We start from the raw sequence: 144,179 nt of genomic DNA, 5'->3' as shown, positions 1-144,179 counted from the left end.
AATGTCCCCTCTATGTGCCTAAATCAGACTTTTTCCTTCTCTGTCAGCTAGTCATAAGAGACTCTCCTTCTACCCCATTCCCCACATATCAGATTCATCCATATGGGTAAACTGAGAAGCTCTGATGCAACACAGTGGATGGCATAAGGTCTGAACCACCTGTTCTTGCAAACTTTTGCACTCCTGGCCTCATTTATGTCTGATCCTAGATTTCTCACATCCATCTCATGATGCATTACTTCTGGGACCACCCTACTCTGTGACCTACTGGCTCAGACAGAACTCAACTCATGATGGGTCACTCTGGCCTCACGATCACTTGATATTCTACCAGAAATCAGAAGTTTTTTTTTTCAAATGGTGTATAATTCCTTGTGGTAGATATCATGGACAAAAACACCAGGTGTCTGTTTTCTTCTCCTATTGGACTTTTCATAACTGCAAACGTGCTATTCTCATGACAGATAGTTGTAATACCATAGAGACTTTGAGTCACATGGTCCAAGTGGTGAAAGTGCAAGCACTGTAGCCTGGATATGCTACAGAGCTCTTTCCTGGCCTAGGCCCCTCTCATAGACGTCAGCTTTCCATATCACTTAGTAAATGGGTCAGAATAGAGGTTTTGTGTGTAAAATATTCTTCTGCCTGAAACCAGAGACTTAGCTGGCATTATGCCTCATGGCAAGAGGTATAAGATGCTAAAATATATCTTTTCCTTTGGAGGGCATGTCCTGGTGTGGTCAAGATGATAAGACACTTAAAAAGTCACTGACATGGGGACACCTGGGTGACTCAGTTGGTTGGGTGGCCAACTTCAGCTCAGGTCATGATCTCACGGTCTGTGGGTTCGAGCCCAATGTTGGGCTCTGTGCTGACAGCTCAGAGCTTGGAGCCTGCTTTTGATTCTGTGTCTCCCTCTCTCTATGCCCCTCCTCTGCTTGGTCTCTGTCTCTCACTCTGTCTTTCAAGAATAATAAACATTAAAAAATTTTTTAAAAAGTCATTGATATGCCACATCCTGAAATTTTTTAGCGTTTTTGCCAAAACCTCTAACAATTTTTGTTTATTGAGTCCATTTTAAATAATATTCTTAAAATAGTGGGCAAATGTGATCTATGGAACTTCTCAGTGGCCCAGTCCTTTCGGAGTATATTAAATGGAGGGTGTAAGATTTAACCAGCCCTCTCACCAGATTATAATACTATTTTCTTTCCTTACACGAATGTGAGCTACTTCTGTTACAGATGGAAAAGAACATATATAGTAGGCCAATGGCTATGCCCCATGTACTTGAAACTATGTTAATATGTTTGTTATAACAAAGATACAACATCTGGTCCAACAGCTACAGTTGGACATCACTTGGTTGTTTTGATGGTTACTATCATACTTCAGAATCCTTCTGGTTTGGGGATGAGAGGATAAACTGGTAAATAAATGAAGCTATGATGGCAACCATCACCTCTCTATACTTTAGGGGTGGTCCCAATTCTGCCATTCTTCCCATGATGCAGTATTGCTTATAATTCTTTCCTTTTGACTGACATAAGAACAGCTTCCAAAACTTCCATATGGCATGCCCCATTATAATAGTGCTTATCTTTAGGTCAGGAAATCTACATGGAGATTTTGTCAGGTACTAAGTACATACATTTTAAAGATGCAGTGAACTCAACATGAGTTGACCTGGGTCTGGACTCAATTTGATACCTATCTCACTTGTGGCATCCATTCTACCATAAGGGTCATTATGAATTATTAGATCAATGGATAGTAACATCAACTTGAGTCTTTGTCCAAGAATCCTTAAAATCTCTGGGTATCCCATTTTCTTAGGCTATGATTGTTTAAGTAAATTACAATAGGATATGGGTAAGACCTAGGCTGCCTGATCATCCAGTCTCCTCTTTAGTCAGAGGGTCTCAGGTCTGAGAACTCACTCAGATCTGAAAATTGGGCATGAGATAGGGAGTTTTATTTAAACAATTGCTCTCAGACTCCTGATTATAGATCCTTAGTTTGTTTTTTGGGTTTTGATTTTTGGTTGTAAAAATTGTGTAATGTGCAGCACATTTATCCTGATCCTGGGAACATCATGTTATAGTAACCAGTTTTATAACTTGGTGTGGGTCCCAGTTGCCTCCCACAGTACCGTCTCCTGGTCTGATTTCTACTCTAACAGTGGCATTTATTACAATGATTACACATACTCCTTTGCTCCTAATGGTTAAGTACTTCTACCTGGCCTCTATTATTTGGGGGAATCCAATCATCTTTATTGCTATCAGAATGCTCAGTTATTTAATATCATCTCTTACTATCAGCCCTGACCTTCAGAGAATGACCAACACTGTGATTATTGATTCTAGTGCCTTTCTTACCAGAAAACCCCATATTAATTTGGTAAAGAAACTATCTCTCATGGAACAGAGTGAGTCATCTGGTAGGTTTTATGACCTCTGGTAGTATATCTACTCTACTACTATAATCACTTCTCTGAGCCTTTCCATCATTTACTGTGAAAGATTTAGCACTGGTTCTCAATCAGTCTGGACCTTCACTTTATTCAAGCTTCCAGAGTTATCCTAAGAGCATTATCTCCCAGTGTCTTTGATAGTGTTAAGTCTTGTATCATGGGAGAATGCTGTCATATTAATAAACTTTTTCTTATCCAAGTGCATATTTCTTTGTTAATGATCAGCTTCTTCAGGATCCGGTTCCATTATATTTTCTCATAGAATGGAGGCCCATATATATATATATATGTATATATAAACCCCATTCTTGCCACTACAGGTTACCTAGATTTGAAACTCTTTCAAAGTATCATCCCTTTCTTTCTCTTAATAAGCCTAATACTTCCCTGGCGAGATTATATTAAAACTTGATCCTAGTTACTTGCCTAAGATCTAGAAGGAGAAGTGATGGCTGGCTCTCAGGTGGCTTATTGTCCAGCAGTATAGAAGCCTCTATTATCATCAAAGGATGAGCACTAGCTTTTAGAAGGTAACAGTGGGATGCCTCTCAGGCTGCTACTGCTTAGGGGATCCTGCAGGTTAACAGTTGTTTGAGACCTCAACCCAGATTTCTTCATTTTCAGTTTCAGAACCCCATATCTGATCTTGATAACTTGCTAGGGTTGGAAATTCAACTCTAACTGGAGCTCTACTCTTAAAGTCCTGAGTCTGATACTCAGCTTCTATTTTTTGCCTTCTACTTGTTAGAGAAGAGTCTACCTGTTGTCAAGAAGGCCTTCTGACACTTACTCTGCTTTATGCCAGTGATTAATCACCTTTAACCTTTTGTTGTTGTTACCCAAGGCATCATTGGTCACCAGCAATAGTTGTCTGATTCTGTAGTTATTATTATGTCCCCAAACTCCTGGAACACCCAAGATACTGCATCTGTACCAATGAAAGTTTTAGGAATTGTACTGCAACCACATTTCTGGGGCCTATCAGTGCTCCACCTGTCATAAGAGATGAAAAATCCATTGCTAGCAAGCCTGTAAGTAAGCTACCTCCCAAATACTGTTTTAAAATATCCCTTGTCTCACTTCTGGTACCAACAGTCTTAGGTCTGGCTTCTTGAGAAAGAGACCCTAAGACAGAGAATTATTTATAGAGTTTTAGGAGAACACTCTTGGAAAAATCACCTATAAGGTGTAGAGGCACAGAATTGGACAGAGGGTGAAGCTGAATGGCAATGCAGTTACAACAAAGGCCTCGGACAATCCTATAGGGAGCTCTGGAACCAGAAGAACTCCCCATTCCATATAAAGCAAAAGGACTAGCCCTTTGCAACACCACACTGGTCGGTTATTGGATTCAGGTTGTCACCAGGAAAGGAGTTTGGCCTTGGATGAAGCATTTTCCGGAACCACAGTTACTGGCAAGGAACCCAGCTGGGAGCCATGGGCAGCCAAAACTCCAGACACCTGGGATTGTTAGTGTCTCAAGGGTCATCTAGAAAGTATACTGCAGTGGCCCTTATGCCATTTCCTATGTGTTACTTGGTACATTTTTATGTGCTACTGCATGTACTTTTCATAATGCTTTATTAGTAAACAAGCCAAGGAACTACTAAAAACAGACACACTTTTAAATAAAACCACTCATTCTGCCAGTGCCCAATACATCCATGTATACTTTTTTCCTTTTAACCTATTACAGCTTTTCAGTCATTTCCCTAGTGTTCTGACATTACCCAAATAACAGGCTCCAGGAATTAAAACACTGTGGCTCGAAGGGAATGGATGTGGTTGTGCACGGTAGGAATTTTGCTGGCTTGCAGCTCCCCGATGCTTCAGAAGTGCCTTAGTGCACTACTGCGCTACAAAATATTGACTCTAAAACACCTCTGTCCTGGAATAGATCCACCCAGGAAAGAACTATTGAATCTGTTTTGTCTCAAACCGCTGTTATATCATCAAGAGTTTTCGTTGTGTTGGTTATGGTTGTTGTGCATTCAAGGGGTGGCGCATAGGAGGAACGGCTAAGGAGATAAGAAAATACTTTCAGAATGAAGGAAAATTCAATAGAAAAGCCATTTCTCTAATGTTCAGTTGCTAAAAATATGAAACTATTGCCAGAAATGTTTGTAGGAATCCTGCTTCATAGCATGGTAGTGTGGGGAAATGGAAATGGCATCAAATTAGTGATTTGTAGCTTCTAGTCCAAATTTCCTTCTTCTTATATGGACAAGGTAACACAAACAAATTCACACCTACTCAATTCCAAAGATGTAGTCTGAAATGGATAGTAAGGTCTCTTATGTCTCTACATTTTTGTGCCTAACTTATTAATGTGATTGGCAGAAAATATGGGTCATACTTTTCTAATTCTAGTCCCCTTGCTCTAATCTCCATGACCACTCAACAATTAATTGAACAAACCAGGTGCAAGGCTTCAGTATTTGTTCGTTTGCTATAGATTACTATCTAAATCCTCAGAATTAAAATGTAAGAGCCTAAAAGTGATACACCAAACTCAGTGTTTGCCTATGGTCCATGTTCCCTCTAGACTTTTTCTTCCTTCACTATGCTAGATGACTATTCCTCATAAATCATGAACCATGACTCTTGAATACATGTAAAAAGTGTCTGCTGTTTTAATCAAATAAATACTGTAATACATAATAGGAAATTTTCAAATATATTGAGCTATGGTTCTGCCAAGTTACATTTTTTTGCACTTTCTGGCTGTCATTCTTAACATCAGTGTGAAAATTACTCCATGCCATGTGTAATTTATCATATACACATTAACCTAAGGGGTACCTTGGTGACACAAAACCTAAGGGGTTCTGGGTGGCTCAGTTGCTTAAACATCCAACTCTCAGTTTCAGCTCAGGTCATGATCCTGCAGTTTCATGGGTCTGGGTCCCACATGGGGTAGAGTCTGCTTAAGATTCTCCTTCTCTCGCCCTCTCTCTCTCTCTGGCCCTCCCCTGTTCATGCTATCTCTGTCTCCCTCAAAATAAATGAATAAACTTTTAAAAATGACCATAATAATGAATGATATTCTAAATATTTAGGGTCCACAGACCTTCCTCTCTCCTCTCCATACTAGGCTACCACTCTCTTCCTTGATATCCATCCACATCTAATTTTTTTTTTGTCCCTTATGTCTCTCCTATTTCCTCAGCCACACTGACACATCTAAGAGCAAGGTCACTGAACAGTGACTTCCTGTCTTGTCCTCCATGATGAGGTAACATGAATTCTTGAGGCTTGAGCTAATTTAGTCTTCCGTGAATAAGAGCTTAGAGAGCCTATATCATTCCCTCGCTCCTGGGAGGGCAGGAGTAGTGAGAGTGGTGTGCAGCGGAGTGGTGCAGAGAAAGGGCAGGCATGATGGGAATGATTCCCAAATTAGAAATAGTAAGATCATGCTTTTAGGTACCATTTTACCCTCGAAACACAACATTATCAGACAGAAGCGACACAAATAACATGGTTGCACCTAAAACTTAGATAAATATTTCAGGAGGAAAAATTTAGAAAGCAAAGCAGTGCAATGGATTGAAGTCACTGAGTCCCAGGTTGAGTGTAAAGTGGTCTAAGAGAGCCTCTCCTGAGGTTAGGGAGTCATGCTGTGACACAGGGCTGGGCACCTGGGCTTGCCGAAGACTGAAAATGGCAGGAGCTAATTGCTGCCTGAAGCCATGGCTCACCTAAACTGCTTGCCCCGTGGGGCAGGAGGACCCACGGAAGTCTCAGCACCAAATGGATGCTCTTTAACAAAAATGTGCAAAAATTAAACTTTAGAAACATTTTCTTTAAAACCAAAAAGAGAATAAAGGGACACACTATTGCCATTTTGATTCAGCATTGTTTCAGAGGTCCTAGTTAGTAAGGTAAGAAAAGAAATAGAATTTCCAAAACTTGGAAGGTTCATTTAAAACAAAACAAAAAAACTCTGTTTTTTTCATATACCTACATAGAAAAAAAATAGTAAGAGAGTTTAGTAAGTTTACTAGCTAGAAAAATCAATATACAAAAATCAACACTCTTTCTATACAGATTCAAACAGAAAATGCAATTATTTTAAGACAATGTTTATAATAGTAGAAAATATATATTGTATAGGAAAAAAATCAAACAAAGATTGTGTAAAACCCTAATGGAGAAAAATAAAGCACAACAACAAACTAAGTATTTGTTGAAAGGCAGGAAGGAAACATACATAAATTGAGCTTTATAGTGTATCCATGTAATATAAATATGGTAAACTAAGGTCAACACAATCCTAATCAAATCCCAAGCAGGTTTTTACCATATATATATATTTTTCTAAGATATGTTTTAAAGTGCAAAAGGTCCAAGAATCACTGATACAACTTTGGAAAAGAATAAGATGACATTTTGGGAGAGAGAGTTTGCTTTTCCAAATGTCAAGATTTATTATAAAGTATAGTTATTAAGATAGAGTGGCAAAGCCTCAGTGATAGGTGACTGGATTAGCATTGTTTTTAAAGATTACTTGTTTATTTTGAGAGGGGGGAGGGGTAGAGAAAGGGAGAGAGAGAATCCCAAGCAGGATCTGCACCCTCGGTAACGCAAAGCCCAACCTGGCTCTCCGGTGAGCTCACTCTCCATCCCACAACCAAGAACAGAGAAATCATTTCAGCCTGAGCTGAAATGAGGAGTCTGTGCTCAACTAAGTGAGCCACCCAGACACCCCCACCGATTACAACGTTTAAACTATGGGCAACATTCCCTCACATTGCTGTCAGCACAGAGCCTGCTTGGGATATTCTCTCTCTTTCTCTCTGGCCTGTCCCTGTCCTGCTCATACTCTCTCTCTCTCAGAAAGAAAGAAATAAACATAAAAAAGCTTTAAAGTTGTAATCAATGTTTTTGTGTCATGGTTAGGTAAGGGAGGACACTGAAAAGCAGGAAGGAATGTTGTATCTATAGAAAAGCAAGGTTGAAACTCTTGGGCTTGGAAAGAGGGACAAAAAAGGAAGAAGACTGGAAATGCCAAAGGAAAACTATCAACTTCACAACTATTTCCAGTTGCTCTGTTTATATACACCTGTACCTCGGAAAATAGAAATGGTGCAACTTAAGCAAATATCTTCTAGGGGAGCCTGACTGAGGGCTGACCCAAGGCCTTGACAAACTCTGCCCTCTGGCAGAGTACCACAGAGCGTACTCTTCAAGGTCATCTTGAGCCTACACTTAGCTCTAGGGAAATCCACAGGCCAGCACAGTTAATTACACTAACAGCCACGGAAATCATATTGGCCCACTGTGGCCTAGTAAGATGAATACTTCTCTTCCTTAGTCACAGGGGGACGTTAATGGTATTTTTATTAACTTGTGACCTGTTGACTGCTATTAGAATATAGATTGTGTGCATAAACCAGGTCGGATATTACAGAAATGATTATGGAACAATTACTGTGGCAGCCACTGGGCTTCTGATCACTGTTGGCAAAGAGAATCTGTGAGACTTGAAACTGCTTTTTGGAGTTCTCCAAGAAGAAACAGTTGGGGTCAAAGTTTATATTGTCTCTCTGTGTCTTTCTTCTTGAAATTGAAATTTGTGATTGTGATGATTAGACTGACAAAGGCAGATTTTAAAAGAAGAAAACTACAAAGGAGAGACAATAATTAGAGTAATCTTAGATTTTTGGAAGCTCAAGGTTGCAGACTTTCTCTGCCTAAACTGTCTTAATTAAAAATATATACAATTTGCTAGCAATTATATTTGCACACTTATCCCTAATAATCAGTGACCAGCTTATCTTCTGATCTGTTATTTTAGTAATGTGAAAATTCACTTCTCTAGTTGTGTGCCATATGATGAAATACAGCATTAAGTACTTTAGTCATTCTCTTTAGAGTCACATATTAATGGTGATGCCATCAAGGTTGCCAAAATGTCTTCAGAGTCGATATCTAAGGATGCTGATTTATATTCTGCAAAGTGCATTATTTATTCTGCAAAGTGCATTATTTATTCTGCAAAGTGCATTATTTATAATCATAAACCTTCTCCCTCTTAGTTGGAGCAGAGTTTATGCAACCCCTTTTAAACTGCTGCCTCTGTATGTAGAGTGAGATCAGAAGGGACAAATGGTACCATTAACACGGTAAATTACAGTATTAACTGACTTGACTGGAAGCAGAAAATACTATATCTACAATCTCACCATCGTAATTTAGAAGTCACAAGTGGCTTAGATAAAAAGGAAAAAAAATATTTATAATCTACCCTTCCAGGTTCTTAGCTCAACTAAATGTTTGAACTCTGAGCTAGAGTCAGTTCTACGTGAACTTTAGACAGTCTACTTTCAACAGGACTATTCAAGAGCAGAGAGAAAGGAGGCATTGAAAGCAAAATGGGATTGCAATAGAGTCCCTGGGGTTCTGGGCAAGGAGAACTCACAATGCATACAATTGATCTTCTGTCCCAGGACTGACACTTTCACTGATCTCTCCATGATCACCATTATAACCTTTCCTCTTTCGTACACTGCATTAGAAACAGCATCATCTCAGAGATAAAACCACTTATTTGGAGTAGTTTGCATTAGAAAAGAAGCTATATTCTTTGAGTAGTATCTTGCTGGGATAACTTTTTCAAGTTTTTAAAATAGAATATGGAGCTTATTTTAAGGTAAGTTTATTTTCATGATGGGATAAGCATTAGAGACAACATAAATAAAAACTTGAATGATAATATAGAGTAATGGACATGTACTTTTCAGTTAATTATTTTGGAAAGATCAGAAAGCCTGGTTATAATTCTAACTTTGCTACTTAGTAACAACATCGGGTACATTATTTATGCAGAGCCTCAATAAAAAGTATCCTTTTCTGATTAAATTATTCTGAAAAGTAAGTAGACAATATCTGACATAGAATACACCTGTTATATTTTCTAGGGCACAGGATGCCCTCAACTGTATAAATACTCTTTTCCTTTCCTCTTGCTAAACTCTAAAGCTTTAAGTGCCTAGGATGCCACATTTTAAATGAATGGCTGCAGATTAGAAAGAGGTCAAATGAATTTCAGCCTGATTTTTAAGATATAGTCGAAAAACACATTTGTAGGCTAAAAGGGGAAACAGAATAATTCAGGTTTAATTGTTTAACTCCATCTTTTTCTGCTGGAGTCCAGCTCCAGCAGGTCCAGGGCTCCCTGAAGGATGGATGGTGTCAGCGAAAGGGGGAGGGAATGAGAGAGCCACAAGTTTCTTTCTGACCACCAGGCAGGCATCTCTGCACTGACCAGAGAGTCAGCTTTATTTATGGAAAAATGTATGGGACCAGCACAGAAGTGGCATTTGCCTTAGACAATGATTTCTGATGACAAATTTCTTTGGCATATAAAAATTTCCCGGAACAGATTGGTAGAAGACTCATGCATAATCTTTATCAATAGTGATTGATGTAGGTGACGTAGATGCTTATCATATGGGGAGGGAAGTTATGTTCAACATTCAAATACAAGGCAATGTTTTTAGCATAGTAAAGGCAAAAGTTAGTGCTTTGTGAGCAGGGGTCAATAGCCTGTTTGCTTAAGGGAAAGTATAAGAAAAACAGGATTCTCAGGAAATGCAAATGTTTGCTCCCATAAACACAAAAGAAGAAGTTCCTACAATAAGTTCCTTCACAAGGTGCAATCAGCATATTTTAGGATAAGGGGATGTGTCACTCCTGATAACAGTCAACAAGATGTCTTTGGGGTTGTGCTCAAGCAAAAATAATTGAGTGGGGGTGGGTATCAGTCACCATCTGATGGCAAGAGGCCTTGCAAACTCACCTTATCTCACAAGGAGTTTTCTCAACTTAGTGAGTTCAGCTTCCAACATTTTTCTATCTGACCATTTCCCCCTTTCTCTAACTTCGACAAAACTTCACCAGGGACAAGTTATTCCCATCTCTTGACGTTTACTTATAGGGACAAATAGTACAGGTGTCTGACATTAAAATAAATAAATAAATAACATTTGAATAAATATTTCCTTGCCTTGTTTGGTTTCACTTCCTTTACTTCACTTTGGTGCCTACATAGTCAAAAAGAAGCCAGAGAAAAAAGTAGAGCCCTCTAATATACAGATTCCATGAAGCTCTAGAAGAGGAAAGTAAATTTTATACCAAAAGAATGGCATCAATAGGAACAGTCATCTCATAATTATTTTAGAATCTCCATTAACATAATTAAGTAGGATATGATATCATTTACAGCACAGTTTACTCTCTCATGTTTACTTTTATTTAGCCAGCTTGTCTACAGCCCCGCAGGAAACCTCTTAAAGCAGTCAATTAATTCCCTTAGTATTGGGAAGGTGAAAATGAGGAAGGCTAGCACATCTCATCTTGGGTAGGTTTTTTGCATCAAACTGGGAAGGGACACAAAGGAGATAAAAGAATTAGCAAGAATGTGATTGACCTAAGAATCCTATTTGTTTCAGCTTTTATGGCGCAAATCTTTCTCTGTGGCTTGTGTTGTGTGTATGTTATGTTTATGTATATTATGTTAGCAAAATATCAAATATATCAAAATTCTAAGTATATCGATATATTCTATGAATTTGAGTTCGTCTATTCCATTACTCCCCTCTCTTAGTATGGATATCTGAATTGAAATGAATGTTGTATTGAATTGGAAAATATCATGAGCTGGTTAGTGATATGTAGTAAGGGACCCTTCTGTTTCAGCAGAAATTGCTTTCCCATTCTAAAAAAAAAAAATAGATTAGTGCCATAGCACTTTAATCATACCCTGGATGTCAAGCCTGTTGTATTAATGGTTTTTGAATTTAAATAGCGAAAGTGGATTCACCATAGGGAAAATGAGTAGCAGCTCACCCAGAAGGAAGGCATCTTCTGTCCCCAGTGAAGGTATGATATTCAGTCGAGTGACAACTTGCTATAAGTCTGTCCTTTCAGTGCTCAAGGAGACCTGCCTTTGAGGACGTTATCCATTGTAAGGAGAGGGCATTTAATCCCTTTTTGTGACTGTTAGGCTTGGTTTCTGCAGAAAGTTCTGATACACTGGTGTACATAAAGGGCAGTCTATTTAGACTCATCTTTCCACCTAAAACCAGCTCAGGGGTAACAGTTCATTAGCATTGATTTCAAATAGTCTGCAAATAACAAATCAGAGCCAGGGCTAAAGGAAAAAAAAATAGAATCCGTATTTCAATTTAAATCTCTAATATTTTGTATTTTCATTGTGATTCAAACTGCCCCTGTGCCTGTCAAGTTTTATTAAAATTTTTAATTTCACTCCTTTTACCTTCATCTATCTTATTAAAGTGTACCCGTTGATCATCATGTGAGTGCAGTTTTAACTAACATATAAAACAAGGCCTGAGTAGACTTTAGGGTCTATAGCTTTGAATCCTCAACCATCAAGCAAGGCTTCTGTAGGTTGTTTTAATAATGAATGTATACATATTAGTATCTCTTATGTTTATCTGTAATGAAAATGACAATGCCAGAACATGACACCTACTTTAACCAAGCAAATATTTAGAATCTTTATCATCAGACCATCGGTTTCCTTGTCCCTTTCTGAGACCCCCACCTCAGAGCACATAAATAAATACTTCCTAAAATATCTAGGAAAACTAATTCCATGCATGAGGTTCATTGCTATGTTACAAATTACCCCATAAATGAATGTGTGTGTGTGAGAGCAGAAAGTAATTCTACATTTCTTATTCATCCTGTTCATCTTCCAGAGTGATCTCTGGTTCTCAGAAGGTTGCAGCACCAGATGTCTGGCCACACTGTGCCATCTTGAATAAAATAGAGGATCTTGAAATGACTAAACATCTTGATGACCTCGCTTCCAGTTTACATCTGCATCTCTTTACCTGCCTGTAATAGTCGCCAGTTCCTTTTATTTATTTATTTTTTTTTTACTTGACAAACTTTTATTGGAGTAGAAAGACAGAAAAGTGTACAAATCATGAGTGGACATTTTGATGAATGTTCCCAGGCGCCCCCATGTAATGACCACTCAGACCAAGAGGAAGTACTTTACCAGCCCTTCAAGAACCCTTTCTTGCCCCTCCAGCCATTACCACTCATCCTCCCCCTCCAGCCATTACCACTCATCCTCTCCACAAACTACTACTATTCTGAGTTCTGACACACTAGACTAGTTTGGCCTGTTTTTGATATTTATATGAATAGGATAATAAACAGTGTGTTCTTTTGTGTCCAGATACTTTTGGTTAATGTTATGTGTCATGGCAGTTTATTCATGTTCATTGCTATATAGTATTTCTTTGTGGAATACCATGACCTATTTATCCATTCTCCTATCTATGGACAATTATACTGCATGCACAAAAAGGGAGTGCTATTAACATTCTTATACACATGTTTTCATCTTAGGCATACATTTATTTGGGACATATCAAGGAGGGACATTTTGGGAATAAGGTATAAATATATTCAGATTCATTACATCATGCTAAACAGGTTTTCAAAATGGTGTTACCAATTTAACCACAATCAGTGTTTGATAATTGTAGTTTCTCAGGCACAATTGGCACAAAATCATATTCAGGCCATTTTTTTTCTTTCTTCTTAATGAATAAAAGCAAATGCAGGTTTTTTTTAAGTTCTCACTATAACACAGTACTCCAGTGGCTACCTGCTATACTACATAGAAACACTCACTACCTCTCATCAGCATGGTCCTTTCTCATTCATGCTGTCTGTATTTAGTAATCTCCAAGCTTTTCTCCTGTCTCTGTCTCTTCCCTTCTACTCCAAATAACTCTACACATTTTCACTCAATTTATATTTCTAATGTGCATTTCTTAGCTTATTGATCTCTTCTTCAAAATCCCATAAGGTTTCCAGTTACCTTGAAATAATAACCCCTGGTATTACCAACTCCTTCTCGCACAACTCAGCTGTCAAATGCAGCCATTGCACAAGGGTGCCAAAAACCTTCCTGTAGTCAAGGTTTTGTATGTGCTGTTATCTTTTTATTGGCCCCCATCCTTCCCCCAACTCTTATTTTACCTCAGATGCCACTTTCCCCCCCAGAAACTATATGTGCTTTATCTGTTTCTTATAATCCTTCTGGTACTTTGTTCTGATGACACTTAAATCACCCTCCTTTAAGTTATTTTTCTTTCATTATTAAGTTCTGGTGCTTTCCTATTAGATGGTAGGCAGCTTCATTCCTGGATGAAAGAGGCAAAGCTTAGCATAAGCTTTGCACTTAGAAGAAGCCTGAAAATACATGTGTAATTGAAGTGTACATACAAAGGATAGATAGATAGATAGATAGATAGATAGATAGATAGATAGATAGATAGATAGATAGATGGGCATGTGTTTTACTGAAATTGCCTGAGTTGCTGGAACATAAATTTATTTGGTTGAAGAGTGGCAGATTTTCTCTCAGCCAAATAATGACAGCAGTTTCTGGGTGTGAGAGATGAAGCAAAGTTGGCCAAACAGCCTGTATAAAATCTGCTCAAACAACACAACCCACCCTGTCCCAGATTGCTGCAGCTTATTGCACCTAGGGGGTTCATTTTTTTATGTAAGTTGATATCTGCAAGGAAAAAGAAAGATTTGGATCAATTTACCAATTTGTACTTATCTAAAAGAATACTGATTCGTATTGGACTAGCTTGAAACTTTCCTTGGCACAAATAGTCTTTATCAGAGACAACGTCAGCCAAAATGACTATTAACATACTTAGGAGCCCTGCAGTTTTAGGAAGAAAGCGCAGTGCGATTGGTCAGACTCTGAGACACTGTTGGAGACAGTGGAGGTGTGGTAGAAGTGTCTCAGTTGGTTAAGCGTCCTACTTTGGCCCAGGTCATGATCTCACAGTTTGTGAGTTCGAGCCCCACCCTGGGCTCTGTGCTAACAACTCAGAATCTGGAGCCTGCTTTGGATTCTGTGTTTCTCTCTCTCTCTCTCTGCCCCTCCCTAATTCACAATCTGTCTCTCTCTCAGAAATAAACAAAATTCAAAAGAATTTTTAAAAATCATGTATGCAAAGTAATTAATGAGGTCCATGACGTGACTTCAGCTTAAGTCTTTTTTTTCCCCCAAGAGAGTCTTCTCTAAACCTCAACTGTGTTAGATGCCCTATAGTTTGCTTTCATAGCACATTGTATTTTTTCAAACTTTATCATAGTTTATTTATACAGTTATTGTTGTAATTGTTTGTTCTCCATAAGTGTGAGTGTGGTCTCATGGTGAATAACCTTCTGCCATAATGCCTGACACATAGTTCATAATCCAAAAATATTTATGCAAAATGAGTACATTAGTAAGAGAATGACAGTTTCCTTTCACCTATACACTGTAAGAATATCGGGTAGAATGGCTCAGTGTTTTTTCTTTTATTAACACAAAACAAAATTTATATATTCTAATGAGTCCTACCCTTTCAAAGCATGTTTGGAAACTATATAGATAATTCCATGGTACTGGTATAGACTCTAACAGTTGTTGAAGGGCCTCTTAGGGTCATACAATAACCCCTTGATCTCCATTGTGTCCATATCATCAAAAGTGGTGAATCTTTCTTTTGAGAGTGGATTTCATTTTTGAAAACAGTTAAGTATCATTTGAAATCAACTGTGGCAAATTACACAGTTTGTTTTATTTTTCATCTGAAACAAAGTTTGATGAAGCATTAATAAAACTGCTTTTCTTCTGTGACCATAAATTTAAAGACTCATTCAAAAAAAGACTTCCATGAATAAGGAAAGACTCTGTAATCTGTCAAAATGTGTATTGTGAAGGGAAATGTTCTTTAAAATGAGTATTAAGTTTATTTGTGAAACATGCAAATGTACATACACACAAACACACACTTAGTCAAACACACACACACAGTCAAGAACACACACACACACACACACACACACACACACACATACATACAACAATAATCCCTGTCCTGCCTCTTCTGAAAATTACATTTCTTTAAAGTCATGCCTGATATAAATTCCATTTAAAACTCATTTCCCACAGGTTCTTCTAAGGAGTACGACAAGAATAGTAAATATCTCTCTCTGAATAAGGCACAATACACATTTAATAACATTATAGTCAGCATCTCCCACCCTCCTTCTGGTCCTATGAAGCTTTACAGAGAAGTGGATTTTCCATGATATTGCTATTATAGGGATTTTATATTAGAAATGATCTAAACAGACTTTGGCCTTAAATTCATTGTTTGTGCATATAATACAGAAAAGGAAATTCTACAGAAAATCATCTAACAATCCAAATACACATATAATTTTTATAGTCTCTAACAGTGAATTCCTGTGATACTAGTTATTAGGATTATAACTTTATATGTTGAAGATGGCTGCCATAAGCTGAAAGTCAAAGAAATGTCAACAGTGTGTCAGGAGCCTCTTGAGTATTTTTGCTTTGTATATCAATTGGGAACCTTCCTATGGTACAAATATACTATGTTCTCGCTTCAATCACTTCACTGACTACAAAGATACCAAATCTGAACAAAACAAAGTGTGTTAAAAGGGTGAGATCAAAGACGAAGGAAGAAGCTGGAAATTGCGGGGGCTAATGGGCGAATTGTGTACAGTCAGACATAAAGTTCTTCACTCTTTTCACATAAACTTATTTCCCTGATAAAAACATTGTCAACACCTGGGATTATTGAGTTTTAATTGAAAAATGGTTTCCAAGTAATTGAGTGCTCCACCCAATTGAATGTCTCTTTTGGCAACTCAGTTAGGATGAAGGCTGAGCTATTACTTGTGGTAATCAATCCTCCAAAGAAGAAATCACAGCAAAAGGTGATTTGTCCCTTGGAGCAGTCAACCAAGATCTTTCAAAGAATGCTAACCAAGTTTTGCCTATGCCTCCTCCACCAGGTGGAGTCTAGAGAAAAATTGCTTTCTACCTGGTTTCCTTTCTTTTTTGTTTACGTGAACTTATTTTACTTTTTCTTTTTCAAGAGGCCACATTGGCTGAGACATTTAAAATACAAAATGGTAATTAAGAGTGTTTGAGGCAGCTCCAGCTGGCTTTGGAATAGCTCCCAATAGGTAGGCTGACATTTCCACCCTCTAAGAATCCCTGCTTGGATGCAGGTTAGAGCAGCCAACCTTGATTCCACCCACTATTTGATTAAATAACAGAGAAACGGCAAATAGGAAAAGTCACTTCTCTGGGGCCAGCTTAAACTGACAGCAAATGTAAGAAAAGAGAGTGATGGAAAAGGAGATTATGAGATAGTATCAAATGTCACTCTTCCGAGTAAGAATTTAATTGGTCAGTGAGTCTTCTAAATGTAGAAATAGCATCAGCATCTCTATTGCACAGTATCTTCAGGGCCATTGGAAACACAGTTTAATTTTCATTTAGAATCACACCCAACTAAGGATTGAGCTAAACAGCTACCTGTCAAATTTTAGGTAGGCGCAGTTTACGTGGTGACCGCCAGCCTCAGAGGCTGATGGGACAGGTGACAAAAATCTATGTAAGATATAGTTCCTGTCTCCAGGAAGTGTATATGGTAATTAAGATGACAAAAGTTGTTCATCTGGAACAACCAAGTAGAAATGCAGGTGATTATGTCTAACTATCAAAACATATACTATCTATCAAATGACTGTGTGCACCTGGTTGTATACATACACACACATACACACTCACATAGACAAAAGCATATGCTATGACATATTAGCTTTGGGAAAGAAATGAGAGCAATTGGATAATAATCCAGGGGAGAAATATTTTGTTAGCTTTGCTATGTTACCAAAATGTGCATATTGCATGGGGTGAAACAGTGATCTCTCCTGGATCTTTACTCTGAATTAGGCATCTAGAGCCTTGAAGTGTATGTGTAGTTTTCCCACAAGAAAGTTTAATGACAATAGGAAGTTGTTTTCCCTCCCTGCATTTCAGTTTCCCATGTGAAAAAAAAAAGAGTATTGGACTAGGCAACCTCTAGCATATGTGTTCCATTTTCTCGGAGGCTCTGACTATGCATCGGTTGCCGTGTACTGCACCCGCGCCCTCCTCCATTACAATGGAAACCTCTACCAGTGACTGTTCATCACCACATACGACTAGGCCCTTTAGTACACATTAAGTTTTCCCGGCATCAAGTGCCGGTCTTGTCCATTCTTCATGTCCCCTGTTTCCCATCACATGTGCTCCGTTTTCCAACAGTTCCTTTCATTGTAGTTACTTCTCTAAAATTCATCTCATCTCCTTTAGACTTATTTTTCTTAGACACCGTTTGTTCCTCTAAAATGTTTCCAAAGAACTAAAGTATATAGAAAAATCTTAAAATAATTAAGTAGAAAACACATTAATGAAAGTAACTCCTTTTTCATATTTTTCATTTTGGTAAATATCTTAATGTGCATTGTTTAATACTGTACATTAGACATAAACTACTAGAAAGATCTTCGCCCACAACTATGGACAACTTTCCTAACTCTGCTAACCAAAGGTTGGTATTTATGAAATTTAATTAATTTATTTGAATTTGAAATTGGCACATTCCAAAAACAACTTGGCTGTAATAGTACAGATGTAGAAGGCAGTGTGTGCTAATTTTATTGCATACCTATAAAGGCTAAAGGGACTGAAGTCTTTGCCTTTATATAAAATATTCTTCCTTTGTTATATGATAATTATACTCTAGTTATATAGAAAATATAGTTTGGTTACATGGGCTAAAACTACAATCTTTATATTTACAGTTCCCAAATCCTCCTCACTTTTTTTTTTAAGTTTATTTATTATTTATTTGAGGAGGGGCAGAGACAGAGAGAGAAGGAGGGAATCCCAAGCTGAAGCACAGAGCCTGTCATGGGGCTTGAACTCTCGAACTGTAAGATCATGAACTGAACCAAAATCAAGAGTTGGATGCTTAACTGACTGAGCCTCCTAGACACCCCACAAATCCTCATTTTAACCTGTTTCTCACTTTCTCTGGAAGATATAATTACTGAGAAGCTTCTCTAATTTTTAAATCTTATTGTGCCTTAAACCAAATTTTATTTCCATTTTAAGAAATTAATCAGATATTGATTTCATAATCTTTTTTTTTAAGGATTTGATATCATTTGCAGAAGCATGTACAATTCCATCATTGTTGCATTGGAGAGCATAAATTGGTAAACATGAATGAATAATAATTTGGCAATATCTATCAAAACTGAAAATGCACATGTCTGTCAGCCATAGATTCTCCTTTTTATAATCTAAGACTGATTTTTATGAAGCTTCTCAAAATAGTCCAAAATCATAATCCCTAAGTTAAATTCAATAAAAGTAAATCTTTGAGAAGCTAGAGAACAGGATGGGGATTCACAACTCTACAATAGTCTTGATTAACCCAAGGAGAAATCGGGAAATGTTTTGAAACTGTGGATTGACACCCATTAGTGAGTCATAAAGTTAGTTTGGTGAGTCACAACCAGCATTTTAAAAAAGAAACATGAAGGAATGTAATATAATAGAATATCAATTAAATTACATTTAATAAATATATTTTCATGAAATATGTGTGTGCATGTAGTTTTTCAGGTTTTGATATATGGAGTAGAGAATTCAATGTTATAGTATCCCAATAATAGCTGACATTTATTAAACAGATATTCTCTTAATCGGGCTTTATGTTATACATTTTAGATTGGGGATATAATTTAATTTTTACACAAGTACCATGGGGTAAGAAACTATTAATGGTAACAACTCTTTTGGAGTTAGAAAACTCAGGATAAGACAGGCTCAGTAACTTGCTAAAGATCTCACAGTTTACACTTGCAAGAATCAAAGGTCAAGCCTAGGTAAATTGTATGATTGGTTAAGGGCCAGTTTTAACCGTTGCCTAGACCAGTGGTTGGGCACCTCTACTGATTTTTGCCCTGCAATGCTCAGATCTCGCCTTCTGACACAATACCAGTACCAGTTAAAATTACCAGAACATTCTTTTCTCAAACCTCTCTCATTTTATTCTAGCCCAGTTTGACAACAGAGTATCTTTTGCTAAAGTCATTGTAATGTTTTTTTGTAATGTTCTTTGTAAATAAGGATACTGCTATTTCACAGTGTTGGAATGGTCAAAAGAGATCATGGATGTAAAACAATTAACACATTGCCCATGAGGTGGTATAGATGCAATAAATAGGAACTGTTTTTATATGAAGTAGAATGTATATTTAATAATAATTTATTCAATAAGTATTTTGAATACTTGTTCAAATTCATTTATTAGCATCATTGAGCTTTGAGACAAGTTCTCTACTAATTTTTCCTTCTTCTTATCTCTTTTGGTTTTCATTTCTGAACCTATTAGCTGACCTTCAGATATATCGTTCTTGACTTTGACCTTTGACATGTCTCATTCCTCTAGTTTGGCATGCTCTCTTTACTGTGGGCCATGGTTCCTTTCATTCAAAACTCTTCAAGGCAGAACTTGAAGCCTTCACAAAAACTTACCAATCAATAACAATTTCTTCAGTACATTTAGCAATTTCACTACATCTGTCTGCGCAGTTGCACTTAGGACTAAGTATATCTCCATATGCGTGAAGATATTTTATATGGTACGTAATTTCGCTAAAGTGTGTCCATGTCTTATGTTAGATTTGAAGTTAGTTATTTAATCCTTTCATAGGATTCTATTCAGTTTTGTGAACATCTGAGCTATCCCTCTGAATTCTCAAGCCCTTTGGTATTTTTGTGATGTTCCTTCTTGAGAAGAATATAAATGATATCATAAAATCCCATATACCTGATTGACCATCAACAAAGAGTGATTTCATTTTCAGATGGCATTTAAAAAAATTTTTTTTAATGTTTACTTTTGAGAGGAAGAGAGCACAAGCAGGGGGGAGGCAGAGAGAGAGGGGGACATAGACTCTAAAGCAGGCTCCGGGCTCTGAGCTGTCAGCACAGAGCCCAATGTGAGGCTTGAACCCATGAACCATGAGATCATGACCTGAGCCAAAGTTTGACACTTAACCGACTGAGCCACACAGATGCCTTCAGATGGCACATTCTTATATTCTTCCTTGTACTCCTTTACTATTCTAAAAATCATATTTATGTCCCCCTTTTCAGCAGGGGAATGACATATAAAATGGCATGACATTTTCATTGATTATATTGATATACAGTTTAATTCTCATTGTTAGATATTTTATGATTATTTTAAGAAGCTATGTCAACAGGTTGTGTGGGCAACATGCACCTCAAGGGTTTTAGTAATATTATCTTGGCTCAGAAAAAATATCATGTTTATTGACTATTTCTCTAAGCAATAGAAAGTCTTTACTGAGTATGAAATACTTTCAATGTTGCATTTCATATTTGTAGGATTAAAAAGGTTATATGCAAAATAAATCTGGCAATATCAGCTTGATTCAGTCCCATTCCATAAACCTCAGCTCATGTAAAGCTACGAGATTGATTTCTCAATATTCAATTTCTCAGTGGAGCAAATAGTCAAGACATGCATTAGACTCTGCTCTTTAAAAAAAAAAAAGGCATCAGCATTTGCTCCTTTGTGCATAATGATATTGGCTAGATCCTCAATTTGCTTTGGATTTTCCTTGTCTTTTCCATGTCCCACATTATCTCCAAGTCAATGAGAATGTAGTGCATGGAAGAGTCACAGTGGTCTAGAATAGAACACAAATCTATTTGATTAAAAAAAAAAAGTCCAAGGTAATTTATAAAGTATGAGGCTTAATTTTACCACCTTCTCTCAGACAACACTCCCATTGAGATCAGTGGGAAGTTGGCTCAACTGAAGAGAGTTAAAATCCAACCCAACCAGCATGTTGAAATAACTTTACCTGTAACCCCTGCATTAACACTGAAATGTAGCTACTTCTGATTTCGACGAAGACACATACCAACACTGCACAACAGGTGAAGCAAAGCAAAGCAAAACTATTTTCAGTGGTTTTTCAGTGTGTTTTGTACTTTGGGCTATAAAGTGCCCAGGGAGGTTTTTTTCCTTCTCAACACAATAAAAAATCAGAAATAAATATGTCAGAATGGAATTTGCTAAAGGCACAATGCACTGTTAGAACACATTATTCTAGCATTATCATTTATATGTAGTCTATATGTAATATCTTAAGACTATTTTAGGTACAGCTTATTTGTATGCTTAAGTTCAAAAGCAATCATTGTCTTCTATTAAAGATGAAGAAACTGTGCAGTAACCACTGATGACTTCACTATTTTTGTGTATTTGTAAATATATATGCTTATATTTTTAAAAGGTGCCATTGCCTTGCCGTGGGAGAATACCCCAGGCAGGAAGGAGCCAGTGATCCAGCTGTCTGGTCTCTCCACTAGGGGTTTCACCTCTCTGTCTGTTTCAGACTCAGCTTCAGCAGCTGCCAGGGAAGGAGAAGAAGGGGAGGGGATGGTATCCAGCTGAGATGGCATCTGCAGTCACCTCGCCTGTGCCCTCCAGCTTTCTCATCACAAGGTGGAACATTTTCAAGGGGAAGTTTACTAGAAAAGTAGAAGGAAAACAAAACAAAGCCCCAAGTGAAGAAATAAACATAACAAAACAGATACTTTTGCAGAGACTAGCTCTTTTCAGTCTTGCAGTGTTTTCACCGACTGTCGTTGCTGGGGGTGACCTGGGGGCTTGCAAGCCTTGTGCATGGAAGCTGCTATCTAACCAAGTTTTGTAGACTTTAGCTTTTAAATCCTTTTGTTTTGGCCTCAGTATTAGATCTGGAATGGTTTTCAGCACCTTCATTATTTTATGCTCCTCCTGCCCCCAAGCCCTTAACACAGAGAATTATTGGTGTACTTAAATTTGTTTTCACTGTCTGCTCCCACTTCCAGCAGCTCCTGTAGGTCTTGGCCCAGAAAGAGGAAACAGCAGTCCTTTCTAGCCCATAGTGCAGTCTTTCTATGCTTTTGGAATTGGGTGTGGCACCAGTCTTAATTTTGCCAGATAATCTCGGGAGTGCCTAAAATCTCTGCTTTGTTTTTGACCCACTTAGGGCATCCTGTTTAGCTCTTCTGAAGCAAGTTAATAGTCTAGTAGATAAACTGGGTTAATCTGCAGTTTTAATTTGCTTTCCTCATCCGGACTTGTTAGCAGCCACCTGGACTTGTCAGAAATCACATTCCCAGCTTTTGCAATAGCTTCTCTTACATCAGCTCTTGCACAAGCTGTCGGATCATCCATGAAAGTCTTTATTCTTGCCTGAGAAATGCTTCTAACGGTAGTCACTTCTGCAGGTTCTCTTAGGTGACCCATTTATGCCTGTCTACTGGATCTGGCTTACTATAATTCATAGCTTAAAAAAAATAAGTAACAGGAGCACTTGGGTGGCTCAATCAGTTAAGCCTCTGATTCTTGATTTCAGCTCAGGTCATGATCTCTCAGTTTGTGAGGCTGAGCCCCACATTGGGCTCTGTGCTGACCATGCAGAGCCTGCTTGGGATCCTCTTTCCCTCTTTCTCTGCCCCTCCCCAGCTTGTTCTCTTTCTCTCCCTCTCTCTCTCTCTCTAGCTTTCTCTCTCAAAAATAAATGAACACTTAAGTACTAAAAAGTCTTCCTCTCAAATTCATTTTCTCAGATTAATTTATAACCTGGTGAAACACGAGATTTAAAAAGTAGAAAACTTAATGCAAGTGTGAAATATTAAAGATTGCAGTAAGCAATTAATTACAGACATAGGCTAAGTTTAATTCAGGGTGGAATTTCACCTTAAGTTATGTGGACCCGTGATCTGTAAGATTGGACTCACTATTTTACTCTAGAAAGACTCCTTGTCTTAATTTCCTGTTTTTGGCCTCTTATAAAATTGGGCAAAAGTTTGACTTGACCTGGGAATGTTTTCTGAGTCAATCCAGTTCTTCATAATCTGTATCCAATCACTCATGATTTTTTTATTACTGTTGTCATCGTCAGTAGTATTGTCATCATCCTTTTCCCTCCTAAACTCTTACTTTATCAATACTTTTAACTTTAGTCCACCTACCATGATATCAGTCCCGGTGCTCTTTAGTGGCACCTGGGCATTTTCCCTGACCTCACTTATCCCTTATTTACTCCATATAATTTCCAGTTAAATCTTCAAAATCATCATTTTTATATTCTTTGGTTATCTCCATATGATAACAGATTATTTCCAAATTACCTTACTGAATTCACAATCTACTCTTTGCCTTCAGTATGTTTCTCGATATACATTGTAATGTCCAAGTTCTAGTATTTGTGACTATCTACAGCCTCACACAAAATACCTTTACAGTTTCATCTCCCAGGTTTCTTTCATCAGATACTTTTTATATTTCTTTCCACACTCACCATTTCTCATTCGTATTGTGAATTTTTCTTCTTTTGCTAACATTTCTCCTAACATTCCCATTCTCAGATACATAAATCCGACCCCAACTAAAAGTAAGCTATTTATCTTCAGATGGTAAGGATAAAGATCTTGTTTTACTCTTTGTATTCTAAGTGCTTAACAGAGTGTATGCATAGGACCAATTATCAGAACAAGAGTAATATAATGCATGAACAACCTAATATGAGTCATGTGCTGGCTCCTTCACTATTCCCTGAAAATAGAACTTTGTCCCTCAGTCTTTTCTGAGTTTCTTATTCTACTTCCTAAATGTGACCTCCTGTTCTCTTTATTGACCTTGAGGGCTAACTCAAGACCCATCACTTTATAAAGGCTTTTCTCATGATGCTTTATCATATGTATTCCTTCCCTGATTTCTCATAAGTGACTGAACCATATCGCACAATCTGGCCCTTGATTATGCACTGTCTTTTATGGTTCTTTAATTGTTTCAAAGTACATAAATCTCATCTGTTCAAATTGACAACTATACACCTTCTCAAGGGCAAAGACTGTGTCTTCTATCACAGTACTAGGTCTGCAGAGGGAAGCAGTTGTGGAGATGGCCTTCCAGCTGAATGAAGTCAACCTTCACAACTTTTAAAAATAGAATGTTGACCTTGCCAACTGAGAGTGTGGTAGCCAAAGCATATGGATCCTCCTTTCCTCAGCAGCAAAGAGCAGCACTCCAGGCTGTAGTGAGAGTGTGTCCTTGAAGTGACTGCTATTTGCCATCTTTCGAAATGCTACTTGGGTAATATTTTATTCACATAAAAAGTCCTAGGCAACTGTTAGCAGCATTGAATTTTGTTTCAGCTATCTCAGATTATTTGGAGAATATTTTTTATGTTTATGTGTGTGTGTGTGTGTGTGTGTGTGTGTGACAGAGAGAGAGAAAGAGAGAAGGAGGAAGAGAGGGAGGTTGGGGAGAGAGAGAGCATGAGCATGAGAGGGGCAGAGAGAGAGGGAGATAGAGGATCCAAAGTGGGCTCCATGATGATAGCAGTGACCTGGATGCGGGACTCGAACTCACAAACCACAAGATCATGACCTGAGCCCAAGTGGGACGTTACACCACCTCAGCCACTGAGACTCCCCTGGAGAAATTTTTAAAACACAAATTCCAAGCCTGTATTGGCTCATGAGAAAGTATCTCACCTTGACTTCTATTTCCTTGAAACAAGACTTTCCTGAGTTTCCTCATAAATGGACTGCATAGGTTTTTATTGCTGGGCCAGTAGTGGCACCGTTTTGTGGTGGTCAGAGCTTTGCCTCCAGAACCCCACTGTCGAGTCAGCTTTCATCTCCTTAACGTGGTAGCTGTGTGCTCTTGGCCAGATCACCAGACTGTTACGCTTTGGTTTCTTCGTTTGTGTAAGGGGAATATTAAGTGCCTAGTCATTGTACAGATACAATTTAGGGAAAGCATTTAGGGGAAACACTGGTTAGTAGTGAGAACTAAATAAATATTACCTTTTTTTTTTTACTTAAATTGGGCATAAGGCTATTTTAGGTAATCAAAATAACTTAATATTTATTTAGTATGAACTGTGCTTCTGCATATTCTGTAGAATGATTGCTGAAATTACTATAGGATAATGTTTCAAAGACAAGGAGGGGCCTTTAAATTTTATAAAAATAATGTTTCCATCTTGAAAAAGTCTAGTAGGTTATAAAAATTGTAGTGGATTATGAAAAATATGTTAAGCTCTGTTTTATCAGATGGTAAGAATTATATAAACTGATTTTTTTCACTTTTTCATTGATTATATGAAAATTTAGAATTAAAATTAATGATTACTCACTTCATCCACATTAACTGGACTGGTTGTTATATTTAAGTTCCCATTCCCCTACATGAATTTATGGTTTTACTATTAAAAAAAAAAACTTTTTTAATCTTCATTTTTGAGAGAGAGACATAGTGCAGGCAGGGGAGGAACAGAGAGAAAGACATAGAATATGAAGCAGGTTCCAGGCTCTGAGCTGTCAGCACAGGGCCTGATGCTGGGCTCGAACTCACCAACTCTGAGATCATGACCTGAGCTGAAGTCCAGGGCTTAACCAGGCGCCCTGGTTTTGTTATTTTTAAGTAACAATCTTATTGTTTTCAAACTTTAAAAAAAAGAAGAAATAGGCTACTTTAGGGCCCCTGGGTGTCTCAGTCAGTTATGCATCCAAATTTGGCTTAGGTCACAGTCTCATGGTTTGTGGGTTCAAGTCCCACATTGGGCTCTATGCTGATAGTTTAGATTCTAGAGCCTGTTTTGGATTCTGTCTCCCTCTCTCTCTGCCCCTCCCCCACCTGCATTCTATCTGTCTCTTTCTCAAAAATAAGTAAAACATTAAAAAGAATTTAAAAACAGAAAAAAATAGGCTACTTTAGAAAAAGGAAATAGTTGTTGATTTGAATCTTTTCAGCTTATCAGAAGCTGGTCATTTAATTAATTTTTTATGCTTATTTCCTTTTTGGAATTTATTTATTTATTTTGAGAGAGAGAGAGAATGAGAGAGAGAGAGAGCACACATGAGCGGAGGAAGAGCAGAGAGAGAGAAGAGAGAATCCCAAGCAGGCTCCATGTTGTCAGCACAGAGCCAGAACACAGGGCTTGATCCCATGAACTGTGAGATCACAACCAGAGGCAAAATCAAGAGCCAGATGCTTAACCGACTGAGCCACCCAGGTGCCTCCTTTACATTTATTTTTAAAAAAGTGATTAGAGATTATAGATTTATAATTAGAGAAAATTAAAGTATAATACAATAAAATCCCTGCCCCACCTGCCCATTTGTCTTTACCCGATCACATGTAATTTTTATTTGTTTGCATATATATGTATAATTTTAAATTTTCTCGATTTATATAAAAATACACATGAATACATGTGATTTGATACATTTTACCTAAAAAGCCAAATATTCCGCTCTTTTGAACAGTGATTTGCATTTTGCTTTTTTTATCTGATTTTCTAGTGATCTCAATCCATGAATGAAAAGCTACAGCTTTTCTCTTCTTAGCTACATATTATTTTTATTTCATATAGCTATGTGGATTTCCATAGTTTACTTAACCATTCCATTTAGGTTGTTAACGATTTTGTGTTATTATAAAAATAACAGTTTAGTGAGTAACCTCACACATAAGTGGTTTGGTATATGCACGTGCATCTGTAGGATAAATTCTCTCAATCAGGATTGCTGTGTCAAATAGTATATTTTATAATTCTGACAAGTATTATCAAGTAGCCCTCAGTGGGACATCTATTTTTACAGCCTCACCAAGGGACCATTACCAAACATTTGGATTTTGCCAGTTTGATAGCCTTTTTAAACAGTGAAGTTGGGCATCTTTTTATATTTAAATGTGGTTTATACTTCTTTTCTAATTAACTCTGTAGTATATGTGGGCTATTCCTCTTTTTCTATTGCAATGTGCATCTTTTTCTTATCAATAGCTTTCTTGGAGCCCTTCATTATCAGATTAACCTTTTGTGATAAGTAGCAATTAATTTTTCCCTCTAGTTTGTCATTTGTCTTTTGAGAAATTTTGACTTTAAAAGGTTTTAAAACTTTGTTTTCCTTGGCTACCATGCACATAGTATCATTCAAATACATTTAGCTAAAGTAGTATATTTGGTAGCAGCAAATCTTGATCTAAGTTACATGAAGTCTCAGAGTTCCACAAGACATGTCTATGGAGTTTCTTGAAATACAGTATGATAATGGTTTAAATGTCAAAAAAATGTATGTGTTTCATTCCATCAGGCCATTCTGCAAAGCTATATATGTGGGAGTAGAATATCAAGGTACGAAGATGTATAGATATTTACGTAGGTTGAAAAACTATCAATTTTGTAAATAAACCTCTGAACTATGGGAGGAAGGATTTTAGATTTGTTTCATTTCAAATCCTCTACTTTTGTATCTGAATATTTCTCTGGACCAGAAAGTTCCTTTTATAAAGTATTTGAGCAATTTTTCCCTTTATGGTAAGTCTATGCAGAGCCCTAAAGGGGAGCTTCTTTGGTTGAAAGCAGGATGTAGGCAGTGCTAGGTGCTAACTCCTCTGCCTTTCCCTTTATGCATGCCCTTGTCTTCCCCTTCATTTTACCATCGCTAGCAGCAACGGACTCACTCAGGAGGACCCTAGGACTCTACTGATGCAGTTTCAAAGTCAAGGCTCTAGTCTACCTCTTAATTCTAAGAATAAAGTGATGCCAACTTTCTCTCTCTCTCTCTCTCTCTTTTTAATATCAGGAACATTTTTTTGCTGTGTATCTACAAACCCGTCTACCCTTGCCTAATGGAAATTCTTCTTTAAGTATTATCTAAATTACCAGTTCACTATAATTATCTTTTTTTTTTTTTAACTAGGAGTATAACTAAGATCTCTATGGTAATCAGGTTCATAACATTTCTAGAGGCTTAGTGGTAAGGAGAATCTCTAAGACTACCACATAAATCTCCCACCAAAGGAGGAACTGCCTCTCCAGTATGTCTAGCTCAGTCACATAGTCTAATCACACATAATTAGTTGCCCACAAATAGCTGCTAACATTTTGTATTTCTTACTATAGGAAAGTTTCTCTTATATTGAATTCCTGTGCCTTCTATTCATTGATCTACCTTTGGTTTTCTAGAGCTACACATAATAAGATTAATTTTTCTTCAATAAGGACAAATATTTAAAGACAGTTATTTTATCCCCTTCCCTATCCCATTCTCCAGTTTTCTGTTCCCTGTAGCAAACTTTTGTTTTACTTCCACTGTATCTCAAGTTGGGAAGACCTCTCACATTCCTGATAACTCTTCTAGACTCACTTCAAGGTGTCAGTCACTTTTTAAAAAAATAGCAGTGCCAAAGGAACACAGTTCTGCATGTGGGGACCGGCCAGTACAGAGTTCATGGATCGGGTAATCCACCTGGTCTAGATAGTATCTTTTTTTTTTTTTTCCTGTTTTGTCTTTTCTGAAATCTGAATCATCCAAACTTATCAAGGGGCTGTCTATAAAGTTTAGTCCATATGGCCTTAAGACATCCCAGCCTTTGAAACTAGTAGGGTAACTAGTGATCATTTAGTCCAATTGGTTCATGTTGCAGATGGAGGAAAAGTTTAACTGGGCATAGAGTAGGGAGCTTTCTGAAAAGTTCAGATCTTCCTTAATGGCCTCATAATGGAGAATTCAGAAGACTGGCAGTGATGTCTTTTAACAGTTACAAAAGAGCCCACAGACCCCACTCCCATTGTTCTATGTGGTAGGCAGAATGATGACCTCCTAAAGATGTATGTCCTAAACTTTGTGAATATGTTACATGACATGGCAAAAGGGACTTAACAGATGTGTCTAAGGTTTTAAATCTTGAGATAGAATGATTATCCCAGATTATCCAGATGGGCCCAAACTAACCACATGAGTCCTTAAAGGGGCAAACCTTTCCCAGCTGCAGTCAGAGGAAAATGAACAAAGGGAGAAGCACCAAAGAGAGGTAACATCGCTAGCTTCGAAGGTGCAGCAAGGGGACCAGGAGCCAAGGAATGAGAATAACATCTAGAGGTTAGAAAAGACAAGGGAAGGATTTTCCCGAGTCCCTGTAAAGGGATGCAGCCCTACTAACAACTTCATTTTAATCCAGTCAGACCCATGTTAGACTTCTCACTTACAGAATTCCAAGATAATCAATGTATGTTGTATTAAGCCACCAAGTTTGTAATAATTTATTATAGCAATAATAGAAAAGTAATATACCAGAAAAGCCCAAACACTAAATCACATGCATTCATAGCTTTTTAAGCCTTGAGTATTAAAGACATGCAGTATGTGTAACATATTATAAAGCCAAATTTGCTTTATTTGATAGCAATAGTCTCATAATGAGCTAGGCCCTTTTAGAATTGCATTAACAACTCAGGGTACCATTTAGTCATTATTGCTTCACAGTGTTAGCTGTTATCCTGTTGGTGATAGCCCAGATCTCCTAAGTCGCTCCCAGGGAATTGCTCCTGCACTGGGAAAAGTGTCAGCATAGATTAATCTTTCATATTATCATTTCTAGAAAGCTTGTTTGTAGGGTATTTGGAAGCTCTCTCCTATTTTACACCTGGGTTCACATGGCCTTCCCTTCGTCATAGAGGCCAATTTACACTAAGTAAATATGTTTCTAAACCAAGTTAGAATTCTGTTAATTTGGTAAATTCTGGGGCACCTGGGTGGCTCAGTTAGTCAAACATCCAACTTTGGCTCAGGTCATGATCTCACAGTCAGTGAGTTTCAGCTTTACATGGGGCTTGCTGCTGACAGAAAGTGGAGCCCACTTTGGATCCTCTGTCTCTTGCTTTGCCCCTCCCTGCTCAGTGGGCTCCCTCCCTGCTCAGTGGGCCCCCTCCCTGCTCAGTGGGCCCCCTCCCTGCTCAGTGGGCCCCCTCCCTGCTCAGTGGGCCCCCTCCCTGCTCAGTGGGCTCTCTCTCTCTCTCTCAAAAATAAATAAACCTAATTTTTTAAAATTTAGTCAATGTTTGGAAAAAGGGCTTTTTTTTCCCTCTCTTTCTCTCTCCGAGAAGTTGAGAGCAGCAGACTGCTCTGGGGCCTTTTGGCACTGCCACCTGAGTCTCTCCAGGAGCAGAGACCTGGTTAGATTTGAGGACCATGAGGTTCCTTTCAAAGAAAAACATACTTCTTATCACATATTGAGTAATTATTTTGTACTAGGTAATGGGCTAATTTCTGAACATGTGTTTATGTACCTAATCAGATGAACTGTATGAGGAGGATATTATGAAACCCTGTTTCACAGATGAGGAAACAGACTCCATGACAATGAATCAGTTATTCAGGTTCACAGGACTCATCCCAGGGTCATTGTGTCCCCAAAGCTTCTGCCCATTGTTTCCACGTATGTACCTGTCATAACCGGCTGGGTGATCATAGCGCTAGTGTTTTCATCCTTCAATGATCTCTAGAACGTGGTGGGCATTTAGCAAAGTTTATTCAGTGGGTGGATGAATGAATTAGTAAATTCTTCAAGAATAGAAAGAAGGAATTAGAAAGAAGTTGTGCTTAGGTCTTCACAACAGTATCTGGCAGAATTGGTATTTAAAAAGAGTCATGAAGATATAATTAAGCTACAGGAAAATTAAAGCAAAAAATCAAAACCCTATGTAATATTTATAATTTTTACATATGCTTTGTTATACATAGATTTAACCCTTTCTCCTCCAATCTTGTAAGCACACATGTGCACCCACACATGCACAATTTAGCAATCTGTTTTAAAGTACAGTGTATGCTTCTGTAAGATGGCCAGTTCCTTGCCTCCATACAGAATATATAATAAGAAGTTTCATGGGGCAGAAGGAGGGAAAATCTATGCAATAGCATACGTCCGATTTAGCATTAACTTTGGAGTAGTCCTTGACATGATGTTGAAACATAGAGCTGCTGTAAATTTTATGTGACAAGTAAGCTTTGGAAATATTTAAGAAATAAGTCACTGGACTGAAACTTCTTAATGCTGTAGTTTTCAAAATGTTTATTTGATTGATTTTTATTAGCAGAAAGCTCCTTTTTTAGATAGTTTAATCAGAACCTACTTCTATAAAACAGATAAAAGAGGAGGAGCTGCTTTGAATAAAGTGGAGATGAGGTGCACCAACCTCCCATGCTCATTTCCAATGCTCAATGTCCCTGGCTGAAATCTGCGTACTCTGAAAAGCCAAGTATAGAAACTGCTCTGCTAATAATTTTCTACTTTTGAGAAGTTCTTCAGGCTACAGGGAACAGAATTTGCTCTAGTGTGACTTATAATTTGAATTGTATAAATGTATGTGTCTCCCACTAGCATATGTATTTTCTTTTTCTAAGGTTATTTATTTTCTGAACATATATACACTTTTTTTCCTGGATATCCCAAGAACCGAAGTGAGGTGGTGCTCCAGATAGTTGCCTTCTGGTACACATGGAGATTTTCAGACCGTGGGTCCTGGTTTTTGTAACCATTTTAAATCTTTATTTATTTTTGAGAAAGAAAGACAGAACATGAGCAGGGGAGGGAGAGAGGGAGGGAGACCCGGAATCTGAAGCAGGCTCCAGGCGCTGAGCTGTCAGCACAGAGCCTGACGATGTGGGGGCCGAACTCATGAACCCTGAGTTCATGACCTGGGCTGAAGCTGGCCGCTTAACCGACTGAGCCACCCAGGAGCCCCTGTGGGTCCTATATTTTATGTAATGTGTCTGACACTTAGAATGCATGAGCACATGCGAGAAAGGATCCTACAGGTTTTTCTTTTGGGCAGGAAGTTCTCAGTACAGATTTGTTGGATGGATGGTTGTAGTTAGACTGCGTTCTACAGTGAAGAACATTAAGAATCAAGCTCCACAGTGAGGAAGTGTCTTTATAAGAAATTATCACTGACATGGTTTTCCTCCCTTTCATTATTTTTTTAATATTAAAATAAAGTAATAGGGTTTCAGGCAGATTTTTAGCTAGAGCGTTTAGGGATGTTGGCTGACTACTAAAAATATGAGACCTCCTTTTGCTAATTTCCACTACTATTTATTGAGCAATTCCTAAATGTCGAAGAACCATGCAGGGGCTTACTAGGCATTATATCACTTGATCCCCACAATAAAATTGACAGGAACTACAATTATTATTCCCATTTACAGAAGAGAAAATTGACTGAGACGTTAAATAACATGTCAAAGTCACCAAGTTTGTAAATGTTGAGGCTGGGATTAAGGTCAAGTCTTCCTGGATCTGGAACCTTATGTTCTACAGCTTCCCTGTTGAGTTAATGCATAATTTGTGAAGAATTCAGTGTTCTCTTTTGACCTGAGCTATGCTGAGAGTTATAATTACGCCAAACATCAGTGAAAGCAATCTCCAGTCAACTCAAAGCGTTCATCCTGTTCTTTATTACACTGAAAATTTATTCAGAATTATCCCAACCATGGGGAAAGACCTAGATCTTGGCAAGCCAATTACTCTTACCTTTTCTCTCTCTGACATTACACAGAGAGAGACTTGCCACTGGATTTTCATGCAAATTCAGATACACTTCTTTATGGACCTCTCAATTAGAATACATGGCAAAGGACATGGTGCCCATATTTTGAAAACCTAGCTCTATCACTGGGGTTTACTCCCATTTAATCCCTTTGCAGGTAAGAAGGGGATGTGTCTGTGGCATGTTTTTGCCAGTCTTCCTGCTGTTTCCATGATGGAACTGCCCCCAGATTGCACAGAAACACAGAAAATGCTTTAACTACTGTTAGAGCAGGACTGTGATGGCAGCGGAGTACCCCTTGGGGAGTGCGAGGGGAAGACGGTGGTGTGTGCTGAAGAGAAATGGCAGCACTCCTAAAGAGGTCCCTGAAGTGGCATCTGCCTGTTGTGCTCTTTGATGCCTGTGTGGAAGGTCAGGGGAACGTTACTTAAACAAGTGAACTCCGGAGACTAACACATTCCCACAGCCTTACATCATTGTGGAAGTAAACTACGGCCGTTAGAGCCAAACAAAGCTAGATGCTGCCTTTCAGTTTCCATGTTGATACTACTGGTGAAACTGGGGCAAAGTTTATCAAGGTAATCTAATAATGAGACTAGTGCCTTTCAAGTTATTTAAAGCTATCACACTCACAGAGACATCCAACAAAGGAAAGAGAAACGGTACATGTAGACAAGCTAATCCCAGTAAGCATGGCCTTGTTATTCTGTCCTCTCCTTCACCTCTGCAAGAGTCACCCAGATTTCTCTCCTCTGCCTTCACATATTGAAGAGTGTGTGGGTGGTGAGCAATCTGTTGTGGTGCCTGAGGACTAAAGGTGCATCAGATCGGGCCATGAGAGTGGTGGAAAAAGGCCAGGATCGGAGATGTGGCAGGAGCATTTCACAGGGTGTTTGAAGTCTGGAGCTTTTATTGTCCTTTGCAAAAAGAATAAAAGGTTTCATCTCTGAGGGCATATTAAGCTGTCCTCACATAAAATCTAAATCCAAGTTTGAACGCACTGTCTCCTGGTCTCTTTTCTTCCTTAAACCATCCTCCATTTTATATTGCCACACTTTATAATATCTCCTGTCCATCTTGTTTTAAAGACTTCCTCCTAACTGAGGACATCACCTTGACCCTTTGAACCAAACCAGTAGTTCCAGTGCTCCCCTAAATCAGCCTACTCGCCTGGCTTTGGTCAGCATGAACAATGCCTGTGGCTATTGTAAGCTTTCTGGATCCCTGGCTTCTCACTGGTGACAGGATGAAAAGACAGGGCAGAAAGAGTTCCTGTAACAGAGAAACCTACCATGCTAAAAATAAAGCATGTAATGACATCCTCCGTACAGATCTGCAACAGGCTGATGGTGGATATCCTATTTTCATCTCTCTCTCTCTTTTTTTTTAAGTTTTTGATTTTTTGGGTTCTGAAATTGTTGTAACTTATGAAAATTAGTCTGTACTCTGTCCCTGTTAGGGCCTAACAGGCAACTTCCTTAAGGCCCCGGAGTTAGATGGAAGGAATAAAATCACATTTTCAACTGTTTTAAAGAGGAAAGTAAAACAGAAGACAAAGGGGAGATAAACTTGCTTAAGACACAATGTATGCTTTGGTTCTTTAGAAAAATCACTTCAGCAATGATTAAGACAGAAATTACCAGAATAATGTGAATAGCAAGAAAGAGGCACTTACCTATTTTAGGATTCATGAAGACAAAACAAAAACATTGTGGACACACTATCAGGGCATATCCTTTTTAGAAAAAGAGGCCTCATTGTAAATGGAACACTATATGTAACTGTGAAATTTTTCACAGGAATCAATTCTTTAATAATTGTTTGGATGTGGACATCAGCTTAAAGTTTCTATAGGAAATTGCTGTGTATTTGAAGTAGATCGTTTTAAATCATGAAAAGAACTGTCCAAGAAAGTAAAACCATGGCCAGAATTGAAAAAAAGGCTACTTTTTATTCTTACCAGTGATAGCCAGATATTAAAAATAAGCAAAACAGGGGTGCCTGGATGGCTTAGTCAGTTAAGCGTCTGACTTTGGCTCAGGTCATGATCTCGTGGTTCCTGGGTTTGAGCCCTGCATCAGGCTCTGTGCTGACAGTTAGCTCAGAGCCTGAAGCCTGTCTTCTGATTCCATGTCTCCCTCTCTCTCTGACCCTCCCCTGCTCACACTGTCTCTCTCTCTCTCTCTCAAAAATAAATAAAACATTAAAGAAAAATAAAAAAACAAAACAAAACAGTAACAAAGAATAAAGCAAAACAAAATCACTGGGAAAGACAAAAGAGATGATGGAAAATAACTTTTTTTGTGGCTACTTTTATGTGTTTCCACTCTAAAATAATACAGGGAGCTGGTAGAAGGAGGACCTCTAGTAAGATATGGTGATAAAGCAAAGGGAGTTTTCTTTCTTTTTTGGGATAAACTTACAGTGTTGAGTTATTGAAGTGTCTGTTTTTATTATTTTAATTCTATAATAATTCATTTTCATTCATAAACAGTTAAGATCATTCTTGTACTCTCTCCAAGTTCCTGCATCTTTCAGCTTTGGAGACCTACTTGTTTTTGAAGGAAAAAAAAAAGATTAATATAAAGAGAATAATGGCGAGCCAGTCTTTCTCTGTGCAGAGAATTGAGAGGATCTAGATTTTTGTACAACATAAGAACATTAAGGGACAGCTTCTTGACAAAAAGAGAAATAAGACTCTGGTGCAAGTGACTAATGAAAGGGGTCATGGGACCTTTCTCCATGGAGTTCCCTACCAATAGGAAATGGAGGCAAATTGCTAGCATGCCTGATGACATCAGCTCCCTGCTGACTGAAGACTGTTGACTCTCCCGCATCTGTTGGGCAGTGTTATCTTGGTGGGGCTGGAAGGACCTTGTACACTGATTGAAGATCTGATTGAAGATCCTCAAAGTGAAAATATTCCTGGAACTATCCTATATTCTCTGCAGTCCTATTTTTGCTTTTCTTCAATAAGAAGGGAGAGTGAATTTCTAGGCTACCATTATTTACCTGTTAAGTTTACATTTCCTTGCTAAAGGGGAGCTGGGAAGGCTGGCTTTCTGAAGGGCTTTCAATCAGCAGTTGAATGGATGCATTCTGCTACTGTGTACCCCCTCTAGCACTGGGCTTTTAATTTTCACATCTGAATTATGAAATGCTACCCCACCAGCTACTGTCAGGAGCTGGGAACATTAATATTGATGTCCAGAAAGGCTAGAAGCACAGCCACAGGGTGATTTAAAGATGAGAATTATCAGAGATAGCATCAGAGTAAATAAATCCACTATCTAATGTGCTTGGCTTTTCACCCCAAATTTTGAAGGGAATTTCTCTAAAGAAAGAGAAAAATCAACATGTGACCCGAGCCCACTGAGTTTAGCGCAGAAATGCTTTGCTCTTCTCTTCCCACCTACAATCATCACTCATTATCAACATGTATGATTGGCATGGCTGAATGCAGCAAGGTGCGTGTTTCTATTTATATAGAAACAGAAGATACAGAGGAACAGGAGAGGGAGGGAAGGGCGGATTTGGACAGTATACGAGTTCCCTTGCAGTTTTACACTCCGTTATAACCACATCAATGTACAGAAGGCAAACTGATGCCTGTGATGTTTGGGAACCATCTGCTGAGCCTAAGGCAAATTTCACATTAAAACCCAATTTCAGTTGTGGCCTAAAAATGAAGAGAAATGCTGTGGTTCTGAGTGAATTCCACTTTGACTGTCTTATCTCTACTTTTAGTGTTACGAGGTGAACTTCGGTGGGTACCTAAGTGAAACAAAAGCCATGGGAAGCAGACATGGGGCCCCCAGCCCCCCCTTGTCATTCCAGGACTTGCACGGCCGTGGTCATGTCCACAAACTCAGCTCCTGCGCTGGTGTGAAGTGACTGCAAATCTGCCTGGCTGGCTCCCGCTCAGTGGCACAGAGTGGTGCTGCTTTTCCGTTTTCAAACATGATTACACTTCACCTAGTTTTATTTTCCATCATGACAAAGGTTAGGAATCCTCATGTAATAAAGGGGAATCAAAGAATACTTTCCCCGCCTATGAAAACCCAAAAAAAAAAATGAAGGCCAATGGAGACTTGGTTCTAAATTCTCTTTTAATACCTTTTTCATCAGGCCACCTCCCTTCCCATTTGGGACTAAATAATGGGAGATTACAGTGTTTCTGACTTTGAAGTGTTCTACCATGTTGAGGAGAAAAATACAAAGCAATAGAAACTATATAAACATACTGTAACACTATAGATTGAATAAATTAGTACTTAGATGTAGACATGCAAAAATCTTTAGAATGCAGGTTAAATAAGAAATACCTTCATAGAGAAGGTGAGCATCTTAAGGAATGCAATGGACATGATTTAAAGACACAAAATGGAAGATGTGAGCATCATGTGTGAACCTACCATCCCTACCAAAACTTCTTGGCATTCTCATTGCCACAGTGTGTAAAAGAAGGCAGCAGACCCTAGTTCATGCTCTCTTTCACTTAGAATTCAGAGCAGTAGCAAAGTCAAGTGGCTGGATGGGTCGTAGATGTTCCAATTAGTAGCTCACCACAATCCACTTTAGTACCTGCAGGAAAAACCTTGCCAGGTTTCCCTCTAAACCACTGCTTCCCAAATTTTATTATGTGAATTACTGGGGAATCATGTTAAAATGCAGATTCCGATTCATTAGGTTCAGAGTAGGGGCTGAGCACCTGCGTTTCTAATAAGCTGCAAGGTGATGCTCATACTACTGGTCTGTAGATCACGCTTGGAAAAGTAAAAGTACAGGATAGTCAATCCCTTTGTATAACTGAAAATTTCCACATCAGAATAGGCTGTGTGTGTGTGTGTGTGTGTGCACCTGTGCGTGTATACATATGCATGTGTTAAACTAGTGGTGGTGATGGGAGTACTAAACTTGTGGAGCCGATGTCTTCTGAAAGTATAAGCCGGCTTGGGAGCACTGTACATGGAGTCTATGGCATTTGGCATCCCAGTTCCCTTATTAAACAATGTCGTTTCATTTTGGTCAAAGCCTGGAAATTTTGTCCGAGGGTATCTGTGACTCTTTCATTATTCTTTTTCCCCCTCAAATCTCAGTAGAGACAAACTGGAATTGCATTATTAGACGAATTACGAGTCAGAATTCTATTTCCTCTTTCGTGGAAATAAAAATGTGTTCAACCCCCTTCAGAATTCACTGCTCTGTGTTAGGTGCAGTTTCTGCAAAGCTACACCGGGCCTTTCACAAATCTATACAGGCCTAATCGCAAGGGACTCTGTTTTAACAGCTCTTTCAGTCTGGCTGCTAAGCTTTCATAGGAGTTTATTTCATAGTATAGCATTTTTGTTGCTTTCCTACCGTTTCAGCTTTCCATGGTTAAACAAGGACTCTTTGAACACCTATTTTTGCACAAAAAATAAAGGCTCCTGGGGGCTAGAAAGATGCATAAAACCTGGTGAGGCCGTCCTGGCTTCAAATTCCAGTTCCATCATGTTCCAACCATATGACTTTGGGCAAGTTCATGTAGCCTAGGCCTCATTGCCTCATCTGTAAAGTGGGGATAATAATCCCTATTTAGGGTGGGGCATAGATTGAGTAGATGATGGGGCTTCAGGAAGGCAGTTTTGTGAGGAGTACAGGGTGGTGTTTGGAACTGCTGAATTACTATATTGTATACCTGAAATTAATATTACACTGCTAACTGAAATTAAAATTTTAAAACTTAAAAAAAATGAAATAATGCCATCTATTTATATGTAAGGATCACAATATAATTTATATAAAATCCTCCACATGGGATCTGTAAGGACTAAAAACAAATTAGTGATGGTAACAATTACATTATTATGTACCTAAACTGAAGACTAGCAAAGACCTGGCACTAGATTCTGAATTCGATAAATGATACAGTACCTCTTTGTATAAAGCATATTCTGTGATATAAATAATCTCCTTTATAGAGTGTATGTGTGAGTGTTCATGTGTGTTTCCTATAGTCTACAGGAACTGACATGCAGTGTTACAACGTAGTTTAATATTCAGTGCAAGAATTTTATTTAAGAAGGAAAATGGGGAAGGGGAAGGCTTAGATTTTTGAAATAATCAGTGCGCTAAGAGGAGCTCCAAGAAATTTGGAACACGTAAATTATTGAAGTTTGAAGTCATACTTCATTCTTTATTTCCTTCTATACTTAGGAAAAAAATATGTTGGTATTCAAGTAGCAGATGTTTATTTTGGTCTTATTAACCTAAACTAATTAGAGAAAAGAGAATTCCTAAGGTGAGGTATGCAGCCTAGTGAAGGGGCCTGGGAGATCAGGGACTGTGTGTGACCTGCCGTATTATCTCCAGCATCCGGCATATGGTACTGGCACCGTGCTTATTACAATGAGCTCAACTAGACTTCTCACTCATGGTTTAAACATTATTTTATAGGGGGAAGGGGAAACCCTTATCTCTCCATATAACCTTTGAAATGATTTAAAGTTATAATAAATCTTTAAGACCCAGCTGAGAAAGCTCAGTTAGGCTTTACAAGGTACCAGCATTTTTGTCACGGGAGGGATGGCTAAAAATAGGGCAAATGAGTGGGCTGCGGCTGTTTGAAATCTGCTTTTTGTGATTAGGGCATGGAAGAACATTTGTGGACTATATGAGTGAGCAGTGTCAGAAACTGCTTAGGAGACAAATACAGTCTTCTAGAAGATCTCCTCCACTAGATGTGTGAATGTGGACAAATTATTTTACTTATTTGGGTTTCAGTTTTTCTCTGTGCTAAATGAGAGGATTGTACTAAAATATACACAATTCAATTCTATCTCTGCCATTAAATAATTATTTCATTTTATCTTCTGTTGAGCAAAGCAATTTGACATTTAAAACTTCTGTCCTCAGGGCGCCTGCATGGCTCAGTCAGTTAAACATCCGACTCTTTTTATGGCTCAGGTCATGATCTCCCAGTTTTGTGAGTTCAGGCCCTGCGTTAGGGTCTGCACTGTCAGTGCAGAGCATGCTTGGTATTGTCTGTATCCTCTCTCTCTCTCTCTGCTCCTCCCCAATTCGCTCTGTCTCTTTCTCTCTCAAAATAAACGTTAAGAAAAAAAGAAAACTTAAAAAAAAAAAACAGTTCTGTCCTCAAACTAGTTTTTGAGTCTTAAATGTAGTAACTGTTAAAGATAGTGGATGATACTTGTGGATACTATTACTATTTTTTCATCGTACAGAGGAGTAAGAGGAAACACAGAGAGGTAAGTTGTGTAAGGCCATATACCTAGGAAGGGGTGAATTGGAATATGAAGCAGTTTGGTTTATTTTATTTTTTCTATAATTTTTAAAAAACACTATTTATTTATTTTTTGAGACACAGAGAGAAATAGAGCATGAGCAGGGGAGGGGCAGAAAGAGACACACAGAATCAGAAACAGGCTCCAGGCTCTGAGCTGTCAGCACAGAGCCTGACATGGGGCTCAAACCCAGGAACTGTGAGATCATGACCTGAGCTGAAGTCAGAAGCTTAGCCGACTGAGCCACCCAGGCGCCCTGTGGTGGTTTGGTTTAGACACTACACTCTGAATCCATGTGCAGGGCTCACACTTAAGTTTTTCATGCTGATGGGTGGACAAGCCAAGACATGAAAACATACTTCAGCCCGATCTGTCCCGGAGATGCCAAGTAGATCGATATGGTCTCAGTAGAATAGAGGTGCTAGGACATAAGGAGAAATGATAGAGGGATGCTAAAGGGAATGACAGCAACTATGGGAGCGAGAACATGGTGGAAACAATAGAAGTTTTTCATGAGGCAGAACTGAACTCTAGTTTTGCCGGTTCCCAGACATCGGGGCTTGCAATGGTCCTTTAACAGCATCTCAGTTCTTCATCTGTAAAAGAGTCATAATATTATAAACTTCTCAGGATTGTGAGGGTTAAATGAGATTATATACATTACAGTATATAGCACCTCTACACTGGGGTCAGGCGGAGGTCATGACAATCAGGAAGATTCATGAGGGTAGAAATTAGTTGTTCAAAATAGTTTCTACCCGTTATCATGGGATATATTTGTTGTTGTCATCCTTTGGACATCTGATCTAAGAGCCTCTTCTCCCCATCTGTGTTCTAAACCCCTTGAAGACAAAGGCAGGTCTGTCTTGGGTGGTGTGTGTCTGCACAATACCAGGTGCGTGGGGCAAGACTTAATGAGTGCTTCGTGCGTGATCCTTGGAGGGTATCGCCATAGTTGTGTGTATCGGAATCGAGAGAGAGTGGGGGAAGGGAGATTAGCTAGGAAGCTGCTGATAACGAGAGAAACATTTCCATTTCAAACCTACCAAGCCAGCAGTTCCGAGAATGTATTGATTTGCTTTTTAAAAAGAATATTAATTTCCCTTTTAAAATGTGGGTGAAAGACTAAACAAACTGTGCCTTGGATTTATTTACTAAGATGTGGTCCCTGATTATTCTCCCCTTTAAATCATTCCCCTGCCCTTCCAAACATTAATATTAATGTTTCCTTGCTTCTGGTAGAGGCCGGGGAAAGTGGCATTTCAGACTTCAGATGTAGAAATGAACAGGGTCTCACGATTTCAACTCCCTTATCTGTACTGTGCTGTGAGGGGAAAAGAAAAAATTAGAGTGTACCAAAAAGATTTGAAAATTAATAATATGCATTTAATCCCCTGTGAGAATGTTCTAGATTTCTACTTGGGCAAAAGGATACTTAATGTCCAGTGTCAGTTCTGGTCACACTGCTGTTTTGTGTGAACATAGTCTTAATGCTGTTTTTGGTTGAATCTATTCTTTTGTCCATTCATTCAACAAATACTTACCGAGTGCCTGGTGTTCGCCAAACCAAAGGTGGTCAATAAGTATTTACTGACAGGACAGCCAGGCCCCTGTCCTCAGGCACAGTTTGGAATCTGTTCCTCTCAGTCTCATAGAAACCAGCGATACAAGGTCAAACTGTAATTAACTCATCCAACTGAAGACAATTGAGCACCAACATAAATCAGGTACTGTTCCGAGTGCTGGAGTTACCTGCCAATGAATGACACTGGGTTCCTCTGAGGGGGCTATGAGTCTCTTGAAAGCAGCTGATTCACGAAAAGAAAACAGAGGGTAAAAGCGTACAGGAGAGTAGCAGCAGGGGAAACCCAGGGACGTCATGAGGGGAACAAGAGTGTGGCAGCAGAAGGAAAATAGAAGTGAGTGTATGAGGGTGGGGGTCAATGTGGACGCCAAAGGCACATGATGTGAGTGGTTGGAAAGATGAGCAAGGTCTGAAATGTGCAAGCCTCATATGCCACATCAAGAAATCGTGACTTGATCCCTAACTGCAGGATGCTCCGGTGCTGGGTGCAGGAATTAAGCTCATCCTGCCTACTTTCTCTTCCCTTGCTGCCTAGTGGAGGCTGACTAAGTATGGGGGTGTGGGGTTAGGGAAGCTCGTGTGTGAGGGAGTGGGGTGGTGATGACCTGAGCTGGTTTTTCATGCGGAAAAACTACTCTGGCTCATAGGGAACCAGGCTGGGGTCAGTGAGCTTGATAGTGAACCAGTGGATTGATACCAGCAAGAAATACAGTGGTATGAATGAGGACAGTGGCACTAAGCATGGAGTTTTCTGCCCAGCGGGGCTAGGAACACTTTTTTGCAGTCTTATGTGTAGATACCATGTGTTTAGGTATATATGTATATGTATATACCACATACTGTCAAATTAGCTAACATACAATGTATACTGTGTGTTCTTGGTTTCAGAAGTAGATTCCCATGATTCATCACTTACATACAACACCCAGTGCTCATCCCTACAAGTGCCCTCCTCACTGTCCATCACCCATTTTCCCCCTCCACCATAGATTTTTCATTTTTTATTTTTGTTTGCTTTTTGGTTGGTTGGCCTTTTACAGAGTTCTCAAATCAATCTTTCTTCCTCTCTCTCTCTCTCTCTCTTTCTCTTTGTCTTTTCCCCTTAAAGAATCCCCACACATCTAAAATGTGCTTACTTGGGGCAACTGGGTGGCTTAGTCGGTTAAGCATCTGACTTTAGCTCAGGTCATGATCTCATGGTTCGTGGGTTCAAGCCCTGCATCAGTCTCTGTGCTGACAGCTCAGATCCTGGAGCCTGCTTCAGATTCTGTGTCTCCCTCTCTCTCTGCCTCTCCCCCACTCATGCTCTGTTTCTATCTCAATAATAAATTTTAAAAAAACATTAATTTTTTTTAAATGCACTTACTTGGTCCCAATATCAAGCATCCAGCAGACACTCTCAAGACAAGTTGTGTTTTAGTAATTGGATATCATCTTGAAGTATTTACTCTTTGATTCCACAAACATTCCCCCTCGTAATGTATCTTGTTTAGATGATTGCTATTAGCTTGATACTGAATGTGATTCGGAAGCACTAGACAATGCTACAATCTTTAAGTCCCAAATCTATGTGAGCAAAACTCTTCATTAGGGCTTGCTTTTCTCCAGTGCGCTTCCTCGTTGCAGAGATGATTGAGTGACAGGACACCTCCCTGCACTCCTCATGTCCTGCCTCTGTCTTCTCTTTGCTGGCATATTTCCCACTGACAAAATCAGCACTCTTAGCACCTTCTCGTAATAACAGGGAAATTTCAGACCACTTGCCTGGAAAGGTGCTTCCTGTGTGAAGTCCAAGCTAACAGTGATTCCCACTTTTCAGATTGTCATCAAGTTTTCCATGTAAACCTATTATAAAATGTTCCTGGAGGCACTTGAAGCAAACTATTAGTGCCATGAAGGAGGAAAAAACAACAACAAAAAGAAGTTCTATGGGAGCTTAGCAGAGAGTCTCAAATGTATCTCCCTCAAATAATGTTTAATCTCTCCAAAAAATTAAATATTTATGCAGATGTGTCTATAATGAGGCCATGCTAATTCCGGCTGTGAGCTGATGAGCTTTCCTTAAGCGTGGAGAGAGGTCATAAGACACCACCAAGAAGTGTTGCTTTCTTCCCTCAGTGGCTGTGCCAGAAATCTGACTAATTCCCTCTCCTGTTGTCATTGGATGGCTTCTCCCCAAGAGATGAGTCGCCAGGTCTGTGTCTGGAATCCAGGCAGGAGGAGGGCAGAAGAGATGGAAAAGACTGAGGAGGGGGTAGGACTGGTGGGCAGTGCCATCCGCCTTGTCACTGAGTGGCAGAGGCCAACAATTTGTTCGACATGATTAGTACCGGAAAACAAATTAAACAGTTATTACAGGGAGGCAATGAATTGGTACCTGGCAGTAGGCTGTGAGAAGATTTGTCAGTCTTCTTTATTAATTGAAAAAACCGCCTTCAGGGAAATCCTTTCTAAACATGTTTACTTAGTTACACTGAAGGCCCAGTGTCTTAGTAAGTAACCTATTATTATTAGCCATAACTTAGTAATAATAATGATTACTATTAATAGCAAATATTATTTTCTCTGAAATGGTAAATCTGGAGGGTATTACTACCTTACTATCATTATTGCTCTGAGTGTGAGAAATGTGTCTCTCTCAGGCAGGCCTCTAATACCCAGTTTTATGAATACTATATATTCTTATACTTAGGCAAACAGATTTGTTTATGAAGGACTTTCCCCCTCCCTGTGTTACTACTCTGGAGCTTAACTGTTTATAAGATGAGATGCCAGTCTGAGAAGAGGCTGATCTATGTCATCAGTGGAATTTTACTTTCTTAAATAATGAGCAAGGGAGCTACAAGATCCATGAATGCTCAATGGCATGTAAGCATGGATTTTGAGTTTTCTTTCACTTTTTTTATCTAGGTAGAAGCTGGGCAATGATTAGCTGTATTGCAGCAGGGATGTCAGTGTCAGACGAGAAAATGGACTATCCTTTAGGATTCCTTCTAACCTGAAAATCAACAGTTCTGTGTTAGGTGATGCTATACAAAGAATGCCCAAATGATCAAGAGAAACCGGTGCCACTTCTGGGAAAATAGCACTGCTGGATTCCTGCTTCAAATAATTATAAGGAGAACTTCTTTCTCTGAGCTCCCTAACCCTTGGCCAGTGAGGGCAATGTCAAGAACACTCCATCAAGTCTAATGTTTGGGTTAAGGAAAAAAGTGAAGGATTATTTTCTTGTACCTTATGATGTTCTGCGAACATCTCAGATAGAATACAGACCTGAGATATGCCCATTAGTCAACTGAGACTCACTCCTAGCAGCTGAGGTCCCGAGTGGACTGAAAAAAAAATTAGGGGTGTTTTTGAATCTGTCTTTTCATCCCATTTCCTCACTCTTCTGTGTGTTCACACGCACGAGATCTTTGTTTGCTACACTTTTCTCACTATTCATCTCCAAGGACGAGTTTCTTTATCCCAGTTTGTATACCACTTCCTCCTTGTCCTTTGTCAATAAAAGCAAGCACCTTCTAGGGCCACACTTCTCATTTTTATTTCAACATTAGTGCGTCTATGAATTCCTGGGGATTTTGTCAAAATGCAGATTTTAGTTCAGTACATCTTGGGTGGGGCTTGACATTGTGAATTTCTAGCAAACCCTTAGGTGATGGAGATGCTTTATCAGTGGAACACACTTGGAGTAGAAAAGACCTAAACCAAACTGGTTATCGTGTTTACTTTGTCCTTTCTAAAGAGTGACTGAGGAATAACATAATCTTCTTCCTCTCTCGGGGCCTCCACCAGACATGGAGTAGGAGGGAAGCTGCGTGGCTGAGTATGAATGATTCATACCAGAAGGAGATAGCAGTGAAATGGAGCACAGACTCTTTTCTCTTGCCTGACAAGGATGCTGACTTGCAGTGGTGAGAGGCAGAGAATGGTTCAGAATCATATTGGTCCAGTAACCAAAGCTGTTGGTGAAAGTGGATAAAAGCTCTAGAGGCTTGAGGTTCCATAAACCCACATATCTGAAAAGCCATATTGGTCAAAGATCTCAAGGCATATGTTTTTTTTTAAGTTTACTTATTTATTTTGAGAGAGAGAAAAAAAGAGAGAGGGAATGGGAGAGAACAAGCAGGGGAGAAGGACAGAGGGCAAGAGAGAATCACAAGCAGGTTCCACTCAACTCAGAGCCTGCTTGTGATGTAGGGCCAATTCCCCTTCAGAGAGATCATGACCTGAGCCAAAATCAAGAGTTAGGTGCTTAACCGACTAAGCCACCCAGGCACTCCTCAAGGCATATGTTTTCTTTTTTAATTTTTTAGTGTTCACTCATTTATTGAGAGAGAAAGAGGGAGAGAGAGACAGAGTATGAACAGGGGAAGGGGACAGAGAGAGAGGGAGACAGAATCTGAAGCAGGTTGTGCTCTGTCAGCACAGAGCCTGATGTGGGACTCGAACCCATGAATTGGGAGATCATGACCTGATCTTAGTTGGATGCTTAATCAACTTAATCACCCAGGTGCCCCAAGGCATATGTTTTCTAATACAGTTAAGAAGTAAACCTTTGTAAAACATTTACTACCAACTTATAAGAAATGTGACAGTAGTTGGTATGTTCTCTATAATTTTATTTTTTTTATTTTTTTGTTTTTTTGTTAATTTTTGAGAGACAGAGAGGGACAGCACAAGCAGGGGAGGGCCAGAGAGAGAAGGGAGACACAGAATCTGAAGCAGGCTCCAGGCTCTGAGCTAACTGTCAGCACAGAGCCCAACGCTGGGCTCGAAGCCACGAACCATGAGATCATGACCTGAGCTGAAGCCAGATGCTTAACCGACTGAGCCACCCAGGTGCCCCTATGATTTTATTTTTATATAATTTTAAATTTCTTATTTGCAAGTTACACTAAGGAACTGTGCATAACTAGAGAAATAAAGGTGTAAAAGGAGGAGAAAACTTGTGCTACTTAGGTTTAAATTCCCACCCTGAGTGGCGAATTCACCACTACAATGTTTGACTCCAGAAATTCAGGGATGCCAGTTCTATGGTTTATATTGAAAACTCAATGAAGGGTAACTCAGAAAAAGAAGATGGAAATAAGGAATATAGAAGGGTGAGAAAGTTCACAGAGAGTTAGTGTTGAAGGTATATTCTAAAGGGGATGACGGAGAGGGAGAAATCCAAAGGAGAACACCAGATACTTTGCCTGATGGTGGTCAACTTGCCTGGTAAGAGTGACCAGGCTACAGGAATGAATTTCTCTTTTAAGTGATATCTTTCTACACATAAAATTCTGTTTTGGTATAATATGTTGAGGGTAAGAATGTCATCTATTTATCTATGAGTCTTTCTCTCTGACTTTGAGAGAGTCTAGCATGGAACTAGTACCTAGTATGGAACTTGTGACATAAATAGATACCTAATAATGTATCCATGCAAGGATGGATAAATGAAGGTAGGATATCATCAGAATGCTTAGTTGTGATCAAATCTCAGTGTATGGAGTATTATTTAAAAGAGACAGATTTTGAGGTGCCTAGATGGCTTCTAACTTCGACTAAGGTCGTGATTTCACAGTTTGTGGGTTTGAGTCCTTCATTGGGCTCTGTGCTGATAGCCTAGAGCCTGGAACTTGCTTCAGAATCTGTCCCCCTCTCTCTCTGCCCCTCCTCTGCTCATTCTATGTCTTTCTCTGTGTCTCAAAAATAAATGATTGTTCAAAATAAATAAATAAAAGGTATTTTGAGCTGGGACTTACAGTTATTTTTATAGGTAGATAGGTACGTAGGTAGATAGATATTACAATATATAATGTAACAGATTTTAATCTGTGTCTTGATTTGATAAGAGTGAGAGCAAATAGGGAAATAAGGATAAGGTGGATAAGATGTAGTTTAAAGAAAAACAGATATTCATGTTCAGTGTTCTTACCATACACAAACAATAACAACAACAAAAGAAACAGCAGGAAGCTTTTGGAGGTGATGGATATTTTATTGCCTTGCTTGTTACAGGTATATACATATCTCCAAACTCATCAAATTGTATACATTAAATATGCATGATATTTTTTATATCTACTATACTTCAATCAAAAAAAATCAATGATAATAGGAGACTTGTATGAAAAATTCAGACCACAAAAATAAAAAGCACTTGCCTTCCCCTCTCTAAAAACAAACAAACAAACAAACAAAAAAACCCAAACCCTGACAGTTATCCCTCTCATACTGGTGCTTTACTAATGGTTACAGCCAGCAAGGAATTCACAAAGAGGATTCTTCCATTCCTGTGGAAATGAGGAAGGGAGCAACATCTGTCCCTCTATGTCTCATTTTCATTAAAGAAAGAACTACAGATGTCTACTATGCATCCCTGCAAAGACTTTGACATTCCACAATCCTGACATGAGATTGTGGGATAGGGAAATTTTATGAACTTGTTTGAATGTAAGGTGGAGAAATCAGTTCAGAAGGCAAAGTTTCTTGCTAACTGCATCTCCTGCCCATCTTCCCATCCGTAATAAGAACCAGGGGACAGTAAAGGCATCACTCAGGGAAGAACACTAGTAGGAATGGGGACAAATCTCAGCATGTCCCTATTTGCTGGGACCCTCAGTGCCCCCTTGGATTTCAGCCACAAAAATATAATATATTTCAGCATAAACCTGTAACAGAGATCAATTGTTATCAACTGAATGACAGCTGAGTGAGGAGCCTCTGGGAAGATATTCCAGGTCTCCCTTCAGACATTAGATTTGGGTTCATATCCTGAAAGAAGATGCAGGTGCTTTTCTTTAGGACCAAAATCATCTTTGTAATATTCCACATGCTATCTGTTGTCTTTTTCTAAGTTTTTATTTTATATTTCTTTGCATCTCACTCAATACCATTCCCATAACCTCTCCAACAACTTAGCTTTCCTAATCTATCCAATTAGTAATATATGTAAAGACATTTGTGAGAAGAAAGCCCACATCTTCCTGTCTGCCCCCCTTCATACTTGAACATTAGGTCCAGTACAGGTCATCAGCACAGTGCCCTCTCTGAGGTGCTTTGAGTGAGGTCCCAGCAAAAACACACATGTGATTGCTCAAGGGAACAGGGTTAATTGCCAAACTCAGTGCTTACATGCAGAGAAGGCAAACATGCCTTGCCAGCTTACGAATACATGAAAATCAAATTACCCAGCTAATAGGCTAGATGTGGTTTGGGTTTTTATCTTCCTTTTACTAACAAACACCCACAGTTGGAAAGGTTAAAGATGGGGCAGTCAACTCACACTGAACATATCCTTTTTGATTCTAGAGGGTTTTTTTTTTTTGCTTCATTTTTAACATTTGTTGTTTATTTCATTTTCTTTGTTTTCAGGCTTGGGAAATTAGTCACTTTCTTGGAGAAAATCAGATAGCGGACATAAATCATTTGATCTCAAGGGCATTCATTTTAAACCATCTCTAAGTTCTCACTCCCCAAAGTTCTTATCATCTACTGACTGAAGAAAGAATAGATGGCTACACTCTTCTTGCAGATACACAATTAGTCACATAATTTAAAACCTCACCAGACAAGTAATTATACATCATCTCTGTCAAGGTATCTTCTACCAAGAAGGGAGATGACAGGTGGATGTTTCATACAAGATGGTGAAAGAGGGCCAGGCTCCTACAGTGAGAGCTATGTCTTGCTGTCTTTACTCACAAAGGAAAAAAAAAAGTGCTTTCATCAGAGATTTTACCTAGCAAGTGGCTCTATAGATGAATGGAAGGGATGGATAATGTATTCATACCTCCCTAAAAAACAATTCTAAACCAACGTGGCAAAAAGCATAAAATAGCAGGGATGTATGGCAACTACTTGGAAAATTAGAATAATTTATATTAACGTAGTATCAACTAAAGTCATATAACCTCCTTGGGGCAAATATTGTCTTTTTCATTAGTAGGGTAGAGAAAAATAATAATGTTGTTCTCCAAGTTTTGAATTTAAAAAAATTTTTTGAGGCAGGGGGATTTAAATGATATTCACTGAGTGACTTGATCATAGCAAGTACTTACTAAACATTCATCATCATTGTTATTTTATTTCATTTTTGTAAAGTTTTAGAATATGGACTCTTAACCTTTCATTACCAAGTATTCATGATGTTTTATTTTTGTTTTGTGTTTTGTGTTGTTTTGTTTTTGTTGTTTGTTTGGTTTTGTTTTTTAATGAAGGCTCTATATTTGGGAATGTTTTCCTACCAAACATACTGTATTAATCTAGTAATAATTAAGTTGTCCTCCTACTTTTAACGGTTTGAAGACACAGCTGTCAATTATAGCTTCAGATGTTTTTGATAATAAATGTAAACACTCTGAGTTCATATTCCAGCTCAAAGTGAAGAGCATGATATTTTAACTAAAACATGTTAAACCATGTAGTCTCATCTTAGATGAATATGAGCTGATTAGTAAAAATATCTCAAGGACCTAGGTGTTCAGAGTCCCTGGGGAAGGATGTCTGCAAAGTCATTTTTATAACTAAAGCTCTATGTTGCTGTGGTTGAAGATTCTCAGCTGCTATGTAAAGCCAAGCTAAGGATACATAGTGTAATTTCAGGGACATCAAAGGGTATTTATACCTCTTCCCAAATCCCATCAATTGGATGACACCTGTAATTTAGCTATAACTTCAGAATCAGGATCACAATTAATGCAAGAATAATAGGAGAAGCAATATTTTAATCAGTTATTCAGTTAACATTTATTATAGGTCAACTATATGCAGCCATTTACATATATTATAAATGAAGTATTTGAGCTAGGGCAGAAAAACATGAGGGAAAAGATTCTTTGAGCTGTGTTTGCCTGAGTGCTAAAGGGCAATGAAGGAAAACACAAAATGAGTTGAGGATGGTACAGGGAGCCAATTTTCTTGGAAGGGACCAAGGTTCAAGACCTAGGGATCAAGTAATCACAGATTTAAGAGTACAGATTTGTACTCAGGGCTGATTTTGTCAAAATGGTATTTTTCTAATCTGTATGTATAGGATATTGTAAGAGGGGACCTCATCTGCTTTTGGAAACACTATGTGCCACTTTAACATAGCATGCCACATGAGGTACAGCTGAGTTCCTCTGATCCAGTTGATGAGGCAGGGCACCAGGACTGACTCCAGCCATCCGCTGTCCTTCACAACCTCAAAAGGTCCTGGAGCTAACGCAGCTCTGTAGCACTGGGAGTGTAAGTGGATAAAAAGGAGGTGGCCCCTAATTCTTATGTCTGCACATAGTAGGAGCTGTGAATAGAATGGGGGAATGAAGAGTCTACTCCTGACTCTCACTGGTGGCAGAGACAGCTCTTCCTGTGACAGGTGCACTCTTAGGTGCCTATCATGGGAGTAAGTGGCTAGTCTCAAACTCCAACTCCTGTGTGGAGGAGCCATCATAGGGGCCAGTGCCCCTTACAGGATGATGGATGAATCATGAGTTGTAAGCTCAATCAAAATACGTTCTTGAAACAGCTGAGACATGTAGTTTCCCTGCAGTTGAGAGAAAAATTTCTGCCCATATATCTATCTACCCATGCCTTTTTTAGGTTCTCAATGACAGGTTTGTATTGGGGGGGGTGTTTTGTTTTGTTTTCAATCTAAACTTTCTTTTCTTCCTTTTGTTTTCTTATAGTTTTTCAGTACTGTATTTCCAAGCATACAGAAAACATTTCAAAGCACTGTGCACCAAGTTAAATATGTGTGATAGAAGCATGAATAAGAATGCAAGTCTGCCTTTTACCACTTTCTCTGCTTTCATCATTTCCTAGGAGAAACACACTTGCCTCAGCATAGCCCAATGTGAAGCACTCCAATAAGCTATGTGCAAAGTACAGAGGAAGGAAGGACTATTAACTCTACTAGAAGGGGCCAGGAGTCAGGAAGTATGTCAGAGAGATGTTCTCTGAAAAGAGGCTGAGCAAAAGTGTACAAGGAAGATAAAGAGAGGTGTCAAAGGTAGAGCGTCAAGATGCATGGGGTATTTGCAGGACTTCTGATGAGCTGGTGTGTTTCCACTGTATGCTGCTTATAGTGATACTTCTGAAGGTAAATGCTACAGAAGAGGTGGAGACCTGCTTAGGAAAGACTGTGTACAGTCCTAATTGTGTTATCCAAATGATAAAGTAGGATTGATGTGGGCTGAATTGTGTCCCACTCAAATTCTATGTTGAAACCCTAATCCCCAGTACCTCAGGATGTGACTGTAATTAGAGGCAGGGCCTTTAGAGAAGTGAATGAATGAAAATGAGACTATTAGGGCAGGTCCAGATCCCAGACTGGTGTCCTTATAAGAAAAGGAAGATATGGGGTGCCTGGGTTGTGCAGTCAGCTTAGGTCTTGATCTGACTTCAGCTTAGGTCATGATTGCACAGTTCCTGAGTTCAACCCCCACATTGGGCTCTGTGTTGACACCTGAGGGTCGGGAGCCCGCTTCGAATTATGTGTCTCCTTCTCTCTCTGTCCACCCCCCCGCCTCATGCTCTGTCTCTGCCTCTGTCTCTGTCTGTCTCAAAAATAAATAAGCAAAAAAATTTTTTTAAAAGAAAAGGAAGTTATGACACACAAGGAGACACCAGGAATGTGTGTGCCCAAAGGAAAAGACCATGTGAAGACACAAGGAGAAGACAACTGTCCCCAAGTCCAAGAGAGAGGCCCCAGAAGAAACCAGACTTTTGTCCTAGACTAGTATCCCCCAGAACTGTGAGGAAACAACTTTCTGTGGGGTCACCCCATCTGTGTGTGACTGTCATTTTGTTATTACAGCCCTAGAAAATTAATACAAGGGCCTTTATCTGCAGAGGCCTTTTCAAATAGAGGATTGGTTTGTTCAAACAGGGCCTTTAGAAGTCTAAATATTTTTATACTGTGATCCTTTAATTATCTTAGTATTCTGAGGTTGTTTTGTTTAAGAGTCTCTTTTTTAGACCATCATAAAAGATAATGTATTTTGTTATTTTGACCAAGAAATCAAGGGGTCCAGAAAGTGAAACCCCGCATCCTCAAACCAGTTAGTGCCACATTTATTCAGTAAACCAGGCAGTATTCCCAAAGGGGGAGAGACGGGACTCTTCTCTGGCAAGAGGAATAAAACTATCAAATCTGTAATAAATAGAAATCCTTTTACCTTTCACACATTTTCATAATTTCCCCCGCTGCTTTGGCTAATTAATTATCAATGCTATTTGTGTTTAGACAAGGGGGTTTGTCTCCTTCACAGCCCATCTGCTTCTTGGTAACCTTGCTGTGAAGTCATTGCAAAGCGGAGTTGCTGATAAAGCTATCATCTCCATGGCAACCCGCTGCTATGTCACAAACACAGGAGTGTGACCTCACTGAAGTTAAAAGGAGAAATCAAACTGGTGTCTGTTGTGTGAAGCGATAAGAGTTTTTAATCAGACACACAGCTTACTTATTTATTTATTTTTCAGAAATACAGGAGAAAGGATCCTTCTAGAGGAATGTTACTGCAATAACCTTGCTGTTAATTGCTCAATATTAAATGAACATTTTAACGGTAGGAGCTCAGTATAAATGTGCGGCTGATTATATTTGGGGAACATGTCCTGTGTAAATATGCTACTGACTCAGGTCTTCTCTGGTCAGAATCCTCCTTTCTCCAACTGCCTTTGCACTTATTTCTGTTAGCTTCTTAGTAATAGCAAGTACATGTACTACTTACAACTTGTCAGATCAACAGCCCATAGTTAGAGACCATTGTTTGATTTTATACGTGATGGAACTGAGGCTCAGCAAGGTGGGGACTAGTCCACGGGCACTCGCACAGGCAGAGTGGTGGAGCTGGGTGTGGAGCCCTGACTGTGCCTACTAAGCCAGGCTCTCCCCGACTGGGATGGACGCCTGGCTGTGTATCATGTGTTTTACCCTTCAACACAGGCTTTGCTGTAGATTTTTTCTTTTTGCTGGAAAGAGTTTCTGGAATGAGACTTTATTTCCATAAAATCTTACCAGCTGTTAGACACTGATGAAAGTTTAATAATAAAAGAATTACAGGATATCAGAATTGATTTTGTTGAATCCAGTCCTTTACATAGTAAAGGCCTTTTACCCAAAGCAACTCAAGGATTATCTGCTGCCACTTTGATCACTTAGGGTAACAGTTACCAGCTTTTCTTGCAAAAGTCTGTGTCCATCCCACTTTCTCTAGCATGTGGAAATGACTACGGTAGTGCCCTCGGGTGGCTCCGTGGCCTCTCCCTCAGAACGTCTCCCGACAGGTCACCCTACGTGCCCAAACAAGAGTGCTTGTTCTGCTCAGACATCTGAAAGATAAAACCTCAGTCCTAACCAGATAACTTTTTGAAATCCCTTCCTATTTAGACATCCAGGAGCCTGCATTAGGAAAAACAATATAAAAAAACAAAAACCAGCAATAGAAAAGTATAGATTTTGTTTTGAACACCAGTTTTGTGATTCCATTTTAGTTCCTTGACATGGTAATTTAGGACAAGTCAGAATTCCTTAAAAAATTGACTTCATCTATTTTATTAACTGGGATTAACTAAGTAGAAATTAAATTAGTAAGGGTCTAATTGGCCCAATGGCTCTAAGGTTAGTTTCTTTCACGTCCAACCAATGAGATCTTTATTTATCCTGCAATCATCCTATGACTGACTGCTTATAGACCTCCTAGCAAAGATGACACTCCTTGTATGGTATTTACCAAGTTGAGAAAGAAAGCAGCTTTCCCTTCCTTATTGCATCCATTTATAGCACAGCCCATATACTGAGAGGGAATTATGACATGTAACCACGGAGTGTATCTCCTAAGAGAAAGAGCTAGTGAGAAGGTGAATTCTGAAATCGACCCACAGGAACTGTTACCATAAGTTCTGATCAGCCTGTTATTTTCTTCCTTGGATGGCTGGCTAACTAGTTGCTCAGTTGTATAACGCAAGCAGTAAATATTATAACCTGGAAGTGCTACATCTCTCCAGTCGTCAAAGAGCTAAAGCAACAACATCCATTGGGCATTTGTTGTGTGTGCATGTACTAGAAACTGGTAAGAAGAGACTAAGAGAAGAGTATATGTGGGGAAGGACCCTGTAATTCCTTATAATAATGGGAGGTAGGCAGGACCCAACAGAAGCCTAACAGCACAAAGGGACACAGAGTCAAAGATTATGGCAATTGTCATGCTTTGGTGTGTTTAGAGGTGCTAGGTGTAGTAATAAAAGATATCAGACAAACCCTGTATTGGGTAGTAATTTTTAAACACATGATTGGAAAGAACAAATACAAAAATAGCATATCCTGAGCATTTAGCATGTGCCAGGCACCACCCTGAGAATCTTACATTCTTAACAGTCATCTAATCTCTTCAGCAAACCTAGGAGATAGGCTCGCAGTTTACCCATGAGGGGACTGAGATTTGAGGGGTTAAGTGACGTGCAGATCACTAGGGAATATATTGGTGAATTTCTGAAACTATTATTTCAGAACTGACAAATTTATGACAAATTATTTTTTTGTTTCCTGGAAAGACCACAATAGGAAAATGGCAAGGATAGAACACAGAGATGAGAATAAGTTTCATCCTGTAGAAGATGGTTCAAATCCCCGTATTTCATTTCCTTCATTTGGACTGACCTAGGCATAGTAGGATTGACTGGCCATACAGCTCTACTGTGATTCCTTCACATTCAATTTTTTTTTTTCTTGTAACACTAGAAAAAGACATGACAGCACAGATTGTTTGAATATACTGTCCCTCTTGGAATCTTTCACCTTGAACACATTTGCCTTTTAGGAATTAACTTATATAGAAAAAGTCAGCAGGGTTAGTATATTGATAGAATTGATAGATTTTATTTTTTACCTGCATACCTGGGTACTTAAAACTGCAGGTATGTTATAAGCTGCTGTTTAGATATCTTTGCCATTATATAACGTCTATCAATCTATTACACTCCTGTATTTCCCAATATAAATAATTCACTCAGTCTGCTTGCTTATACTGTTGTGTTCTCATTTATCCCTGGCAACACTAGAGAAGGAAAGAAAAAATGGACAGTTAAGAGATTTCAACCAGGTGTCCTTGTAGCTGAATAAGTTAGGTTTAGAAAGATGGGAGTAGAAATTACTGGTTGGCCTTAAAGTTTAGATTATAAATTGAAGACAATGGGAGGCTCTGACATTACTTTTCAAGGATGTTGTATGAGCTAAAAGAAGTGCTGTTTAGCTTTTCTTTAACTATATAAGCTCATAAACAATTTATATTTCTAAAGGAAAAAAGCAGAAATAGGATTGAACTATACACAATATTATGTAATTTGGTATTTTTTCACACAAGACTGCAGCTAAGACATAAAGTATACATTATAAATAAATTTATTTCATTCATTTTAATCACAGCATAGTGATTTACTCACTTTATATTTATGAATTTAGATTGTTTCTAGGTTCTGTTTCATTGGTGTGGTTTGTGTTATTTTGTTTTGCTTCTACAAATAATGTTACAGTGGACCTCTTTATACATACATTTTACCAAATTGGCAAATATCTCTGTAGAATAAATATCTAGAAGTCCAATTGTCAGGTCAAATGGTAGGTTGATTTACATTTTTATAGATAATGTCAAAGGCTATACAGAGTGCATCAATTTAAACATTCACTGGTACATATCTAGTGTTTCAATATATTTCTCTTCTATATTAGGTAACATCAGTGTTTTAAACTTTTACCATTTTGATGTATAAATAAAGTCAAGCATTTAAGTTAAATTTCTTTAATTATGACTGAGTTTGAACATTTTCTGATGTTAATTGAGCATTGGCTTTTTGTCTTTCTGTACATTTTGGCTCGTGTCATTTGCTCCTTTTCTATCAAATTGTTTTAAGATTTTATTTATACAGTTTAATATAAAAAGGGTTAGTCCTTAGAATATTGTATAGGTTAGATATAGTTTTCTCAGTTCCCACTTGTTTTATGATAATTTGGGGAGTGGGTAGAAGTTCTAAATTTTACATAAATTTATCAATTTTTTAATGATTTTTCTTTTTTTTAGTTTTAATTCTGTACCTCTGGAATGTAAGAGGAAAAAAAGTCACATATTTTCCTTTTGTCCCTATGTAATATCATTCATCTTCTGTTTATGTGTTTATTAATCCTTCTATTTGGGATTTATTTTCATGTGAGATATAAGAAGGTGATCTAAACTTTTTTTTCTTTTTTGTGGCACTAACCAGTTATCCCAACAACATTAATATATAATTTACCTTTTGTTCATCTTTATCATCTTGTAAATTCCCTTAGGCATTTATCTCTGTATATGATTTTTCTTTGCATTGTTCTTCTGATAATCCAGTACAAAGTATTTTAAATATTATAGTTTAATATGTTTTAATATTTAGTAGTGTCAGTTTCCCTTCCTTATTATTTTTATAGTTATCCCAACTTTTCTACATGCTTTTGTTTTTCATAAATAATTGGAAATTATCGGGGCGCCTGGGTGGCTCAGTCGGGTAAGTGTTGATTTCAACTCAAGTCATGATCTCATGGTTTGTGGGTTCGAGCCCTGCATCAGGCTCTGTCCTGACAGCTAGCTCAGAGCCTGGAGCCTGTCCTCAGATTCTGTGTTACCCTCTCTCTCTGCCCCTCCCCTACTCACACTGTCTCCCTCTCTCTCTCTCTCTCAAAAATAAATAAAAACATTAAAATATTTTTTAATTGGAAATTATCGTGGTACTTAGATTGAGATTATGCTAATTTCATAGATTAATTTAGTGGGACATGCTATCATTTCAATGTTGAATCTTTATGTAAGCATAAATTATGTATCTCCTTTCTTCATTTTTAAATCTGTGGGGTAACTAAATAGAGTATCTTTTTAATATATTCCTTACTTATTTTCTCTATAACCTCTATAAATTCTTAGAGAAAACTATGTTGTTCACCTAATGTCTAATATGTTTTGCTTTTCATTACTTATTCCATTTTCCTGATATTTTTTTATTTTCCATTTAACCTTGGAAATTTCAAAATTCTGCAGCATTGAGGTAATTCTTCCTATTTCTGAAGCCTAGCCTTTTAGCTGTGGAAGGTGGATCTGTAGTATTTGAATAATGACTAATATTATAAACAGTATAGAGCAGCTGCCTTTCATTGCTTTTTACTAGTGTACAATCATTACTAGTGCAGGATTGAGTGATTTGGATGAAGTTTACTTAAGAATCACTGTCATTATATATTTATGAATAACTGCAAACACTATTTAGGATAAGCCATTCCCTGAGAATTGACACGCCACATCAGGGACCGGATGATAGAATTCCTTGGCCTGTGTTTATGGCACTAACAATCTGTTTCATAAGCCAGCCTGTGCAAGCTAATGATCATAGTCACTAACCATTCTATTCTCATTTTAATAAAAATTGCAGAGAGAGGAAAGAATAACAAGAGAAAAAAGGTGATAGATGTACTGTGTGGGCTATCTGTAAACAAATAAAATCCATTTAGCCTTGTTTAGAAGAAAAAAAATGTGCAAACCTCTAGTAGCAGCAGCAAGACATTGCCATTTATACTCATATATTCCTCTATATTCTATCCCAAGAGTATCCCTGCACAGAGTAATCAAATTCTCTGTGCTTGGTGGTTGTGATGGTATATTTTAAGGTTGCCTTCTGAAGCTATATTTAAATAGCCTTGTATTGTTTTCCATTATCAGAATGTTTATTTTGTCCGGTAACAATTTTAGTTACTGTGGAAGGTGTGCTGATTTTGTGAGACACACAGAGAAACAAAAAATTATTGTCACTGAGCAGACTGCCTTTTAAGGGTCAGAAGTCAACAATCTGTCTGCTCCGCTACCCCATTACTCTTCTCAATCTTTGTTTCAGTGCCTGTTCCCTACTATCAAGTCCAGCATTACTAACCTTGACACATTACAATACTGTTATTTATAAGAAGTTTATATTTGGTTATTGAGATGGCCAAAATGTATATCTTATATATACATGGTCCTCTCCAAGGTTGCTAGCTGACAGCAACTAAACCCCTTGGAATTTCCTGTGATCAGGGCACTAAAGGCATTTTTGTTGTATTAATGAAGGGGACTTTTGGACCCCATTCAAGGGCTAAGAGTTGGTTGCCTGGAGGACCAACCATTTGATTAAAGGATCCGAGAGGGGCTGGAGGTTGAATCAGCCAATGGCCAATTACTTAGTCAATTTGACTAAACAATGAAGCCCCCATAACACACAAAAGGACTGGGTAAGAAGAGCTTCCAGGTGGATTGGTGAACCTGTGGATGAAGATTGGAGAGAGTGGCTCACCCTTTTCCAGTACTGTACATATCTTTTAATTTGATTGTTGATTCATATCCCTTATCATATGATTTAATAAGCTGGTAAACCCAGTTTTTTTCCTGAGTTATATGAGTTGCTTTAGCAAATGAAAAAAAATCTAAGAATTTTCAGTCTGTAGCCAGTTGGTAAGAACACAGGTACAGCCTAGGGCTTGCAACTGGTGTCTGGGAGAGGTAGGAAGGGAGGGGCTGTCTTGTAGGACTGAACCCTTAAATTTTGACATCTGATGCTATTTCCAGCTAGATAATGTCAGATTTGAATTGAATTCTTGGATACCAGAAGGGACACCAAAAAGGTGTTCAAGAATTACTTGCTGTTGTTGAAGTAGGGGACCCTCACAATGAAATTTGGCCTGGGAACCCTTAAGACACTAGCTAATACGTGGGCTTAGTCATAGAACAAGGTGAACAAAATTGTTTTTGGATATTGACTGGGAGTCTGATCTGTCTTAAATTTGTGTATTTCCACAAAAAAAGCCAGAGCTGGTTAAAAGTCTGGTAACTTACTGTCTGAAACATTGTGTAGTAATATCACCTACTAAATGGTTCTCCTGGTGTTGCCTTAGAAAAAAGGATTAGGAAGGCTGAAGAGAGGAGTATGTTCTGTACTGTCCAAGAGTTCAATATCACCCCCAAAAACCAGAGACCATCAGGGAGACCGAGTCACCCATGCAAAAGCAAAGGGCAGTTTTATTATGGCTTAGGCTCCTAGGGCCTAAATTCGGTCTCACAGCCTTCAGCAATGCAGTGGATCTGTGCTGAGAGCCCCGAACAAGGGTTTTTTATGGGGTTTGGGGAGGGGGAGTTACAAGAAATTGTGACACAGGTACAGTGATCCAATCATTATTATACAATATTATTGACAGCAGGTTTAACCATTCACATTGTCTAGAGTATTCGTTACTTTTGGCGGGATCCAATTACAACATTTAGAGCACCTTTAAAATCAACCAATTAAAAGGCGAGCCTAGGGTCTTGTTTGGGGACTATGGGGTTAACTTTAACATTAGGTAACAGGGTCCTATCTAAAGTTCCCATCTGCAGGCCTCACCCTTAGGAATGTTGAGAGTGGTAGCTGGTCTTTCCTGATTAGATTCCACAAGGTGGTCTCTCCTGCCTATGGTAATGTGTAACTGCCTAATAGTTCCGGAGGAGAAACTGAACCTTAGACCTAGTTTAGAGAGGGATCTTGAGGCCTGTCATGGAGTTTGTTAAGTTCAGACCTATGTTCTTACAGTCCTCTCCAACCCTTCCTTATTTTACTAATATATCGCCACAGTGTCCCAGTGAGAGGAAGGTGGGTCACCAGGTACACTGAATAAGATGTTCTTAACACTACACAAGAACAGTGACATTCTAAATCAGAATGTGAGCTTCCTGTCGGTCCGTATGGTAAGGAATCATTTTTTGAATGATCGCTGTGTAGTTGTGATATGCTAGTTAGCAGGGTTGGGAACCTCACATGGAATTTGTTGTTTCTCAGGAATAAAGAAGAGGCACGTATTCAAATAAAAATGGAGAAAATGTAGAACTATCCATCATAAGTACCTTGGATGAATTATAAGAATAATTTGGGAGTTGCCAGTCCTCTCTGTTGGACATACGGGATAAAATACTTGGCAGTCTTATAGAAGAATATTCCTTTAGAGACCGTGCAGCTGTCTTTTCCCTCACCTAGCAGTGCTGTGTGTCTGCTTTCTTGGAATCTTGTAGGACGAAGACTATCCTACAGTATCTAAATGTATTCCAATTACATAAATGATGCAGACATAAACCAGAGAAACATAGCTTCTGATTGTCCCCCAGCACTGTGCCAGCTAAGTCCCATGATATAGTCTATAAAAATGAGACATTTAAGGAAAGTTAAGCTTAGCAGTCAGAGCAGACTCCAGAATAACAGGAAAGCTATTACATCACTTTTTAATTTTTCACACAGTATGACCCTAGACAAATATACCTCATCTCTTTTCCTTTCTCATGTGTAGGGTGATTGATATGTAAATCTAATCATACTACTAAGATCCCATCCATTATTTCCTTTCTTCTTAGAATAAAGATGGAACTTCTAACTGGGCCAAAACTTGTATACTTATATAGTCAGGTTTCTACCAATATCTCCAATCTCCTCTCCTACAGGCTCTTTTTAACTTTCTGGTATCCAGCCACACTCACCTTCCTTAGCCTCATATACTCATGTTACTTCCTGCCATCACAAGGCATTTTCATGTGACATGTCCTCTACTTTTCCTTCTTTTGCTCTTCACTCTAAGACATCATTTAGATCTTGGGCTAAGGGTTAATTTTTTTTGGAAGGGCCTTGAATATGGTGGAACAGGTCAAATAACAGGATAGATTTTCAGAATGCCCAATACTTTTCTACGGTGGCACTTCTCATTGTTGGATTTTCATGTTTGTTTTTATGATTTGATCCTTATCTACTTACCTTTAGACTCTAAAGAAATTTGAGAAGAGAAAATGTGCCTGTGTTCCCTGCTGTATCCCTAGTGCCTATCATGGTTACTGGAATAAAGTAGGTATCCCCCCAAAAATGTCACATGAATGTTGACTTTTAACTCATGTCTGTATCTCCATCAAAAATGCATAGGGTCTTTGGGGAGCAGGTAAAAACTCCTGCAGAAATGTTTTATTCCCTTGGCTGCAGAGATAATATAGGATGTGGGTGTTCTCTATTGCTTTTAATGCACACCCAGAAGCTGAGCTGAATGAGATGCTAAATTCAAGAGGGGTGACTATACAGAAAGAAGCAATATAATCTAATAATTTCTAAGATAACACTTGAAAATCATCAAGAAAGGAACAACAAAATAAACTTTTCAAAGAATCATAGAATGTTAAATCGGGAAGGAATTTCAGTATTATGTAAGAATAATCTGTGTCTTTTAAAAAATGAGAAAGCAGAAGCCTAGCAATGGAGAATTAGAGGACAAGAATCAAAAGGTCCTCACATGTAATTCATGTAATTCATACTTTCTTTGCCACACCATTCTGCTTTTCTGAAAAATAGCCACTCTCTGAGATACTTAATCTTTAAAAAAAGAAACTGGGAAAAAAATTCAATGGAATTCATAGTCTACAAAAATATAATCTGTAACCCTGTGTTTCTCTTCCATAGAAATGCAAAAAATAATAATAATAACTGAATATTATCCCTGAAACATATTATGTGTAGAATGGCAGTATGGCAGTCACCCAAAAAAGCTTTTACTGTTTCTGGAGTATTTGTTTGGATACATTAAAACTATTTTTTTTTAATGTAAAAGGCAGTTCCTCTCTCTGCTGCCTTTAAATGAGAGGGGGTGAATGACAGGGATGGGAATTATAAATCAGTATCCCATTCAGAAGCCAACCAATTGCCTGGTCAGGGATTCCCTGGGCCTTATGGAAAGTTTCACTTTTGCAGCAAGCCAGTTTCAGGAGCTAATTTCTGCCACAGTTTTCTGCTTACACACCTAAATCTAGTTCTTGAAGCTATAGGAATGTGATATCCCAAACTCAAAAGCTCTATTATTTCTATATTAAAGCCAAAAGCTTTAACATTGAGCTTTATTACAGAATGATGTCCTTCCTAGGACATCATGTGTAAATATATAAGGAGAGAGAAGAAAAAGTCAATCACCTATTTCTTTTATAAGAATATGGCAGTATCTGTTAAAGTGATTGTATGGTGAATATAATTTGGATGATTTGGGTTAAATGCCCCCCTCCATACACTTGGATACATACATCTTTGAAAACAAAGACTAGAAGAAAAAACAATAGCATAAATCTTGTGGATATTTTTTGTATCGCTGTATTCTCTAAATTTACTTATTAATTATTTTACAATTAAAATTACTTTTTTCGATATGTCAGTTAACATGGCAAAACAAATTAAATAAAATCCCCCTCCCATATCAAATTTTCCATTGCATGTCTACTTATAGATGTTTGAAGATTTTGTTCTTCACCAAACCCCAATTCAACCACGGAAGTTATGGTAAGCTATTATAGGGGTAATACCCAGAGAAAGCATTCAAATGGCAAAACATGTTTATCATACATTACTCTTAACCAAAGGTGGATTTATTGTCAGACTAATGATGCATGAGCTCCTCATTCTCATGAGCTTCTTCCTAGCCCCTGGAAGCAAAGTTAGTAATGTTGTCTTCCTAATACTGAATTAATTTTCTGAAAGAGCCTCTTCCCCCAATATGTAAGTGTTATGTTCCACAAAATTTAATTCTGATCCTGCTTTTAATCAAGGAGGAGGGGGAAGTATAGGAGACTCATTCTATTGCTTCCTTGTGGCCATTAACTTGAATTTCAGTGAATGAATGTCCTCGGTCTCATACTTTTGGCCCTTTGAGTCTTGAGTGTCCTGTACAAGTCCATGTCTGAGTGTTCTTTTAGGTTATCTGTGAAGCCCCATCCACACATAGTCCAACCAGTGATGGATTGATTTCTAATGAACTGATTCAGCCCTATAAATACTTGTTTGTTCGACTTCCGTTTATTTCCCCCAAGTAATTGATATATTTATGTCCATTTTTTAAAGCAAATTGTATATATTCTTGCATATGTTTACCTGAAAAGTTGTGTTCCCCTTCCATATGTATGGCCTCCAGCTTTGGGCAATGGTCTGCTCCATTTACCAGTGCTGCCCCAGGGATAATTAATCTGAGGGCAGCATCTCAGTATGGAAGGGAGTTGGTAACCTCTCTACCCTCATGTTTCATAATGGCTTTCCAGAAGACAAAAAAAGAAAATCAATTTCTAACTCCTAATGGGATGTCCTTTTATCTTTCTCATGTCCTCATGTTCTGTTTCTTTTGTCAGAGCTTTCTTGAGGTAGCAGCAGATGAGGAGAAGTTCTGTATTTCACTGAATCTCTGGCTCTGTCTTGGATCAACTTCAAAGGTCCCATATCTCTAGGGAAACATCAAAAGGATTCTCTACTTATACCACACACACACACACACACACACACACACACACACACACACACACACCTTTACAGAGGCAGCCTTTAGTGGAGATGGCTGCCTGGATGATTCTCCAAAGGTTAATTCTTAAATTGAACTTGACATCGACCTGACACTGAGAGATGAAAAGGGAGCTAGTGAGACACTTTCTTGCCAGGGAGATGCCACTGTCTTGGCAGAGCTTCTGATGAGAGGCCACATTTAAAGGATAAATTTCTGTCTATACTAACTGGCAGACAAAATGGTTCATGTAGCAACATGGCCAGTGGAAGCCATTCTTCCATGGGAGCCAGACCTCTCTGTCCAAGGAGCTAAGTATTTGGAACATTCTCCTCCTCCTCCTCCTCCTCCTCCTCCTCCTCCTCCTCCTCCTCCTTCTTTTTTTTTTTTCCTTGTTATTCCCTAAGTTCAAGGTGAAAGGACTTGAAGTTCTTTATTATTTTTAGTCTTTCTATACTTTCCTGCCAGGCATAGTAATTCTGCAATAATAGCTCAACATAAATGGATCTAACATCAAAGCTATCCTTTGATAAAGGTAATGTCTTTGCTATTAATACTTATTATGTGTCTCTGATTCTGTTGATGTGAAGATTATGTATATACTGAAATTTTATCCTCCATGTTTCCAATACAATTTCCATTCACACTACTTTGGATTTCACACTTAACTCCATGAGGCAATATTGCCCTTTCCTATTTTTCCAACTGAAAAAACTGAAGCTTAGGTAAGTTCTACAACTTGTTCAAGATCTATCTAGTAAGTAGTAGACCTGGAGTCAAAATGTGACCCAAGCACATGTCCCATAATGCAAGTATGGCTTTTCCTCTTTGCCACCAGATAACACATAACAGGGCATAACCATTGATAGAAAAGGTATCAGTCATATTATGTCCATACTACACTTACAGGAACCAGTTAACAGACATGCAAGTCTGTGCGAGAATCACACTGAAGAACTGGGTGCTCCTAATGTTAGTGCAGTGGCGGCGCACAGAGAGATCAAGCTTCATAATTAGAGCACATCTTCTGGTTGCAACCAAAATCTACCTTTGCTATTGAGAATTTCTGTTATTGCTAATGGCAGCAATTTATAGGGCTTTTGGAAGAAAAGGAGAGGAAAGGGGAAATGGGATATTCTATCTGGACTCCAGATCAGTGTGGACTGTGACAGGTATTGACCTGAAGGTATTGTACCAGTTAGTGACAATAAATAAGAGCATCTGGGGATGAAGTTAAGGCCCACTAGGTTACATTGTACATGATGTGTGGGAACCTGGGAAAGACAGGTGTGAGCAAATTATGGCTGGTTCAGCAGCTTCCTAGAAGACGGTAGATTCAGAAACCTCTCAGACTCATAGTTATGCCTTGAGCTGCATCTAATAAACACTGCATCCCACAGTCTTTGAGCTGAGCAGATAAAACCCTGTACGCGTGAGAAGTGGGTTCAATATTTGCTTTCATGACTCATTGCATAGCTCTTAACCTGTCGCAGATTGTGTCTGAGAATGAAGGACAAAAGTGTAACAGGAGCTTCCTAACATATGAGAATATTTGTTTCTGTGTGCATTTTCAACTCCAACTTCATTTCTATGACAAATTCCCTAAAATGCAGTAAATAATTTACAGTGTTAGTATCACAGCAACAGCAGGTCTGTGTGGGTTGGCTGTCGATTTATATCTAAAATAAATGGCATCTTTCAGAATGAAGGATGGGCGCGGCAGGATGTATGGTTCTGTATGCTCACTGTTGTCAGGCTGTTTCTGTGCCAGAGTGTCTATGTAGGTGCACTTGACTGTGCCTACAGCTAGCACAACACGAGTCTGGTTTCTCCATGAACCCCTCATTTAAAAAGAGTGCACACAGTGTAACATTACAAACCCATCTACTTACACAGAAAAGCAGGAAGTTCTTATGCCCAGATAGCATTTCTCTGGTGTAAATCCTCTGGTCTATCCCTTCCAGAGAATAAACCATCTACTGAGGGTTTTTTGCAGGGAGAGTAGAGAAGGAGCAGACATTCCTTCAACATAACTGGGGAAGGAATTAGAAGTGATAGCGACTTACTAAACAGAAATTTTTAAAAAATCCTCCTGTTTCAATTCTGCTTTTACCTCCCTTCTTATGGTTCCAGTGCTATAAATACCCAAGCCCTATAGGGAAGAGTTGTTTCTACAGGATGAATTTGACATCTCTTAGATTTCTCCTCTTTTAGTTAGAATTAGGCTTTCTCAGCTCTGTTTACATCAATTACCATAGCCATTCTGCTTTATAGTTTCCAAAGTTTTATTAAACTCTTGCCTCTTTTTTTTTTCCTGGTGAGCTTTCTGCCCTTAAAATATCTTTTTTCCCCTCTTGTGTCATTTTAATGACATTTTGGAAATAAGCATAGGTAATTTTGTGTTCAACATGCCATCTTGAATAATCAGGAGTGTGCTTTATTCTTTAGCTTGTATTTCTTAAATTGTAACTTTCCTTTGGGGGCCTGCTATTATACTATAGGATAAATTGCCTTTAATTTTGATAATGCAAGAGAGAGACGGTCTAGATGAGTTTTTGAAAATGCATTTAATTCCTTACCGACCCGCTATGAATATTCACTGAGAAGCTGTGGATGAAATAGAAATTATTGATTACCTCACCCTTCAACAGAACAAAATTTCTGGAGCTAGACCTGGGACTGGGAATTGCCTTTATTCTCAAAAATATATGCATCCCTTGTTACTGGGCGAGGAGATACAATAGATTGTTTTTAAAATGATTGTTCTCATTCAATTTGCTACCCATGTTCTCAACTGTACAGAAAGGATTCATGTCATTGCTTTGATCCTGAGGATAGTTTAATTGTATAGTGTGCCTCTGTCCCTTACTCGTTATATAAAAAACACTTGTTGGTAAATTTAAGAAGTGGAGCTGACCCCCCCAAAACTATCAAAGGCATACATGGTAAAGTTGGTGATAGTTGAAAACTGACTCAAGAAGAATATCTTATGGGAACACTGAGAATTGTGAAAATTGATCTGAGAAAAATTAGCCATATGAGAAACGAATGGGACAAAATATAACTGACAGCAGCTAAAACTATAATAGTAATATTTCTTATTGACTAAAACTTGATAAAGAAATAAAATATTCTTGACAAAATTTAGATCTGTAAAAATGACTGAAAAAATTGGATTTGGTAGAATTAATAAACACATCAAAGCACAAAAACCCTACGTGTAAAATGCAGAAGCTGTAATTGATGGAATTCAATATGAACAAGGACCCTGATTTTTCAATTATTTATTACAGAATCTACACAGAAAAAAAAACATTGATCACAATAAACATAATTTTAACGAAGTAAAAATGAGAATGAAAAAAAGATGGAAAGGTTTAAAAGCATTGTATAGAATACTGATCAAAAAAATGTAACTGGTAAATGAAATTTTCTTCAGAAAGTACTAACTCTACAAAAAGTTAAAAGTGTCCATAGATTCTTGATTTGAATGTATGTGCAACAAGGTTTTAAACATTCTTTCTGTCAGAATCTCACTTGTCCTTAACCCATTCTTAAGCTAGTATTTATGGCTAGAATATGTTTTCTCTACAAATAATGTGATATGAAGGTGCAGGTAGAAAAGTACAAGAGTGTGTGGTCTAACTCAGCGCACGGCATAGACGCTCACTACAAGCTAAAACCGGTGCCGAATCCAGCCAAGATCCTGGCAATCTCAGCTCTCTGACTCAGTTTGAGAGAGACGTGGCTGGGAGAGTGTTGCGCATACAATGGGGGTTCAGCAGAGTTTGTTGAGAAATGTTTTGTGAATTCCCCCCGTAGGATATGTTCAGTCCTTGAGCATGACTCTCTGTAGCCCAGGCCGCTGTTCTCTGTTTCTTGATGTGTTTTTATGCTCCCCAGTCCTTATCGCTCCACTCTGGCCCGTGCTGAGGTTCCTCCCCCTGTTCTGACCCACAGGCTGTCTCCTGATACCCAGCAGACCTCTCGCCTGATGAAGTTTGCCAGCTTGAACTCCTACTTTAACCTATTTGTTAACCAATCTGCCTCAAGACTTGTTTTACTTTTCACCTTTTTTTTTTTTTATCAGCCCTTGTATAGTATCCAACTTTGCACTAGGTACTAGACAGGCAAAGAGTTGCATGCAAATACATAATAAAAGATAAATTATAAATCTATAAACAGCAATAAATAACAAAATAAAAGCAATCCCACCATCCTAGGGAGGAATTAGGAAGTGAAGATTGTCAGAGAATCATGGTGAGATGTATTGTCTGTGCTCAAGAGTGAAATAGCCCTCACAAAGTCCATTTTGGGAAGCAAAACCATGTTTCTTGATCCAGCTTTCAAAGTGGCTTTGCTTTCTGTTTGAGATGCAATCCCAGGGCACAAAGGACACCTGTGTGCAAAAGCAAATATATAAATGTATCCTGTGCCAAATATCAGTTATTGAATTGTGTCACTGTGGATTATACTGATTGCTTTGTCCTTCCATTCATGAGAATCTTTGAAGATTGGCTTTTTTTTAAAACTTCTTTAATCTTGCAATAAATATGGACATATTAAGGAAACCTTATGGAAAGGAGAGAAGGCATTCCTAAAATGGATATTTATGACTGCTTTGTAAGCAAGTGTGGGTTTAAAAAAAGAAAAGCTGTTTGTGAGAATGTTTGCACTGTGTTGTTAGCAGAAGGAAATTAAAAACAAAATAAAAAAGCACTTGCAATATTTTTAAACAGTCAATTCACAGTTCAAGAAAAATACAATACATAAAATAAGTTAAAAGGCATTACATTCTATTGGCTAGAGATACTTACAAGAGAACAGAACTTAAAATTTAAAAGATCATTAGAGATCAGGTAGAATCATTTTCCTATGTTAAAATGAACAAATTGAGACCCAAATAGGTAAGAGGGCTTACCTAAGCCCAGAAAGCTAATGAATAATTATCTATTTTCTAAGACAGACATATTGTACATAAAGATCACTACTCACTTAAAATAGATATTATTGGTAATTCACCTTCTGTTACCTAAAGCAAAACAAAGTATATAGTTAATGAGTCATCTCAGAATCTGGATGAATTTGTGAGACAAAGAATACAGGTAATCAAATTAAATGAACATTTAATATATGCCAGGCATTGTGATAAGTTCTTTATTTTGTGCAACAGTGGAACAATTCATATATTCATATATTTATTGATGAAGGGCTTTAGTGTTGAGGATGTCCATGTAGATTTTTCAAATGTCCTGAAATCAATATTGGAGCTAGGACTTGAACCTAGATCTCTGCCTCCTGAGTACATTCCACTAAACCACAGTGCTAGGAGAGAATTCTCCATAATTCTGGCATTTCCAAATGTCTTCTGAGCCACTGGTAGGATTTCTGCTTTTCAAACAACTTTGGAAGCAAGGGTTGGTGTCTCTTTAAAAATAGAGATTCTAATAGACCTTCAAAGATAGTAAGGTCTCTCACGTTTCCCCAGAGATTTCCTTACTTTCTTGGGGGAAGAAACACGAAACAAAACAACAATAACAAAAACCCTAATCTTTTGCTTCATGGGGGAACATGGGCCAGTTTGCCAGCAGTTCCTTTTAAGATTACCAGTGTCCTGAACTCAGTATTTCCAGGCTGTGATACAGATCTGACTGTGCAACATCTGGTAGGGATCATTCACATAGCCCCGGGGAAGCTGGGAGGCAAGGGAGATTGATGTGAACATACTGTGCTATGAATAAGAAATTGTCCAAATTGATGTTGGTTCGTTGTTTTCTTATCAAATAAAATTATGGAAGTATAGTGAGCAAATTTTAGGAGCTGCTTGACCACCTGACACATATTGTTCTAAACCATGAATCTGCCTGCCAAACTTGAGTAAAAATATTCATTTAGTACCTGACAGTCTGTGCTCACACAGACAAATCATTTAATTGTGAAAAAAAATATATGACATTTCTTAGGCCCGTTGGTTATAGCTTAGATTCCATGGATCTCATTAGAAGCCAAGGGAGACAAAATAACAAGCATTAATGAGATGCACTAACAAGGGAACAGCAGTTATTTACTAATTTAATTTAGATAATTTGCAATTTAGTTAATTTCTAAAAAGCTTTAATTTTCTTTATAATTCACTGCTGTTTGTTATCATATAAGAACTTGTTCCCTGAGCATTTATTTGGTTCTCCCAATCAGGAAGTTGGTTACCATTTCTAATCAAATACCCACTTTTGCCAATATTGTTATTTTATATGCTTCCTTTTCCCAGCATTCTTGGCCAAAAAAATCATCCACTTCTATTTATACTTCCAATTATTGGTAAAGTGTAAGCATGTCTACAGCATGAGTCAGCTGAATGCTAAGATGAATATATTAAAAATTATTTAATCTTTGCCCATTAACAAAATAATTCAATTCTTATAATTGCTACAGTTGTCTTTTTGTGAATTCCTTTGTATTGCATAGAATCTTCCAGCATTTGTAGTCTCTAAATCTGAAAAGATAATACCAGAAGAAGCATTGTCACATTCATATGGTTACCAACCAGCCTGTGACATAATGCATATATATGCTGTTTAGAGTAAGCCTTGGGCCTTTTGGCTACCAGCTCACATGGTTCTGTTGAGTGGTGTCTGTTCATCTCCACGAAAATGTGCCTGCTCTGCCCAAACCTGTCGCTCCCCCACTGCTGTCCTGGATCTGATAGGAGTGTGATCCCCACTTGCCTGACCTGCTCTTGGTCAAATGAGCCCTTTGGAGCAATGGTTTTTGAAGAGAGCTGAGAGAAAAGACATATGTTTAAGCAGCTGAAAGAAATGCAATTCTCCAGTCTTTTCAAAAACAACTATGATAAAACAAAGATGACTATGAGAGGCAGGGAGAACATTCTGTGTGTGAGCAAGAATTTGGGGTTAAGTTCTTCTCACTTAAAAAGTCACTTGCATGAATCAGATCATGTTAAACGGAAGCACTCTATTTCTATTCCATGTTAGGATAATTAAGTAGTTTTTCATTGTGGTGAAATAAAAAAAAAGTCAAGACATGGCAAGTGAAACAGTCACAGTTATTCTTTCTTTGTATTCTGTTTGTAGCTTCGTGCCAGGGTGTGAGGCAAATTGAAGATATTTGGTCATTGATTTCATGGTATCCTTGCAAGGGTGGACCCTGGAAACTAATTATTTTATAGATACTGTTGGAGAGGAAAATTTCCCTCTACCTTTCAGTGCTCTCTGATTGGTCTAAGAGTTAAACCAACACGGGACAAACTAACAGGAGAAAATAAAAGGTGATTTCTTATGTGTGAGGAATCTCCCTTGACGTGAGAGTGTAAGGACAGATGAAATGAGGTGTATATGTCAGGCTGAACTAGGAAGAGGGTAGGGGTATGGGACTTGGAAGTGAAGCAAGTCATAGGAAAATGAAAAAGAATAAATGTTTGGTAAACAAATGTTTTCTGAGCCAGAAAGAGTGGGACATAGAGAAGAATTTTAACAGACTTCTAAAGCTCCTCCCTATGTACCGTGCCTACAGTTATCTGGGGTGTTAATCCCCTTCCTAGGGCAGGTCCTCTAAATTCTTTTAGGTAGTTAGGGGGAAGGCCAGAGTTTCTTCTTGAGTCTCTTAGGACGTCCTTGTTTGTTTTTCTTTGTTTCGTTTTGTTTTGTTTTTTGTTTTGTTAGCTCAAAATGATCTGCGTGCCAAAGGTATACATCTTGGGACAACTTGTTCTGAAACCCTACAATATAGAGAGAAGTAAAGGGACCTCTCTGTAGCTTGCATAATTCATTGCTAGTGAGACCCCAAAACTCATTTTAATTTTACAGTTGTTCATGGACTTAAGTCCTACAGAAGACCCCTTCTGGGAAGGGAGCATGTCACTGAGCACACTTTGATACTTTGGTGTTTTGTGGTCCGTTCTTACTTTCAGAACCAAGATTTCCAAAGAGGCATGGCAAAGTCTGAGCAAAAATAAATAATTAAAATTAAATTAAAAAAAACCAGGGATTATGAAATTCATGCCAGAAGCAAAAATAAGGAGCACATTTAACCACATGACTGAATTACTGGAATAAAGTGCTGCTATCAGCGCCTGATATTTTCAAGTTTTTAGAAATATCACAAAAACGACCTTTCCCAAACCCATCAGTTTCTTATTTGATAACGTGGAAACATGCCCTGCAGTGTCTGTTAGAGCCATCATGCTTGTCATCGCTTTACCAAATTCTCTCCATCCTCCCTAGAAATAGATTTTCCTTGGAATGTAGCTCCCTGTCAGAATCGGGGGGGAGACAACGTGAGGAAATTGGATATAAGGCTGTCAATAAAACTAAGAATCATGCTAGATGATTTTAAAGTGGTGGAAGTAAATTTTATTTCATAGAGCTCCATGAACAGGAAGGAAGGTGCACACAGTAGAGCAGTTTAGCTCAAGTAAATCCCAAAGAGCATATAAGTGGGTATAACAGGTGATGATAAGCAATATGCCAAACATAAATAAATAAAACCTATTTCTCTCTTCCAAAGGGACAATGGTTAGAAGAATTAAAGAATCAAAATAAGTATTAAAAAAAAAAAAACTGTACCAAAACTAACAGAGGAAGTCCTAGTTCCAGTATTGCTGTCTACTATGCTTTGATGTAGTCTGGACATGTGTACTAGAACTCCTTCTGGGTTAAACACACACACACATAAATACACAGAAGTGTGTATACAATTCCGTCCCTGCCAAGTTCATCCAAAAAGCACACAGGAAAAACAGCTGGTTATGAGCTCATGAAGCCCTTTACGACACCACATTCATCAAGCCCTGCATCAGGGCCAGCAGAGTAAGTCAGCAGCAAGACCTCAGTAATGAGAAGAGTAGAGTGGAAAACCCTGTGCACTGAGAGCTCAATAATTAATCAAAGCAAAAAATTCTAACGAAGGCAGCAGCCACAGCAGAACACAAAGGAAGCATTTATAGATCTAGAGCTAAATGTAAAAGGAAAAGGAAAGAGGAAAGAAGCTCAGAAGCCATGTTGCCTATGAATGAGAATGTCAGATGGCTAAATATTTGACTTTTCAAGATTCCTGAGAGCTCGGTGGAGCAGAAATTTGTGCTGCACATGAACTATGTGAACCTTCTCTTTTCTTCAATACTCTTGTATACAGAGCTTAGGAGTTTGATGTGGCGGGGATTTAATGCTCAATGCCCCAAAGGCCTGGATGCTTTAATGAGAGCTGGCATGACAGGCCAGTGAAGAGCTAGCCTAAGGTAGGCTTTTTATCACTTATCCCCAGTCACCTAGTAATTCTTGGTTTTCTGTGGAATGATATAAGCAAAGCACCCATGCATTTATATTTTATATATATTCACTCATTTATTAATCAGTAATTATTGAGCAACTACTATATGTAAAACTAAGGCCAGCCCAAGAGACAGAAGTGTACATCAGAGTCTCAGCTCCTAAAGAAGATATACATTATTAGATTGAGTTTAATGCCATGAGAGAATTGAACATAAAGGGACATGAAAATTCAGAAGAAGGCAAAATCAATTCTTATTTGAGAGAAACCAGAAAAGGTTCCAGGGAGGATATGGCATTGAAATTGAAACTCAAAGAAAATTTGGGATTCTCTAAGGATGCTCCAACAACCTTAACAAAACTCAACACGACAGAGAAATTAAGGAGAAGTTAAACATGGTTGTGTTGTCTTCAGTCATGTGAGGCTGTTCTCTAATTTATCTGTGCAATAAGGTCACATTTATTCCCCACTGCACTCTCAAATAATTTGAAATCACTGAACAACTAGCTATGCGTGAATTTTATGTTTCAACAGAGAATGACCACCAGAAAAAGCAAATGGGAAAGTTGGAGAGCACTTTTGTTTTTAATTTTGTTTGAGTGTTGTTTGATCAACTCTGAGTTTGTTACTGAGTATGGAGAGAAGTGGAAGAGTCCCTTTGATAGCTGTATGGTTACTCAAATGGCCACAAGGCCACTTGAAACCATTTTGGGGGATACCTATCATAATTTACTTCTTCACAGATGACATAAAATGGTAATCTGTCCTGTAAGAATCTGGATTTTGAGGGAAGATAGATGAATTAAGACTTACAAATTAAGAATATATATACATTAAGACCAAAGATATTCACCTACTAGATGTCAGTTTACAATTTGTAAAGGATTTTCACAACATCTTGTTCAAGTCTCATAATTCTATGAAATAGGTTGGGCAAACACAAACATTATTATTATCTTTAGATAAGGTCAAGGAGAGGAACCTGTCTAGAGCCATGTGGCCAGAAATGTGAGCACTCCAAATCTATTCCTATTGGTTCGGGTATTTTTAAGTAAAATCCAGTAGGGGTCATCCATCTTTCTTTTCATTTCGGCAAATATATCCAAACGCATTATCCAGCCATCTCAAAGCCTCTGTTTCTGACAGACCTTGGCATTTTATGGCTGGTGTGGATAACAAAATCCACTTCTGATTAGGCAGTGGTTGCTTTTTAGGTTTTTCTCGAAAGTCTTAATCATACTTTACACCCAGATATGCTTTCCAGGGGTGGCAGATTGAGAATTATTCAATGGTAGTATGGCCTACATAACCCACAGTCTTCCTTCCTTTTTTTTTTCTTAGGGATGTAATGCAAACAATTTGAGATGTCTGTTAGAGGGCTATGGAGGATATTGTACACATACGTTAAAGTGTTTGCTATTTTCTGTGAGTGTGGCCAGACCATATTTTAGCCTGCTACTGTGTACTGCAATTACCTTTAGCAGGGATCCTGAAAAAGAACTCAAACCTAGAGTGTCCCCACCTCTCATTCCATCAAAGTCCCCTTGAAGTTATTGGTGGCGGTGATGCATCCTTGATTTTGTATTCTCAAAACCCGTGCAGAACGTGTCACTGCATGTACTTGCAGGACATGCTGACTTCCAGTAGCTATGACATGCACTCAGCAGAACCTCTCGTTCTGTATTGTGAAAACCTATCTGTTGGGGTGTATCTGCATTGCCAGAGGCATGTTACAATTCTCTCTGATGTGGGTTAGAAGATTTTCCTGTAGTGAAAAAATGGCCAGATGTACTTTTAGTTTTTTATTTTTATTTTTTGCCTTCCTCCAGTTCTCCTACAAGCCCAGGGAAGTACCAAAGGCTTCTGAAGCCTTGCAGAAATGCAGGGGTGAGAGCTCATTGAGAGCTCTTCTTTTCATGAACTAATCAGAGGGCAGAGGGCTGGCATGGGTGTCTCTCCCCCTGCAGGGTGTCTCTGCTGGGTGCCTGTAGGAATTTATTCTGGGAGCAGGACCACCTCGTGGGCGTTTCTTTTGGACTGAATGATAGCTGCAAAAATGCCACCCATGGGAGCAACCATTTTTGAAAGGGGAAAAAAAGTGGTGCTTGGGAATCATGAAAAAGATTCTGAATCTTATCCCAGTCCTAGAAGAAAACCCTTCCACTTTCAACATTTTGCAATATTGATCAATGCATGCTGTGAAAATTTAGCAGAAGTTAGGGTCACAGGAATTATTTGAAGGATTATGCAATTCTACTTCTCTAAAAAAAGCCTTTAAAGGGCAGCAGAGCCGGGTTTCCCTCCTGCTAAGAATGATAAAGCTACTCTTCAATTATGAAAATCACACATAGTTCTCTACCCTATCACAAAGGATTAGCATCAAACTGGAGAAAGATTAAAAAAAAACCAACAACAAAAACCATTTCTATTCCCTTTCTCCCCATCACACAGCCTCTTCCATATATTTACTTTCTTCTTTTTTCTTTCTTTTTTTTTTAAACTCAAGTTCATATTTTGAACCTAGGACATGCCTTGTGAGATAATGGAGCCTCCCTACAGGGTGCACTTGGTGACAGATCTCATTGCCTTGCTGCCTTTCATTTTCCTTTCTGGTAATCTCTAGACTATGGATTAAACATCAGAGATCATTTTTCATAATAAAGCTTACCCTAGGGCAGTTTATCTTTTACCCCTTCCCCTTAAAATTCAATGGTTGCTTGTGCTCCTGATGGAAAATATTCAAGCTGTTAGCTTTTCAAAAGATGAATTTAAGAGATTAAATTAGAGCGAGGAGGAAGGAAGATACAGTGTAATTGATAATTAGGTGAACTTCACTCCAGCCTCCTCAGGATAACTCTCTGGGCTTTGAGGTAGATTTTGGAGAGTAATGAGTTTTTATCCGAAACCCACTTTGTAGCCAGTTGGAGGCTTGTTCTCTCCTCTCAGTGTGAGCTGTCTTTGGTAAAAGGCTTATCAGTGGTAATGGGCCAGCCATTCACCCCTACTCCCCACACTGCTGCTGTCTGCTGACCCTGGCCGTGCACTGCCATTGAATAATGAGGGGAGGATCAAATAGAACCTGGTCTCATCAACCCACATAAAGCCAAGCATGGGAACATTTTCACAAATTATTCAGGGAAAGCACCTGAATTTCTGTCAGCTAACTGGGTAAATTAGGGGACGGAGGAGGCTAGTACTCCCCCACCCCCCTCAATTATTCAGGTGGTCTTTTCTGGTCCTAACTCCTTTCATAAAGATACAGCCTAAAATCCTATATAACCTTAATTAAATCGAAGGTAATACTTTGACTTATTTTGAGTGCTGGGCAGGGATTCTTCTGAGTATATCATTACACAATCAGGGCATATGTCTTGTGGCCAAATACCGTGAGAGAGGACAACCTTAAGGCCCTTGGAACTATATGAGGAAAGACCTTAAGTATATTTTACCATTTTGACCCTGACTCACAATAAAATTCATAACTAAATAGATTTAAATAGTGACATGGCCTGCAGTTTAGCTAGTGTTTAAAAAGCATAGGCTCGGGACACCTGGGTGGCTCAGTTGGTTGAGCAACTGACTTTGGCTCCAGTCATGATCTGGCAGTTCCTGGGTTTGGGCCCTGCTTTGGGCTCTATGCTGACAGCTTGCTCAGAGCCTGGAGCCTGCTTTGGATTCTGTGTCTCCTCTCTCTGCCCCTACCCTGTTTGTGCTCTGTTTCTCAATAATAAATAAATGTTAAGAAAAAAAAAGCATAGGCTCTGTAACTCCATCATTTGGCTTCAAATCTGCCATTTTTGGCTGTGAAGTCTCAAGTAAGTTACTTTACCTCTTGGAACATCAGTTCCTTCAAATGCAAAATGAACATAATAATATTATTTACTTAGGTTGGTTACTGTGAGGATGGAATGAGATAGAACTGAAGTGGCTAGATCTGGTTTGCTTACTAGATTTTTTGTTGTTGATCTGGTCTTTAATTAAAAGACTCATGCATGAGGGAGCCTGGCACCAGGGTGGCTCAGTCAGTTAAGTGTCCAACTCTTGGTCTCAACTCAGGTCATGATCGCAGCATTCATGAGTTCAAGCCCTGCATCCGGCTCTACTTAGATAGCATGAAGCCTGCTTGGGATTTTCTCTCTCCCTCCCTCTCTGCACCCCCCCACACCTGCTTTTTCTCTCTTGCTCAAAATAAATAAATTAAAAAAAACATTTTTAAAGATCATGCATGGTCTTATGTTTCATTTCCATGTACTTGATTGAAAATTTCACAGCACAAACTTACAGACCCTGAAAGTATCATTCCTAGTTAAGGCAGAGTGATGTATGAATCCTGTGGCACCTCATGGGAAGTGGGCATCATGTGGTTGTGCTATTAATATAAACATCAGCTATGTTGTTTTTAGTTCAAGATTGAGATGTGTCTCTAGGAAGCAGTTCTGGGAAAACTTTCTGGTGGAAAGCACTAGGATGGCAGAGCTTTTGAGGAGTAGATAATAGGGAGCACTGCTTACATCAATGCATTCTTTAGAAGCTTTCTTATACTACACTAATAGCACCTTCTAGGTCACAATACTCTTAGGATTTGTTGTCATTAGTACAGAATCCCTTACTCTTAGCCATACTGAAATCTAATTATCTCCACACCTTTGATCGCCCTCATCTCTTGATCCATTATTTATTTTCCCTTTACCCCTTCTCAAGAACCACCCCTCAGACTTTGGAGTTATTTCCATATATAGTAACGACTTTTCTTCCTTAAATGCTCTATAGGATCTCTATATGAAGTCATTTTCACACAATTAGTAAACTAATATTTCACATCTGGCCTAGTCCTTGGGACACGGTCCCAGTATTTTGCTATGTGAGCATTATTTCCTTTGAGTTGCTTTGTCCCCTTTAAGGATATAATACATAACATTGACATAGGCCTGTGAAGCCCTTTGCGTAAGTCTCTTAGTTCCATACCTACCTTAGACCAACTGAACTGAGGTACGTGGTTCTTGTTCATATTCTGTAGGGTGGCTTACTGTTTGTTTGCTAGCTTGCTTGTTTGCTTGTTTGTTTGTGGGAGAGTGGCTTCTCTTTCAGCCTGGTTACTCTATGCATCCCAACATTAATACTCTTATCAGTTAGGAGAAACTAGGTCATGCTACAATAACAAATAACTTCCCAAATCCTAGTTTCTTAGAGTAATAAAATTTTACTTCACCTTACTCAGCATGTCTCACATAGATTTTTTGGGATTCTGTTCCATATCACTCTTACCTCAGGACCCCAGCTGATGGAATAGCCTCTATCTGGAAGATTGCCATCAGTTGGGAAAACCAAATCATGTGGCCCTGTCTGACTTCAATGATGCAGGAGTGTATAATCTTCCTACGAAGAGGGGGCATTTATATAGGTCACTGATGATGAATGAATAGTAATGTGAGTTGCCATTTTACCAAAGGAGGGTGCTGTAGCCGTAGGAAAGACTCTAATGCAGACTTGAAATTCTTCAGATTCCTAAAACAGGAAGCTCATATTTTTGCTTTCCGTATTCCCAAATAATGCATGCACACACACACACACACACACAAAGTAAAATCCAGCAATACATAAATCGTAGTTTTTATAAGTTAATAGTGAAGTAAACTTACCCTTTATTACTAAAAGAATTCGTAATTTAGAAACTCTTTGAAAAAGGATAGTGACTATTAGAGGAAAATTACACACAATTGTCCCTCATTTTACCTTATGCTTCATCCAACTACAAATGATCAGAAAAGCAAATCAAGGTCATTCTTTGAACCTTGGATCTTTTTGATATTATATAAAAATCTGCTATAAAGACACCATCAAAAGCTGGGCTTAGTTATAAAGAGAGAGTACATATCCAATGAATTTATTCATATCAAATGGGTATGGTGAAAGTTTTAAATAAATAACCAATAAGAAGGAAATACCTAGTAATAAAGTAGCTAAAACAATGAAGAAAATCTCATTGTGAACCCATGGGAAATATAATGTTACAGTAGGAAAGCTGACAACAAAATTAAACTACTAAATGAGAAGTATACAGTATATCAATTCAGTAACTGCAGTGAATGCACTATTTTACTTTCCCAATAAAGTGGCTTATATATTATCATTTTTTTAGAAATAGGAATAAATATTGAGATTTTTAAAAGATGCAGCTTTTCCATTTTTCTTCTTGAAGAAATGAGAGCAATGTAATTGACTTTGGGGGGACCATAGCATATTTGTTTATTTTAGGTTTTATAGAAATGAAGGTGTTCCTAGCTCAGATACTGGCAGTTTCAGTGAAACTGCAAGAACACTGAGTAATTTGGGCCTTGATGAGACAATGCTGTACTCCAGGGAGAAAGAAAAATAATCAATTTCTATCTCCAAAGCTCTTTAGACATTGAAAGGCTTTGCTATTATGTCATATTTTTCATTTAGTATGCATGAGAGATTAGTACTTAGTGTATAATTTGTCATTGCAAATAAAATAAGATACAATAAATAGTTCACAAATTGTGACAGTCAGTGGCAAATGGTTTACATAAGGAATCACAAATCTCTGAGTTCAAATAGTAGACAAGGGAAATAGGAAAACATCAGAATAGATGATGGGACATGTGAGTTCTCATGTATTTGTGTTTTACCCTTGCCCAGCAAGGTGGAATGCCCTCTTTACCTAATTATCCATCAAATATTCCTAGGAGCTAGTTGCTATGGCAGATGTTTCTAATTCTATTTTGCATATAGGGAAAATGAAGAAGTGTGTTTCAGGAAGTAGCTGAGTTACAAAGATGTTGACCAACAAAGTCTGAAAAGTCCGTCTCTTTAACTTTGGCATAATCCACCCAGTAGTCCAAATTCATCCCTATTGAACATAACCCAAGAGTGACTTGTAAAATCTACCTTACTTATCTACAGTCTCCAAACTCAATCATTTTAATAATGCAAATGCTGATGGAGAATTAACAACCCTAAATCTCGTGGAGTTGGTGAGCTGTCATGTGGCAAAAGGCTAATTAGAAGGGCCTTGATAGACTTCAGAGAGATGTGTGGCCACACTTGTAATACCTCTGTGGCATATCTTGAGTTCCAAGCGCCTTAGAGATATTCTGAAATGTTTTGCCATTTGGGAAATTAAAATTTACAGTGACAAAATGGCATATGTTTAAAAAAAGCAAAACAAAACCAAAAGAATGACTTCAATTAATGGGTCAGCCTAGGGAAATGGATTTTTTATTTGTTAAGAACCAAGGGACTGAATAAAGATCCATCAATATACAGTACCAGGTAATTCTAATTAACTACTGTAAGCACGAAGTTTGTTTCACTTAGTTCAGGAGCCACATGGGAAGGTAGTGCTTCCTTCTTCATGCACAGGCATTATCTAACATTCCACAAAGGAGAGAATCTTTTCTTTCATGGAAATCTTTGGTGTTTCTTCTCCAGGTAATATATATATATTTTGTTAATCAGTATTTAACTAGGTATTTTCACTGTCAAAATTGTTTAAAATATGAGGGGCACCTCAATAGCCCAGTTGGTTAAGCCACTGACTTTGGCTCAGGTCATTATCTCATGGTGGGTTCAAGGCCCACATCGGGCTCTGGAGTGATAGCTCAGAGCCTGGAGCCTGCTTCGGATTCTGTGTCTCTCTCTCTCTGCCCCCCCTCTGCTCATGCTCTGTCTCTCTCTCTCAAAAATAAATAAATGTTAAAAAATTAAAAAATACTTTAAAATGTTAGATTTTTATAATAAAAATTTTCTTGATCACTATCACTTTCTTCTTCACAAAGTCTGAAAAACATAGAAGGAAGCCAGATCTTGGGAGTGTGAAGAAATTGGCTTGAGGTCAATTTGGAGCTTCACATTTTGTGGGCATGTAAAGAAAACTGTGTCTTCTGATTGCCAGTTTCATCTACCTAATATATTCTGCCAACTGTGGATCTATTGTGGCTTTTTATTAAAATGGCAATTAATTGAAAACTAAGTTTTGAAAATTTAATAAATTAATCATTTAAGTTTAAAAACTGCCTTCTACAATTTCATTCCTAGACATATTTTACAAAAGATGACATGACTATTAGCATCAACTTTGTTTCACTTACCATACCAAATATTTTGCCATTTGTCTAAATACCGATCAGTTTATTGGCTATTTCTTATTTTATTGTGTTAACATACTGTGATTTATTAAACTCTTCATTAATGTGAAATACTCAGATAGTTTCTAGTTTTTTCACCCATATTATCGATAACATAGCAATGACCATCTTTATTTGCATGCTAAATTATTTCCTTAAGATAATTCTAGGAGTGAAATTATTGACTCAAAAGATATAACTGTCCTTGTAACTTTGTTGCTACATATTTTTATTTTTATTTACATAAGAATTGACCACTTCATAATGCCAATAGCAATGAATTAATGTATCATCTTCACCACAAGTTTGCTAACAATTAGAGTTGTTTAAAAACAAAAAAAATAGATATTTCTTTAAATACAATATAATGTTTCAAGTTGACTTAAATTTCCATTTCCTTGACAATTAAAGAGTGATAGTAACCCTAATTAAAGAAATATGGGTTATTATAAGGTTTTGATTCTTTAAAATTTAGTTATATATGTCTGAGTATAAAATTTAGTTTCAGGAATCTATGAATACAACTTGTTATACAGTGGCATATCACTAAATAAAATTATTTATAAGGTTGAATTGTCTCAGTCTCATATAAAAAATACCAAAAGAACCTTGTTAAAAGAATGATCTCATTTTAAAAAGGCTTGAAATAAATCTATTATAATAAGGCATGGTCCCCAAGGGCATAACTGCACTATTTTAAATTTTATTTGTCTTTGAGTGAAAACCTGATTTATTAATAGCATTTCACTGATTATTTTATCCATGTGCATGGAGTAATTCATTTTAATCTTTTTTTCAAAAAGGCCACTGGAATAAAAGTTTGTTTGTTTTATCTTTATTTGGTTTCAGAATTTACTATTGATCTCTACAAGAAATTAAAGAAAACAATGTAGATACTTAGTAGGTCAACTCTGTCATACGTACTTTAGGCAGAGCTGGAAACTGAGTGTTGGGGTACATATTTTCTAACAGTATATCTTACAGTTTTGAGGGGACTGTTAAATCACTAATGGGACCAAGGATTCAATCCGCTCAGAAGTATTTTTTTCAGTGATCACAGAACCCAAGCCGAAACATCTGTGTGAAGTAGGGCTCATTGTCCTTTGGTAGTTTTTATCTATTGATTCTTTGCACATTCAACCTTATTTCATCTATACACTCACCCTCATTTAAAAAATAAATAAGAGTCAGAAATGCTGCACAAGCACACTACAGGTATGTAGTCACATTGGTATGGTGTTTTGGGTAATATTTGACCCCTATTACTTAATTAGTTGAATCCATGTCAACTAATTGTTTACAACTTCTATTACAAATTAAAACACACTTTCTCATGACAGATTCTCATATATCTGAAGGCATCCATGCTGTCTCCTGTGAACCTCATCACCTGTAAGGTGAAATATCACTGTGATTTTCAGCTCTGCCTCAGCTGACATTCTTTCAAATCTCATTTCTACCTTGATTTCATGTCAGTTTGATATTTAGCCTATTAAATAATATGTAACAAAATAATAGTAGGTTCTTACTAATTGCAAACTATGTGTAGTGTTATGTGCTTTAACTGTGAGATTAATATTTTATATTTATTTTATGGAGAAAAAAAGCTGAGACCTAGGGATTTTAAAACACAGAATGTTATAGAACCAGGAATTGGCACACCTGGAATTCTAACATAGGACTGACTAGCTCAAAGCTGAAGGTTTTCACTTCTGTCCATTTTGAAAGCTCTTGGTCTGGTGTTAGCAATGCATAGTAAAGTGAGCCAATCAACCCTTTATTCTAGGTGCTACTACCCTATTGTGGCATTCAAAATTTCCTTCTGAATTTCTTACAGTCCCATTATTTGTAGGCCCATGTTAGGCTCACTATTGCCTGAATTTGCCAAATCCTATTTGTTTGGTGTTATTTCCCACATTTTTTTCACCATTAAACTAAGCCATCTATACTTGATATCTGACACCAGTGAAAGATTTCTCCTTTATATATGAAAGTACCTGGGGTTGATACAATTAGAGACACCCATGAGCTTGAAATCAGATGCAGACATTCATGTCATGGAGAAGATGAAGAGTTTTAATTATATTCTGCCATAAATTGAAATTCTTGGCTAAAATCAAAGTGTGGATAAATGCACTTTCCCTTGTCAGCAATTGAAATTGATTAGTCGACTAGTTTCTTAGATACCCTGATGATCGGTACTGAAAAATATAGTATTAAACACAGGATTTTGTAGCACAAAAGTGAAAAGAAAAGTGAAAATTAGAAAAAAAGTGAAAATCAAAAGATGATGCTTTATGTATATTAAGGAAAATCTGATGTTTACAAATATCCTAAGTTTTGTTATTGTTCAAATTTTTGCTTTGCATACTTGGGTCTTTCTTCACCTTGCATTTTCCTAAGCCTTTTGATAGCAATACTAATGACCTGTTTTTTATATGCAGCTCCTTCACAAGTTGAAAGAGCTTCTAAGAGACAGTTTGTCACACAGGGACACAAGCCCCGGAGGCAGGGCTAGGTAGGTAGTAGTATGGAAAGTGGAAGTAGTAGTGAGTATCTTGTGATTCCATCGGTACTTCACAGCGGTTCCAGTTAGTTCACACCTTTCAGAGTTCAGAAGCAGAAGATATGGTCACTGTATCTTTCATCTTTTCATCTCTCCCTTAACCCCTGGGCCAAAGCATTTTTTCTCAAAACCACAGCACCTTAATTCTACCTGCAGATGAGTATATATTGTTTTGTTTGTTTGTTTGCTTTTGTTTTGTAGATTACTTGCTGAGAGTGAGAAGGGTAGGAGTTGGATTTGGGCTATACAAAAGCTACGAAATATTATGAAAGGCACTAGAGTGTGTCACCTAGGGCTTTGTAGAATAATTGGGAATTGACAATGAATTACAGCATATACCCAAAGCCAAAATGCACAGTGGCACGCATTAGTATGGCTATGTGGTGTTCTTTAGCAAGATTCAGCAGCCCTGGTATAGAAATAGAAAATGGGGTGTGTGTGTGTGTGTGTGTGTGTGTGTGTGTGTGTAATTGGTGAATAAGTGGGAATTTACACAGAGGTGCAAACTAGAGGGAAAGGCACAGAAAGTGCTCCCAGGAATGAATGCAGGCTGGTGGTGGAGGGGATGTACAATCTTATCTTCTTCTTTCCTCCCCATCATTTCTCCTCCCTCTTCTTCCACTTCCCTCTTCTAAAGCCCTTGATTGTAAGTTGTATGAGAAAACAGCAATTCTGATTTTAAGGCTAGATAAGGCTCATGAATTTGCAACACAGCTTTCTAAACAAAAACAAGGCAGGTTAAAATAGAGGGCTGAGTATTGCTATTATTACTTCAAAAATGGCATGGCCATTGTATGATTGGTTGTTTAATTGTATACATTCCCCAAAGTCACTTTGTACAGAGAATACTTAATGGAAAAAGGATCCAAAGAATAGTCTATCTATTGCCTTTCTTTCCATTTGGGCAATATAGTAAAGCTCCAAATTCATAATTTTAGTATATTACAAAAAATTATTATAATTTCTAATATGCTGATCTGATGCTCTTACCATGATGTTTCTAAACAAATATAAATATATCAAGTGACAATTGATGTTTGTTCTTCATGGCCAGAGAAAAGAAGAAAATTTATTTATTATTATTATAATGTCTTTTTTTAATGTTTATTTTTGAGAGACAGAGAGAATATAAGCAAGGGAAGGGCAGAGAGAGAGAGATACAGAAGCAGGTTCCAGGCTCTGAACTGTTGGCACAGAGCTCAACACGGGGCTCAACCTCAAGAACCATGAGATCATGACATGAGCTGAAGTCTGATGCTTAAACAAACAAGCCACCCAGGCACCCCAGAAAAGAAGAAAATTTAGATAATTCACTAGATACCCCTTCTTGTTGTATCCATACATCTATCTATGAATGTATAGCTACCTATGATTTCTCAAATACAAATATGTTTAATCATATATGATTTAATATAATATAAATAGCAATTATTAATCATGAGATATAGATATATTTATATTATATAAATATATATAGTATATACTGCTGATCCAATTTTGTTGTTTTTTTAATCTATAGTTTAAAAATTTTTTAATGTCTTTTATTTATTTTTGAGAGACAGAGAGACAATGCGAGCAGCGGAGGGTCAGAGAGAGAGGGAGACACAGAATCTGAAGCAGGCTCCAGGCTCTGAGCTAGCTGTCTGCACAGAGCCTCACACGGGGCTCAAACCCATGGACAGTGAGATCATGACCTGAGCTGAAGCTGGACGCTTAACTGACTGAGCCACCCAGGCGCCCCAGTACATAGTTTATTGTCAAATTGGTTATATGGTTTCCATATAACACCCAGTGCTCTTCCCCACAAGTGCCCTCCTCCATGACCATAACCCCCTTCTCTACTACCCCTCCCCCTTCAGCCCTCAGTTCCTCTTTAGTGTTCAAGAGTCTCATGATTTGCCTCCCTCCCTCTCCCTAACTCTTTTTCCTTCTTCCCCTCCCCATGGTCTTCTGTTAGGTTTTTCCTGTTAGACCTATGAGTGAAAACATACGGTATCTGTCCTTCTTTGCCTGAGTTATTTCACTTAGCATGACACCCTTGAGGTCCATTCATTTTGCTACAATTGGCCATAATTCATTCTTTCTCATTGCCATGTAGTATTCCATTGTATAGATAAACCACATCTTCTTGATCCCTTCATCAAGTTGATGGACATTTAGGCTCTTTCCATGATCTGGCTATTGTTGAAAGTGCCACTATGAACATTGGAGTACATGTGCCCCTATGCATCAGCACTTCTATATCCCTTGGGTAAATCCCCAGCAGTGCTATTGCTGGGTCATAGGGGAGTTCTACTGATATTTTTTGAGGAACCTCCACACTGTTTTCCAAAGCGGCTGCACCAATTTACATTCCCACCAACAGTGTAGGATGGTGCCCGTTTCTCCACATCCTCATCAGCATCTATAGTCTCTTGATTTTTCATTTTAGCCACTCTAACTGGAGTGAGGTGGTATCTCAGTGTGGTTTTGATTTGTATTTCCCTGATGATGAGTGACACTGAGCCACTGGATGTCCTCTTTGGAGAACAGATGAGTGTCTGTTGGCCATCTGGATGTCCTCTTTGGAGAAGAGCCTATTCATGTCTTCTGCCCTTTTCTTCACTGGATTATTTGTTTTTTGGGTGTGGAGTTCGGTGAGTTCCTTGTAGATTTTAGATACTAGCCCTTTATCTGATATGTCATTTGCAACTCTCTTTTCCCATTCCATCAGTTGCCTAATAGTTTTCTTGATTGTTTCCTTCGCAGAAGCTTTTTATCTTGATGAGGTTCCAGTAGTTCATTTTGGTTCTTGATTCCCTTGCATTTGGGGATGTGTCAAGTAGGAAATTGCTGATAGAATTTTGACTAGATTTATTCTACCAGCATTATTGCATCTTTCCACATATGCCAGATATAGCATGATAGGTTTTATTTTAGATACAATTTTCTTGAAGTTTGTTGAAATTATTAATTTTGTTCTGTCCTTTAGTTCTTCAGGAATAGCACATCTCATTTCTTTCCACAGGAATAGAATAAACCACAGAAATGTTCAAATCTACCACTCCCACCCATAGCAGTAACATGCATGCATACATACGTACATGCATACGTAGAAGCTTTGTGATTCCAAGTCACCACTGGATGTCCATAACAAGAATGGTTCTCTGAAATATGGATTGGCATTTCAGTTTGGCCCAATTTCACCCTACAGTTAACAATTCTGTGTTCACATTTCAAAAAGGTTTAAGGTACTCCTGCAGATGGAGTCTGATAAGCAAATTTTACTATAATTCTGCTTGCTCTCTCATTTTTCTTTTTCTCTTTTCATTTTAAATAATGAAGGAGGTAAGGCTGGAAAGGTCAACTGTTTTAGGCTTTGTCAGGCAGTTTGGGATTTCTTCAGTGAAGAATACATCCCAATTCCCTGGAATGTCAAATCACCAGCTTAGTCGGTCACTAGAACCAGGACAGATGGGATTCCCCAGGAGGCTTGGCCCACTTCTCTTCTTAACTCATACAATTAAAACTTGAAACCATAGATTTCTTTGACCTTACAGTTGTATTAAAGAAAATAAAAGCTCTTTTCCACCTTCAAGTGAGTTCAAGCCAAAGACTTGAAAACTCTTCCTCTAGAGAAAGATCAAGAAGGGAAGCAGATGAAATAGAAGTGGAAGATCATATTAATATACAGGTTATTTAATTCACAAGGTACAAGTACATGTCCATTGTGTAAAAAATTGCATGTGGTTGATCACTAATGTTATTGCTAATATTAGAGGATAATGATTGGCCTGAAAAATGTGGCTTGGATGCCTTAGGCTATTACCCTGACTTGCTATAGGATTTGTTTGCACTCAAAAGTTTCACAAGCCTTAGTGTCTTTTTCTTCTATAATAAGAGTATGAATATAGGGACATCTGGGTAGCTCAGCGGGCTAAGCACCTGACTGGTTCAAGTCATGTTCTCCTGGTTTGTGAGTTTGAGCACCACATCAGGCTCTCTGCTGTTAGCACAGAGCTGGCTTTGGATCCTCTGTCCCCCCTCTCTCTGCCCCTCCCCTGCTTGACTTTTTCTCTCTCAAAAATAAATAAAGATTTAAGAAATTATTTAAAAGGTGGAGATAGTTAGGACCATAACATGATTTTAGAAATAGCTTCTGAAGACAGGGTTCTTGTCTGATTGGCTCACAACAATGCCCAGCATTATATTTGACACATAGTAAGTTTCCAGTAAGTGCTTATTAAACAAAGGAATGGATGGATAGTTGATTTTTGGCTAGAAGTCTCCAGTTTGTCATAGATAAGCCAAACAGTTTTGCCCAAATTACTTAATTCCTTTGTGTACCTGGTTCTTCTTAGAATTCCTATGGATATTAGGAAGATTAATAAGGTATTGATCCAAAGAATGTTATTAATTCACTTAAGAACACATTATTTTAATCATGTTAATGTTATTTGTGTTTGGGTTACCACTATTGATCATTTTTGGAGCCTGGCTATGTCTATCACACGGCCATCTCCAATTTCAACCAAGACCTGTTAACACAGAATTTGTTGGAAAATGTTCTAATAATAGTATCATTTGTATTGCTGCGGCTATTGTATTATGGCACAAAGTCATGACATAACATACATTTCTATAAGCATAAAAGTTATTCAAGTCCAAAGTATGTTATTGAATATCTACAGCATGTGAATTACTGGTTGAGTCACTGTGTATATAACAATAAACCATTGACAAGATCCCTGAATTTACATTCTAGTTGGGGATGGTGGTGAGTAAAAAGATAATAACGAAGTGAAAAAAAGGAATAAGATAAAAGTAAGTGCTTAAAAGAAGATTAATAGGGTAAATATGACAGAAAGTGATGAAGGAGCGAGTTATTTTAGATTGAGTGCTCAGAAAGGTCTCTCAGAAGTGATGGCATTTGAGCTGAGCTTGGAGATATATGAAGGAATTGGAGCAAACATCCTAATCAATAATGAATCTGGAAGGTTCTAGAAGAGCAATAAATTTATTATTGGCAGAACATTGACAAATAGATAATAATGCATTTATGTCCAGATCAGATGCATAAACAAAAAGGTAATTACTTTCTCCCTTGTTTCTTTGTGAAGCTGTTACTTTGTTTAGCACTGGAAGGGGAAGAAAACCTAAAATAAAATCTGAGTTTCAGAATTTATTTCCAGTTCATTGTTCCAGTCAACCTCTTGGGTGTGCTGGGGCTTCAACAAGTCACTCCCCCCCAGCAGTGGGCAGCAGTCGAACAACATCTAAGTATGTGAACATAATCTGATTAAACCGTTAGAACGTGTTCTGAGAGAGGAGTGAGTTCTGCTTGTCTTCTGTGCTCTTTCTCTCAAAGTAAAAGGAAATCGAGGCTGTAGCAGGGGTTGTTAAGAATAGGAAAGTGGACTGTGAGTACCTTGGTGTGTCTTTAAAGATGAAAATATGTGTTCTTACCCATGCTTGGTTGTCAAATATACTGTGAGGAAGGTGTAAAAGTAAATGCATTTCACACAAAAGGAAAGAAAATAGAGTTGAAATTCACATATATCATTAAACATTAGCTCAAATAACAAGTAAATATAAAATGTGATTTAAAAAAATTTTGTTATATTTATTATTGAGAGGCATAACATGAATGGAGGAGAAAGGGCAGAGAGAGAAGGTGACAGAATCAGAAGCAGGCTCCAGGCTCTGAGCTGTCAGCACAGAGCCCCACAAGAGGCCTGAACCAGCAAACCGCGGGATCATGACCTGAGCCACCCAGGCGCCCCTAAAATGTGATTTTTACTATGCATTTACATTATTCATTATGAAAAATTCAAAACATGTACATTAGAAAGAAAAAATAGTGTCCTGAAACCTGTATGTGACCATCCCCTACTTCAACATTTGTCGGTGCTTTTCCTGTATCATTTTACCTAACCCTCATCCCATTTTTGTCAGAATACTGTAAAACAAATCCTTGTTGGGATGTTGTTTCACACGAATACTTCATTATGCTTCAATATGTTTTAACCCACAAGGGCATCCTTTAAAAAATGTCACCACAACGGCATTATCACATCTAACAAAAGTAAAGACATTTTATTTGTGCCATTTAATAACCATACCATATTTAACTCCCTAATCATCTTAGGTATGTCTTTTTATAGTTGGTCGGTTCAAACCAAGATAAAAAAAATCCACACATTGAATTTGGTTGTAGTCTCCCTTAAATCTGTAGGGAGATTTAATATAATAGCCCTTCTTCTCCAAATTTTCATTTGTTTGGGAAATTGGACCATTTGTCTTATGAAATAGCCCATATTATGGATTTCTTTGATTGTTTCTTTCTGCTGCTATTGAAATTGTTTCTCTGTTCTACATATTTACCCTAATTAGAGCTTGATTAGACTCAATGTATGATTTTTTTCAAGAATATTTTATAGCAGTGATTAGCATATCTGTATCACATGTGAAGGCAAGTATCAAAGAGCGGGCTGTACACTTTTAGTGATGCTAAGATCAGTGGGTTCCCTTACTGCTGGCCTGGCCTCATCTAATACAAAGCTTCACATCGGTATTTCAATATTTTGTGTAATAGTCTTAATATCCATTGATGAGCATTGTCTAGGCCATCATTTCATTAACGGGTTATAAAATAGAGGTTTTAAATTGTATGTTTCTAGTGTCCATCTAGAATTTTCCTATAAAGAAGAAATTTTTCTCAACTATTTGGTTATATGAATTGTATGGTAAACTACCATTCATGGAGTAAAACAAGCCAGCTGAGCAGTGCAGTAGATACAAAATGGTGATAGGTCCATCCATTTATTGTAAGATGTGACCTCTAGCTGAGAACTTAAGTAAGATTTACAGAGAAGCTGGTGTTTAAGCTGACTTTTCTTTCTCCCTCCCTCCTTTACTCTTTTTCTCTTTCTCTTTCTCTTTCTCTTTCTCTTTCTCTTTCTCTTTCTCTTCCTCCCTCCCTCCCTCCCTCCCTCCCTCTTTCCTTCCTTTCCTCCCTCCCTCTTTCCCCCACCCTTCCCTTTCTCTCTCTATTTCTGTCTCTCTTTGTCCCCCTCCTTACCTCCCTTCCTCTCTCACTAGTGTTTAGAATAGCCAGATTTGGAGATTCCTGGGTGGCTCAGTCCTTTAAGCATCAGACTTCAGTCAGGCCAGGACCTCACAATTTATGGGTCCAAGCCATGTACAGAGCTCTGTGTATATAGTCAGAACCTGGAGCCTGCTTCGGATTCTGTGTCTCCCTCTCTCTCTGCCCCTCATCCTGCACACTCCCCACCCCCACTCATGCTCTGTGTCTCTAACTCTCTCTGTCAAAAATAAATAACCATTAAAAAAATTTTAGAATAGCCAGATTTTTTGTGATGATGGTGGCTGTTTTTAAATTTTGGTGTTTCTAGTGTTTTTATAGTGGGCATCCTCTTGTGTTTTTAATTTTTATTTATTCAGTTGTTAATGGTGTTAAGCATCATTACATGTGCTTTTAGCCAGTCATATCTTTTTAAATATTTTATTCATTTTCTTGTTGAATTGTCTGCCTTCTTATAATTGATTTCAAAAAGTCTTTTTTATATTCTAGATATAATTTCTTAGATATATGAATATATTCTACCAATCTGTGGCTTGCTTTCTGTTTACTCAGTGTATCTTTGGAAACCAGAAGTTTTTAAAGTTGATAAAGTTTAATTTATCATTTACTTTTCTTGTATGGCTCATGCTATTGTGTTCTGAGATGTTTTGCCTACACTGTAATTACAAAGATTTCTCCTAGCAGTTTTATAGTTTTAGTTTTTACATTGAAAATTGTAATCCAATTTGAAATAATTTTTGTGTATGGTGTGAATTAATGGTAGATGTTCACATTTCTCTGTACAGGTATTTGTTTGTTGAAATGTCTTTTCTTATTGAATTACCTTGGTGTCTTTGTCAAAAATCAATTCATATATGTATTTGTCTATTCCTGGACTCTCTTTTCTGTTCTATTGATCTTTGTCTTTTTTGAAAGTACTAAAACTATCTTGATTACTATAGTTTTGTATGTTACAGTAAGTCTTAAAATATGGTAGAGTAATTCTAACTTTGTTCTTTTTAAAATGACTTTGAGTACTCTAGATTATTTGCATTTCTGTATAGATTTTAAAATCAAGTTATCAATTTCTACTTAAAAAAACTGATAGAATTTTGAATAGGATTATGTTGAATCCATACCCCAATTTGGGAATAACATTAATAGTAATGTTGAGTATGATCAGTTAATTATTGTCAAAGATACTATATTAATGAAATAGAAGAAAGAAAGTATTTTTAACCAATCATTTCAGAACAACTGTATATTCACATTGTGGGAGAAATAACTTTTATATCTACCTCATTCCATGCTCCAAAATTATTTTGAAATGATAATCTTTAAACATGAAACCTAGAACTGCAAAGTTCTTAAAGAAAATATAAGCAAACATTTGTTACCTTGTAGAAGGAAGGAAAGATTTCTTAGAACTGAAAAAGTACAAATTATAATAGGGACTAAAAATCTTGATAAATTAGAGATCATCAAAATTAAAAACATCTGCTCATCAAAAGACATCATTAAGAGAATGAATAAGCAAGCCACAGCCTAGAAGAAAATATTCAAAATGCATTTCACATAAATAAACTGTATCAAGAATATAGAAAGGATTCCTAAAAATCAATAATAAAAAGATAAACAATCTAATTATAAATGAGCAAAAGTATTGAACAGACCATTTACAATGGAAGATATATGAGTGACCAGTAAGCATGTGAATAGGTGCTTAACATCATCAGTAATGCTGGAAATGCAAATTGAAAACTCACTGAAGAATGCAAATTGAAACTCCAAAGAAATACCATTTCACACCTGCGAGAAAAGCTAAAATCATAGAAAAATAAGACAATATAAAATGACACAGAGGACGTGGAGTAACTTCATGTGCTGCGAATGTGTAAAATGGCACAAGCATTTCTTGACAACATTTTGGCTATTTCTTATAAAGTGAAATATACCTCTATCCCAGAGCATAATTTTAATTCTTATCTCTGTCTATTGGTAAGAGAGGCAGCCCAGGGCCTTGACATTGTCCAAGGCTATACATAAACCTGGCTGTGTCTTTTATTACTAGGAGCTGATTAACGTGCCTCTCTCTCTTTTCACGCTATTCTAGGGCTTCAGTTAAGACTGGGGAGTGGGAGGCATTAGTATCCGCCTAGAATACTATGCCAAAATACATTCAGCTTCTACCTAATTACACCTCTTGGGACAGAGAAGATTCTCAATATGTGATACAGACTGAATCCCAGGTCATTTTTTAGTTGTAGCTCAGGATGACTCTTTTCTTAATTTATCACTTTTGCCATGAGGCTCAGGACTAACCAAGTTACTGCTGTAGGCAGCAGGGGCCTGAAACAAGTTGAAGAAAGCAAGGGTTGAATAAGGAGAATCAGAGAGGAGAGAAGGGAGAGAAAAGGGGGAAAAAGAGGGTAAAGGGAAGAGAGGACCACATTGTCTTGGTAAGCAAGGATTCATGCATTTAATATATTTAATGAAATAAAAAGGATAAAAACTGTTTAATTAGTACTTGGCCTAACTTATGCTTATAGTGTGATCTATTTATTCGAATACAGGCATTTTCCTGTAAAATTCCCATTTCTACAGTTGTGCCACTTTTTTTTTCATGATTTCCACTGGTTCCTGTTGAGCTTCATCTTGTTGATTTCTGATTATTTCTTCAATTTAACAATGCCACTTTGAATTCCGATACCATTCTCTGGAGCACTACCCTCCTTGAACTTTCCCTAGGTTTCATTTGCAAGTTTGGGAATAAACTCTATTACCATTTCATGGTTGGAAATATTAACTATGCAGTTTGAAATGCATAATAAAATTCCCTAAACTATTTCAAGGCTTCACAAACATTAAGAATGATCAAATCCTTAGTGTCCTCATGATTTAAGGCTTAGAATTTTTATTTTGCACTACAACACCAGACTCTGATATTATATAAATTGTTATTTACACAAAGCTAGAAGGCATTCTGGAACTCAGTGTCATTCCAGTCGAAAGCTCACGTTAGGGAGCCAGCCTCACTTGATAATTAGGGAATGAGTAGAGTTATACCTCAGAACGAAATTTACACAGAGATGTTTGCTAAATAACAAATCAAAACTGCCAAGCTAAAGATTTTACCTTTTTGCAAAATGTAAACATTCTTTCTATGAATTACACTCTATTTGAAATATGTGAAACATCTTAGTTCACATCTGATGTTTAAAATATTTTCTCAGTGAGAAACAGGTGTCCATTGCACTTAAGCTAGCAGCTCCATTTGCTAAATCTGACGTGAGTTTTATATAAAAAGGGAAATTGTCTCATTTACCTCAAATTTTATAATGATATGCTGAGAGTCTTCTCCCGGTCTTGCTTTATATTTTATTAAGATGCATAATACTTTCCCACTTTCCCCATCCCAGTCTTCAATCCAGAGTCTTTTCAAGGGCTCCCAGTGGAAGAAGCAAGTCATGAGGTGGCAGGATTTCTGGTTATTTCAGTTGGCCAAAGGAATACATAACTTCTTTAAATTTAAATGTCTGAGCACTATTTAAAAAAAATCAGTCTTGCTAAACATTTTCTAAATTTTCTTCTCATGAACTACATTCCTTGATTCATTAATCATTACCCTGCTTTTCAAAAATGCAATGCAATGTGTAATGCTTCCTACACAAAGCACTACTAGAACATAACTCCATACCAATAAAGACACTCCTCCTGATGATGATGATGGTGGTGATAATGATGATGATGATGGTACAATAGCTAACATTTATTGAATGTTGTACTTGCACTGCTCTAAGTAACATGCATATTCATGTGGTCCTCACACAATCTCATTTAAAAAACAGTAAGATGAAAAAAAAAGGTTAAATACCTGTGTAAGTAAGTAGGTGGCAGAGTGCTAAACCTCACTTCCTGAAGCTGGAGTCGATATGCTTAACCATTACACACCTTTCCTCTGGATGATGTGGACTATGGGACCTAAACTGGTGAAGGCACTTTCTGGTATCTTAAAGTCAAGAGAACAAGGAGCCTAAGTTAAATAAAAATCTTTCATATCACTTGAGTCTAAAAGTTGTAGATACCACATCAGTGTTTATGAAGGGAGGTGGGTGGATTGGAGGAAGGACTGACTAGAAGTATCTAGGGGGGCTATTTATACCTATCTTCTTATGATGCATACAATTAATCAAGTGGCAAATAGAAATAAGTATGAAGTTAGATTTCATAATTCTAGTAAGTTACATCTGGATTATGTAAATATCAGTATGACCTCTTGACCATCGTAAAAAGTGTAAACAAACAGGGCTCCTGGCTGTCTTAGTCAGTTAAGTGTCTGACTTTTGATTTTGGTTCAGGTCATGAGTTCATGGTTTATGAATTTGAGCCATGTGTTCAGCTCTGTGCTCTCTCTCTAATAAATAAACATTTAAAAAAGTGCACAAAATGAGAGAAAATGAAAGAAAAATAGACCTTCTTTATAAAAATGTGGAAACACATGCTCTTCTGTTATTTTTGTTTAAACGTAATATTAATTACCTTATAGTGTTCCACTGAACAGATATACCACCAGTAAGCAATGGTGTTTCTGTAGAATGTTTAGGTCCTTCTAATATTTCACTATTATAAATAATGAATATAATACACATTTTTGTATATGGATCTTAATCTTTTTTGGAGTCATAGAAATGGATTTGCTTGATCAAAGTTTATAACATTTCCTAAGGCTCTTAATAACATTTTATAAGATGCACTTTGTTATTTTTCTGCAGAAAATAAAATAATGGCGATGGGTAAAGCATTAGTTCGCAGGTTAGGTTCAAGAGTCCTACGATGCCTGTCAGATGTTATTTGGCATGAGAAAGTTATCTCCCTCTGTCCTTCAAAAGTGAGAGTCAGTGATCAGGCTTCTTGTGTTTTTGCCAGGAAATATTACCTGAGGAAATCCAATTCAAAACTTTAAACAAACATCTGAGAAACCTATTATTCTTGTCTAGCCACTGGCATTGTATCTTCTCTTAGATAGTTGGATATAGTAATTACTTATGCTCTTTCTTCAGGTATCTATTTGAAATTTGTCCAAGAGTTGTACAGCTTCTGGGCAAATATAAAAAGTAATTTGTGTCAATACTGCCCCAAATTCTTTTTGATCCTTATAGGAGCTTCAGCTATTGAAAATAATAGTGTATCATATGATGTCAGCATTTATAATTAGATAAAGTTATACCATTTTATAGACTAGAAATAATATAATAATTTAGGTTGAATAAAATATCATTTACATTTTATTATAAAGACAATAGATTTTTGAAAGTATTTTATAAACTAAAAATAATATAATATCCCTGAAGAGTTTGATTACTTATATCCCTTTTTTTACCTGTATATAGGACTGAGTTTTCTGTGACTAAGTGACCTGCTCGGAGTGCGCCATGTTCTATCAGACTTAGGTGTTTGGGTTGGCTGATATTTATACCTACTCATGTATCTCAGAATCTTATTTTATGACTATGTATGACTAGCTAAATTAAATTTAAGTTCCAAAGGGAAATACAATATTTTTTGAACCCAAGAAGCCCTTTTAAGAGAGAAGATGGCTTAGTTTCTTTGAATCATCTTTATGGTGTTTCAAAGCAGGAAGTTAAACAACTCCTCCTTTCCAAATTAAAATACAGTGCTGACATAAAAATGAGTTCAGAGACCAAAGAGAAGTTACATTATTAGATTTAGACTCGAACTTTCAGGATTTATAAAGTAGAGCACACTGGTTTTGTGGACTTGAAAATAAACATGTGAAAAACTGAGATTGACAAATATTGGTAAAATGACATTTTCAAACTAGATCTATTGTTTTTTTTTATTTCTTTTTCTATTGGTTGTTTTAAATAGGGAAGGATGTCTCAGTAACACCATAAAAGTGCATATCAGAGGTGTTATGGACTGAATGTTTGTGTCCCCCAAAATTCCCATGCTGAAGCTCTAAGCCCAGCATACATGTATGTGAAGATGGTGTCCCTCAGGAAGTTATTAAGGTTAAATGAGGTCATATGTATGGAGTCCTGATCAGATTGGATTAGTGCTTTTATAAAAAGAGACACCACGAAACTTGCACTCTCTCTCTCGTGCACACTAAGGAAAGAACATGTGAGGACAAACCAAGAAGGTGGCTACCTATGAGAAAGGAAGAGGGTTTTTAGTTTCTTTGAATCATCTTCATATTGTTGCAAAGCAGGAAATAAAGCCTACCCTAAACTGAAAACAAATGGGCTACGTCCTTGATCTTGAATCTCCAGAATTGTAAGGAAACAAATTTCTGTTTCTTAAGCTACCAAATAGGTTGTATTTTGTTATGGCAACACAAACAGCCTAATACAGGATGTTCCATAGCAGAGGCAAGAGTCTATGGTTTGGGTTAGAGCTGTGGGATTCTTAAAATAGGTGAGTTATATTCTATTAGTGCTTCCTTGGTTCCTTGTGTATTGTTGATAGGGTTGTGTTACTGTCTAATTATCTTAAGAGCACCTTTTTTTGTTTCTTCCTGAGTAGTCCATGAGAATAAAAAAAAAGTAATAATTATTGAACACTTAACATGCCAGGCACCATTTCACATGTGCTTTCTCAATTGATCCTCAGAAGCAATTTACAACATGAGTATTATTATTCAAAAATTATAGTTAAAGAGATGAAATAACTTGCCCCACAATTATTTATCTAATTATTGGCCAGTTGTGGATCCAATCTTGTCATTTTTCCCCTGCGATGTCATAGTTTTTACATTACATATTATTCAAGATCCAGGGAGAAAATAGGAACCATTCTGGTATTTCTGGATGTATTGTGATGAGGAAAGTTTCAAGTCCAAATAGAGGATGGTGAAACAGACCAGACAGTAATACCAGCAAGGCATGGTGGCTTCTCCTCATGAGCTGGAGGATCTAGGGGACTAAGTAGTATTACTGGAACCCAGGAGCTTCCTAGTGAACAGTGGAAAATCTCCTTGTGTAGGTTTTCATTTTACATGTTGCAAAACCGTGGTCCAAAGAAAGTAAGTTTATCTAGTAAAAGTCAAATAACAAATAAATACCAGAGCCAGAGCCAAATCCAGTAACTCTGAAACCAAGTCCAGTTTCTCTCCCATTTCACCATGAAATGTTCAATAAGCACTTGTCACATTGAACTAAATTGAATGGACTCAACAGAGGTGATCATGGTGGAAAGGGTATCACAGACTCCCAAAAACAAAGCCATGTGTTGCCAGTACAGTACTGTAAAGACACTGTATAGAAAAGAATATTTCTGGTGAAACCATCATTTTAAACCTTTCTTACCTTAAATTATTGCTCATCTTTTGGATATTTTTTCCCTCAATATAGTTTTGTCTTGCAATCAGTGGAAACACAATATTATCTGTATTTTGATTGCTGCCTGATTTGCTTAAGCATACCTATTCTAAAGTTGGTGACCCTCAAAAGGTTATATAAAATGAAAGATACTCCATAAACCAACCACATGTAGAACACATTGATTTTTTGTCTTTTTATTCTTTTTTTTAACTTGTACTAGAACAAATTTATTTTTTTTTACTTTATGAAGTTTCATATTTTTTTAACATATGCAATTATTTTCCATCATTTACAATACAGTAGTTACAATGACACTCCAAACAGAAAAGCAAAGTAAAAAATCAAAACACCAACTTCTGTTTCATATAATTAGACTTATACAGAAATTAGAAGGTTAAGTAACAACTAGTTGATATTCTTAAATGAATATGATTTGAGCATTGTCCTTGGCTAATCATTTCTGAGACTAATCTCCCCTTCTCATAGCCTCCCAAAATTTAGAGGTAGTAACACCCTCCAAAAAGTCCATTTAACCCAAAGGATAATATATTTATTTCACCTTATAAAATACCTTATAAAAATAGTAATTTCTTCCCAGCATTCTTATTGTATTTCTCAATAAATAAGGAAGAAGGGGGTTATATTTATGTTTTCTCAGACCTGGCTCTGGCAAAGGAAAAGAAAAATGTTTGTACCCTTTCTTTGTGTTCTCCTAGCCCATTAGCCCAAAGTTTCCTAAATCACAGAACATTAGTTATCTCTGGTATGGACCTCTAAAACTCTAAATGTGTGTGTGTGTGTGTGTGTGTGTGTGTGTGTGTGTACTGCAACTGGTGTATTAAAATAAACCTCAAAGACTTCTAACTTCCTCTCACTCTTTCTTTCTGGTGAGAGAACACAGATATAATGCTATCAATTTTGTCTTCAAATTATAGTTTGGAATACACATAATCTTGAGAAACAGTCATGTTTGGTCTATTCTGTAACTCTACTGCAGTGTGCCAGTATCTTCCACCTGGCCTCAGACTCTCCACTACCTCATTAGCTCTTCTCTTCATTTCTTTGTGACGGTACAGCATCATCTCTGTCATTCTTCACAGAGGGTCAGTATCCTTTCTATTGTCCGTGGATTTAGAAATATCAGTCTTCTGACTCTCTCCCCACCATCATGTATATACACACAATTCGTCAGGTCTCCCTCACATTAAATAGTGGCCGCAGTCCATTTTTTATGCAGAGTAAGAAATATTTGACTACAAAGAGTAAGTCTACTGGTTCTCCATACTGCACATTCAAGGGGTCACCAGTCATAGAATGGTCCAGGTGAACTGCAGCCCCCATAGAGTTGTGCAGTGCACAGTTGTTTACATAGACTACAATGAAAAAGTTTACTCCCAAGACTTGTGCCAAAGGCTATCTATTTATGGGTATAAGTGGTCTTAGGCAATTAAGTGGGATGTAGACCAAATCAATAATGTTTTGTATAGATTACAGGATATTTCTTATTTTTTTCTTTCCTTTTTTTTTTTGTCTTAAGATAGCGAGTGTGTGAAAGGGGGAGAAGTAGAGGAAGAGAGAGAGAATCTTAAGCAGGTTCCACACCCAGTGCAGAGCCTAATGTGGGGCTTGATTTCACAAGCATGAAATCATGACCTGAGCCAAAATCAAGAGTCCAGTGTTTGACTGACTGAGCCACCCAGATGCCCTGATTACAGGATATTTCTAACTGAGATCCCTCAGTCTATATGCCAATGTCTAACTTCCAAGTTCTGCCTAAGGTCCAGATTCTGTTTGCCAAGCATCTTTGAAGTCCATGTTTTCTCTTTGTATCCAACTTCGCTCTCTTGTTTTATTCAAGATGAATTATCTTTTTGCAGCTAGTCCTAAGCTTGACTCTTCCTTGTTCTCTGTCCTCCACCTTCCACTGAGCTACCCGAGTTCATCTATTATTCCCACCACATGGAAATACATATTATATCCAGAAAGAAACAAAGGCCTTTCTTGCTTACCAGCTATCTATTAACTATTGCTCACATAAGTAATTACATGACAGTGAAGTGATTCTCCCCCAAAAATATATATTATTTATTTGTATATCTATATATCTATATCTATATATCTATATATGAAAGCCAGTTGCTACCACTCGCCAATGCTTATTTTTCATGAGAATCTATAGGACCAGTTTTTATTATTCAAATTTACAAGGTATCTACCCTTTAAATTATTAATAGAGAACTTAGAAGGCATTAACTGTTAAGGTCCCACAGGCACCTGCTTATATTGAAAACAACTATAATTATTCTCTTCATAGAAAAAATAAAAGGAAAGAATTAACTAGCATGCATCTTCGCAATGATTCATTCAGAACTATTCACAGTGTTATGCATTATCCTGCCCTTTCACTCTGCTTTTTCAGGAAGATCAGATTAAGAGGAGGGGACTCTCTGGACCTGCAACAATTTAAGGGAAGTTCCCAGGTCTAGATTGGTTAACCATAGCCCATAGTCACATGGGTAGTTCATAGCAGAGTGAGGCCTAGAGCCTGATGATTCTGATTTCCCATAACATTATATCATTTACCTTTCCAAAATAGATGTCAACCTAGAAATAGCCCTTTCATTTTCTTGACCTAACAAAATCCAATTAAACAGAGACCTGTGAGCATAATGATCACAACACATTTTTCTTCTATTTTTTGGTCTTCATCAACCAATACTTAATGGGTGGACTGTGGGCCAACCTGTGGAATCAGAAACAGTTCTGTTTAGTAAACCTACTCACCTTTCTACAGTCTTCCTGATAACAGTGATCAACTGAAGTGTCCTACCAGTAACATAACTTCTTTAGTTCTTGAGCAACAACTGAAGCCTTCTGTCTGAATGTCCATACAGAATACTTGTTATGGTCTATCCTCTAAGGATTTTACATTGTGGTTGGACACTAATACTATCTCAGATACTTTCATCTTTTCTCCCAGCATATTCATGAGAAGCTTTGTTGTTTTTGTTTTTGTTTTTGGAGGAATGGGTAAGGTGAGACCACTTTCATAATGAAGTGATTTCTTTTTTTAAGTCTTTGGAAGAGAACCACTAAGGTGGCTTTAGTAAAGATGCTGGGCAGTCAGCTAGGTTCACTTACTGCCCATGCCATTTGCTACTGTTGATCAGTTTATGTCACAGTTGCATAACTCCATAATATTACAATATTTTATACATCAGAGAATTTCATGCTCATTTGTGAATTGCCAAAACTGCAAATGTTAAATTCATAAACACTTAAAGTTTATTGGTTATGATCAGGTTTCAAACATATCTCACATTTATCCGAAATGACCACATGTAGCCTTTTCTTCATTACCATCTTAGTGGCTCCAAGGCAAGTAAGTCTTAACTTCAGGTCTATATTCTACTTATGCTATTTATGACCTAGAGTAACAGGACAAAAATTCTTCCTTCCCAGCATTAGCTGTGCTTCCTTGTTCTGGGACCCTTAAAAAAAAATAAACAAAAAAAAAAAAAAGGAAGAAAAAAAAAAAAGAAAGAAACCTACAATGGGGAAGCCTCAAGCTGCAACACAAATAATGATTATTCCTGTCAAGGTTTAGCTGTGGTTGCTAAGTTACTGGCCTGTTCTGAGAAACCTTGAAGTATGGGACACATTAGGAGCTCGTTAGGTCCCGGTGACTTGCGGTAAATGTACAATTTGTCTCTGCGCTAAACACACTTCAAAAATAACAATAAAGAAACACATGGCTTAAAATTTGTGACCTTCCTTTTTCTTGTTTCATTTCTCCTCCTCCTCACCCAGCATCTGGTGTTCTTTCAAAAGAAGCATTACTAGAAAAATAAACAGAAGCATTTTGCAGTGGATGGGAGCAAGATATATTAGCTTAAAGCCTTTGGCATTTAATGAAGGTGTTCACAGAGAATTTTTCAAAGGGTTGAGAAAAACTTAACATAGATTCCATAATAATTGCTTACAATGCAAGCTGTAGGGCTATCAGCTCACCTTTGGAGAGTGCCTATGGTGTGTGTAAACCAGGCTGCAAAACCTTTTGGGCCTATAGAGCACTTAACTATATATTATCTTATACTTGTGTCCATTTTCTGTTTATCCCATTAACATTGTTCTTCAAGTTCATAGATCTTGGAGCAAACCTAGAGACTTCTATTTGCAATTCAAAATTATGGTAAGTAGGGAATGTCACATTTTTTGTAGCCCAAAATTGATTATAGTTTTAATTTACTAAACCTTTTTCGTGGGTGGTTGGGCTTCCTCTTTCGGCTTTAGTTACTGCATCCATGTTTCCACTTTCACTATTGGTGTTTTGACAAGACAGTGTTATAAGGACAAACTAATGGAAGGAGAGAAGTTGGGGGAAATGAGTAAAAGAGAACAGTATTGGGAGGATGTGAATCTGGTTAATAGTCACCACCTTGGAGAAAGCCTTCTACTATAACATAAAGCCCAAGAGAAACAAGCAGTGATAAAAGGCAGGCAGTGTGACTTCTGGTGGCACAAGATCAAGATTCCAGCACCCAAGGCCCCGATCCCACCATCTGTGCTGGTTCATCAGTGTCCCCACTCCATATTCTCACTAACATAGAGATTGGATATAATACCCTTCATCTTAAGATCAGGGGAGGAAAAGACTAATTTTATAGCACTTCTAACAACTAGCCTATTTCCTTACATACTCTTCCAAAAAGTTGTCTATGACCATTGACTCCAATTCTACCTATCCCCTTTCTTTGTCTTTCTTTCTTTTTTATGTTTGTTTATTTTGAGAGAAAGAGAGAGAGAGAGGAGAGAAACAGAATGTGAGCTGGGGAGAGTCAGAGAGAGAAGCAGACACAGAATTGGAAGCAGGCCTCAGGCTCTGAGCTGTTAGCACAGAGCCTGATGTGGGGCTTGAACTCATGAACCGTAAGATCATGACCTGAGCTGAAGTCCAAAGCTTAACTGACTAAGCCACCCAGGTACCCTTCCCCTTTCTTCTTTTAAACCTTTAATTATGTTATTCTTGGTTCATTCAGAAGACTATATGAAACACATCTTACATTATGAAGCAGAATAACCCAACTTAAGAAATATAACATTACCAATTCTGTTTCATGTGCCCCTGTGCTTCTTTATATCCCATTCCATTACTTCCATTCACTTTCAACCTAGAGAAAAAGTTACCACTGTCTTAAATTTTGTGTATGCCATTCCTTTTTAATTTGCATCTTTATCTATATAGTTTTCCATAAACAACAGACTACCTCCCTTGAATGATTCATCAGGCTTTTGTGTTTATCTCTTTACTGACACTTCTGTGGGCCTGGTCGCCAGCCATCTCCACATTGCCAAATCCAAAAGTAAGCACTCAGACATCATTATCTTGACCCATCAAGAGGTCTCAACATCCTTTCTTGTTCCCTCTCTCTTTAATATTTGTTTTAATTTCTCAGGAAGCACCCAGTATGGTTGTCTACTTACCTCATTGAATGATCCTCCTCAGTCTCTTTTGCTGGATGCTCCTCATTTTTCTAACCTTTCTGTTAAACTCCTAGGGCTTGGACTTTTATTTTTCTATACTGATTTTCTGGGTGATCCCATCTAAGCCATAGCTATGGAGATGATAACTTCAAAGTATATGTCTTCAGTTGTAAAGTCTTCCCTAGATTATAGGTTTGTTTATCCAACTGACTACTCTGGCTCACTGGGAAGTTCAGGACAGTATCAGATTTATTATGTGTAAAATCAAGCTCTTTAGCTCCTCATTCTTCCTCTACCCTTCCATTTCAGTAGATGGTAACTTCATTTTTTTTCAGTGCTCAATAAAATCTCTGAATCGAATTTGACACCTCTCTTTCCTTCACATTACACTACACACACTCTAACCATTAGCAAATCCTGTGTTCTCTGCCTCAAATATATCCAAAATCCAACCTCTTTCTACCACTCTGTTATTACTGTTCTGGTGCAAATTATCATCTTTCTCCTGTGTTTACTCTGGGTTTTCCGTAGAAACAGAGCCAAAAGAATGTAGATATAGATGTATAGACACAGACGTAGACATAGATGTATATATGAGGTGGTTGATAATAGGAATTGGTTCTTGTAGTTGTAGAGGTTGAGAATACCTGTGATCTGCTGTCTGCAAGCTAAAGAAACAGGAGAGCTAGTGGTTTAATTGAGTCCAAAGGCCTGAGAAAGAGGGTAAGGGATAGTTGGTATAAATCTCAGTGTGAGTCCTAAAGCCCAAGGGCCAGGAACACTGATGTCCAATGGCAGAAGAAGATGGATATTTCAGTTCAAGCAGAGAGAGATAATTCACTCTTCCTCTGCCTTTTTGTTCTATTCAGGCCCTTGAAGGGTTGGATGATGCTCACTTGCATTGATGATGGCCATCTTCTTTACTCAGACTACTGATTCCAATGCCAGTGTCTTTTGGAGACATACTCATATGCACACACCCAGAAACAAGGTTTACCACACATAATGTTTACCAACATCATATCTCCCTTGGACCATTGTAATAACCTAACTCTATATTCTCTTTGCCACTCGCTATAGTCTTTTCTCCACATAGTAGACAGAGTGATCTTTTAAAAACGTTAAGTCACCCCAAATCCCTTCTCTGTTCAAAACCACTGCCTGCCATCTTGCTTAGAGAAGAAACTAAAATTTTAAACACACTCTAGTATCTGATTCCATTTGCATATCTGACTTGGTCTCCTACACTTCCACTTATATCACACCTCCAGTCATTAAAACCTCTGTGCTGTTTCTCAAACTTGTCAAACCCACTCCTTTCTGATGCCCTTGGTACATGCCCTCTTATTGTTCCTCCTGCATGACAGAGGACTTGTGTACTGCCTCATGAATCTCTGCCTCACTTCATTCATACACACACACACACACACACACACACACACACACACACACACATATATATATATATATATATATATATATCTGTTCTTATGTGGAAACTCTTTCTAAAGAGTCATTCTTCCTTCTATTTTTTTTAATGTTTTATTTATTTTTGAGACAGAGACAGAGCATGAGTGGGCAGGGGCAGAGAGAGAGGGAGACACAGAACCGGAAGCAGGCTCCAGGCTCTGAGCTAGCTGTCAGCACAGAGCCCGACGCGGGGCTCGAACCCACAAACGTGAGATCTGACCTGAGCCGAAGCCGGACACTCAACCAACTGAGCCACCCAGGCACCCCATCTTTCTCCTATTTTTGACCTGCATTATTTCTGTTTCAAGTATCAATTTTGAGTATTTCTGTCTCTTTATATTTCTATCTATATAATTTATTTGTTTATTGTCTAATACAAATTTTCAGTCAAGGCACTATTGGTATATTGGCCTGAATAATACTCATGGTGGCCTTACTTATGCACTATAGATGTTTAGCAGTGTCCCTGAGTATATTCACTAGATGCTAGTAGTGACAACCAAAAATGTCTTCATACATTGCCGTATATCCTTTGGGAGATACAATCATCCCAGTTGGGTACCACTATTCAAAACCCAAGTGAGTATAAGCTTCAAAAAAGCAAAGCCTTTGTGTCTTTACTACTAATTGCTATATGACCAATATACAAAAAGTCCTCAAAAATATTAAGTGAATGAAAGAATGGATTCTATGAGTTATCTCAGTATTCTTTCCATTAATATAACCCAAGAACTGCCTTTTTGCTTAACTTTGTGTGAAAAAAAAATTTTTTTTTGAGAGAGAGACAGCGTGAGACGGGGAGGGTCAGAGAGAGAGAGGGAGACACCGAATCCAGAGACAGCCTCCAGGCTCTGAGCTAGCTGTCAGCATGAAGCCTGATGCGGGGCTCAAACCCATGAACCGTGAGATTATCACCTGAGCTGAAGTCAGACACTCAACCGACTGAGCCACCCAGGTGTTCCCTTTTTTTCTGTCTTCTACAGCTGAAAGATTTGTCAGAATATTTGGAAAATATAGAAAGAAAACACATGACAGCATAAGGGAGTAAACTTTCAAGATGATAAAGATTCATTGTTTAAAATAGCCAGGTTTTTGGGGCACCTGGGTAGTTCAGTCTGCTAAATATCTGACTGTCTCCACTCAGTTCATGATGGCATGGTTCTTAAGTTCAAGCCCCACTTTGGCATTGCAATGACGGGGTGGAGTCTGCTTGGGATTCTCTCTCTCCACCTTTCTCTCTGTCCCTCTCCTACTCACACTCTCTCTCTCAAAGTAAATAACTTAGGAAAAAATAGCCAGATCTGTATGTTAATGCACTGGTATAAACATGCTCTTGGGAAATAATCTTCAAAAGAGCAAATTTTCTATAGTTAAAATAGTTGGTTCTCCAAAGTGTATTGTGCTGAAACTCAGAAATGTGACTCATTACACTTCTCTTAGTAAATTCCTTTTGGTAACCTAATAATCAGATGCTTCTCTAGTCATTACCATGTTGCAAAACAGTTTATCTTCTATTCATTCTCTAATCCTATGTTTAACTACTTATAGTACAGTTCTTCTGATGTATCCTTGATCACTAATATTCAATTGTGTGTGTGTGTACATGTGCATGTGTGTGTATATATATATATATACATATATATCTATCTATCTCCATTCATCAGTTGATGGACATTTGGGCTCCTTCCATAATTTGGCTATTCTTGATAGTGCTGTTACTCAGCAATCAAAAAAAAAAAACCTTACCATTTGCAACAATGTGGATGAAACCAGCATATATTGCACTGAGATAAGTCAGTCAGAGACAAATATATGATTTCCAAAACTGATGAACAGATGAAACATCAAAAGAGATGAACATAGGGGAAGGGAAGGTAACATAAGCAAAAGCAGAGAGGAAGGAAAACAATAAGAGACTCTTAAATACAGAGAACAAACTGAGAGTCATTCTAATAGTGTTAGGTGAGGGGATGGGCTAAATGGGTGGTGGGCATTAAGGAGGGAACTTCTGGGATGAGCACTGGTGTTATATGTAAGTGATAATTACTAATTCTACTCCTGAAACCATTATTACACTATATGTTAACTAACTTGGATTTAAATATTTTTTTAAAAGTATCCTTGGAATACATACATGACTAAAGTCAGCAGCTTTGCTTTTGCGATGTTCATAGTTTAGTGATGGAGATACACATGCAAATAGTTAAAATCATCTGTTGGAGATGTTTTCCTAAAGATGTGTATCTATATCTGTATATCTGTATCTGTATTTATATCCCTACGTATAAATGCAAGCTCAGAGGACAGTGCTGCTAACTGTACTTGGGAAGATGGGCAGGCACGTTCAGAGAGGAGGCATTTGCCCTGGGGTTTTGCACAATGAATAGGTAATTGATGAAAAGATGTTCATCTGGTGAATAAAGGAAATAGACTATTCCTGACAGAGAACAGCATGTAGAAAGGATTGGAGGTGTGATAGAATTTGATATGTAAAGAATTCTGAGTGATTATGAGTAGCAGGAGTTACAGGGTGTAAGGCGGAGGCCTGAGAAAAGAAAAAGTTAGATGAAGTAGGGCAATTCATAAAGGGCCTTATAAGTATTCTTAACGTGCCAGGACTCCATCCTATAGATGAATTGTATCCATCCCATATTTGTGAGGGATGTGAAGACATGGGTTTCTGGAAGACCACTCTTCATCCCTGTTGTTAGGATATGGTGAGAGAAATCACAACAAGAAGAATGTCCAATTAAAACCTTCCAGAATCTTCTAAGGAAGGAAAATAAAGAATCAAACTAAACCAGAAGCAATGGGGATTGAAAGCTGAGGGTGAATTGGAGTAATATTTGTATGTGTGAATCTCCCAAGTCTAGATGATTGACTGAGATATGAGAGAGGCAAGAGAAAGGGTAAAAAAAATCCCTGAGGGTTCTATCTTGGGCAATTTGAGACTGAAGATATTGTGGCAGTGAGCACGTGCAGAAAAAGAAAGACAACCTGCCTATAACCTCTTTGTGGTCAGAGCAATGCTTCTGATCAGAGCAATGTTGCTAGTTGCTATGAATACTGATCACTGCTATTCAAATGGGAAATTCAGATGGTGCAGGAAACAATATTAAACATCTGGGGTATCTCTGTACCAGTGTCATATTTTTAAAAAGACAGTATGGCTTTGAAATCTTGATGCTGAAATCACAAGTCAGACTCTTAAAATATAACTGCCTTTGGCTGAATTGTTTTTAAAGAAATGACTCCCAGCTTTCCCTGTTTATGAACTCCTTCATGGACAGTCCTGGCAACTTATTTTCCTGGCTTCAGCCCCTTTCTTTGAGTTCACCACTTTTATGTGAGTCTCACTCCAAGTACATTATACATGTGACTTGGCAAGGCTTAGGTATGTTCGGGTTAGTGAGTTAACACTGCCACCTAGCATCGGAAAGGGATCTTTGTCTTCTAACCAGAGAACCCCAGTCTTTCCTCCAGGCATCATTGCCAGAACTCCTACCTTGAAAAGAGCTTGTTTACGATTAATTAGCATTGCAGGTGAAGAGCTTCTAGTTTTTACATCAACATTTCAGCATGCTGTGCTAAGTGTCTGGAGTGTCCGTCACTTAGAGTGCCAGAGGAGAGCCAGGACAGCTGTGTGTTGTGTTTATGCTGTGCATCTGCACGTATGTCTGTTCCACTTCAGGGTGGAGAGAAGAGAGGGAGGGAGGAAGTCTGCAGAGGGAAGCAAAAAGTACAACTGGACTGTGCAGAAGGCCACACCAAAGAATTGGAATCGGTGTCAGGAATGGGGGTGATAGGGACGGAGAGGGTGTAGGGAAACGGATGAAAGGGGCAGACGGGGAAATGGCTTAGGCAGGAAGAGGAAAAGAAATACAAATATTTTGAGTCCTGGAAGACGGAGAACATTTTCCAAATCTTTCCATTTTTCTCTTCTCTCCTCCCTTTTCTTTTTCCTCCTTCTCCCACTCCTCCTCCTTCTCTTCCCTTTCTCTCATCATTCTTTTTTTGACTCAATACTACGGACCCACAGCATATTTGATAGTCATATTACCTAGAACCACCATTTTTTGGTTAAGACATGACTTTTTGGGGCACCTGGGTGGCTCAGTCGGTTAAGTGTTCGACTTCGGCTCAGGTCATGATCTCAGGGTTCGTGAGTTCGAGCCCCACATCAGGCTCTGTGCTGACAGCTAGCTCAGAGCCTGGAGCCTGCTTCAGATTCTGTGTCTCCCTCTCTCTCTGACCCTACCCTGCTCATGCTCTCTCTCTCTCCCTCTTAAAATAAATAAAAACAGTAAAAAGGGAAAAAATTTTTAAAAAGACATGACTTTTTTTTTCTTGATGTATAGTTCTTGGATTTGAATAGAGTGTCTTGTGGGCTTCATTAATTTCTATGTGTATAATGCATGCATGGAAGATAGTTGTCTAGGTCAGTAATTATTAAACTTTTCTAAAGGTACCTGGGGGTCCTGAACTCCAAGCAGAAAGCAACTGTTGTTAGGATTTTACTGAGATCACAGAAATGTGCCCCTTGTGCATCTAGGTGTCTTGCAAAGACTTTTCAGAAAACAGATCTTTCACGTACTTTGAGTTGGGTTTAAGAACATTATTTCTCCCTGCTGCCCTCTGCCGTGACAGTTTGATGTTCAAAGTCTTTAAAGGTTTGCTTTAAGAAAATGTTTATAACTCTGAAAGAAAGTGTCCTGGTCCTGATTCCTATGGTGTTTTCTTACCAGTAACAAACCCACACCAAAGTCCCAATTTGTCACTGTCTGACTTCCTTCTTGGGTGGCAGCCTTTTTCATTTTCTTGCTTTTCTCCTTTCTACACTTTCTCTAGGGTAAACAACCTATTACTTCAGTCACCTAACATTCATATTTCCTGTTTCTTATAACGTTTGTATTTGTAGGGTATGTCTGTGTGTGTCTTGGGCAATGATGAAGGAAGAACTGACTTCATTCCATAGACCTGGCAACTTCCCAGAGTAAGAGGCCAGTCAGGGACAGAATTCAGCTAAGTCTATTTACCTTGCTGTTACTATTACCTACACTGACTGTTTCTTCCATTTCTCCTCTGACTCTCCTGGGGTCTTTCAACCTGTCCCCATGGAATACTGTGTTTTCAGTTTCCCACCAAACTAGCTCTGTACTTGACCTCCCTAATGCTTGAGGAAACCATTAACAAAATCAAGTTCAGAATCTCCTTTTTCATCAAGCCATTCCATACTATTTCACACACCATTTTCTTAGATAGTCTCCTATATGTGTGTGTTACTTTTTTTTAAGAGAGAGAGAGACAGAGCGTGAGCAGGGGAGGGGCAGAGAGAGAGGGAGACCCAGAATCTGAAGCAGGCTCCAGGCTCTGAGCTGGCTGTCAGCACAGAGCCCGACGCGGGGCTCGAACCCACGAACTGTGAGATCATGACCTGAGCCGAAGCCGGACGCTTAACTGACGGAGCCATCCAGGTGCCTCTCTTGTTGTTGTTGTTTAATAGCATTCAATTAGACTTCTGTCGTTGGGTGAGCATCAATACCACTATTGCCTATGTTCATGGAGTACTGAAAAACAAAGCTACATGTGCCATGCTTTATTGCCCTATGGGGTTACCTTAATCTTACTCCGTGAGCAACAAGACTTTTCCCACACTGACCTTCCCTCCTTCATCCCTGGAATCTCCATATGAAAATTTCAAATGACCCCAAGGTCCTATAACCAGTGCTACAGTAAAAGTAGCTGGCAGCAGAGTGGCATTGGGCAGTGTAGCGCTAAGAATTAAAATCATTCATCTTCTTTCTTTCAATTGGCAGCCAGAGGAGAGCTGGGGGGCGGGGGTGCAGTAGAGAGGTTATGAATTGCAGCATTTCCAAGGTAACCACAGAGGAAGGTAGAAGGTTGAAGAGTTAGGAAGTTAGTGGCACAGGTTAAGATATGGGTCAAGGGTCTCTACCTTTTATACATGACAATTCTGCACTTTTGTAATTTATGCTTCATTCAGATAAATGTGTTCCATGCTTTCGGTTTGGTATTATACTGACATAGTTTGCTTTATGATGGTGCTACATAGATTTAACCCTTTACAATACCACTTGGACTCCTCTGTTTTGATTGAATCTGGTGACATATTAAGAAATACCTTTTTTTAATGGTTTGGGCAGAATCCATTACTTTAAATTATAGTTTCACATTTTCAAATAGATTTTTAGTGTTGTGGATTGAGAGGTGAGGTGTGACAACAATGAGACCTCTCTCTTTTCCTCTCTTACCACCTAATAATACTCTGAGATTTCTAAACACTGTGTTGTCCTCAGTGCTACGAATCACTAGGCAATCAAATGTTTATAGTTGAAATCTACTCAGTGAAGTGTGTCTGTTATGAAAAAATGGCTCTCTAGAGCTGGAAATTTACAACAGACACCCACAGGAAGGCATACCTGTGCAAATCACATGAGGGCACACAGCTCTTCATACTGAATTCCTGCAACAAGTCATTTAGAATGATCAGGGCCTGAAGATAATACAGAATTCACAGAGAAAGTCCTGCAAAGATTATTTTGTACCTGATACTAAAGCCAAGGCTAAATTTGTCTCCTCAACTTTATCCAGACATCGGGGTCTATCCTGAAACATGAAAATGGAGAGTGTTTGCAGTGTTTATTTCATAATGTCTTTTCTTTTTTCTTTTGTTTTTCTTATTTGTGATACACCCTGAAAGAGGAAAGCTGTAAGCATAGAACACAAAATTAGGTATAATTTAAACACCAGGGGTTAATAGTGGGTTTCTTCTTTGTTTAGGCTTTTTAATGCCCCTGAGACTCCTTTCCCTAATCTATAAAATGGAATGAGGATGCTTTCATATCTTTAGTTAAAAATGAAATTATAGTTACGTTCTTTTCTGCAGTTCAGTTACGTTTCTTGCATCACCCTTATCCTCTATAGCATGTGCATATATAGCACTTTTTAAATGCAGATGGCAGAGTCTCTAGAGCTATAGAATGAAGGTAGTATTTATCTCAGAATTTCTATAGCTCTGATTACCTAAATATACTAATAGAAAAATTGGGCTAAGAAAAAACAGTAACTAAGCAAGATGTTCTCCTAGTCATAAAGAATATTGAAACTTCAGAAAATGTATCATCTAACCTACAATTACTTGAGAAAGGCAAAAGGAAACTGGGTGTAAACAATTATATTTACATATTTCAGTCTTTTGCCACGATGTTCACAAATGGTGAATTTCTGTAAACAGGAAGATGTATCAGGTTCAGTTTATAAACATGGGGCGCGTGGGTGACTCAGTTAATTAAGCATTTGACTTTTGATTTTAGCTCAGGTCATGATCTCACAGTCGGTGAGTTTGAGCCCCACATCGGGCTCCATGCGGACAGTGCACAGCCCGCTTGGGATTCTCTCACTCCCTATTTCTCTGTAACCCCACCTTGTACTGGTCATGCTGTCCTTCCTCTCAAAATAAATAAACCTTTAAACCATCTCAGATACACATTTTCCCTGTTTTAGGGCTGGAGTAGGATTAGAGGACATTATGCATGGGTCTCTCATGGTTCTGCAAGTCTTATGGACAGAGATACTTTTGCTCCACAGATAAAGATAGTGTCTTCCTTCAGGGTAAGAATCAGGTTTGTTTAGTGCCCACTATAATAAAGATTATGTCTATTTCCAGGACAAAGTTTACTGTCCATTATAGAAGATTTGAGTTAATTGGGCTTTGAGTTATGCTCCTAAGTGTGACTTACTGTGTATTCAAGAGTAACCTGAACCCCTTTTTGACCCTGCTGGAATAGGGGCTTAGGGAAATGCAGGAATGCTGATACTCTGGTTAATGTATTATTGCCAGTAATAAAGCCCTTCCTCTCTTGCCCAGTCATCCCATGTCTTCTGCCAACATTTATGAAACTGAGGCAGGCTAACTTGTTGGCTGGCCAGGACAGTGAAATCTCAGACCTTTTATAGTTCTTGATAAGCAGTAGTGTGTAATTTTTCCTTAGTCCCAGGTACAGGTCTCTGTAGCTTCTAACCTCACCATTATGGACTATTGAGCTCTATGTGGTCCTAAGAGCCCACACTTTGACAGCTTACTGGATAGACTGGACCTCAGAGACACCCGCTTGGAGAGACCAGGGGACACAGTGCAGAAGTGCAAGATAGTTAATGCCCCTTGAGGTGAACTTTGACAGAGGGGACAGAGTGGATGATGGGGGTGCAGGGGGCCTACAGATAAATTTATATCCCTGTCTCCCCTTGCAGAGACTCTTCTGAGATAATGTCCTTTTCTTGCCACTTTTCTAAAGGTAGTTCATATGCCCAGCTCACTAATGTCCCTCTTTATATCAGTCCTTCTTTCTTCTTCTGCTTGCTCCCCTCCCCCTCATTTCTGCTTCCCTGGAATTAGATTCTTTAATAAATTGTAGCATAAGAGTTTTTGCCACAGGTTTTGTTTTTAAGAGGACTCTGGTTAAGAGAGAGATTTAGGATTCTTGTACTTCCATGCCAAAATTGTTGCAATTAAAGTAGCAATGAAACAAAATTGCATTAACAGAAGGCAAATATGTGTGCAGATTGGTTAGCTGTCCATGTGAGCTCTTTAAACATGAGAAATCTGGCGGAGGTGAGTCTACAAGGTGGCCTTCCCTCAGGCACAGCACAGGGCCAGCCATCTTAGAGACTGCCATGTTAATCTTCCTGTGATTAAAAACATTGCCAAACAATAGTCGTAGGTAATCACTCTCTGCAGCTTTAGAAATCAAGATGTGGTGTGGCTTGTTATTATTATGATCATTATGATTGTTTTTTACAATGACTGGGACTAATAAGATAATATGAGCTCCTGACTTATTTAGAGGAAACCTTTTTTTCTGGATTCCAAGAGGATCCAGATATCATGAATTTTGGACAGTATTCATATTGCCTCTGACACTGATGAGATTTGAAAATTAATGTCCAAGATATAGATCATCAGAAGAGAGAAGAGAAGACCTATATAGATCAGTGGTTAAAATATGGACTTGATGTTTGATAGGCTTGAGTTAAAATGGTACTTTCACCACTTCCTACCTGTTGATATTTATCAAACACTTTCATTGCTATTAGGTGTTTGATTATATCCACTCCCCAGCCCCCCAAATCTCATACTTTGAAGTTGTAACTCCCAGTACCACAGAAGAACAGTGATCTTATTTGGAAATAGGGTCATTGCAGATGTAATTAGTTAAATTAAGATGAGACCATTAGGATGGGCCCTAATCCAACATCACTGGTATCCTTATGAAAAGAAAACATTGGAACATAGATATATTCAGAGGGAAAATACCATGTGACAATGAAGACAGGGATTAGGGTGATGCTTTTACAAGTCAAGGAATGACAAATTGTAAGAAAACTCCCAGAAGCTAGGGGAGAGGCATGGGAAGATTCTTCCTCACAGCTCTCAAAAGGAATGAGCCCTGCCAATACTTTGATCTCAGACTGTTCGCTTCCAGGTCTGTGAGACAATAGATGTTAAGCCACTCACGTTGTAGTGCTTTGTTATTATATCCTCGCAAACTCCTACATGGGCTTTCCACCACACTGAAAACCAGATAAACAAATACAATATAAGTATAAGTTGTGATGTATTAGGAGAAAAATAAAAAGAATACTGTGGAGGGAAATTGGTGATAGGGATACCAGTGGTTAACTTAGATGTGAAAGTCGGGAATGGTTTTCCTCAGGATGTAACCTCTAAGCTGAGACCTTCCATTTAAACAGTTTCAGGTTTGGGGCACCTGGGTCACTCAGTCGGCTGAGTGTCTGACTCTTGATTTTGGCTCAGGTCGTGATCTTACAGTTCAGTAGTTTGAGCCTTGTGTCTGGCTCTGCACTCCTAGCACAGAGCCTACTTGAGATTTCCCCCCCACCCTCCATGCCCCTCCTGCTTGCTTGCTGTGCTCTCTCTCTCTCAGAAATAAATAATCTTGGGCGCCTGGGTGGCTCAGTTGGTTGAGCATTCGACTTTGGCTCAGGTCATGATCTCACATTCGTGGGTTCAAGCCCCACGTCGGGCTCTGTGCTGACAGCTCACTCAGAGCCTGGAGCCTGCTTCAAATTCTGTGTCTCTTTCTCTCTGCTCCTCCCCTGTTCACTCTTTGTCTCTCAAAAAAAAAATAAATGTAAAAAAGAAAGAAAGAAAGAGAGAAAGAAAGGAAGAAAGAATCTTAAATAACTTTTTTTAAGAGTTTCAGGATTGAGAGGTTTAAGTGAAAGAGATAACCATATGGGAAAGCCCAGAGACCAGTGGGAGCTCAGAATATACTGGAAACTAAAAAAAGCACTATATTTTTATTCTCTATTCTAGTGTGTCAGAGAAGAAGGGCAAAAAATAAATTAGAAGTGTACCAAGGTCACATCATGTAGGTTATACAGTTGTAAACCATTTGAGGACTTTACACAAGGATATGACAGAATCCATTGTACTTACAAAGCCTCATTCTGGCTTTTGCACAAAGGACAGATGGGTACAACAAGAAGGATGTGATTAGGTCAGTTCAAGATCCATCCCAGCAGTCTAAATGAGAAATCAGGATGGCCTTCATTAAGGCGAAGGCATGGGAGATGGAGCAAAGTGGACAGTTGGCAGATATTTAGTTTGAAAGAAGAACCATCAGAACTTTGTAATTATTTGGGTTGGGAGGTGAAGAAGAAAGAAAAATCAAGATGACTTCGAGGTGGTTGGCTTGAACAGATAGTTGGACCAATGGCAATGCTATTTGCTTTGAGAGAAATTGGAGGAAGAATGAGTTTGTATTCTTGTGCATGAAAGAAGATGAGATAAGACAGAAGAGAAGAATCAGGAGTTTAGTGTTATAAAGTTGAGATGTCTTGAGGCAAGTAGAAATGCCAAGTAGGCAAATGGTATGTAAGTTTTGTCTTTAATGTAAAGGTCTGGGCTAGAGATAATTTGTTTTTCACCTGCACATCTTAATATATGGAAATGACTAGGACGAAAGTGTAGAGGCAGAAGAGAGAATGTACACTTAGGCCTTAAGATAGTTGTTAGTCAAATTATGTAACCCTTCTGAAACTTTAATTCTGTTACCTTTAAATGGAAATAACATTACATGATCTTTTAAGATATGTGTGTTAAATGAAATCATATCTATCTGAAAATTCAATGTAAATCATAAGAACTGAATGCATGGAAGTTATTGTAATCATATTGCTACTTCTGTTTGGTACTAAAAAGATAGAAAAGATGAAAGTAAGAGACTGAAAAACAGAAAAAAAATGTTTCTTGGAAAGCTTCAATAAATAAATTAATCCTTTTAACTCAAAAATGCATATTAGGGGCGCCTGGGTGGCTCAGTCAGTTAAACATCCGACTTCAGCTCAGGTCATGATCTCTCAGTTTGTGGGTTCGAGCCCCATGTCGGGCTCTGTGCTGATAGCTCAGAGCCTGGAGCCTGCTTCAGATTCTGTGTCTCCCTCGCTCTCTGCCCCTCCCTTGCTCATGCTCTGTCTCTCTCTGTCTCAAAAATAAATAAACATTTAAAGTATTCTTAAAAATAAAAATAAAATGCAATGAAGCAAATGAGGGTTGGCCCTGAGATGTGACTACTGTATTTGGCTATAAGGCCATTCCAAGAGAACTGCTTTGTCACAATGGCAGAAATAAAAAATGTACAAAGGAGAGAATTTGACTAATTCTTAGGGCAGAAGGCAGTATAAGTAAAAACTTTTCCAGGTGAGAGGCATGTGTGTTTAATCAAAGATTTAAAAAAAAGTAATTTAAAGAGGAAATTGAAGATGTTAAATGATGTACCTAAAGTCTGATTTAATTGATGTGAAAGATGTTATTGACATAGAGCCAGAGACCCTCCCCTGGGACTGAACTTGGACTCCTATTTGAGAGGAATTTGGTCTTCAGCAGTGATAATTAAGATGGCCACGCTGAGAAGAGAAGAGATGGCCATTTGCGAATGGGTGGCTGGCTTCCACGTGAGTGTGGGAAGGCAAGAACTTTAAGGATGGTAGAAAGGAAAGAGTAAGAGTGACTAACCATGAAGTAGGTGGTAAGGAAGGAATACTGTGTGCCTAGGAAGGACTTGAAGGCCTGAATACAATGGATGAGACCAACCACTGAAAAAAGTTTAGTTAGTGGGAGTAGAGGCAGGGATGGAAGGAAACAGATGCAAACCCCTTGGTCAGTGAGGTCAGCAGAAATAAGTGAAGGCTTGAGCAGTCATGAGATTACATTACTACTTAGATTCATCACATTGGTACTGAAATTGGAGGATAGTGGTAGAGACAGATGACTGTAGTTATTGAATTAAAAGTAGACGAAATGAAAGATAAACTTAACTAAGATAATGCTGGGAGAGCGTAAAGCATGGGTCTAGGCAGGTAGAAGGCAACTGCTCAGTGTGGTGCAAGTGCACACTGAATTAGAGGCGGGTAATAGGATCACTTATTCATATGAATTCAAATTAATTACATGACGTTGAAGGAAGTTTTTGAGTGAATGGTTTTTAATTATTTACACGGCACTAGAAGAAGCAAACTGACTCTGTTCTTTTTATTTTGTATTCCCCATCTTCGGTTAATGTTAGGCCTATGGCAAATGATGAGTCTTATGTGAATGGATAAATACATTCATGCCCTACCTGTGGGTGAGCTCAGGCACAGACTAGCCAACCGGTGCTCGTATACTGAAGAAGGAATTTAAATATCTGATGAAAGAACAGTGAGGCCTCTTAATAAGTACATACCTATTGATAATTACTTTGCATGTAAATGCTAAAATTCTGAGGTACTCTGAATCTAAGATTTAGTAGATTAAGGCCAACCTAAGAGTGTGTTTAATCGGTCACAAAGACCCCAGATATTAAAAACCATGTCCAGCCCCAAATGGATGTGTCCTCTAAAATTTACCTACCAAAGCAAGTTACCCACCTTAAAGTAAAGCCTTTACTTAAGGAAGTTTTGTTTTCTCTAGGAATATCTTTTTTTTAGCTAAAAATAATGTCTTTTTAGAGCTTTCTATGACAGAACACTTTTTTTAGAAAGGAGTATTAAAAATAACCTAAAATTCTATTTATATTGAGGTACTTTCTTGAAACATGCTTTAAAGGATACATATCTATTTTGAAAGGAACTGGAATCTCAGGTATAACAACATTAATAAAACTCTTCTCTACTTAAAGAGCACTCCCTAAGTAGTATACTTTTTTTCAAAAGACCATAGCAATGCTGAGCATTCCTGGCCTTGTTTAAGACCCAGGAAGTTAGTGATATTTTCCTGGTGAAATGTTACATTTGCCACATCGGTCTGTTTTATAGAAAAACAAAGTAATTATATTGTTTAAGCTTTATGTGAAATGAGCTAGAATTTTATATTCTTCTACAGGAGTGTTTTCTCTGCCAACTCCTTTCCATGGTCTCCTAGCTGTAAGACAAATGTTATATTAATACAATAAAATGGTATTGAAATTAAAATAGCAGTAACTAACATTTGTATGATACTTTGTAGCTATCAAGTTATATTATCGCATCTCACTTATTAGCTATCTTGTGAGACAGTATTATGATTTTCATTTTTATTTTATAGTATGGAGGCTCAGAAAATTTAGAGTTGCCAGAGGTATATAGTAAGTAAAGAAATTGGGACTATAAACTTTTCTGGCTATACTTCCCCACCCCCCTCGTAGCCATTCATATTTATGCCTCTCAATTAGATGGCTTTGGTCCTTTCTTTAGACTTCAAAGGCAGAAAGCAATTTCTCCTTATCTGAGCTATAAGTCTCACCAAAAGGAAAAGTTAGCAAATACGTTCTTGAATCTCTCATAATACAGTAACCTTTTGTTTTGGGGATATTTGGGGGGTATACAGAAAACTTAAACAGATTTTATTTTTTACTCCTTCCAAACCTTTAAGCTTTGATAAGAAATCACCATGAGGCATCAAACATATTTACTTGTCAGTCTTATAGTGTCTTCTGTTTACAGGAAACAGAACTTGGGAATTCTGTCCTTCCTGGAGTACTGTGAATAGGCAACTGAGAACAAGCTTAGGAAACAGACAAACTGAGTTCGCATCACATTCCCTCCATTTATTAGCTGTTTGGTCTTAGAAAAAATCTGTCCTTGAATCTCAACTATTTATTTGTGTGACGGACAATGGAATTTCCTTGAATTGGAAATTTCCTTCCTTTTGGATTACAGGTGGTCTGTGTAAAGAGACCATCACAGGGGCTTCCTAGAATGTTCTTCAGAGCATAGTTATTACTGGTATTTCTGCCACAGGTCTTAGAAATCACCTTGTTACTGAATTTTTAAAAACCCTAAAAGTGGTTGGATGTTAGCATTAGAGACAGCATTCCATAGGCTCCAAGAAGGTTCTCTCTATTTCTCTAGTTGTCTACCCAATGCCTGTTCCCCGTGCCCCTCCACAGTGACCATGGGAGACTACGGGCCCCCATTCTGTTTTGTAATCCTTACATGCATTGGTATAAGTGCTTTTATGTGATCTGGTAATTCCTTATTACTGTAAGAGCATCCCCCAGAAATTTCAGGACCATCAGGCGGTTCACAGGGTGCAGTAAATGCCTTTTTTCATGTCTGATGACTCCAGTGATCAGAAAGTTTTTCTGATGTGCTGAAATCAAATGAATATAACCTGGAACTACCTGAACCGAAAAGTAAATAACTCTTTGTGTGCGTTGTTTGCTGCACCGTGGCATCCCAAAGCAAAAAGAAAAGAAATGAGGCTCGTGATAATTTGTATTGTTGCTGGGTCTTTTCCATTCACGAGATGCGTGTGATCATCAGCTGTGCCTGAAAGACCCTGGCGGTCCTGAGCACACAGGGCACAGGCACCACACTGCATAATAAAAGAGGATCCTAGCAAAGGCATCAAAGTGAATGTGTTTTTTATTTACTTTAAAAATGTTTCTACTATAGTGTTTTGTAAGGATGAAAGCTAATAGATTGGCTCTTTAAAAATACATGTGTTAATGGAACTAATCAGGCCCCCTGAATTCTAATGTGTATTTCCTCCTAATTTTGTTAAGATATTGGATAGCCCAGAAAACCAGTCTAAGGTGGACCCAGGGCTTCTCAGTATCAGTTTTATTCATTGTGGGGAAGAGGACTTTAGTAGCTCAGAGTCTGGGTTTGGGAGTCAGACTGTCTGTGTTGTATTTATTAGCTATGGAATCATAGGCAGGTCAAAGACTTGCCTCAGTCTTAGTTTCTACATGTGCAAAGTGGGTATAATTATGGGACTGTTGTCTGAATTCAATGAGATACTATATGCAAATAGCTTAATACAAGGACAGGCACATCTAATATAGGGTCTCAGTTAGCAAAGATCAGGAGCTATTATTTCAGTCCTTTCTCTTCTCAAAAGATATTTGTTATATTCCATATATGAATAAAATTTGAAACAGAAATAAGACACTAAGCCCTTGACCTCAGGAAGCTCACCTTCATATCCCAAATGCTTAAACAGAGGAAGGCTTGCCCAGAGTAAATAAGGGAAAGCTAGCAGCCGCAGGCAGGAGAGACTTCCAATCATCCACTACTGTCTTAGTGGGAAGAGAGGTAGGGAATCATCTGTATCAGGTGCTGGCAAACACTTTATCCAAAGGGCCAAATAGCAAATACTTTCAGTTTTGTGGATCATGTGGTATCTCTGTTGTCATTACTCAACGCTCCCTTCATATTGAGAAAGCAGCCCTAGCCCATACATAAGTGAGTGACAGTGGCTGTATTCCAATAAAATTCTATTTACAAAATAGGCCTTTATGAGTCAGGGTTCTCCAGAGAAACAGAACCAGTTTATTTTAAGGTATAGGCTCATGTACTTATGGAGCCTGGCAAGTCCAAAATCTGCAGAGCAGATGGACAGGCTGGAGACCCAGGGAGGTATCAGAGCTGCAATTCAAGTCCAAAATCTGACAGGCTGGAGACTCCAGAAAAAGAGTCGATGTGCAAGTTCAAGTCTGAAGACCATATGCTGCAGAACCTTCCTCTTGCCTTTTGTTCCCTTCATGTTAGGGAAGGCAATCTGCTGTACTCAAAGTCCACCAATTTAAATGCAAGTCTCATGAAAGTTGACATATAAAATTAACCATCACACGGTCTCAACCAGATTTGACCAACTATAGTTTGCCTACTCCTGAACTAGAGAGAGAATTCTTTCTGCTCAGACTACAGTAGGAAGAGATCTTTTTCCCCAAAGCCATTATATATGATCCTCAGTTACTATTATTTAGCCTTTGAGTGCTTCACCAAACCCAAAGGCTTAGCAACCAGAAGAGGGTGCGCAGAAGGGTCTGAAATTGGGTTTTGTTATTTACAGACAATCACATCCTCCCAACACTGAGAATGGAAGGACCACTTGGCCTGAGTTTCATATCCAAACAGGAAAGAATGGAGAGAAAGAAGACAGAATTCATAATTAGGCACTGCTGTCTCCTCTGATAAGTGGGACTTTGGGCAGAGGAGGGAGGCTTGCAGAAGCCACCTTCCCAAATGGGGTAAACAAAACCATGTGAAGGAAGGAGGCCCTCTCCTTAATTCCAACCTTACATAGATTTGTTTGGATTCATACAGAGAGACCTCCATCTTGTTTGAGTGGGCATCTGAAAAGATGAGAATGTTGATGATATAAGAAAAGAGAAAAAGCAGAAGGGAGAGTGATGGGTGTAGAGTGGGGTGATACATACCATGGAAAATAAGGGCAAGGGGAGAAAAGCTGGCTTTTTATTTCACTTTTTAAACTTGAAACCGACTCCCTATCTATCTTTGGATTTTCTGTTTCAAAACAAGTCTCCTCTAGCTCAAAGGGTGTTATAGGGCTTAATTCATTTAAATTGCAAAGCATTTCAAGACTCATAGATGAAAAGTATTCTTGAAGTACAAAGCTCAGGTTCATTATTAATGAAAGCAGCCCTTCACAGCACAGTCCGCTTCAAACTTACTGGCTCCCTGAGAATGCCTAAGGTTAGTGGTAGATGGTTGTCATCTATCTAATCAAAGACGTAGACAAATGGAGACAAATGTCAGAACTGTGTCCAATACTAACTTGAAGACAATGTCTTACGAAAGGGATAGTTGCTGTGTGTCACAGTTGTCCTGAAAACTTGAATGAATAGAATCAGTATAAAGCAAAGCACATTTTAAATACCCTGTAGAGGGTTACCTGACTCAGGTCTGGTTCAGACATTTAAGCATCCGATTTTTGATTTCAGCTCAGGCCATGATCTTGTGGTTTGTGAGTTTGATCCCCATATTGGTCTTTGTGCTGACAGCGCAGAGCCTGCTTGGGATTCTCTCTCTCTCTCTCTCTCTCTCTCTCTCTCTCTCTCTCTCTCTCCCTCTCCCTCTCTCCCTCTCTCCCTCTCTCTCTTTCTCTCCTTCCTCTGCTCATGCTTGCTCTCTCTCTCTCTCTCAAAATAAATAAAATTTTTAAAAAGGTATAAATAAATAAATAAATACCCTGTAGAAGTTTGTTATTCAACCCTATGCCCATCAAAAATTTATGGAAATTGTGATTTCTGATATTTTTCTAAGTAAGTATAATGAAAAGAGAGAGAAGGGAAATTTCATGTCTGTGTTTTCACAAACAAGGATGATTTATATGACTACCCTTTCATCCATTTTTAACAAATTTACTGAAAAATTTAAGGAAAGCCTGAAGTAAATTTGAAACCTCTCTGCTGATTTATGGTCAAATTATTTTTTTTTCTTTTTACTAATTTTTTCCTTCTGTTCTGCCCATCTATATTGTATAAGTGTTATTTGTACAAAATATTTTGATGACTTATTTACATGAAATTCTTTGTAGAATAAGATGAGATGGAAATAAGTGTAATATAAATAATATTTGTGTAGGAAATAGGAAAACCAGCACCTGCCAGTCCACAAGAGTAAGCCCTGGTGAATATTTGTGGCAAGGTCAAAAGCCTGTCTTTATTTTTTCTAGGAAATTTCCTTCATATTATTTACAGATATTTAGTGTGAACCTTTTTGATCTCTGGATATTCCCTTCTTACAACATCTTGTTCCTATTTCATAGACTCAATAACCTAACTTAGATTTGTGATGATACCAGGCATATTTTTTTCCTGCTCTTTTATTGCTCTGCCTGTTTCCTTCAAGTTTGTTTTCTTTTTCTTTCTTTCTTGTTTTGTTTCTCTGTTTTGGTCTATATCTTTCAGGTCATGGTCTTCCTCAATTGATCTGGTGATTGATTGCCGTCCATTCATATTTAAGATCAAAGTACTGGAATTCTGATTAGAATCTAGTCTTTCCCTTAGAGTGGTCAGCTGAAGGAGACTCCCACTGATGGAATTCATTGGTTTTTTTCTCTTACACAGTGTTTTCTCGAGGCAGGGAAGTCTCTGATCTCCTGCCTGGAAGTTATAAAGCAAAATGTCAGGTTTCTCAGTGTTGAGCTGGGTGAGTAAAGGGAAACAAGGGGTTCTCATAATTCAAGATGTAGATCTCACAGTTCAGTGTGCATATATTCATTTAATTTTTTCTGATTTGGTATTTCATCCCCCCTTCAGTTTTTTTCTGATATTCCATAGCAAGGTTTTTCAACTTCTACCTTATTGAGATTTATGTGTCAGATAATTCTTTGTTGTTTATACCATCCTGTGAATTGTAGGATATTACCAGCATCCCTGAGCTCCACTCACTAAACTTCAGTAACACCATCCCCTCAACACCCCAATTTGGGATAAACAAAAATTTTCCCTCCGAGGCAAACTGGGCCTGGTTGAGAACCACTATTCCAAAGGGAGTCCGCTTATTCAGACACTGCAGAAAAGAAGTGCCTGTCCTTTTCTAGCATGTATCTGTGTGTGAATGTGGAAGACTGGGAAGAGGGTGTAATGGTCACAATATGCAGGAGTGGATCTAGGGATCTAACTATATGCAGGCTTTCCATCAACCTTTGCATCTTTATCCAAACTGAATCTTTAGAGATGTCTGCTATCTGGAATCAACTTGTTTCTCAGCTTCCATATTAAGGATTTTCACTCTTCTTTCATCTGCTAGTAAAGAATTGTCTATTTGCTTTTAGTCTCCATTTTTAAAAATGTATGCCTTTACTGTAGTTATTTCCTCTCCAATTATTCTCTTTATCTTTGATGATTGAGAGGGTTTTTATTCCCCTTTTAACCCCTTTCCTCTAATTCTTCTAAGTTTGAAGAAGGAAACATAAGTGTGTGCTTATTGTCATGCTTCCGCATGAATTTTCAATATTCAAATGCAAACAGTACATGTTTGTGTATGTGGCAGCCAGGTCACTTAGGGACATGCCCACAGAGCCTGTAAAGTGCATTTTATTTTTCTCTCAGCATTAGTACTAATACAGGAACAAGAATCCATTGTATGTGTATGAGTAAGGGTGCTATAGACTGAATGTTTGTATCTATCCCAAATTTATACGTTAAGATATAATCCTCTATAAGATAATGTATGGAAGCCTTTGGGAGGTGATTAGATCATGAGGACACAGCCCTTATGAATGGGATTAGTGCCCTATTATAAAAGAGATCTCAGAGAAATACTTCACCCCTTCTACCATGTGAGGACACAAGAAAAAGGAAGACATCTGTGAACCAGGATGTGGGTTCTCACCAGACTCTGACTCTCCTGCACCTTGATCTTAGACTTATCCTGTGGAACTGTGAGAATGAAAACTTGTATATAAGTCATCCAATCTATGGTATTCTGTTAGAGAAGTCTGCATGGACTAAAACAAACGGTATAGCTTACAGAGCTGCGTCTGGCAATGATTTACTTCTAAGTTTTTAGAATAATGAACATATTATCAATGCCATCATTATTGCTCAGTTCATCTGTTTGATTGATTAATAGACTGGCTAAATGATTGATCATTTGATCCTTACAACTGATCTCTAAAGTAGATGAAACAAATATTAGAACCCATGGAAAGAGAGGCATAGAGAAGTTAAGTGAATTGTTAAAAATTACAAAATTGGTTTGCAGCAGATCTAAGACTAGAAGCCTAGTTCACTTCTTTTTCAACTATACTATTCATTGAATAATTAGTTTGACACAAGTAAGCTCTCAAAGCAAGGATGAAACAAGAGAACTGTTGGTTTTAGAATGTCAAAGAAAGAAGTGTTATCCTGGTATTATGTACAAGGCACTGCTAAGGCTGACACAGTAGGAGTAGCCTCTGGCTTTTTGGGTGATTATGAACCCTCAGTTGTGTGCAAGCCCTGTAAAAAGATGATAATAACAGATAACACTTACTGGACATTTTTCTGGGTGTTATTTTATTTGGTTTCTTTATTTAATGTATCTCACTGTATCCTCATAACTTCTTGAAATAGTGTTCTAAGTTGAAAGACAGAAGCTGAAGCTAGAATTCTTATTATAAAAGAGTGCATTCTTCTGAAAGGATTAGACTCATCACTTCATGAGAGAGAAATTATAATTAAGTCTTTAGAAGTAGAAGAATCTCCAGGTCCCATGCTGTTTTCATTAGGTGGTGAGCATGGTGCTACTAATATGAACTCATTTCAGAAATCAAATTTATGTGTTTTACTTATTGGTTTAAAATTCATTTAGTTCATCCTAAAGTCTAGCTCAAGGCAAGATCCATAATTTTAAATGCCACATTGGCCACCTGGATGAATCCATAATTTCCACCCACAGAAATTTAGAAAATTGACTGTTTTGCCTGTATCAGTTAGCTTTTGCTGCATAACAAGCCACTTCAAAATGTAGTAGCTTAAAAAAGCAATTTTTTTTTAACCTTCATATCCTTCCAATAGATAATTTAGCCTTGGCTAAACTAGGCAGTTCTGATCTGGGAGGGTACAGCTGATTTTACTCTCATGGCTAAATTTGTCTGAGGGTGAATGACTTAGAATGAACTTTGTTGGTGTGATAGACTCAATAATGCCTCCTGTTTATAAATATGTGAAGATGTCCACATCCTGATTCCTGGAGCCTGTGAATATATTATATAGCCAAAGGAACTTTGCAGATGTGATCAAGTTAAAGATCTAGCAATGGATAAATTATCCTGAATTACCAGGTTTGCCTAATGATGTCATAATATGCGTCCTTATAAGTGGGAGGTAGAGATGCTTCTGTAGAAGAGAAGGTGACTTGATGGAAGGAGCAGAGATTTCACATGATGAGCTGTGGAGGCAGGAAAAGGCTGTGTGTCATGGTATATAAGTAGACACTTGAAGGTAAAAAAGGTAAAGAAATAGATTTTCCCCTCAGAACTTCAAGAAGGAACCAGACCTGCTGACACCTTGATTTTAGCTTAGTGATTCTGATTTTAAACTTTTGACCTCCAAATTAAAAGAGAATCTATTTATGTTGTTCTAACCTACTTTATTTGTAGTAATTTGTTATAGCAGCAAAAGAAAACTAATACAGCTGAGATGGCTGGAATAACCAGGACCTCTCCCAAATACATGTCTGTCTGCCCTCCCTCCTTCCCTCCCTCCTCTCCCTCCTTTCCTTCCCTCTTTCCTTCCTTCCTTCCACCCATCCATCCATTCGTCCATCCTTTCTCACATCTATCTTTCCATCCTTTTTCATTTTTTCCCTCCTTCCTTGTCTCCTCAATATGCATCCTATTGTCTAGCCTTACTGAACTACTACCATATCTTATAACATTGCAATTAAATCTAGAAACAGAGAGAAGAGTATTTTTTCATTACGTATATTTATTTCTGAGCACCCTGGCTTATTTTGTATGGAGTATGTTAAATGTGATTTATTCAGTGAAAATCAGAGGCATAATTGATCTAGGGCAATGAATCATAGACGCATTTGCAAGGATTCATAGAAACATTTCATTGATGTACTGCATTCATTGCAATCTTGTACAGCCCATTTAACTTCACCATTAATAAGGGGTATCACATTGAATATTCCATATGTTTTCTTCAAATACTTCATGTACTTTAATGTAATATTAATAATCCATTTGTAAGCATATGTATAATCATTTATGTTTAGAGATATTAGAAATAACATGTAAAATGTGCATGATGTTTTATACCTCCATGCTTCCCTATCCCTTCTTGATGGCTTTTCTATATCCTAGTTATTCTTAAAGACTCATATCAAACACATGTTTCTTTATGAAACACTTCATTATCACTTAATCTCAGTAACAACAGCAGCAGCATCTTCCCCTTATTCTCTTGACCTTTTGAATTTCAGCAGGTTGAAATTGAGACCTCTTCTATGAAGGATTAATAGCTCATGATACATACATTAAAAAAAAGTTAACTTCAGCATTACTGATGCTAATGTGTCAGAGATCGTAGAAATGAGTCTAACTGGGCATAAATAGCAAGAAAGCTAGCCCTCTGAGAGTTAAATTGTCCACACCAGGCCAATGAGTTCCTCTCATAATAAAGAACTGAAGAAGTTAAATCATGTTCTTGAGAGAAGCGCTCAGTCAGGTCCAGCTCCTGGTTGAAAATAAGCGTGAAGATGCTATCATTATACATTTATTTTTTATCTAGGATATTTTCTTTGTCATTTAAAATCATTCTCCAGATCTTACCATTTCTACGAAGTCTTCATTTACTACAATGCATCTCTGTTCAATGTTCACAATTATCTGTACTTTACCCATTTTTTCTATTTATTCATAATCTTTTGGGGGCAGAGACCTACTTTATGATATATTCATCTAGTGCAGGATAGATCCACAAAGCTTCATATGTAATCATAATAACAGTAATCTGTATCACAGATGACAGATACAGAATTGCTATTTCCAGACCTCCAAATTTCAAATCAGAATAAATAAACTCTATGCATTTCATTAAAGCATTTCTCTCAGATCTGGTTTGTGGAACATAGATAACAATCTGCCTATTTCTGCGATGATATTTTTTTCTTTGAAAATATGTCTAGCAATTTCTGATACACGCTCACACAAACATATTTTTTTTGCATTTAGTAAACAAAATCAGATGTTTTATAAAAACAGTGAATTAGTTTCATGATACATGAGCTTGATGGAATATTACATAGCCATTAAAATGATGAATGTGAAGACTATTCAGATACATGGAAAACTATGTCCTGTGAGAAAAGTAATACACAGAATGATGATATGATCATCTCTACTGTGTATGTTAATTGTTACACGTGAAGCTTGGAAGAGGCCAGAGAGCAATATAAATGACTTTTTTTCACATTTTTTACATATTAGAACTTGTTTTTAAGGCAAGAGGATTTAAATAATATATATTGAAATAAGCTATAAACTTCCTGGTCATGTAGATAGATTCTTATAATTTGTTATGTCCATAGAAATAAAAAGAGAAGTTTAAAGGCAATTTCTCACCTGTAAGATAAGGACATTGGTTAAGATCCTCTCTGAGGTTTCTTTGCTCATTCAGTGTCAGTTGTCCATTACAAGATTACTAGCAAGGAGAAAGTTTTTCCCTTTATTTTTATGACTGCAAGAGGAAATTATAAACACACTCTATGGAGCCAGACCACAGATTTCATATGATCCTTTTACCACTGAATAGCCACTAAATACCTGATGCAGGACAAGTTTCTTAACCTTCTTAAATCGTGGTTTCCACACGATTTCCTCCTCCACAGTGGAGGTCATAAAGCTTTACCTTATAATACTGAAAGGATTAAATAAAAACTTGTAAAGTGAGTTTTTTTTTCACAGAACCTGGTACATATTAAGCTTTTAATAAAAGGTAGTTATACACACATATTTCAAAGCCAGAACTGACTTGCCAATATTTTTTTCCCCAAAGGGAAGCCAAAGAAGGAATATCCCTAGGAAAAATACTCTGCAATATTTAGGCCATTCTGGATGAAATGTCAAACAGCAAGGAGTTCCTTTAATTTGTTTAAAAGAGTTGTTTTTTTATGTATTCAAACTTAATTCATAATGAAAGCAGATTTTTGCTGTAGTAGGTGACCTTTCTGATGATAAAGATTTGTGATAAAGTTGCAGGCATTTTGAGAACTCATGGAACAATTCATAAATTAATTCCTTTTGGTAAAAGGCATTGAGGGGTGCCTGGGTGGCTCAGTCGGTTGAGCGTCCAGCTTTGGCTCAGGTCATGATCTCACTGTTCATGGGTTCGAGCCCCACGTTGGGCTCTGTGCTGACAGCTAGCTCAGAGCCTGGAGCCTGCTTCAGATTCTATATCTTCCTCTCTCTCTGACCCTCCCCTGCTAGTGCTGTCTCTCAAAAATAAATAAAAAACATAAAAAAATAAAAATAACAAAAGGCACTGGTATTTGGGACTAAATGCCTTCATATGGAATGTCAACAATGATACATTCAATATTTAAATATTTGGATCATCTGTTGGGGTTTGTCATTCTATTCTCTATCCTTCTTTTGTACAGCATGTCTAAAACAGCGGGCCTGTATTTTGAGTATATTCTGTGTCCCTATCCTGAATGTAAGGCTTAGTAGGAGAATGCAGTGAAGGGAAGCAAATAGTTAATCAAGACTACTTAAAATATGGTCATCTTTCTACACAATTCTATGCCTTTCACCTCTGTCTTAGCCTCATTGTCAATGTATTTAGAAAAATCCTCCAACTTACTAAAGAATGCAATTAAGGGGCTTCTGAAACCATGTAAGGGAAAGACGTTTCCTCTTTCTTGTTAAAGGTTTCCAGCCCTGCCTTCTGGGGAGAGATTTGATCTATCCTTCCTTCGGCAAGGCCCATTTGGTGAATGCAAGCATTCCGAAGGGGAAGTTCTGCCTTTCTGGAACTGACATTCTCAAATATGTAAGGAATAATTTAAAAGTCTAGGAAGTTAAATAGGAATAAATCATTCGACTTATTAAATAACGAGGGCTTTACCCAGGGAGAACATAAATAGATCCAGACTTATGTAGAAATAGCTTCTTGAAGTTTATAACAGGTGACTTTAAAACAAAGGAAAGGCTGTTCAGGTTTTCTAACCTGCTCCCTCTCTTCAGGCTAGGTTCCTGTTCTTTGCACTTCCGTCATTAAGTGTATTATAATAATTTGTTTCCAGACCACAGAGTGAATTTCTTGAGATTAAAGACGAACATTGATTATTCATCTTTGTTCGCCTAGAATCTACGTCCTAGAAACTATCCATAAACACTTGACTACCTTTAAGGGGTAAAGAAGTCAAAAATCTAATTAGGTTTAAAACACGATGATTCATCTGTAATGGCTTCAGAACATAGCTTTAGAGACTGGTGGCCATGAGTTGTGAAAGAAAACATCTTTTACGCTTCTGTCAGAAACAAAACCGGGCTGAGGGGGTTCTTTGGTATCCCTGTACCCTTTTCTGATCCATGGCTTTAGGTAGTTATTTAGGTTGTTTTCCAGTGGCTTGGGGTATGTGTATAATGTATAGAACTTATCTAGCCTGCACTCTAATCAGCCATCGTTCCATTTTTCTGGACCTCGATTTAGTCACCTATGCATTGAGGCCCCAGGACCAGGTTGCCTTAAAGATAAGATTCTACCTTCTAAATGTTTTTTACCTGATGATCCAAAGGTTAGATTTTTGGGTCATGTGCTGTTTTTGTTTGTTGGTTTGTTTGTTTGTTTGTTTGTTTATAATAGCGCATTCCCCCCACCTCACATCATAACACCTTGACTTTAGTATCCAGCTCAAAATAAAAATAGGGAGTAAAGAAAGAGGTTGTTTTCTAACTCAGTACTAAACTAACAGGGGCAAGGCTAAAAATAAGTGTCTGATAAAATTGCTTTCTGTGTTTGTATAATTTTTTCAAGTTTGCCTATTGTAACTCTTTTCCATTTTTAAGAAAATGTCATCAAATTGAAAGGTTTTCTATTTCCTGCTAGCTGCCTCTTTTTTTCTTTTGTTTTCTTTTGGTCACGTCTCATGCCAGAGATTGTATCGAGAGCAGTTTTAACAGACGTAACTAATGAAGGGCTAAATATGTGCACATGATGATTGTTATTTTATAACCAGTTCTTCTGGATCTCTATTCAGCTTCTCACCTGGATTGCTACAAAGTTTGATCACTCTGTATTGTATTAGTTTTCCCATTTACAAAATGGACAGGGATGTATCATACATATCTCTGGATGCTGTTATAAGTAATCAGTTCCTGTCCAACATAATATTCCTTTGCGAAGGCACAGCAAGGTACAGTATTGTTGCATTGCTTATATGTGTCCCTGTGGCTGATTTGCCTTTAACACAGGGGGAATTAGGCTTAATTCTGAATTGCTTTCCTGTGGACAGATGGACCTCATCTTTCTTACTTCGCTTGAGCTAGACTGCCCTCTTGGGAATTGTTTCTTTGTCTTTGAAAACTTCCAAACCTCAGATGTCATCACTGATAAAATAAGCAAGCAAGCAAAAAAGGTTTAATTTACAAGACTAAACCAATAATAGCTTATCAATGTGAGCAGATTATATTACTTGGCAATGTAACCTATCAGAATGACATGTAAAGAATAAACGAGACATATTTACTAGCATGTCATTAACACGTCACCTTGTTTGAGATGCAGGAAACAATGAATTGAATATTAAGAGTACCACGTTCCAACAGGGTGGGCATTATGAAGCAGATCAACTCTCCCAGCCATCTAATGCCGTCCACCTTTGGGGCCGCTTTCCATGCAAGGTGTTTAACAAGTTTACTGAAGCAAATAAAAATAAATGACATGGATTTCTCATTCTTTAACTTTTATTAAGTACTCCTCGAATATATGACATACAAGGCACAGTCCCAGTAAAATACTGAGATCTGAGAAGAAAAGGAAGACATAACTGGTTCTCTTTCTATCTTTAAAAAATTGGAAATCTATGTGGAATGGTGCATGAAATATGAAACTTAAGATGCAGAGTAATTTAAAAGCATGGATTTTTAAATCAAATAGACCAGGGGCACCTGGGTGGCTCAGTCGGTCCAGCATCCAACTTCAGCTGAGGTCATGATCTCACGGTTTGTGGGTTTGAGCCCTGCATAGGACTCTATGCTGACCGGCTAGCCCAGAGCCTGGAGGGAGCCTGCTTCAGATTCTGTGTCTCTTTCTCCTTCTGCTCCTCTCCTGTGCATGCTTTGTCTTTCTCTGTCTTTCCAAAATAAATAACTAAATAAATAAATGTAAAAAACAAATTTAAGATAAATCAATCAATCCATCAATCAAATAGACCAGAGGCTGAACTCTGCCAGTGATTTTTCCCAGGTAACTTTGGATTAAGTTATTTAATTTTTTGAAACTTCATTATCTCATTTGAGTATAAAATTCCATTTACTAGTACAAAATTGGTTGAATATTGACAGATTAATATACGACTCGACTAATACAAAGGATATTTTAAGGATGTTGTGGGAAAGACATGATTGAAGGCCCAGTATCGAATACTTGCTGCTGTTTCTCTTACCACCACCTCCACCACCACTACCTCTATCACATCATTGCTACCAGCGTCACTACTGTTGCTGGTAATACCACCACCGCGATTTGTATAACTACCACCACTCCCACCACCACCACTACTTCTGCTACCACCACCATCCCTACCACTACCACCACCATCACTACTACCACCATTACCACTACTATTACTATCCCCATTACTACTGTTACCACTGCCCCCACTGCCATCATTATCAACACCACCACTGCCTCTACCTTCACCACGGCTACAACCACCATTACTACTTCGACTACTACTACCACCACTAGTATTACTACCACCCGCACCACTACTGTAATACCAACACTACCATCACCTTACTACCACAGCTATTGATAATACTTATTAAATTTATGATTGTATCATCAGTCACTGTTGTCATCATCATTGCCATGATCACCATTTTCATTAAATGAGATGAAATAATGAGTTCCCCAAATATGGGAGAAAAGATGCTTCTCAAATTCCTCTAAATGCTTTGAAAGTTCTCATACCTATTCTTAGCAGACTCAACTATAAAGAATAAAATCGGTGTAAGTTAGGAAAGAGGTTCAACCAAGCAGCTACCTATGTTAGAGTGATTCAGAACGCATTTGTTTTAAAAATTAGTATCAACAAGGAAAATCAAATACAAATACAGGCTGGAAATTAAAAGATAATTAAGGAATACAGATATTTAGGTCAAGTAGAAATAAAGGAAGAGAGGCCATCTAAGAAATAAGAAGTGAATGCATTTTATTTTTTTTAATTCCAGTGTAATTAACAGTGTTATATTAGTTTCAGGTGTACAATATAGTGATTCAACATTCTATACAAGACTCAGTTATGATAAATGTACTTTTAATCCCCTTCACCTATTTCACCCATCCCCCCCAACACCTCCCCTTTGGTATCCCAAGCATATTCTCTATATTTGGAATCTGGTTTCCTCTTTGTCTCTTATGTCCTTTTTTCCTTTGCTTTGTTTCTTACATTCTGCATATTAGTGAAATCATATGATATTTGATTTCGGTCTATCCATATTGTGCAAATGGCAAGATTTTATTTTTTTTCTATGGCTGAGTAATATTATTTATTTGTAATATTATACACACACACACCACATCTTTAAAAATTTATCTATTGATAGATTGATTTTGTATTATGGATATTGTAAATAATAATGCAGAACAAATAGATGTGCATATATCTTTCCAAATTAGTGTTTTCATATCCTTTGGGTAATTACCCCATAGTAAAATTACTGGATCATCTGATAATGCTATTTTTAATTTTTTGAGGAACTTCCATACTGTTTTCTGAAATAGCTTCACCAATTTGCATTCCTACCAACAGTGCAAGATGGTTCCTTTTTCTCCACACCTTTGAAAACATTTGCTGTTTTTCTTTCTTTCTTTCTTTTTTTTTTTCTCTCTTGATTTTGTCCATTCTGACAGGTGTGATATTTTATTGTAATTTTGATTTTCATTTCCCTGATGATCAGTGATATTAAGCATATCTGCATATGTCTGTTGACCATCTGTATGTCTTCTTTGGGGAAATATGTGTTCATGTCTTTTGCCCACTTTTAATTGGGTTGTGTGTGGGTTTTGTGGTATTGATTGTATCAATTCTTTAGTTACATTGAATATTAAGCTTTTACTGGATATATTATTTGTAAATATCTTCCCCCATTCAGTAGGTTGTCTTTTTGTTCTGTTTACTGTTTTCTTGTTGTGGAGAATATTTTTATTTTGGCGTAGTTCTAATAGTGTGTTTTTGCTTTTGTTTCCCTTTTCTTAGGAGACATATTAAGAAATATGTTGCTATCACCAATGTCAGAGAAATTACTTTCTGTGCTCTCTTCTAGGATTTTTTATGATTTCAGGTCTCACATTTAGGACTTTAATCCATTTTGAGTTTATTTTTGTGTATAGTGTAAGAAAGTAGTCCAGGTCCGTTCTTTCACACATTTTTGTCCAGTTTTCCTCACACCATTTGTTGAAGAGACTGTTGTTTACCCACTGTGCTTTCTTGCCTCCTTTGTAATAGATAAATTGACCATATAATCGTGGACTTATTTCATGGTCTCTCTATTCTATTCCATCGATCTAAGTATCTATGTTTGTGCCAAATGCCATACTGTTTTGATGACTACAACTTTGCAATATATTTTGAAAAGGCAATTGTGATACCTCCAGTTTTATTTTTCTTTTTTTGAGATTATTTTGACTGTTTTGGGTCTTTTGTGGCTCCATACAAATGTTAGTGTTATTTGTTCTAATTCTGTGAAAAATGGTCTTGGTATTTTGATAAGAATTGCATTAAATCTATAAATTGTTTTGAGTAGTGTAAACATTTTAACAATATTTGTTCTTCCAATCCATGAGCATGGGATACCTTTCCATTTATTTGTGTCATTTTCAATTTTTTCATCAGTGTTTTATGGTTTTCTTTTCCTTGGTTAAGTTTATTCTTAGGTATTTTATTTGGGTGCAATTGTAAATGGGATTGTTTTCTTAATTTCTCTTCTGCTACTTCATTATTAGTGTATACAATGTGATAGATTTCTGTATATGATAATTCTGCTACTTACTGAATTAATTTATCCAGTCTAGGAGGGTTTTTTTTTTTTTTGGTTGCGTCTTTAGAGTTTTTTTGTATATAGTATTATATCATCGGCAAATAGTGAAATGTTTAATTCTTCCTTACTAATTTGGAAGCCTTTTTATTTATTTATTGTTTTCTTATCTGATCACTGTGTCGAGGACTTCCAGAATAAAAGTGGTGAGAACGGCCATCTTTGTCTCATTCTTGATCTTAGAGGAAAAGCTGTCAATTTTTCATAATTGAGTATGATATTCGCTGTGGGTTTTCCATTTAAGGCTTTTATTATGTTGAATTATGTTCCCTTTAAGTCTAGTTTTTTGAGGGTTATTATTTTTTTATCATGAAAAGATATTTACTTTTTCGAATGGTTTTTTTTTTCTGCATCTGTTGAAATGATCATATGGTTTTTATCCTTTCTCATACTGATGTATCATGTTAATTGATTTGTGTATGCTGAGCCACCCCTGCATTCCTGGAATATATTCCACTTGATCATGATGAATTTTGGTAATGTATTATTGTCTTCAGTTTACTAAAATTTTGTTGAGGAGTTTTGCATCTGTGTTCATCAGAGATATTGGCCTCTAGTCTCCCTGTTTTGTAGTGTGTTTATTTAGTTCGAGTATGAGTGTAATGATGGCTTTATAGGATGCATTTGGAAGTCTTCCTTTCTCTTCTAGTTGTTGGGAAAGTGTGAGAAGACTAAAGTATTAACTCTTTTTTAAATGTTTGGTAAAGTTCACCTGTGAAACAATGTGGTTCTGGGCTTTCATTTGTTGGAAGTTTTTTGTTTGTTTGCTTGTTTGTTTGTTTTAATTACTGATTCAATGTCATTGCTGGTGATCAGTCTGTTCAAGTTTTCTGTTTTTTCCTGAATCAGTTTTGGGAGGTTATATGTTTCTAGAAATTTATTTATTTCTTCTAGACTGTTCAATTTGTTGGCATTGCAATTTTTCACAATATTCTCTTATGATCCTTTGTATTTCTGTGGTGTTGGTTGCTATTTTTCTTCTTTCATTTCTGGTTTTGTATATTTGAGTCTTTTTTTTTTTTTTTTTTTGGTCTGGCTAAAAGTTTGTCAATTTTGTTGCTTTTTCAAAGAACCAGCTCTTGGTTTTATTGATCTTTTCTATTGTTTTGTGCTTTTTGGTGTTTTTTAAAATTTGTTTAAATTTTTCTTTTTGTGTTGTTTTGACTTTCTATTTCATTTATTTCTACTCTAATATTTAGTATTTCCTTACTTCTATTAGTTTGAGGTTTTGTTTGTTCTCCTTTTGCTAACTTCTTTTAGGTGTAAGGTTAAGTTGTTTATTTGAGGGTTTTTTTTCTTCTGTTTTTATTCTTGCTTCTGGTGTACGCTTATGTTGCTGTAAACTTTCCTCTTGATACAGCTTTTACTCCATCCCAAAGATTTGGACCATTGTGCTTTCATTTTTATTTTTTGCCATGTGAGTAGCATGTTATTTAACCTCCATGTATTTGCATTTTTCCCAATTTTTTCTTGTGTTGATTTCTAGTTTTATAGTGTTATGGTAAGAAAGATGCTTGGTAAGACTTCAATCTTTTTTTAATTCATTGAAGCCTAACATATAATATATTCTGGAGAATGTTCCATGTGCACTTGAAAATAATGCATATTCAGTTATTTTCACATAGAATGTTCTAAATATATGTTTGAGCTGTCTGGTCCAATGTGTCATTCAAAGCCATTATTTCCTTCTTGATTTTCTGTCTGAATGATCTACTCATTGATGTAAATGGGGTGATAAAGCCCTTTAGTATTATTGTATTACTATCAACTGATTACTCCTTTCTGTTTGATAATAGCTTCTTTATATATTTGGGAGCTTCTATGTTGGATGCATAAATATTTACAATTGTTATATATTCTTGTTGGATTGTTCCCTTTATTATTACATAGTATCCTTCTTTACCCCTTGTTGCAGTTTTTGATTTAAAGTCTATTTTCTCTGATATAAATATTGCTATCCCAGCTTTCTTTTTACTTCCATTTGCATGATAAATGTTTTTCCATCTCTTTACTTGCAATCTGCTTATGTCTTTAGGTCTGAAATGAATCTCTTATGAATAGCATATAGATGGGCTTTGCTATTTTTATGTATTATGTCACCCTATGTCTTTTTATTGGAGCATTTAGTACATTTACACTCAAAATAATTATTGATAGGTAGGTACTTATTGCCATTTTGTTACTTTTTTATGATTGTTTTTATGATTGTTTTATGATTGTTTTGTTTTGTAGTTATCCTCCAGTCCTTTCTTCTCTTGTTCTCTTCTCTTCTGGTTTGATGACTTTCTTTAGTGATACTTGGATTCATTTCCTTCATTTTTTGCATATCTATTTCTGATTTTTGACTTGTGGTTATCATTAGGTTTATATATAATACCTTATGCATATAGGAGTCTATATTATATTGATAGTCAATTAAGTTGGAACCCATTCTAAAGGAATACATTTTTATTTTTCCCCCACCTGCTACATATTAGATATTGGTGTCGTATTTTACATCCTTTTATTTTGTGAATCCCTTCACTGATTTTTACATAGTTGATTTCACTGCTTTTGTGCTCCCTACTTTTCTATTCCTGCTTATGGTCTTTTGTTTTCCCTCACAGAATCCCCTTTAGCATTTATTTTAAGTGTGGTTTACTCTTGATGAGTTCCTTTAACTTTTGCCTGGGAAACTCTTACTCTTCTTCTATTCTGAATGATAGCCTTGCTGGAAAGAGCACTCTTGGTTGCAGGTTTTTCCTTTCAGCACTTCAAATTTATCATGCTATTCCAGTCTGGCCTGCAAAGTTTTTGCTGAAAATTCAACTTATGGCTTTATGGGGTTTTCCTTGTATGTAACTGCTTTCTTTCCTCTTGTTTTAAAATTCTCTCCTTATCACTGCTTTTTTGCCATCTTAATTACTAGGTGTATTGATGTGGACCTCCTTGGGTTGATTTTGTTGGTGGATCTTTAGGCCACCTGAATCTGGATTTCTGTTTCCTTCCCCTGATTTGGGAAATTTTCAGCTATTATTTATTCAAATAATTTTCTGACCCTGTGTATCCTTCTGTACCTTCTGGGATTTCTGTAAAGCAAATGTTACACTTGCTAGTGTTGCTGAGTTCCCTTAGTCTAGTCTCGTTTCGTTAGTAATATTTTTTTTCTGTTCAGCTTGATTGCTTCCAGGTTGACCCATTCTTATGCTTCCTCTAGTCTGCTATTTATTCCTTCTAGAATATTTTAATTACAGCAATTGGGTTCTCCATCTCTGGTTAGTTCTTCTTTATATTTTCTCTCTTTGCTGAGGGTCTCACTGAGGTCATCCACTTTTTTTTTCAAAGTCCATTAAGTATCTCTATGATCATTACTTTAAATCCTCTATGCGATTTTTTTTCCTGTTCTTTCATGTGTGACATGTGCCCTACTGTTGTAGCTGAGCTGCATTTGCCTTCAGTGCAGTCATCAACAATTGCCCACTTTGTTATGGGTAGAGTTTGGTCCCGGTGTTATTGACAGGCCAGTATGGGGTCACCTTGGGCTTGAGTTAGGTCAGATGAGATGCTCGCCACAGATGTTGCACCAAACTGCAGGGTGTACTCCCTCTGTTGTCCCTTGAGAAGCTTTCATTACTGAGTGGGACCTGTTGTCAGACCAGATGGCTGCCTGCAGCCCACTGCTGGGGCTGTGATGGAGCTGGGGTAGTGTAGTTATCTTTCTGTCTCCCCAGAGCAAGAGTAGTTTTGGAATGGTTCTGGGCCCTGCTGAGGCTGCTTGTACGATGCCATGCTGGTGGTTCCAATTTGGATGGATTCTGGTGGAGGGCAGTTTGGATGGATGGGGCAGGTCTGCAGAGAACATGTGAACCTGGTACCCAGTGTTAACAAGGTTTGTACAGACACTGCCACATTGTAGAACGACTGAGGGTTTTTAGAGAGGCAGGTCTATAGTAGAAGGTAAAGCTGAACGTTATTCTTAGTAAGCTAGGTGGACAGTGTTCATGCTGGTTCCTATAGGTGTCTGTGTACCTAGGTTGGGGGGTGGGGAAAAGAAGCGGTGCCCACCAACTCTTTTGTTCTGAGAAGTCTCCTAAAGATCCCAGACTCTCGAGCACATGTTCTGAGATTAGTAAATAAATCTTCCCATATATGCCAGATGTTTTTCACACTGGTGCTCCTCTGATATACCTCAGCATGGCTGTTGGTTATGCTATTTCGCTTTAAAGCAGGGACTCAATTTCCCATCCCTTTCTGGCTCTCTTAGAGTCAAGCTACTAATTTTTAAAGTTCCAGGTATTAAACACCACTGATTATAAAAACTCAAGAAGTTAAGACCCTCTCATTTTCTTTTTTTAAAAATTTATTTATTTTTGAGAGAGACAGAAACAGCATGAGTGGGGGAGGGGCAGAAAGGGAGAGGGAGAGAGAGAATTCCAAGCAGCCTCCATGTTGCCAGTGCAGAGCCCTATTTGGGGCTTGAACTCAGGAAACCACAAGATTATGACCTGAGCTGAAACTAAGAGTCAGCCACTTAACAGACTAAGCCACCCAGGCGCCCTGCCTGTCTTGTTTTCAAAGCTGAATGTTGTGTGGATTTGTCTTCCCTGTGCAGGCCCCCTGTTCATTAACTGCCTAGTGTGGCATCTGCTCCTGTCCTTACTCTGTGGTGGCCCTCTCTCCGGCTGACATCTTGAGGGTCAGTTTGATTCCCTGCCATGTCTCTTCCCCTCTCTCCCATTTCTGATGTGGTTTCTTCTCTACAATTAGCTGTGGGGAGAGTATGTGTTTCCAATCTTGGGTCATATTCTGAGAATTTACATTGATGTGGGTGTTATCGAGCCATATCCCTGGGAGGAGGGCAGTTAGGATCCTCCTGCCCCACCATCTTCCCCAGAAGTCTCCAGAGAACACATTTGAAAGATCAAGAATGTGTAACGTTGTTGTATTTATTCGAATTGCCTTCTGGCACCCAATATGAGGTGTAGTTAACTATATTTAACATAAATGCTTTCTCAAACACTAGTTAGCTTTAAATGCAAAAAAGATAACCTGGTTTGTATTCGGCTCCAAGGTACTTTCAAATCAGTTGTGAGATTCCATTGTCTAAGGGTTGTGGGTGGAAGGGAGGTACAGAGGGGGTTGTGTTTGTATCTGTGTGACTGTGTGACGGAGTGAACAATGAGGAAATTACTTTTTACAACTTAATGGTTGGTATTTTCACTGTCTTCCTTCCCAGCTATTTTCTAAGATACCTGGAAAGATATGCTAGAGAGGCACTTTTATGTTGGATTGAGGACAGGTAGAGGAGTATTCGAAAAGCCAGCTGGTTTGCAACCATGAAACATTAAAGTACCGTCAAGGAGCTCATCTAAGTTACGTGGTTATTGATGTTACAGAGTGTATACTCCCAATTTCTTGCAGGGAATGTTAAGGAAGTAACTTGCCTAACACAGCTCTTTCTAATCTTTCAAAAAAAATTGAATCTTGCTCTCCCTAGATTTAGTGTAACAGACTTCAGTTACTTACTCTTTCTTTCCCTTTATATTTTACTTCAAAATGACTCGTATATTTAGTTGGAAAATTCAAATAATACCTAAAAGTTAATGATGCAACAAAGCAAAAACTGGAAAACCTCTCCTCCCCAGTGCCCTCTGTTTGCATTCCCTAGAGGCAGCCACTATCAACACCTTTGGTTGCACAATTTCATAATTATCTCCATATCTCCAGATGACATACTTATACTACTATTTTTAATTGTTTTGTAATACTTACTCACCCTCTACCATCCACAGTGCCTCAGGTCACACACAGTTCCCTTTTCCCATATAGAGATAACATCATTTGGAGCTTGATTAATAGTTATTGCATAATACAATGTTTAGAGTTTGCATAATTCTGACTCTGTAGCTACTCACTGCTGAGCCATATAGTCTCCTTGAATTTCATTTCCTGTCTTGGTCTATTAAAAAGCTTGCTGCTTCTCTTTTCCTATGGTTAGCATTTTTTTCAACTTTCTTCTATCTGTGGAGTAGCTTACCACTATTCCCCTGATTTCTAGTTTGAAATACTATTACTTTCATTAATAATAAGTATTATTAATGTTTAATTTTATTATCTGTATGTGTATTTATCTATTGATATTAATATATGTATTTCTATTGTATTGAATATATATTAATAATATGGCATTTGCTCATAATATTAATTCATCTATACAATTTAGAAGTTTTAAATATTATATATTAACTTATGAACATTATTGATTGATGACAATAATAGCTTATTTTCTGTGTTTCCTATAGTATATTTTGAATGTCCTTTGCTAAAATAATCATTTTTATGTATTTACTCTTTCTTTTAAGTACTCTCTACCCCCAAAATGGGGCTTAAACTCATTAACCTGAGATCAAAAGTTTAATGCTTTATCGACTGAGTCAGTCAGGCACCCCTCTATTTACTCATGTTGTCATGTTTTTAGAAAAAAAAAGGCTACATGAATTTTATATCTCACATTTAACCATAAACTCTTGTGTCTTTCTATGTCAGTTTTTCAGTTCTACCCTTGGTGCTCTCTAGTTCATGTGTGCTGCATTGGCTTCTCTTTAATCCCTTAAAGAAGGCAGAGTGAGTGCTTGGAATGTGTTTACCTTTGTAAATTAACTGTATACTATTAGTTGATAAAATAAAATAATAATTATTATAGCTAATGAAAATGAAAAGCCATCCATATTGTTGTGAGTGGCAAGATTTCATTTTTTATGGCTGAATAATATTCATTGCATACAGATACCACATCTAACACTGTATGTTAATTATACTGAAATTAAAGTAAAAAACTTAATAAAACAACAGTAGAAACCAAGCAACAAACTGAAAGCTATACAAAGAGTAGTTCTTGAATTAAGAGGAAAAGTATAATATATATATACTAACTTGAAAATTGGGGAAACAAGTGACGGTTTCTATTTACTGGGCATTAACTAAATGACAAGTGCTATGTCCAACGCTTTATATAATGATCTTATTCAGTTCTTATAATGACTTTGCCATGTCCTTCCTTCCTTGCTTCCTTCCTTCCTTCCTTCCTTCCTTCCGAGAGCACAAGTCAGGGGGAAGAGCAGAGGGAGAGAGAGAGACAAATTCTAAGCAAGCTTCATACTCAGTGATCATGGCTTGAGCTGAAATCAGAGAGTTTGTTGTTTAACCAACAGAGCCACCCAGGCACCCTGCAATGTACATTATTTTATAGATAAGGAAACAAAAACTTAAACAAGTACTTGCCCAATAGCAGAATTCATTAAGATCCAAATTTTGTACTCTATTATACCATATTATAATAGGATGATAGTGATCAAGCAAAAGAAAGGTTTTCTTATATGTTGCTGAAGAAGGTGTAATTTATATAATCCCTATGGAAAATTTTGGCAATATTTATCAATATTAGAAATCCATTTATTTATTGACTCAGAAATTCCATTAATTTTTAAAATTTTATTTGAGAGCAAGAGTGCACATGCATGATCAGTGGAGGGGCAGAAAGAGAGAACCCCAAGCGGGGCCATTAGTGCAGAACCTAATGTGGAAGATTTAGGGAAATCCTAACAAAAGAAGGAAGGAGGGAAATGACCTGAATTGGAAAGTGGCTGTTAGGAGTCATTCTTCTTCCCCATTTCTTCCATGTCACTGCTGCTCTCATGGCAGGTTTGGGTATACTATGTTGAGCTTCAGCACTCCAGTAGAGAAAGGAGTTCTCTAAACCAATTTCTGCATAGCTAACATGGGACAAATTTAAAGTGTTCAACCCCCCATCAACTAAGATTTAAAGCTATCAGTAATGAAATCGACTGACCATATGTGTGTCCAAAGGTTGGGGCTTCTTGAACAAATGAGGTGCAACAGCAGACACATCAGATTGGAAAGTGGTGTGTCCACCATTCTGATTCTGCCTTGATCACCTCATCCATTGACATCTGTTGCCTTCATTTCAGGCACATATATCTGCAGTATCAGACCTACTTGCACATCCACACTTGGGTTTCTTATAAAATTTGAAACTCAAGATTACAGAAACTATAAGCATTCAAATAGGTTTTTCTTTTTTTTTTTTCATGTTTACTTATTTATTTTGAGAGAAAGAGAGAGAGCGAGCAAGTGAGTGAGCACAGCAGAAGGAGGTAGAGAGAGGGAGAGGGACAGAAAATCTCAAGCAAACTCCATGCTGTCAGTGCAGAGCCCAACACAGGGCTCAGTCTGGCAAACTGAGAGATCATGGCCTGAGCTGAAATAAAGAGTGATCGTCTAACAACTGAGCCCCCGCATATCAGGCTAAGGACTGGTTGGGATTCTCTCTCTCCCTTTCTCTCTACCCCTCCCTCCCGAACTCACACACTCTCTCTCTCAAAATAAAAATTAAAGCTTTAAAATCACATAGCTCATAATTTGGACACACTAATATAACCCACACAAATATCTAAATTTAGGTTTTTGGTTTATTTTGGTAATGAGGCTATAAATAATATAAATGATTATCTCTACCAAGGATCACTTGTTTCAAATTAGAAGGGAAAGCTTAATGAAGGGTTAGTCTGGGTTTGAGGTTTTCCCAAATAGAGGAGACTGACATAAAACAAGGCAAGAGACTGACAGACAGTGGTGGAACTTTAAACTGGTGTGTTAGTGGGAACAAGCCTGTGCCAGGAGACGGGCTGCATTGGCCACAGTTTAGA

This window comes from Suricata suricatta, chromosome 5 (assembly GCF_006229205.1).
Source record: "Suricata suricatta isolate VVHF042 chromosome 5, meerkat_22Aug2017_6uvM2_HiC, whole genome shotgun sequence".
NCBI classification, from domain to species: Eukaryota; Metazoa; Chordata; class Mammalia; order Carnivora; family Herpestidae; genus Suricata; species Suricata suricatta.
Note: the sequence above shows the minus strand (reverse complement) of the source record.